We start from the raw sequence: 144,179 nt of genomic DNA, 5'->3' as shown, positions 1-144,179 counted from the left end.
CGGGGGTTTCCTTCATATAGGAACCCCCTTCACAAAAACATGCAATATCCTGGTTGCTAGTGTGGTTCCTCCTCTGGTCGTTAAGGGCGCCTGTTCAGAGGGAGGGGAACTGGTTGGAATAGCGTGAACCTCCCACGTGCTATGTCCTACCGGTGAAGCTTCCTCTGTCAGGTGAAAAGAAGCGGCTGACTGACTGCCCATGTCTCGGAGGAAGCATGGAACCAGTCTCGGCTCTCCCCAGATCGGCAGAGGATGGAGTAGCAACCAGGATTGAGAAATCAAATGAGCACTAATGGGGGATAAAATGGGATAAAAAAAAATCGGGGGTAAAAAAAAAAAAAAAAAAAAAAAAAAATGCAAAGAAATGTAACTGGCTCGTTAAAACGCGCATTCCAGGGATATCGTATCGTTATAGCAGCGATAATGGCGCGCGCATCCGAGAGCTTGGTTGTCAGGGGTCGCACTTCGGAGATTCCAGGCCGACGTGCTGCACTCTCCGCTCGGCAACAAGAAGGCAGCTGGCTGCCTGCGGGTCGCTGAGCTCCACTCAGCCACTCAGCCTCCCGTCAAAAGGCTCTTCCCGAGGGGAGCGCCACAACACACTGAATCGCACTCGATTTGGAGGCGGAACACGCCAGGATTGGCCAAAGCCCAATCCAGTCCCCAGAATTGTCAAATAAAATCATCGACATGATACTATGACCCGCCTCTCAACCTGTCATCTTAGACAAACTATGTTTTCAGTCTGAAACGGACTCATTATGCACGTGACGAACAGGTTCAGTTCGACTTTAAGTGTGGAGATCCAATACATCTTTCTCTGTGACAGGAGTTTAGGCAGGTTGCCCCCTCTGGTTGGAGGAAGAACATGCTCAAGTCCAACACATTTCAGGCTGGCTGCAGAGCCATGGTTTGCCTCCTGATAATGCTTAGAGATTACCTTATGATTTGAATTGTATGTAGATGTGCCATTTCACCATGTTTTGTCATTGCCTGATTAAGGAAATGCAAAGTATTGAATATAACATCACATGACCCCTGAACCATGTGACCTGTGTGCTACATGTATATATGGCATGACATCCATTTTCTTTTCTTTTCTTTTCGTGCCCTGATGAAGGCCGAGAGGCCGAAACGTTGGCATGTATCGATCTGACATGGCCAAATAAATGGTGAAACAGAGAATCATTTGTAAAGTAAGTAAAACTTTATTTAGGACACTGCTTTCAAGTCTGAAATGTACCTAGATTTGCTAGAAGGATGAACATTTCACCTTTTTTTTACAGAACTGTTTTTTTATTGCTTAACTGTGAGTCTGTGACTGTTTTATTTCTGAACAGAAGGATTAGCCTCACCTCCAATAAACAAAAACTGCTGATGCTGTTGCTGTGCATTTATTTGAAAAAGAATAGGGCCCACATGACATGCAAGTAAAATAATAATAGCAGCACAGACATCAGCACTCAGCAACACTTTTTCCAACAATAAAGAAAATAAATGTTATTCACATACCGAGTAACTGTTATCCTTACACCACTATGATTTGTTTCCCGACTTTTCAAGATGTGCTCTGTACTGATACTGAACCAGTGGAAAAAACTATTATGAAATGAATGGTTGTATTTTAATTTAAATATTTGCTTTGATTGAAACAAAAATCTTGTCATTAGTATTTTCTTTATAGCCTATTCATTCAAGAACACTCAAGTCATAGAATTAACCATTTATTGCATAAATGAATATAATGCATACAATTATGTTTGGCGTTGAAGGCTCCGCTCTTAGAATTAATTTAATATTTAATTTAATATTTAATTAATTTGCTTCTCCCTGAACTCGGCTCAGCAGCATGCTACGCCGAGCAGGGAGCGCAAGCAGAATCCCCCATGGGAATAAAATATTCCAGATACATTTAAACCATAGAAATTAAAAGAGGGAGCCTAAAAGCAAGACATGGAAACATGTTCATGTTCATTTTTTTTTTTTTTTTTTTTTTTTGAGCCATGCAGACTCCAGAGCTACAATACATGATAGCATTTGCATTTGATCTAAAAGGTGGAGGTTGGGGTGGAGGTGGCAAAGCGTTTGCCAGCAGCCGCACGATCCAGCAAGGATCCAGCAAAGTGGGGAACAGATCAGTGAGTGAGAGGCTGCCCTATTTAAACGGACCGTCTTGTTGTGAGAATGACTGTGATTGGAGAATTGGTTAAACGGTGAACCAAACAGAGGCTGTCAGCTGGTACAGCTGGGGCGTCGACTATGACATCATGTCTTGAATGAACTAATGCAGGCTTCATTTCATTCAAGAACACTCAAGTCATAGAATTAACCATTTATTGCATAAATGAATATAATGCATACAATTATGTTTGGCGTTGAAGGCTCCGCTCTTAGAATTAATTTAATATTTAATTTAATATTTAATTAATTTGCTTCTCCCTGAACTCGGCTCAGCAGCATGCTACGCCGAGCAGGGAGCGCAAGCAGAATCCCCCAAACAACAGAACTCGACAACGCCAAGCATGAAACGCCCATGCGAATGCATCAGCCAGACTATAGAAGCTATGTGTAGCAGCAGCATGCTGCGGACCTCGGGTCACCTTAAAAAGAGATACACGAGTAACTCAAAAGAGGCCCATACTATAATTAAGTGAATTACCTATGTGTGGCAGTATGCCACTGCCGACCTTTCAATTAAATAGATGTATGCTTACACCAAAGGCCATTCTATCATAAGTGAACCATTTTTAAGAACAAGCAGCATGGATGCTGCAGATAGGGGGAAGCAAGCCTGCGACCTTGAGCCATGAGTGCAATGAGATAGGAGGAAGCAAGCCTGCGACCTTGAGCCATGAGTGCAATGAGATAGGGGAAGCAAACCTGCGACCCTGAGCTATGAGTGCAATGCATCAGCCAGACTATAGAAGCTATGTGTAGCAGCAGCATGCTGCAGACCTCGATACATGCATCTAGAGAGGCCATACTACAGTACAATTAAATGAACTACCTATGTGTAGCAGCAGCATGCTGCGGACCTCGGATCACCTTGAAAAGAGATACAACCAAGTAACTCAAAAGAGACCCATACTACGATTATATGAACTACCTATGTAAGTGAAGCAGCACACCTGATGCGACCTCAGCTGCGTCCCGCTTGGGAGAGAAGCAAGCCTGCAACCCCTGAGGTCATACTACCTACGTCAGTACGATGAACTCAGCCAACCCCTTCCAAATGCAGCAATTAACATAATGACCGTCTCCTCAGGTGTTTAGTGCTCATGGCCTTTTGAGCTGAGATGTCGTCATTGACCGAATATGACGTTTGTATGGTGCAGAAGACCAATGTCCCATTGCTTTGAGAATAGATGCTGAGACGTCTCAGCTGCAGAGGTAGACGTGCCAGTGCAGGAGTGAAGAGAGCAGCTGACGAGGGAGTCCTCGTCATTTGCAGAGGAGACGGCAGCGGGAGGTCGCCTTCCCTTCGAACTCAAGTCAGGAACAGAGTTAATCCTGCCCCACATCAGGATCTTATGCGGTATGAATCTTAGAGGATAGACAGATCAAGTATTAGTTTGAGAGATAACAGATGAGCCTTTAGCATCCCTGTCTGTTTAAAAATAAAGTGAATAAGAAAATTAGTATTTTGTCACTGGTTGGGACAGCAATGGAATATTTTATTATGACAAATAAAATCAATCCCCCAAAACACACTTGCTTCCTGCTGGATCAGCGGCAGTACTGCACCAGCAGGTGCTACTTGCTGGAATAGCAGCAGTACTGCACCAGCAGGGTCATCCCAAGAGTAACCATACTGTATGCCTAGCCTAGCCTGTTGCATACCCTAAATGCACTTTACCTATGAGAAGCAACAAGCATTCTGCTATTCTCATTGGGTACTGAGAGCCTTCCTTGTTCAAGTGAGAGCTAAGCGAGCATGACCTACCCCTTGAATGAACATTGGAAAGACACAGCATCTTTATCCAAGAGAAATATTTTACACATTAAATGACTTTACCTATGAAGAGATAAGCCTGGCACAGATATAAGCTAAACACTTTCTCCGATGGCAGAACATAATGAGCTGCGATTTCCATATTAGATATTGAATTAAACTAAACTAAACAATGAGCTGCATTTAATATATTTGATATTAATTAAATATACTCCATGTGCAGAAATATCAAGCTTAGCTTTCATTGAGGCGGCAGTCGGCATCCCGTCTTTGGCACTTCGCAATGCACGCTCTGGCTCATGGAACATCCTGAATTGAAAAGAGATTCTTAAATATCTTATTTCTTGCAACTGACAGTGATGACCGCAGATGAGAACCATGAATATCAACTGCTAATTGAATGTTTGTGATGATAGCCCTATTACCTATAATAATACTGAGAAAACTGACTTGACTTCCTCCTGATTGACAGCTGTCTTCAATGATTAAACATACAGAAAAGAACTAAGGATAGAGGTCAGCGGCAGAGTCATGATTAACTTAAACCAAGATGGTTATCTGAGAAGTTCCACTGTTTTATCCTATCCAGCAGAATCCCTTCTAACTTTAACATATGCTGGCCAAACAATGGCCTATAGATGTCCAAGTTACTTTACCAGCTTTGACCTTCATGACAGCATGCCATGATGTAACTAGTAAACAATAGCAAGGAGAGGAGCCATCCTCAACATGAATGTGTTCCAGCAGAATGGACTAGCCGCTAGCTTTGTTGTCGAATATCTTGTTCATACTCCTCAGGGAGGAGGACTCACCAGACAAGGAACTCTATAACAGACTGGCCGTCCCAAGATGGCGCGTGGAGAAATACAGGTCACCTACAGGTGTATCCCCTCCTATATGAGGAGACTCATAAATGACAGTGGATTTAGGACTATGAAGATGAGATTTTAGTCTAGAATTGCAAAGTATCGGCTTTTAGCTTTATTTGATCTTACTGATACAGCAAAATAGGTGACGATAAAGACAATTATTTTACCGACCTCTAAAATCACTTTCAGCTAACCTACACCTGCAGACTGACTTTGTTACGATTCTTGATATTATTTGCTTAGACAGATGAGACAAAGTACTAAAATGCTGTTGCTTTATTCAGCAATATTAATTATCCCAAAAATCCTTCTCGAGCTTAGACATGAATCACCCCTTACTTGTCTTGTAATATAAAACTGATGACATAGTTATGCCTTAGAGTATTGAGCTTCTTGTGCTCAACACGCACCCTTGCGTCGGACTAACTGCCATAGCCCAAGATGTAAAGCTTACCAAGCTTCACGTGAAATTCAGCCACACATATGCTTAGGCAATCATCCTTACAAGAACTTGGCTGAAGCTGAGAGTTTAGTGAACTCGATAATCCTCAAATATTTCTCACCAAAGCTTTTTTTTTTTTTTTTCATTTTTTTTTTTTTTTATTATAATATAAAAAGTACCAACCAAATTTTACGGACTCAAGACTATATCGACACATCTTAATTGTTACTGTAAATTCAATGTGAAAATAAAGCTTATCCCTTATACCCGCAGCAATGATGCAAGTCATTACTTTATATTTTACCAGCTGCTTCATATTACTTTGATTAAATGGTTTGATCAGAATTATTTAATGCTTACTAATTTCCAGAATGCATAACAAGCACTTTATCCTTTTATAGACAGAAGTAATTTTCAAAGTTTCATTTGAAAAAAACAATTTATGAAAATCAAGCACTTCCAATAAATATATTGATAAAGCATATTCCTGAACATGATGGTTAACTCATTGAGTGCCAGCCACTTTTGGAGAACGGACGCTCCCAGTGCCAGAGTTTCAGAGCGTTTTCAGTGATTTCTCGAGGCCCACAGAATATTGTGTGATATTACTATGTAAACACTGAACACGCACAAAGAACGATGAGACTCTATTCTATCATCTGCAAAAAAAAGTTTATTGATCCCATTTTCCGTTCTTTAGTTATGAGCCGGAGAAAATAGCTTGATTCATCCAAAAACAGCAATTTTTTTCTAGAAGCTGAGATAATTGGCCTTTTGTGAAATTAAACATTTCAAGCACATCACTGACTCTGAAGCTTGCTGCTGGTGGGCATCGGATATTCTGGCTTGCGTTTGTCAATCCTGTCCTGCTGCCTGGGTCTGTCTGGGTGTTGCGTGCTGCTCTGCGTGCCCCCCCCCCCCCCCCCCCCGCCCCGCCCCGCCTCGCCTCAACTGCACACTCCTCCTCCTGTCTGTGGTGGCTCTCTGCTGAGTTTGCTGTGCGCGACATCCAGCTTTTTTACAGCGTTCCGCGTGTGTTTGTCACCGGCAACGATGCTTCCAGTTGAGAATAATAACAACTCCACGGTGTGGATGTGCGGATGTGCTGTCGCAACCGACACGGAGCGGCTCAATTGTGGGAGCAGATTGGCTGCTGCAGGCACAGCTGCAGTAACGTGCTTCAGCATATCGATGCATACGGATGCGATGCGATTTCCGTTTCCATAACGACTTCTTCTTTGTTTTTTCCTTGCCTTTCTGTTATGTGGAGAGCACTGTCGCCACCTAAGGGTTCTGTAAAATAGGTTATAGACCTCCAATAGCTATAATATTTGTACAGGAGAGGCAGAAGGCTTTGATCGACGCCCCACCGTCAAAAAACGCAATTGACGAACATGTCCGTCCTTGGCACTCTACGTTACTATTTGAAATGACGAACATGTCCGTCCTTGGCACTCTACGTTACTATTTGAAATGACGAACATGTCCGTCCTTGGCACTCTACGTTACTATTTGAAATGACGAACATGTCCGTCCTTGGCACTCTACGTTACTATTTGAAATGACGAACATGTCCGTCCATGGCACTCAATGAGTTAAGAGATCAAGCATTTCCAACTTAATGGCTGAAATTGAACTGCGCTTGATTTACAACCACTGAAAGCACTGAGTGATTTGCATTGATGCAGATACAATAGGACGCCACCAGAGTGCACCGGGACTCAGCTAGAGGCACGAGATAATATTGCAGAATAAGAGGGCTACATCATGCCAGCGTTGTGCTGATGAATACCTGCCAGTAAACATCGGTTTGATATTGCCGAAATCAATCTGTTAGCAAACAGATCTACATGCCAACATAGTAGCTTATCCACCAGGCTACATGAAATGATGATATGCTTGATTGAATACTCAACTTTAGAACGCAGCCATGAGAGCAATGCAACTCCATTTCCCAGCGTCCTTGTCGGTGAGGTGACGTCACTCAGGAGGGCACCCGCACGGCCGCACCTGACGTTGATGCTAGCTAAAGTTAGCTGCTAGCAGCAGAAGCCGACAGCCCTGGCTTGGCTTTGCTGTTTGAGAAACAGTCAGAACAAACACGACATCAACATAATAGCTTAAACCACTACAAGAATATAGGCACTCGGCCACCAGCTGGAACAGTACATGCTGAATGCTTGAACCTATGATAGCATATACACGACTGAATACTCAGCTTTTAATGAAGAAACTCAGCGATGGGACTACATTTCCCAGCGTCCTTATCGGTGAAGTGACATCACTCACGGGCACTCTCCAGCTGCCGTTTGTGATTAGCGATAGCTTGCTAGCAGTAGCATAGCCAGCAGCCATGGCCTGAAATTGTTCTTTGTGGGAGACGGAGTTTCCAAACCCTGGAGGCGGACATGCCTCTTACTGGACGATCGGCGCGGCAAGAACAGACTGGTCTTCATCCGGCGTAACGTTTATGATGGGAGTCTTGCTCTTTTAGCAGGGGAGCTAACCGCTTAAAGCAGAAGAGAAACAGCAGAGCAAGTGCAGTTCTTCCTTGAAAACTTGTGCTTGGAGATGGAAAGTTTTTGCACAACTTAACAGCTCTTCGTGGCTGCCCCCAGTCAGGATGCGGAGATATTGGCTAAACGCTTTGAGGATCTTAATGCCTGCCCGGTTTTAACAATGGAGGAGCTACTAGCCAAGCAGGAGCTGCGATGAGAGATCCTTCCTCCAGAGACAGTAAGTGCAATGAACAAGCATAAGAATCCTACTGAACTTCATACCTGGCTAGATTTGACATCCAAACTCAGCACGGCAGCAATGAAAGTAACGCGTGAGATTAGCAAAGCGTTTGCCAGCAGCCGCACGATCCAGCAAGGATCCAGCAAAGTGGGGAACAGATCAGTGAGTGAGAGGCTGCCCTATTTAAACGGACCGTCTTGTTGTGAGAATGACTGTGATTGGAGAATTGGTTAAACGGTGAACCAAACAGAGGCTGTCAGCTGGTACAGCTGGGGCGTCGACTATGACATCATGTCTTGAATGAACTAACGCAGGCTTCATTAGCAAGCTGTTAGGAGTTAAACAGGTCATAATTCCCCCTCTCAATTTTATATTGCTGTGAAAACACATGTATTGCGCACTGCAAACTATTTGGGCTTATTTTTATTGTTTTTTTTACGGAATACGCATTGAATATCCACAATGGGTAGACTAGCCTCTATACCTAATACAATCAATGCTCTCTACCCACGGTCACCTATTAGGCTACATTGCCGCCTGCCCTCCTAATATGGTCGGACAACGGTACATGTCATGACGTGTCACAGAGCAGGACACATGGCACAAGGAACTTTCATCACTGCCTGAGACCGCATATTTTGGGATTATTTTATCAAGTGGATTATGTCAATGAACGGGACTAGCGTGGCGTCCGTGGACAATGCATACCTTGGGTGGCATTTGGCTTCAGGTTTGTCTTTCACTTTGGTGAAGGGTTCAGCAAATCAGCATCATGTCGCTTCCTCCTGAGTCCTGTGTCGACTGGTCTGTCACGCAAGTTCGCAACCAAATTAATGATCAAAGCAGTGAACAGGGGGCGTGTCGCGTCACGCGTGATGCACGTGATTCAATCCTTAATCGAATTAAAAGTGTTAGACAGTCACTCACGTCTGCACGCAGTGCACGGCACCGCAGCACACAGGCTCGAGTCAGTGACAGAGACAGGGCGCTTGACAGAAAATTCAGCGGACAGATCAGAGGGGAAAGACTGGCGGGGGAGAATGAATGGACCAAACGGCCGCTACTCGATAACAGTATCGATAAGGTCGGACCTTATTGATTTTCGGGTTTCGGGTCGAGTCCCATCCCTACCTACGAGCGGCTTGAAATCCCCGTCTCTGGGGTGTCACCTATATCCAAGCCGGAAAACAACATCTAACCTGTGGGCGTCTCCCCCCCCCCCCCCCCCATTTCATGGTTTTCATTGCCCCGTTTGCATCACTTGATAGAGTTTATTGGCTGCGTAAAATGCAGATCAAAGGTTTGGATGTTTGGATTTAATTAATTCAAATTGTACTCAGTACTCAGTATGATTTAAAAAGTAACGAAGTAGATTACATGGTGCAATTCATACTTAAGTAAGAGTAAAATTACAGACTTGAAAAAATAACTTTTAAAAGTACAAGTACCCAAAAAAAGTACTTAATTACAGTAACGTGAGTAGTTGTAATTCGTTCCTTCCACCCCTGCAAAGGGTGGCTAAAAATGACTAATTAAAAGCCTGCCTAAAAGTGTCCTGCCTTTGTCCTGAAGATCTGTGTGTGCTACCTTGTGCCTTAGGTGCAAATGATCTTTATGTTTTGAACTTTGCTGGTTTAGCACCACTAAGAAAGCCACCGGGAAAGCGCATCCTTTCCAAGGACTTGACTAGCACCTGTCTGACTTCATCAAGCGTGAAAGCATATTTCTTTTTAGGCCATCCTGTATGCTGTCCTTGCAGATTCCTCACCTATAGCACCTTGTCCTTTGCACCATTCCTAGTTGTTGCTTCTGGGCCCGTATTCACAAAACATTTGATCTTACCACTCCTAAATAGCTGGATGAAACAGTGTTTGTTAGTTTGAGATGGATGGTGTCCACATCAGGACAATGGGTTATCTGGGTTAACATTAGCCGCAAAACGCGACTATTTCACTCGAGTACCTCTCCCATCATAGTCGCGCTCGCCCGACCCCTTTATCGAGGGAAAGTTGCACATTTAGCGATCTACAAGCTTCAAACATGCACCAATCACTAATATAAACTACGCACCTTGTTGCCACGGATGTTGTCGAGCAGGCCGCGCTGAGGCAGCGCTTTGTTAACTCGTATTTTAAGAAAGTTTGGGTTATTTGTGTGTCCGGAAACATTATTTTCCCTTCTCCAACGACTCTTCTTCTTTTTTGCTGCTCACCGGTTCAACTGCTCAACTGCGCCACCGCATCATGTGACTGTGACTGACAGAACGACACAGGGCAAACCCCATACTTGACACATGATGTAATACCCCATGATGCGGTGGCGCAGTTGAGCAGTTGAACCGGTGAGCAGCAAAAAAGAAGAAGAGTCGTTGGAGAAGGGAAAATAATGTTTCCGGACACACAAATAACCCAAACTTTCTTAAAATACGAGTTAACAAAGCGCGGCCTCAGCGCGGCCTGCTCGACAACATCCGTGGCAACAAGGTGCGTAGTTTATATTAGTGATTGGTGCATGTTTGAAGCTTGTAGATCGCTAAATGTGCAACTTTCCCTCGATAAAGGGGTCGGGCGAGCGCGACTATGATGGGAGAGGTACTCGAGTGAAATAGTCGCGTTTTGCGGCTAGGTTAACATGTACGATCCACAGTTTGAACATGGCTGATAGATAATTATAGGCAAATAATCTGCATTGTTGCATTAAATCATGTCAAAGGCAGGAACCCTTTTGTCTGTTCTCACATAAGCCCAAATAAAAAGTGACAACGATGCAGCGATCTTTAATTGTCATCTTGGCCTTGACAGGTCCTTGGCAGATTAAACAAAGACAACACAGAAACTTACACCCACTCGAAACCCTTTCAGCTGCCAGCTGGCTGCCATAGCAAAGAACTGAACTTTGTTACACCATAAGGCAGGGCCGTAACCAGGGTTCCGAAATAGGGGAGGTCCAGCAAGGGGAGGTGCATTCGGTTGCGCCCGCAAGAGCGCCGCCGAAAAAAAATGGAGGGTTTTTTCCCCCCTTTTTTAGCCATATTTAGAGTAATATATCATTTTAAATCAACATTAGGATTATACTGTTGTGATGTCATTATTCAGTATATTCTCTTTCATGTCACCACCTGCTCAGCTCTCCTGTCAACATAATTGTAACTAACAAACACAAACTGTTTTAGCCAAATTCATATCAAAATGACACCTACAAACACAGGTACACAACCCAAGCCGTACACAACACACAAAGTCATCATCGATAATAAAAAAACATACAGAGGGACATTTATTTATTCCTGATAGGAACGATTGAAAAATAAAATAAAATATATTATGTTGTTTTTAACTTTACACCACCTCTTTTTGTTACTTATTGGGTCATGAAACTGAAACCATGCATATAGCCACCTGCATACCTGACTTCGGGAGCTTGGCAATTGGCATCATGCATGATTAGCCAGTAGCATCCCAACGTGTCACACAGGTAACATTACTTAACACATTCAGTGCCAGCGACGCCATATGGAGTCATTAGAAATTTACCGTAGAGTGCCAGCGACGCCAAATGGCGTCAATAACTCGAATTTTTTTTTTTGACGGGGGGGTGTCGATCTATGCCTCTTACATCGCCTCTTACAGTATCAGAGGTATTGAATGTGTCTAACCTATTTTACAGAACCCTTAGGTGGCGACAGCGCTCTCCAGATGAGAGAACGTGGAGTGAAACACACAGAAGAAGTCATTGGGGGGAAGGAAATCGCATCGCATCCGTCCGTATGCAGCGGCTTCATTGAAGCAACGTTTAGCTGTGCCCCTGCAGCAGCCAATCTGCTATCACAATTGAACACCTCGGTGTCCGCTGCAACAGCCTCCGTGTCCCCTGCAACACCCATTTGCATGATCAGCCGTGGATTTGTTATTATTCTCAACTTGAAGCATGGGAGCTGGTACACGCGGCTGTAAAAAAGCAGGATCTAGCGGACTTTTTCAGTGCTGAGCACAGACAGAGAAAACAGCAGAGCAGAGAGACACTCCTCCCACAACGGGGGGGGGGGGGGGGGAGGAGGAGGGGGGGAGGTGGGCACGCAGAGCCAAGTACACAACACAGACCCAGACAGCAGGACAGGGTTGGCAAACGCAAGCCAGAATATCCGATGCCCACCAGCAGCAAAAGATCAGCAAGAAGCTGCAACCAGCAGCGCATGCAGGCGCCAGCGCTGCTGGTTTCAGCTAAAAATATTATTCTTCCAAACAAAATTCCCTTGCCTTCACTGTTTTATTGAAGGAAATTATTTTTGAGGTGTGACTACATCAGAAAATTAGCTTCAGAGTCAGTGATGTGCTTGAAATGTTTAATTTCACAAAAGGCTCATTATCTCAGCTCGTAGAAAAAAAGCTCTGTTTTTCGTTCAATCAAGCTATCTTCTCCGGCTCATAACTAAAGAACGGAAAATGGGATCAATAAACTTTTTTTTGCAGGTGATAGAAGAGAGTCTCATCGTTATTTGTGCGTGTTCAGTGTTTACATAGTAATTATTAAAGAAATGATATGACTGTTTTAAAATGCATTGTGGCCTATGTGGCACAGCAAGCAACCTTTTGCCCAAGGGCCGTGGCACTGAAAGTGTTAAGAGACAGACTAGACACTTACTTTCTTGGTTGTTGCTAAAAAATCTGTCAGTGTCACTCACTGTCTGTCGTTCACCCGCTCACTGTCTCGCAGCTCGCTCACCTTCAATTATCTCGACAGTCATCACTCACCACCATGCTGCTGCTCTCTCGGAATCAAGTTACCGCGGACGCGGCGTCAGATGACTTCCTGCCTGACCTGCCTTTCGTTTCAAAATAAAAGCGATCCCGTGTTTTTCATGCTTTTCCATGCAGATTGTTTTATAAAAAATAAAAAAATAAAAAATCCCTCTGAAATATTAGGGGAGGTCCGGACCTCCCCGTCCTCATACCTAGTTACGGCCATGCCATAAGGTGCACTGCTTCTGGAATGTGACAGAGCAAGCATCAGTGACAGCCATGAAGAACAACATAATATCAGGCATGGAGCAGAGGCTAAAACAGAAACTAAACATTTTGGCCGACATTGTGTTATGACAGTAAGTCATAGGAAAGAAGCATCACAGTAAGAGGGTAGAAAATTTAAATGTTTTAAGCCGCCCTTCCCGCCCCCCCAGAGGTTAGAAAATTAAAATGTTTTAACAAGCCGCCCCCCCCTTGCGAAATATGTTTTGGGTTAATTTGGATAATTTCCAGGGCAATTATAGCAATTGCAATAGCATTTTTATTGATTCAGGTATCTTTGTTTTTTTTGCTTAGTTACCTACAGTCTATGCTGCAGAGACCAGGAGGCAATTTGATGTTTCACATGCTTCTGTGCAGTGTACAGTATAGGCTCAGTCTCCAAAAAAAAAAATCACACCCGGGTGTTGAAGTGAATATTAAAGTTCAGACTTTTCTCTTAAAACCTACTCACAAAGCTGCTGAGACCATTTTCAGACATGCCTAGTCCGGTTCCTTGTTTCGGACCTCTGCCGATCTAGGGAGAGTTGTAGACTAGCTTCCTCTGATACATGTGCAGTCACCAGCCGCTTCTTTTCACCTGACAGCGAGGGGTTTCACTGACAGGATGTAGTGCGTGGGAGGATCACACTATTCCCCCCAGTTCCGACCGACCAGAGGAGGCGCTAGTGCAGCAACCAGGACTCATACCCCCACCGGCACCGGCTTCCCACCCGCAGACACGGCCAATTGTCTCTGTAGGAACGTCTGACCAAGCCGGAAGTACCGCTGCCGGGAATTGAACCCGGGTCTCCATGGTGATAGGCAAGTGTTTTTTTCTGTTTTTTTTTTTTTACCTTTATTTGGTAAATCTCATTGAGACATGGGATCTCATTTTCCCCTTTGAGTGCATCATTCCTACTCTTTACTCTACTCTTTACATCAGTTTATAGGACTATACTGTCTGATGGGACACCTCTGGGGGTCACAAGGCGGTTGTCGTTGTGTTGCATGATGATTTAGGAAATACAGAAAAAATATATTTTTTAATATTGTTACAGTGGCCGGCTTTGATGTGCTTCTGGTCTATTACCATATCTTAGCTCTTGTTTTGTCTAGAGTAGCCTATAATGAAAGCTAAGCTCTAATTTAATTTAACACAATCAAAAACCAGATACCATACCATGGCATATAATAGTGCACGAGTGTTTGGGCTAAACGTTAGCATCAATATATGGCCATGGCAAACAGAGAAGGCATAGCCCAGAGACTTGAGACTCGGTGACTTGGACTTGACTGGCCGGTGGAACCACTGACTTATAAATTGTCAGGACACAGCCAGTTGAGAAATGTAAAGGTCCCCATGCCAAGTCAGAACTGTTGGCCTTCATTATAGCTACTAGTGTCATTATCGTGAGATGAGATTGTTGAGACTTTGAACAAGGAAGAAGTCTTAAAATACCATAATGACAGTAGCGGTGACATTCACTTAATCACTTAATTGCACTTAATGACTAAATGACATCATTGAGGTTGGGCCAGCTCCCCTCCTGCACACACTCCTCACCCCCCTCACCTCTCCAGCTCCCCTCCTGCACACACTCCTCACCCCCCCTCACCTCTCTGCTGACAATAAAAGCACAACCTGTGTATGACTGAGTGCTCTGCTCCATCGCTCCACAACAACTTCAGCTCATTCAACAATCTGCTTCTCCATCAGCAAAGACCTGCTCCAACTGGTGAGTTGCCTACATTGATAGCACCCTTGTGTGGTCAGATGGAAAGTCAGCATGGTGAACCTCTGGAATAGATTGCTGGACCTGCCATCCAATAGGGTTGCTAGTCAGATTTTCTTCTGGAACTTGTCTGTTGAAGGAGAGTGGGTCTCAGATATGTATGACTTGTTTCAGGAGTGTGGTTTTGGAGAATATTACTCTCAAAGAATGTGTATAAATGTAGAGTTGTTTAAATCTCAGATCCGCGCTAACTGGTTACAGTCTTGGACTGAAGATATATGGCAGAAGCCAAAATTAAGAACTTATTGTTTATTTAAAAATGAATTTAAATGTGAAAAATATGTGATGTTTAATTTACCTAAAAGTAAGAGGTCCTTATGTGGTCAGTTACGATGTGGTATCCTGCCTTTACATATTGAAACAGGCAGATACAGAGGGACGGTGGAGGAGGATAGGATTTGTGAATATTGTGAGCTGATGGAAGTGGAGAATGAATTTCATTTTATTTTGTATTGCCCTTTGTATCATGACTTACGAGAGATACTATTTTAAAAAGTTCACTCCCCTGAGTTAAACTTGTTAGATTTTGAAGAAGGTGCCATACTTGAATTTATTTTTGACAACATCTTTGCTTTTTCCGAATATATCTCTCATGCGTGGGATAGGAGGAAAAAGATGACAATATGATAGATAATTCATATATTTTACTTAATACACATTGTAGTTAAATCTGTGTTTTGTTGCTCATGCCGCGTGTGCTGTGTGTGTGTTTGTACGGTTTTGTATTGTTCTTGCACCATAATCGATATGGAAATAACTGTATGTTGATGTGTCTGATAATCCCATGTGGGATGGGTCATGTAATGTCCTGACACGTAAATAGAATTTTCATTCATTCATTCGATAGCATATTATATATAACAGCACTGACACCTGAAGTCCTGCGTGAACATTTTGTCCCCTGTCCCCTCCCCCAGAATCATGAGTAAGAGCTCCATCAGCACCGACCAGGAACTCCGTAAGGGGGATTACCTCCTGAGTCCCAACGGGGACTACAAAGCCATCTTCCAGGTGAGGGGGGAGCGGGGGGGGAGGGTCCTCATCCTCATCCTGGACCAAACCAGTGATCATTATTGCCTGATCTTATTTATATCCAGTGTTGGGCAAGTTAATGAAAGTTGGTAATTAGTTAGTTACTAGTTACTTCTCTCAAAAAGCAAATACATTACTTTAAAGTTACTAGTTACTTCAAAGTAATTAGTTACTAGGGAAAGTAACTTTTGCGTTACATTTAAAAGTCTGCTTCGATTGTTATTAATGCACACATTATGTTAGTGCTAGGGGTGTCACGATACACTCAGTTCACGATACGATACGTATCACGATACTGGGTTCACGATAACGATACGATACGATACGATTTTAACAATATTTTTTTAAACTTGAATAATGACAATATATGACTGGAAAAGTAGTATTTTATTTGAAATGCACAAATACAAAACATGCTGTTGTGGGAAATTGTTATTACAATAACAACTAGAAAAAACATGAGATTGGAGATAAGGCTTATCTTGAAATAGAATGAGTTACACCGTCACTTAGATTTACTTTGAACTAAAAGGTTTCTCAGCAGTATAAATTCTCATTATGCATCTTCAGTTTTTCTTCAAACTCAAACAACAAGACTTTTCTTAGTCTATTTTTTATGCATCTTCAGTTTTTCCTGTCAAGTAAACAGTTTTGCCAGAAACTCAATTGAATGGTTTCTCTCCTGTATAACTTCTCATGTGTCTCTTCAGAGACTTGTTCAACTGAACTACTTTCCACACATTGAACTTCAACAAACAAAGACGTTTCTTTGTCTATTTTTGAAAAAAAAAAAAATTTTTTTTTTTTTTTTTTTTTTTTTCACGATATGAGATTTCATCTCAACGATACATATCGTGACGTTTTACTATCGCGAAATTTCGTGGGACGATATATTGTGACACCCCTAGTTAGTGCACACATTATGTTAATGCACACATTATGTTAGTGTCACTGTGCCACAGTGTGGCATTGAACATTCACTTATTGGGGAGGCTTATAGCCTATCAAGGTCATTAGCCTCTGGGGCTCTGGCTGCAGCTGCAGCTCTCTCCCCGGACTAGGTCTGAGGATCAGACACCGGATAATCCTCTGAAGTTGTCCGTTATTTTCATGTCCTAAAGTAACTACTAGTAACTAGCCCAGTTACTATTTTAGTAACTGTAACTGTGTTACTAAATTTGAAAAGTAATTTGTTAGATTACTAGTTACTGCAAGAAGTAGTTAGGTTAGTTAGTTATTTAGTAACTAGCTACTATCAACACTGTTTATATCTGCTGGATGACTTTAAAAGGTGCTAAAGCATAAATAGAAGGACAGTGGATGATATAGTTTATATTGCGGCCCTCATGATGTGAGAGGTGGCAGGCGAGTTAGGAAAACACAGCATCAAATGCAATCAATCATAATTCTGACATTGCAAAAACTGCACCAGTGAAGTATTGTCACAAGTGCAAAGTGTCCAGGAGCGATTAAGATTGATAAAATAGTCAACATTTGGACTTCAATTATTTTGCAGAAAAATGTCGAGATATAGTTCAAACCTGGAAAATTACTACTCAGAAGCAATGCAACAATTCTCCATTTTGTTGAGAAGCAGATCATAGTAGCTGGAGAGCATGACAGTATATATATAATATATATATATATATATATATATATATATATATATTAGACTAGTTACTTTAGTTTGAATGCGCGACAGACAAAAACCACATAACGTTTTGTCGTATCTCTTGAACGTATCTCAGACACAACGTTACGTGGTTTTTGTCTCATCTTGTCCTCTTCCAGTTTTCATGCATGTACAGTAGGCTGCACCTTTTTTGTGGACAAACCATATCACACAAATTATGACTCAAAGTATAGTCTTTATACATTGTAAAACATGTTTGAAGGGGATCTTTTAAGTTATATAGTCTTTAAATTATATTAATATAACCTGAGTTTCTAGCTTTGAACAGAAACAGCCGGTAGAAATACTTTTCACTTTTATTATACTTTATTAAAAAAAAATATATATACTTTTACTTGAGTAAACAAGTTGAATCAGTACTTATATATATATATAAATATATATTTACACAAGTAACTCACTTAAGTAAAGAATGTGCATACTTTTCCCATTTCTGCCAACCACAGACCGACGGCAACTTTGTCATCTACAAGTGGCTTCCCACCTGGTCAACAGATACCGTCTCTCCAGATCCGTTCCGAATCATTGTGCAGAAAGATAACAACCTGGTGATGTACTCCCAAAACGATGGGGTGCCTTGGGCCTCCAACACCTCCAGCAATGATGAGTCCAACAAGATGCGCCTGACCATGACCGACGACGGTGAGCTAATTCTGGACAAGAATGGGAAAATGATTTGGAGCGCTGGGATTAACCAGCGGACCAGCCTGAAGACACTAGCGATGGCCATCAATTTATTCAATTAAAATCAGTACTGTATATGGCCATGGCAAACAGAGAAGGCATAGCCCAGAGACTTGAGACTCGGTGACTTGGACTTGAGTCGACTCGAGTCCGTTTTGATGACTTGCGACTTGACAAAAAATAAATTACTTGAGACTTGACTTGGAAGTTAAAGACTCGTGACTTGACTTGAGACATGATGACTTGTTTGTGTTTAAATATTAAATATAAACTATTAACATGTTCTTCAACATTGTCAAGAGTCTGTGTAAAGTTATTTGGTATGTGAGTGCAAGCTGGAAATGGCATTGCAATAAGTGGATGACTGTCAGTTAGCTCCTCTCACTGGGTGGCTTTGTTTTTTCAAGGAGAGGGCACTTACGTTAGTAGTTAGTCATCGTTACTTGAGAAGAAATTAAGAAATAAATACGCTTTCATAAAGTTATTTCACTTTTGTTTGATTGCTGTACATTTATTTAGCTGAATATCAATAATATAAATTCATAGCCTAATACATTAAATGAATTGTCTTTTTGAACAGGTTAGATTGGTCAATAATACCACTATTCCACAGGTAGGCAAAGGTAAAGGTAAAGGTAAAGTCCCACTGATTGTCACACAATGTGTGAAATTTGAGCGGTGAGCGGCGGCGTGCGCCGCGCTCGGGAATCATATGGTGATCTAACCCCCCACTTCCAACCCTTTGATGCGGAGTGCCAAGCAGGGAGGCAAATGGGTCCCATTTTTATAGTCTTTGGTATGACTCGGCCGGGGATCGACACCGGATAATCCTCTGAAGTTGTCTGTTATTTTCATCTCCTAAAGTAACTAGTAACTAGCCCAGTTACTATTTTAGTAACTGTAACTGTGTTACTAAATTTGAAAAGTAATTTGTTAGATTACTAATTACTGCAAGAAGTAGTTAAGTTAGTTACTTAGTAACTAGTTACTATCAACACTGTTTATATCTGCTGGATGACTTTAAAAGGTGCTAAAGCATAAATAGGACAGTGGATGACATAGTTTATATTGCGGCCTGATGTGAGAGGTGGCAGGTGAGTTAAGAAAACACGGCATCAAATGCAATCAATCATAATTCTGACATTGCAAAAACTGCACCAGTGAAGTATTGTCACAAGTGCAAAGTGTCCAGTAGCGATTAAGATTGATAAAATAGTCAACATTTGGACTTCAATTATTTTGCAGAAAAATGTCGAGATATAGTTCAAACCTGGAAAATGACTACTCAGAAGCAATGGAACAATTCTCCATTTTGTTGAGAAGCAGATCAGAGTAGCTGGAGAACATGACAGTATATATATAATATATATATATATATATATATATATATATATATATATATATATATATATATATATATATATATATATATATATATAATATATATATAAATGCAGGCCATTTACCATTTACCATGATTAGACTAGTAGTTACTTTAGTTTGAATGTGCGACAGACAAAAACCACACAACGTTGTGTCTGTCTCTCATCTCATCTCAGACACAACGTTACGTGGTTTTTGTCTCATCTTGTCCTCTTCCAGTTTTCATGCATGTACAGTAGGCTGCACCTTTTTTGTGGACAAACCATATCACACAAATTATGACTCAAAGTATAGTCTTTATACATTGTAAAACATGTTTGAAGGGGATCTTTTAAGTTATATAGTCTTTAAATTATATTAATATAACCTGAGTTTCTAGCTTTGCACAGAAACAGCCGGTAGAAATACTTTTCACTTTTATTATACTTTATTAAAAAATATATATATACTTTTACTTGAGTAAACAAGTTGAATCAGTACTTATATATATATATAAATATATATTTACACAAGTAACTCACTTAAGTAAAGAATGTGCATACTTTTCCCATTTCTGCCAACCACAGACCGACGGCAACTTTGTCATCTACAAGTGGCTTCCCACCTGGTCAACAGATACCGTCTCTCCAGATCCGTTCCGAATCATTGTGCAGAAAGATAACAACCTGGTTATGTACACCCAAAACGATGGGGTGCCTTGGGCCTCCAACACCTCCAGCAATGATGAGTCCAACAAGATGCGCCTGACCATGACCGACGACGGTGAGCTGATTCTGGACAAGAATGGGAAAATGATTTGGAGCGCTGGGAAGTAACCAGCGGGTCCAGCCTGAAGTCATGACGTGTGTGCCATGAATCAGCCTGAAGTCATGATGAGTGTGCCATGAATCAGCCTGAAGTCATGATGTGTGTGCCATGAATCACAAAGAGCCAAGGATAATGTTGTGCTCTGTGAATGAAATAAAGAGCTCATATCTTAAAGTACACACTCATTTCTGTGTATGAATCAGTCAACAGTTGAGTATAATGTACTTTGTTCAGCTCTCACACATATACAGAATGCGATTCAACTACCAAATTCTGTGATAACAAACTAATGAAACTTATCGTCTATAAAATATTGCACGCTCTCTGTCCAAACTATTTTTTACCAAGTACTTCCAGTTTGTTCGGGACACCCATTGCCTGAACACGAGAGCTAGCATAGAGAACTTGAAACTACCCAATCTGAAAAGCAAAGTTGGTAGAAGTGCATTCCTTTATACCGGGGGAGAGGAGTGGAACAAGATCCATAACTAAATTAAACTAAAAATGTTTTTGTTGACTGTTCCATTTTGGTGTATTGATGTTATGTGATCTATTATCAGCTTTGATTGACAGCCCTGCCTGCCTCATGTTTACAGGCACAGGATTTCCTGTTTCCTGTTGATGCGTCAGCATTTGAGTTTGCCCGCCAGAAGCTCTGTCAAATTTTAACATTTTTTATCCGGTTTTAAGCCAGAATTTCACACTGCACCTTTTATCCATTGATACTACTGCACCCTATCTTAACGTTTACGTTTACGTTTTTGTAATCGGACATCTGGGTTGCATTATTCTGGACCTAAAACAACACACCGCCGGGAGCCGCGTCTTTGACTCAGCCCAGCTAGCTTCGGAAGCTAAGCTAACCAGTAGCAGCATCAGAGATCTCAGCCCTCCACGGACATATTCACAGTGAGCTGGAATTTGCTTTTTTTGTTTGTTTGCCGTGTCTGGGGAACCCTCTGTTACAGAGCCCCGACCGGCCGGACTACTCGGCTCGGGATATTAGCCCCCAACAGGCTAATCCTAGCTGTCCAAGTTTAGCTGTGCAGCTTCGGCTACTTTGCAGAAAGCTACTGCGCTAAGAGCCAGGAACTCTCTAAATAATTAGAGCCTGGAAACCTCTTCTTTATATACCGGTGAAAACGTTCCATGTTTCGCTCACATCGGTGCTTTACTTGCGTATTTTAATCTGTGCATTGGACACTCCTTTTTATGGATTAAATCGGGTGTTTTTGTGTGACCGCCTGACAACTGCCAAACTTGCCGAATCCTCATTCAACTCAGTGGGCCCAGTCTTTGGGCCCGTATCGGTAAGTTTCACTCCCTGGATGATCTATCTGACCCTATCCCTGCTTGAGCCAAGACACCGCTGTGGACTCCCGTTGTGGAGTCCTCGCGTGTAAGTTTACGTTGCATCGGCTTAGCTACACCATCTAGCTAAATGCTAACCCGGAAACTGGATCAATATTATTCGCATAATTACACTGTTGCTGCCGTAGCTGTTCTCTGTGTTTCAGCTATCGTTTGGCTCCAACATGTCACTCACCTCTTCACCCGGGTGTGATCACTGCCTTCAGATGTCTCAAACCATCGCTGAGCTGAAGGATCGTATCCATGATCTCCACCAGCTCCGGACTGAAGAGCTGTTACTGGACTCCATGGTGGTCTCTCTGGGTGCTGCCGTCACCGGTCATCCTCCCCCAGCTGTTGCTCAGCTGGACTCTACCATCTCGGATGCCCGAACCCCCAACGACGTCTTCTGGTTTAAGCAAGGAGCTAAGCCAAAGAGACCGGGAAAGCCCATTTTCACTCCAAACCCGAGGGTGCACCGTTCCACTCCCAGACAGGAGTCCTGGACTGTGGTCCCAAATAGAGGGGATACATCACCCCCCCTCTCGCCCCCCATTGGACTTCAGCTCTCAAATCGGTTCAGTATCCTCGACATGCAGGACTTTCCCCCACTCGTAGCGAACCTCCATCCCGCATCGTCCTCGCCGTCGCTGTCCCACAAAAGTGCACCGATCTCTAGACGGTCCACTCCCCCGGAGAATCTGTTTGCCCGCTCTATTAATTCCTCCAGCCACCGATCAAAGTTGGCTGTCTCTTCACGGGAAGCTAACCCGATTGACCAACGCGACAACAGGCTGCGCAAAGCGCCCACACAGCCGAGCGTACGGTCCGAGTCTCGGGTGGCGGGTTCCTCTCAGGACCGCAGCACCCCGTCTCCCTCCTCTTTGATTATCGGTGACTCCATCATCAGACACATCAGGACAAAATCAGCCGTGACCCACTGCTTTCCTGGTGCTAGAGTAGCAGACATCATAAAACAGATCCAGATCCTCCTACCTAAGTATCCAAATGTCACTAATGTAATCGTCCATATAGGCACAAATGATACTTCAGATCGGCAGTCCGAGCTTCTTAAGCGCAGCTTCAAAAGTCTTCTTGACTCGCTCTCGGCTAGTGGAAAACGTGTTTTCATCTCCGGGCCCATCCCCCCCCTCGGTAGACGGGTTGAGCGTTTCAGCAGGATCCTTGGCTTCCACACCTGGCTGGAATCAGAATGCCACTCCCGCGACATAACGTTTATCGATCATTTCAATCTGTTCTGGAATCGCCGGTCCTTCTTCGGTAACGATGGCAGCCATCCAAGCAGGCTGGGCAATCAGTGTTTATCTGCCAACATTTTTTACCGTGTCCACCAAACTGCTACGCGTAAATGACTATCTGCTCGCCACACACTGGATGCGGACACAACTCAGGTCACCTACCGGAAACGGCACTCTTCCTCGTGGGTAGCTGCTACCACTGTCGCTCCAACTAGCTCCCCCTGCGGGCCAGTGTCAGGATTTCCATTGTCAGACATAGCCAACATGGACACTCACCAACTACATGACATTTCAGTCCTAACCCCTTCGAAAGAGCGTCTCCCTCGCCGCGCCTCGAGACCTAGAGGTGCTATAGACTCTAACCTGCTAAATATCCCTTTACTTCATATTCATAACGTTCCCTCACAAGACGTGAACCCCTCTGTTTCACACGACTTTAATTCACCGCAGGAATTTCTGACTGCCAGTGGTCTGAAATTCATTCATTTAAACTCTAGGAGTATCTTACCAAAAATGGACTTCATCAATGTACTTGTACATAATACAGCCCCTGACATTATGGTTATTTCTGAAACATGGTTATCAGGTAAAGTACCCGATTCTGATGTTGCCATCAACGGTTTCAATATATATAGAATTGATAGGAAGGCGAAAGGCGGAGGGGTGGTGATATTTGTCAAAGATCATTTAGCCACTTTTGTCCTCTCAGCCATCTCTGTTCCTAAATGTTTTGAGTGTGTTGCTCTAGATATTTGTGTAGGAGGTGATGCTCACATTATTGTCACAGGTGTGTATCGCCCGCCTTCAGCTCCAAAATTAGCTCTTGAAGATCTTGGGAAGATTTTTTCAAATTATGCTGCATCCGAATTGTTAATTCTGGGTGATTTAAATTTAGATTGGCTCTCAGAGACCTCCTCTAACCTAAAACAACTCTGTTTGGAGTTGAATTTGTCTCAGCTTATTCGCTACCCCACTAGACCAAACATAAAACATCCCGAAAAATCTTCCCTGATTGACATTATTCTAACTAACAGACCGCTCAAATATCCCCGGAGTGGAGTTTTTGCCCAAGGCATTAGTGATCACTGCCCGATAGCCTGTGTTAGATTGACCAAGTCTCTTAATTCGAAAGGGCTTGTTATTAGAAAGCGAAACTTTAAAGATTTTGTTGAACAGGGCTTTCTTCATGATCTGTTTCATTCTGACCTAAACAGATTATCTTTAATTCCTGATCCTGAGTTAGCTTCAAATTATTTCAATCAGATTCTTAATTCTGTCACTGATAAGCATGCCCCCTATAAAAACTTCAGAATAAAACATCGCTCTAGTCCCTGGTTTTCAGACGTAGTTTCAACAGCCTTGCGTCTCAGAGACTCTGCTTGGTCTACAGCGAGATCTACGGGTAATTCTGCTGACTGGTTGCACTTCCGAAAGACGCGAAATAAATGTATTACTGTAATTAGAAAAGCAAAATCTGACCATTATTTGGCGTCTTTCACAAATGCCCAGGGAAATTCAGCTAGCTTTTGGAAAACGGTGAAGTCATTAAAAAGCATGCCTACCTCCGCTCTCCCTCCACAGATTGTCTGTGAGAACAATACAATCACCGATAAAGCACAGATGTGTGAGGTATTTAACAAACATTTTGTTTCTGCAAGTCATTTATTTGATAGACTATCCGACCCCACTGGTTGTAATCACACTCCGTCACAAAAAAATACTCCAATTTCCCCCACTCATATCGATAGTTTCTCATTTAGACCTGTAAATGATTTCGAAGTCCGTAATTCACTCCTGCTACTAAACATCAAGAAATCCAAGGGCGAGGACGACATCGCCCCGTTCCTCCTGCGCCTTAGTGCGCACCTCACTGCTGCCCCGCTTGCCCATCTTCTTAATTTAATTTTTTCTTCTGGTGAAATTCCGGCCATTTGGAAATCAGCTCAAGTCACCCCCCTGTTTAAAGGAGGTGACCCAAGCGATTTAAATAATTATCGACCTATCTCCAAGTTATGTTGTTTAGCCAAGGTCATGGAATCCCTGGCGAACAAAGAATTGCGGGCCTTCTTAGATGCACACAACATTCTCCATCCCCATCAATCAGGTTTCAGACCCGGCCATAGTACCGTCACTGCCACATCACTCATCCTCAATAACATACTAAATAAAATAGACTCTCGACAGCATTGTGCAGCTGTCTTTGTAGACTTATCAAAAGCCTTCGATACTGTAGATCATGCCATCCTGTTAAACAAATTGTCTTCCTTCGGTCTGGATGACCTCTCTGTCAGATGGTTCACCAATTACCTGTCTGGGAGAAAACAGGCTGTTATTGCCGACAACTTCAGATCCAATTTTGCAGCTATCAACAGGGGCGTTCCCCAGGGATCGATCTCCGGCCCAATCCTATTTACTCTGTATATAAATAATATCTCCTTACCCTTCGAGCACAGTAACGTCCATTATTATGCAGATGATACCATCTTGTACTGCTTCGGGACCACCCCTGCTCAGGCCGCTGCTAGATTGCAGACTACATTTGATGCATTTCAAAGGTCTCTGTTTGAACTCAAATTAGTTCTAAATTAAAAAAAAACTAAGTGGATGCTGTTCACTAAATCCCCTGTCGTCGAAGACAGTTTTGGCATTCACTCGCTTCAGGGTGAACAAATACAGTATGTTGATTCCTATAAATACTTGGGCATTTGGCTGGACACTAAACTCTCTTTCCATGTACATATTGATAATCTGACAAAAAAGCTACGGAGAAAAATTGGTTTTCTGTATAGGAATAAGTCCTGTTTTTCGTGTCATACAAGAAAATCACTTGTTCACTCATTAATAATGTCTGTTTTTGATTATGGAGATGTACTGTACATGCATGCCTCATCCACCACCTTGAAGCCGTTGGATGCAGTGTATCACAGCGCCCTGCGCTTTATAACAGGTGATGGCTTCTGTACACACCACTGTATACTGTATGAAAAAGTGGGCTGGCCCTCCCTGTCGGCTCGAAGAGAGCAACATTGCCTTTTATTTATTTACAAAGCACTAATTGGAAAGCTTCCCCTTTATCTGTCTTCACTCCTTACTCAGAACAACACAAGTCATCATACCCGCTCACAGTCTCATATCAGACTGCTCATTCCACGTGCGAGGACTGAACTCGGAAAGACGGCTTTTTCTTTCTTTGCCCCTAACAAATGGAACAGTCTCCAGGATACTTTGAAACTGGAACTCTTCATCCCCCTAGAGTCCTTCAAAGCGCACATCGAGAGCACCAAGCGCGAGGAGTGCGCATGTTTTATTTAATGTACTTAAAGGCCGGGTTTACCGTGGGGAACATGAATATATATTAATTCTTAAAAAATCTTAAATTTCGAATCCGTTGAAATTTTTGAAATTGCTTGTTCACAGCCAGAGGAAAAAAAAAATGAAAAAAAAAAAAAAAAAAAAAAAATGGGCCAGGTGACGCGTTTCGACGCGAAACGCGTCACCTGGCCCAATTTTTTTTTTTTTTTTTTTCATTTTTTTTTTCTCTGGCTGTGAACAAGCAATTTCAAAAATTTCAACGGATTCGAAATTTAAGATTTTTTAAGAATTAATATATATTCATGTTCCCCACGGTAAACCCGGCCTTTAAGTACAGTACAGTATTTAATCTTGTCTTGTCTGTCTGCAATTTTGTTTTCCTGTATGTGTATTGTTGTACCAGGGCGCCCTTGTAAATGAGAGCCCGCTCTCAAGAGCCCTCCCTGTATAAATAAAGGTAAAAAAAAAAAAAAAAAAAAAAAAAATTTGGTCTATGCTGCTGTGTATGTCCTGTTTTTATCAGATCAGGGACCATGTTGGAAATAAGTGTTTTGCACTTTTACATATCCCTTTGATTTTGTCTGCTATATCCATAAAATCAATCAATCAATCCATCAATAACAAATGCAACAATAAATGGCAATATAAATATAGAAATGAATAAACATGCACCAACAATAGTAAAAACATTGAATGAAAGGGGGAGATGCTGCAATGGTTAAAATGTAACCATATCACTGAAAAGCTCTATAACCTATTTCTTCATTTAAGGCTTGGAAAAGTCACAGCACTAAATATTAATACCCTCCAAAGTTTTGAAGAAAGTCTCACCCTCTAGTGGTGAGTCTTGATATCTGAAAAACAAAAAGGGCCTGTCAACTCTTACATTTATTTTCATTGTCATGACACCAAAAAATCAAAGACTGCAATGGCCACTTTAGACTTTTTTAGCTTTTATTTATTTTTTATACCAGAAAGTTTTTTTTTGCATTTGGCGTCATTTACCATTTTGAATGGAAACAAGTTGAGTATAAAAACAGTAATCTCAGAACTAATAGTGCCATGTGTAAATACACATTCAAACATACTGGCACACACCAAGTCCACATTCGCATACAGTGGTAACGGAAAACAGGCATCACATCTTTGCAGATCCTTAATATATTCTGCACTAATCAGAAAACGCTTACAGTATGCACCATACAAACTATAAGTAGCTATCTACCATCACATTCTTCTGCACTAAAACATTATATTGCGTAACGGAATTATTTCAAATTAGAAAACAACAATAAAAAAAGAACCGTTTTTGCCTTTGGTAAATATAGGCCAACAGGGCCCATTGCTCTTCTTTCTTTTCAGTGCAAGTCTTTTTCTGAGCTGGTAAGGTTAAGGCATGCAGCTTAGGGCTTAGCTTAGTCCGGAGAACGGATGGTTTTATTTACCATCATGAATCCAACGTGACTGTCCTCCTCAATAGTGCAAAGCGTGCCAAACTGCCTGCTCTGCACTCCAGCCAGATCGAAGGTGACCATGTATTAACAATCAAGTTGAACCTGCCCAAAAATACAGTCAAACACATCGCTCCATACAAATGTGTGTGTGTCTGTCTACTAACTGTAGTGTCATACTGTTTGTTTATTTACACTCCACACCAACGGGGGGCACATGAAGATTGAAGAGGTAACTGTAGGGCCACATGATTTCTGCAAAACGGAAATAAAACGAACGGAATCATGGAATTTGGTCATAAAAACCAATCAACTGTAAAACATGGGATATTGCAGAATTTGCCACAATTTGGCTGAAATTGGTTAAAAAAAAAGTAGGCCTAATTATTGTAGTAAGCTAAATGATTTCATAATTGTAAAATAGAGAAAGAAGGGAATATCCGCACACTGGAAACAGCTCCAAATATTTAATGAGGTCTTAGGAAAATGTTTCGACCCACGCAATGGGTCTTCGTCAGGCATAATTGTAAAATAGGCCTAGAGAAATAATTCTGTTTTTGACTGGGGTGTTTAATGGATTTGATATGGCCCTAACTCATGGCCACACTTACAGTATGGCCGTAACTGGAACCAGAATGTGGTGGACACCAGAAATAGAAGGGAAAAAAAGCTGTGGTGAAAAGAGCGACAAAGGTGGCCGAGGGAAGCATATGGAGATGGAAATAATGGCAATGAACTGGAAAATATGCTTTTTAAAAAGGCAACACAACTAATCATGTGACATTTTAGACCAATTACAGATGGTCACACAGTGGATTGTGAAGAATAAAGGGGCAGTTCACCCCAAAATCAAAAATACAGTATTCTCAGCCTTTGGTGCTCAAAGCGCCAAAACAAAAAATATATATATATAATAAAATATATTTGAAAGAGTCAACAGCAATATCTCTTTCTAGAAATCATGACCCAGTTACTCAAGATAATCCACAGACCTTGTTGTGAGCAGTTTCATGTAGCAACTATTTTCCTTTCAACTTTTGTCGAGTGCCATCCAGTTCCATTGTATTCGAGAGAAGTCCGAAAACTCTAGGGCCGATATCTCCAAAACTCGGCAACTCGCACCAGAACCATTTAGATGGAGGTAAGAGGAAAACTATGTATTTTTGATGTGGGGGTGAACTTTCCGTTTAAAGCAGACACTCCAGGGAATGGAAAGCATTACAAACTGTATTTGTGCCACGTCCGATAAGAGGCTGGGTTTCACGGCCAGCTTTCTCTCCTCAGGAGCCATGGTAGAGCTGGACGGCGCTGCCCGGGACCTGCTCGCTGGTGTCGGTGTGGCTCAGGTCCTCGGCCGTGTCTCCAAAGCCTGGGTAGTGACCGTAATGCAGGGAGTCTCCGCCGTCGCCCGCCATCAGGCCCCAGGCTGGCCGCTGCGAGACACAGCTGCTGGGGCTTCCGCTCAGGTGCAGCGAGCCGCACATGTCGGCCGAACGGCGCCGCACGGGATCTCCTGCTACCTACGAAACGATAGTACGTGATTGTTAAATTCACCGGATGTGACGTTTCTGCTCATTCACGAGCTGCAGTTCAGCCATAACTACAACCAGAGAAGAAAAGTCCATAGGCTGAGGGCTAGCGTTAGCTAAGGAAACTGAGTTCTGGCTATTAGATCATGTTAGCTTGCTTGCTACCGTGGCTATATCCAATGTTAGCTAACATAGCCAATTGATTTAGAAGCTAGAAGCCCCACTAATTCATCAAATACCGTCTTGTGTGGATAATGAAACGGTCGTAAATGATGCCTAACGTTCTACCGTTATGCTTCTGGAACATTGTTTGGCTGCAGTAACAGATCAAGTCCCTATAGAGTACTACAGGACTGACGTATTTTTGTAGTTGTTGGATCTTCAGGGGAAAAGTGAATGGGGTTTTAGAATGGGGATTTCGCTTAAATGCATAAAATAAGGTCTGTATTTAACCCATTGATACCTGATGCAGCATTTGTGTGTGTATCCCTTTAAGACCACGAACCGCGGTTCGCGGTCTTAAAGGGATACACACACAAATGAGGCATATACACGCATTACATTACATTTTTTACATTATGTCATTTGGCAGATGCTTTTATCCAAAGCGACTTACAATAACACATTTTTGTCAGCAATAGAGCAATCAACTATGTAACACAGTCTGTGACAACTACAACTTCTGAAGGAACAGTGGTACAAGTTTAGTTTAGGTTAGTTTTTTTTTAAGAGAAAGAGGTTAGTTCAAGAAGGGTCCAGATGGAGCCTGAAAAGGTGTGTCTTTAGTCTTTTCCGAAAGATCGGCAGTGATTCGGCCGTCCTGACCGAAGGTGGAAGCTCGTTCCACCATTGAGGTGCCAGGGACGAGAAGAGTCGCGAACGGGATGAGCGACTTTTGAGCCCCCGTAGTGGAGGAGGGGCGAGGCGTCCTGCACTGGTGGAGGAGCGGAGGGAACGGTGAGAGATTTGGAGCCTGACCATAGATTGTAAGTACAGGGGCGCTGTCTGGTGTACTGCCCTGTAGGCCAGAACCGGTGTTTTTAATTTAATGCGTGCCGAGATGGGAAGCCAGTGAAGGTCCCGGAAGAGGGGAGTGACATGAGAGAATTTGGGTTGGTTGAATACCAGATGGGCTGCAGCGTTCTGAATGAGCTGAAGCGGTCGGATGGCTGCAGCAGGTAGCCCAGCCAGAAGAACATTGCAGTAGTCCAGGCGAGAGATGACAAGTGCCTGGACCAGGAGTTGTGTTGCTTCCCTTGTGAGAAACAGACGGATTTTGCGGATGTTTTACAGGGATAACCTACAGGAGCGGGCAGTTGCTGCGATGTAGGCTGAGTTGGACAGCTGATTGTCACGCAAATGCTGCATCAGGTATCAATGGGTTAACAAAAGTTTATGGGAGTGGTAATTTGTGTTCAGCAGGATAATCTTCACAAACGTGAATTACGTTTGACTTTTGAAGCTTTTTCTGAAAATCACATAAAAAAAAGCGCAATTACGTTTCAAAAGTCATAAAACTGATTCACGTTTGTGAAGATTATCCTGCTGAACACAAATGACCACTCCTATAAACTTTGTAAACCACATACCTTATTTTATGCATTTACTCCCCATTCTAAAACCCCGTTCACTTTTGCCCTGAAGATCCAACATGCTACTTCCAGACTCATTCCTGCGGTGTTCTATTCGGGTGCCACTGAGCTCACACTAGTCCCAGGGGAAGCAGGCCGCTCCTGGCTCATACTAACATCATGCTATCAACTTCCCCACAGCCAACGCAAGCCAAAACACAACTAAACACACCACAATAACGTCTGCGAATTCATCCAGAATCCTTCCCAGCCATCTGATCCGGGGATGATCTGGCCGAGAAATTGGCCAGGTTACAAGTTCGCAAGTGACTTTTTTTTATCAGATAACGTTACAAAGCAACCAACACCGGTCTGTGCTGTCAGCCTTCTTGCTGTGTTGGCCAGGCAGCCGCTGGGCTTGCGCTGATGCGCATGAGCCCAGTTACTCTTAACTGCCACCGGTGTCAGTAAGAGTCAGAAGTTACACATAGGGCCTTTAAAAACACAACACAAAGATAGTCATCGCACCTTTAACGTGCATTTGGTCTTAGATTAAGCTCGATATTAAGTTTTAGGATTGACTGGTGCACAAAAGAGTGCTTCAATCTAATGTTATTAAAAGGTGGGATATATATCCTATATCTTTGGTTTGAAGGTAACAGGTTGTATTCGCTGTTCAGGGTGTGGTTGACCTACTGTGAGCAGATTTTTAATCGGTGTGGCAGTTCTGACTGTAAAGTAGCAGACAAACACTTGTACCATTGCAATACTGTAGAACACTCACTAATAACGGAGGTAAAAAAGAAAGAAAGAATTTGTCTACCTCCTGATTGGCTGGTAGCGAGGCCAGAGTGCTCTCTGTGGACTGAGCAGCCCATTGTGCGGAGAGGCTTCTCGGCCGCTCGACGTCGCCCGCGTCGGCATGAGGCAGCATTTGATGATGACCGTTGGTGGAAGTGTCAGCGGGGACAAAATGGCTGCCAGACATGGTTTTGGTGTCATCATCTGGCATAAAGAAAGAAGAAGAAGAAAAAAGACATGGTTGAAATTCAGTGGTGAGGAGTTGCAATGAACATCCTACACCAGTAGGTGTCAAACTCTTTGGTTTCAGTACCCCCTTTCCCTGATTTCTGATTCCAATTACCCCCTTTACCCGACTACAACATGTTGCTTAGAAAACTGCAAGAGAAAACTATAGCATATTGATGCAATGAATGAATGATACCCCACCTTTTGTAGAATATAACATTACAAAATAAGAAATGGAGTGAAAGTGTTGCATTTAGTGCTTCCTGAGCAGATTTATTTTAACGTTTCATTTATTTTCATGATTTAGTCTTACATTTTTCCATTTCCCCCCTTTTCTCAAGTACCCCCTGGAGGTACTACAGTGACACCCAAGTTTTGGAACTACTCGCCTAAAGGTAAATCATTTCTCTAGAGGGGATCTATTTCGACCTCACTCAGACCGTCACCACGGTCTTACAAGTGAATGATGCGCCGCTTCTCCTTAATCTCCGAGACATTAATATCAACAAAGTCAGGTGACTGACCTCAGGAGGCCGGACCAGAGGGCGGAGCCTATAAATACCTCCAGGAGTCTGCGCCGACTTCCTCTTTGCCTTTCTCGCTTATCCCAGACTGGTGGTAAGTACCATGATTCTTATGATTCCACTGTGTGCAATCCGTCACTTGATGCAGGTGTAACCAGGGCACTAAGGCCCGGACAAAGAGTAGTATGCAGACAACGCCACTCTGGGAATTTCACCCAGAGAATATCACATCAACATGTCAAGAGAATACCCAACATCAGGTTTCATAAAAGGAATGGAGCAGAGACGTGCATTTCCAGGTTCAACAAAATATGTTTTATTTATTTTGTTGTTCAGGTGACCTGCCAATTAAATGTTTCAAATCAGCTGCAGATTTGTTCAGGCAACATGCCAAGTAAATGTTTCATAAGCAGCTGCAAGAGAAGAGTACAATTAAAACAATTTCTTTATTATAAATCAGATTAAAAATGATCAAAATAGACTAAAATTACCAGTACAGCAGGGGGTGCCAGTGGAGTCCACAGGTGGAAGGGGGGGTGAGTGAGGGGGAAGAGGGTCAGGGGGGTTGCACCACCACCAATAAACCAATAAGGCACACTCACTGCAACACAAAACACAGGTTAGAACGCAAAACAAAGCACCACAAATTATAACATGCACTAAGGGGACCCAGGATAAGCCCACACCCAGTGACCAGCCACCTGCAGAACCATGGCGCCCTCCATGCTGTAACTGGCAAGATGAAATCTCTAAAATAATGATCAATTGGGTTAAACAAAATAAACAATCAAAATCAAATAAACAAACAACTGAAAAGAACAAAAACTACAGGACAAAAACAGCAGTGACCCGCTCCTCCTAACAGGACAAACAGACAGTTAGTCACTACTACAAATAATACATTAAAACCAAAGACATTACCGGCAGTCATACTGCTGTACCTTCATTCACTACAGTAACACCAGTCGGTGCCGCACCTCTCCCTGCGACTGTGTGAAGATCGGCCCGCCACACGCCTGCAAAATGTCAAAACATTACCACCAGCCCACACATCCCAAAATAAATATATTCTTAAGAGCACATACCGTATCACGATCAACATCAAGCTTGCCACTGTCAAGCCATGTCTCCCTTTTAAATGGGCTGGTTGATTGGTGTTAAGGTGGCTCACCTGTGTGGCTCACCTAACGAGGGATCATTAGGGGGCGTGGCAGCACTGCAGGGGAAGCCTAAGCCTACCCCACTACAATCTACCCCCCCAACTTCTATCGGTGTCCCACCGATATCAGGGAGTTAAATCCAGGGCCTAAAAGTAGTGAAGCTCATATTACCAGACCCAGGGACCCGAGAGGTTGCAGCCCCCATCCCAAATTGGCCGCCTGCCACGGGAAGATGGTGAGGGTTAGGATGTCTCCCGGCTGTCTCGCGCTGGCTTCTACGTAGGGGTGCAGTAGTCTGTCCAGTACTACTGGTGCCTTCTATGGGGTCAGTGGTCTCCATCCTTCCAGAAGGGGTGGCTACGGCAACTGGCTCTGCGGGTGGCTGAGGAGAGGGAACAGGTGGGTCAAGAGCAACTGGGGTCACAGTTTCCCTGGTTGGTTGAGGGAGGATCCACCACTCACCACCTTGGTCTTCACCCTCACCAAGGGTGGCTCCTGCTGGCTCCACCAGGTCTGACTCACTGGGAACGGGAGGAGTCAGGAGAGCTGGCCGCAACAAAGTTCGGTGGACATGCTTGACCTTACCCGCATTATCCAGGGGTACGATGGAGTACACAGCCCCACTGTCAGAGGGAGTTTTAACTACCCGATATTTCAGGGGGCCCCACGTGTCCTGGATCTTCACCCTGCCTCGAACACTGTTGTCTTTCAGATAAACCACGTCACCTTCCATCAGGCTGCCACCGGACACATGCTGGTCATGCCGCTCCTTCCTAAGGTGAGCCGCTGCTTGGATCCGCTCCCGGGCACCGTCAAAGGCGGTCTGGAGGCGCATTTGATGTTCCCGCAACCAGTCATTGACTGTACCCCCGGTTGGTTCCCGGATCCTGCCAAGGAGAAAGTCAACAGGGAGAAAGGGTTCTTGACCGAACATTAGGAGATGGGGTGACTCACCAGTGGTCTGATGGATGGTGGTGTTATATGAGAAGGTGACATGTGGGAGGTAGTTGGGCCAGTCCAGCTTCTTGGCAGGCGGGAGAGTCTGCAACAGTCCATGCAGGGTCCTATTGAACCGTTCGCACTGGCCATTCCCCTGGGGGTGGTATGGAGTGGTGTGCGTCTTCTGTATGCCATATAGACCGCATAGCTGCTGGATCAGCATGCTTTCAAAGTTCCGGCCTTGATCCGAATGTATTCGGGCCGGCACACCAAACCTGTAGAACCATTCCCGGACCAGCGCCCCTGCCACTGTAGACGTACGTTGATCCCAGGTAGGTACAGCTTGTGTGAATTTAGAAAATACATCCGTCATTATTAATACATGTTCTCTCCCATCACGAGCACGCTCCAAGAGGGAGAAGTCAATAGCCAGAATCTGATTTGGTCTGGAGGCCAACAGGTGCCCCATGGGCGGTCTCACCGTAGGATGCGTGGGTTTAGCAAGGGTACATCTATCACACCGTTTACACCATTCCTTCACATCCTGATACATCCCCGGCCAAAAGCACCGTTCTCTCACCAAGTCTGTAGTTCTCTCCACTCCCTGATGTCCGTGACCCTGGTGTAGTTGTTGGAGGACCTCCTCTCTCAGAGACGCGGGTAACAGCAGCTGATGAACTTCCTCCCCGCCATCCGGACGCCAGATGCGGCGATACAAAAGCCCTTCCTTCTCCACCAGTCGATTCCACTGCCGCACCAGTTCCCGTACTTGTTTTGAGATTGTCCCGCGTTCGCTCTTGTCAGGGACACGGTCCCGGCGCCAAAACTGGAGGAAGGCTCCCAGCACCGGATCTGCCCGCTGGAGGGTAATAAGAGAATCAGGGGAATGAGAGGGGAGGACAGACATTGACATTTGAGTCACCTGTAGTGGTCTTGTTTTCTCTTTTGACCTCAGGGAAGCAGGAAGTGCAGTTCCAGGACGGGCTGTCCCTAGAGCTGGGAGGATACTGGCCGTCTGGTGCTGCCTAGAAAGGGAGTCCGCATTAGCATTAGAACGGCCCGAGCGGTACCGGATGGAAAAGTCGAACACTGCCAGCTCAGACGCCCACCGCTGTTCTACTGCACCCAACTTGGCAGTGTTCAGGTGACTGAGTGGGTTGTTGTCCGTCCACACCACACACTTTTGACCCAGCAAATACTCTCGAAATTTTTCTGTCATGGCCCATTTTAGGGCCAAAAACTCGAGCTTCATGGAGCTGTAATTAGACATGTTTCTTTCCGACGGGGTCAAAGCTCTGCTGGCGTAAGCTACTGGCCTTACTTTCCCCTCCTGCTCTTGGGAGAGCACTGCCCCCAACCCGCTGAGACTGGCGTCCACTTCTAAAATGAAAGGTAAAGAAAAGTTAGCATATGCCAACACAGGGGCACTAACTAATCTAGACTTAAGGTCCTGGAAGCTCTTATCACATTGGTCAGTCCAAAGCTCTCCAATTAACCTGCGAGATGGTCTTTTTGTATGGGGGTCTGTGAGCTCAGCTTTTACCCGATTGAGGGGGGCTGCAATCTTGGCGAAGCCATCCACGAAGCGCCGATAATAGCTCGCAAACCCCAAGAATGATGACAGTTCTTTCACACTGGATGGCCTTGGCCACTCCTCCACTGCAGTAATCTTCCCTGGGTCTGTAGCCACACCCTCTTGTGAAATCACATGTCCCAGATAGTTTACCTCCATTCGAAAGAAGCAGCATTTCTCCAGCTTCACTTTCAGCTGCTCCTGTTGCAGGCGGGCCAGCACTACATCGAGGCGCTCCAGGTGTTCATCTACTGTGGACGAGAACACGATCACATCATCCAAATACAACAATAGAGTCTGAAAGTGTTGGGCACCGAAGATGCGTTCCATCAGCCTCTGAAACGTACCTGGCGCGTTACAGAGACCGAAGGGCATGCGGTTGAATTCGAACAGCCCAAAAGGAGTGCAAAATGCGGTTTTCGGCTTGTCTTTCTCAGCTACCGGTACCTGGTTATAGCCGCTCGCCAAGTCCATGGTTGAGAACCACTGTGCCCCGGACAGGCCATCCAGGGATTCCTCTATGCGCGGTAGTGGGAAGGCATCCCTGCGGGTCTTGCTATTGAGCTGACGATAGTCCACACACATCCGCAGACTACCGTCCTTCTTCTTGACAAGGACTATGGGGGACGCATATGGGCTGCAACTCTCCCGGATCACCTGGGCCTCTAACAGCTGGTTGATATGGGCCTTCACAGAGTCATAATCTGAGGGGGGAATTCTTCTAAACCGCTGTCGCACAGGCACATTATCTAATAATGGGATTTCATGCTCTAGAAGGTTTGTACACCCCAGATCCCCTTCCCAAGTTGAAAAAACGGACTGATGTTTCGTTAGCAGGGACCTTACCTTAGCCTGATCTGCCTCTGGGACATTACTTAAATCAAGAGACTTTATAGCATCTGATATTTTGCTCACCTGCCCTGCCTGAGAACACATGGTGGCCACAGTACCCAACCCTTCTGGTTCCTTGGGGACCTCACTGATGCCTGCAGGCAAACTCACTATTTGGGCCTGGATCAGCATCCCTAGTGCAGAACGGGGGTAAAGTTTAGTATCAGTGCTTCCAACATTCACCACTGGGATGTATGCAGTACCATGATGCACTGTAACCATGGTGGGCGATACTAGTAAGCCTGAGGGGAGGGTGTCATGATGAGCGAAGGGTTCAAACAAAGCATGAGGGGAGGAGAAACATTTCTGAATGCAAGTTGTTGCTACCAACTTAACTGTCCCCCCAGGTATATAAACTGCACGTCTCCCCCTTACCCTAGCAACTCCACTGGTATGTGCAGATGGTTGGAGCTGGGCTCCATGGCACTCCTGGAGAGCCTTCTTCCATACTTCGGGAGCATCTTTCACAAGTGGAATATCAAAAAGGGAGGAAGCATATTTGCCAAACAATTCTGCATAGCATTCACGTACCACATTCATGCCTAGTACACCCGGCACATCAGTTTCAGGGCAGGACCCAGGGGGGTCCTTTACCACTAAAATTCCCCTCTTGGGAATTACTGCTCCCGGTACAGAAACATCAAGTTCCACATAGCCTACATATGGAATACTGAGCCCATTGGCTGCTGTGAGTTGCAACCACTGACATGCCTGAGGGGAGCTATTAAAATGCTGGCGGAAGAAGGACTCTCTAATTGTTGAGACCATGGACCCGGTATCAAGTAGGCATTTTATCTCTACCCCCCCCATATCTACAACAACATGTGGACAGGGACTTACAATTTGTGGAAGAGATGTTTCATTTGAGCCTGCGATGCCCCCTTCTGAATTGTGGCTCTGTAAAACAGAGGGCATTAGTTTTCCGACGGCTGGTTTGGTGAGGCCAGCCGTTGAGTGGGACGGGGCTGGGGGCGCTGTACCTGAGGCGTGACCCGTTCATTATCACAACTGCTGGCAAAATGGCCTGGCTGCTGGCAGCGTCTACAAATCACAGGACCATTTTTATGAGGCTGGGACCATCTGGGAGGGTTCTGTAGCTGCCGAAGGCACTCAGAGAGTTGATTAAGTTGTTCCTGTTGCTTTCTTAACATGTCTTTTATCTCAGCCATCTCATGCTGAGATGTATTATCAAACACCCGCGATGTCTGGGTGGCACAAATAGAGGGGACCGAGAAGCTGCGCGGCCTACCTTCTGGCAGTATACCTTCCCTCTCCCATCTGATCGCCTCACCTCGCACATCCAGAAGCGTAGCTGTTGGCTTGGCACGAACACACTGTTTTAGAGCCCTGCGGAGATCTGGGTTGTTAACATGCTCAACAAATTGATCCCTCAACAACACAGCAGAGTTAGGTATGGCTTGAGGAGCATTTCTCATGATTTTTTCCATAAGCTCGAACAAGGCATGAGAGTACTCTTGTAGTGACTCACCCTCTAGCTGCTTCCTCGAAAAGAAATCCTTCTGCAGGGCAACATAAGACAGTGCACAACCATACACCTCCTGTAAAATAGACAAAACTCTCTCCGGGTCCTCACGATCTCGTTGAGGCCTATACTTTATCTCATCCTTAGCAGGCCCCTCCAAGTGGTCATAAATGAAGTATGCCTGATCTACTGGGGCTAGACGTCGGGCCCGCATACTAGCACGGACCTCCTCCTGCCACTCTACGATCCCAATACCCATCGTCCCACGAAACATGGGACACTTTCTCTCTCTGGGCACATAAAGGAGGCGTTCGGGGGCCACACCAGGGGGGTCAGAGAGTCCAGAAGTGCCGGGCTCCCCACCAACAGAGTCAGAGTGAGAGTTTCTGTTTCTGGCTACAGCAGCCTCCCGCACAAGGTTTTCATTTTCGGCCCGGAGTCGTATGACCAGGTCCCGCAGGTCCTGCTCCTCCTCCATGATGTACAGGCAGAAGTCGACAGGCACGGATTCTTCCCCAAAAGAGAGTCCTCTTTCGAGTGGAATCCAGGGCCAACTGCTGTTTTTGTCCTTTTCAACACAAACTTAACAGTATTACAACAAAAATACATATAGGTAGAAAAAAACAAAGTAAACCCAACTGACCGAAAAATACCAAAATGACACGTCTCTGCTTTACAAATCCTGCCGACTAACGCCAGATTACAACCAGGGCACTAAGGCCCGGACAAAGAGTAGTATGCAGACAACGCCACTCTGGGAATTTCACCCAGAGAATATCACATCAACACGTCAAGAGAATACCCAACATCAGGTTTCATAAAAGGAATGGAGCAGAGACGTGCATTTCCAGGTTCAACAAAATATGTTTTATTTATTTTGTTGTTCAGGTGACCTGCCAATTAAATGTTTCAAATCAGCTGCAGATTTGTTCAGGCAACATGCCAAGTAAATGTTTCATAAGCAGCTGCAAGAGAAGAGTACAATTAAAACAATTTCTTTATTATAAATCAGATTAAAAATGATCAAAATAGACTAAAATTACCAGTACAGCAGGGGGTGCCAGTGGAGTCCACAGGTGGAAGGGGGGGTGAGTGAGGGGGAAGAGGGTCAGGGGGGTTGCACCACCACCAATAAACCAATAAGGCACACTCACTGCAACACAAAACACAGGTTAGAACGCAAAACAAAGCACCACAAATTATAACATGCACTAAGGGGACCCAGGATAAGCCCACACCCAGTGACCAGCCACCTGCAGAACCATGGCGCCCTCCATGCTGTAACTGGCAAGATGAAATCTCTAAAATAATGATCAATTGGGTTAAACAAAATAAACAATCAAAATCAAATAAACAAACAACTGAAAAGAACAAAAACTACAGGACAAAAAACAGCAGTGACCCGCTCCTCCTAACAGGACAAACAGACAGTTAGTCACTACTACAAATAATACATTAAAACCAAAGACATTACCGGCAGTCATACTGCTGTACCTTCATTCACTACAGTAACACCAGTCGGTGCCGCACCTCTCCCTGCGACTGTGTGAAGATCGGCCCGCCACACGCCTGCAAAATGTCAAAACATTACCACCAGCCCACACATCCCAAAATAAATATATTCTTAAGAGCACATACCGTATCACGATCAACATCAAGCTTGCCACTGTCAAGCCATGTCTCCCTTTTAAATGGGCTGGTTGATTGGTGTTAAGGTGGCTCACCTGTGTGGCTCACCTAACGAGGGATCATTAGGGGGCGTGGCAGCACTGCAGGGGAAGCCTAAGCCTACCCCACTACACAGGCGCCTGGGGCCCCTGAGGATTGTAAGTGGTTTCTCTGCTGTGTGGTGTTAACTTGGAAATGGAAAAGCATTGGTAAGTTAACCGTAGCCACATTAAAATGTTTGCAGGAGAGTGTTTCATGTTTGGTAACACGTCTCCATTCTAGGTGGCTTAATTGTTTACACCTGGCAAAGCAAAATGTATTGTTGAGAGTGTTGCATGTTGGTAACACATCTCCATTCTAGGTTGGTTACACCTGGAAAAGCAAAATGTATTGTTGAGAGTGTTTCATGTTTGGTAACACATCTCCGTTCTAGGTGGCTTAATTGTTACACCTGGTGGGAAAGCAGGTAACGAGCAGCTATAAGATAACTACAGATTCATCTGTTTTAGAAGAAAGCAGGTAAGCTTGGAAAAGAGTTAAAGTATATTTTCGGTGAAGCTTTCTGCCCTTCCTTGTGCACACACAGGGAGTGGGGCTCTTACAGTCATATTGATTAAGCAATATTGATATAATAATTAATTAAGTGATTAATTAATTAATAAAAATAAAACAGCAGGTAGAAGCAGTGTTCTACAGCTGTTGTGTTCATTACTGTTGTTCTACATCCATCTTTTGCAGAGTGGGGGTAGGAACAGGAAAAAGTACCTGGAAAACAACAACAACAACACACACCATTGGGTGAGAGTGTTTGTGGGTCCGCAACCCCTGTGCACAGGGGGACCCTAGTGCCGCCTCCGTACCCCAGCTACAACGAGCTGGTGGGGGAATGGCCTATCAGTGCTATGGCTGTGGTGGTCGGATGGACCCCCAGGATGGCCATCGGGAATGTCCCCCCTGCCTCGGTTTGGACCATGTCCTCGACGACATTGACAACCCTTGCGGGGAGGCCTTGGATCTCTCTCTGGAGGAACGGCGGCAGAGAGCCGTACTTTTGGAGAAGGCGGCGGAACAGCCACCTACCAAAAGACCGAGAGAAGAGAAGGGACAGGCCAGACACTCCTCTGGTCGCAGTAAGAGACACAGGAAATGTGAGGCCTCGCCTGAACAACATCGTGGGCAGAGGTCGGGTAGTCCGGCTCGTCTGCGCCGGGTCTCAGTGGAGGATCAGCCACAGCACGGGGACATCCAGCTGGAGATCCTAGCAGCAATCAAGAGTCTCTCAGGGAGACTTGCTGCTGTGGAGGGCCGTCACACGGTCTCGGTGGCAACCCCAGAGTCTCAAGACCAAGGGGGGTCTGCCGACCTTGAGCTGCCCACATATCAGAGCGAGGGGCAGGATCACCCAGATGTCCTCGATTTATATGCGTCACAAGATGACAGACTCGGGTCTTCACAGCGGGCGACGGAGTCGGCTCGTGGCAGTGAGGACGGAAGTGGGGTCTCACCCATGGATGTGGTATCCAAATGCGTGAGCGCAGCCAAAATTGTGGGGCTGGACATACCGGCGGAGGCTCCGGTTCCAGTTGATAGCGTTTGGGCCGGTATGCACCGGGCCCAGCTGTCAGTGGCTATCCCGGCGGCTCCGGATTATCTGAACATGCTCAGAATGTCGTGGGACAATCCAGATAGGGCTCCACTGTTTAATTCTGGGTGTCGCAGACTAGTCAAGTCCCAGTATGGGCTAGAGACTGGGCTGGCGAACATGCCACCAGTCGAGGGGGAGTTTGCGGCCCTGACGTCACTCGGCCCGGAGCGAGTGACCGCTAACCCTCGTTGCCCAGTTAAAGAATGTCAAAAGACAGACAAGTTGGTGTGTCACGCCTACAATGCGGCCACACGTGCAGCCCGGTTGGGCAATGCCCTGGCGATTCTGCTGGCAGCCATTAGGAAGACCACTGGCCCTGAGGATCAGGACACCAGGGATTTGGTGGACACGGCCCTGGTAGTTCATAGTCAACTTACTAGGGATATTGGTCAGCCGCTATGCTGGCACGCAGGCAGGTTTGGCTGGCGCAGACCACTTTGCCAGACAATATGAGGAGAGATCTCACAATCATGCCAGTGGTGCCTGGCAATGTCTTTCACCCAGACTCTCAGGGAGTGTTGGACAAAGCGGAGAAATCACGCCGCACTAGGGAAAGTGTGCGGCGCACATTTAGTGCCAGGTATGGGGCCAGCGGATCTCAGCCCCCACGCCAGTCTTCATGGTCCCGGGGGAGTGGCAGGCGACAGGGGGTGGAGTTTGCAACCTCGGGTGGCGGTGCAAAACGCCCTCTGCAGGGCCAGCAGGGGCACCAGCCCGGTGGGTACTCCAGGGGCAAGCCCCAGAGACAGAGAGGCCACCCCCCAGAGGTCCAAGGCCTCAGGGGAACGTCACCTAGGACACAGGGGTCAGCCGTCGAACCGGTGTCTCAGCTGCACCTGGACAGCTGGGAAACCTGTGTGTCAGACCCTTGGGTACTGGCCTTGGTGGCAAATGGATACAGAATCCAGTTTCGGCGGCGACCCCCTCCTTTTTCCACGGTCGGTATGACCGTGGTCAGAGATTCAATCCAGGCAAAAATTTTAGCAGAAGAAATTTCAACCCTACTGCAGAAGCAGGCCATTGTGAGAGTAGACAGCAGCGAACAGCGCGCTGGGTTCTACTCCAGATACTTCATAGTTCCAAAAAAAGATGGAGGCCTGCGGCCCATTTTGGACCTCAGGCGGCTAAATGCCTTCATAAAGGTTCTGCCTTTCAAAATGTTATCCAACAAACAGATTGTGGAGTCCAGGGGCGGTTTTACCGGTGTCTCTGTCACCAAGGGTGTTCACCAGGGTGGTGGCAGCAGCTCTACGTCCACTGCAGGTGGCCGGCCTGAAGATCCTCCCGTACTTGGACGACTGGCTGATCTGTGCCCCAAGTCGCAGTCAGAGTGTGCGGGACACGCAGAGGGTCATCAATCACGTGCAAGCGCTCGGCTTCAAGGTGAATTTGAGAAAAAGCAGTCTCGAGCCGGCACAGCATACAATGTTTGTGGGTCTGTGCTTAAATTCCCTCACGATGTCGGCTTCTCTCACCCCGCAGAGGGTTATGAGACTCCTGGCTCAGGTCGAGCTGTTCCGTCAAGGCAGACAGCTAAAATTGGTGCAATTTCAGAAGCTGCTAGGCATGATGGCAGCAGCAGTAGTGGTGCTTCCCTTGGGTCTTCTCAAGGCTCGGCCGCTGCAGAGATGGGTGAATGCCTTCAATCTCCATCCGGAACGAGACCGGAGAGTGAGACTCAGAGTGACGCGGGCATTCGTCGGGGCACTGCGCCCCTGGAGAGACAAGGCCTTTCTGACAGCCGGGGTTCCGCTGGGGGTCATCCCATCACGCAGGACAGTAGTGTCCACGGATGCCTCCCTAACAGGCTGGGGGGCAGTCTGGGAAGGCAGGATGGTGTGGACGCCTCCTTGGAGGGGCGAGCACATCAACGTTTTGGAGTTGAGAGCGGTCCACCTGGCCATTCATCAGGAACAAACATGTCCTAGTGAGGACAGACAACTCCTCCACGGTGTACAACATAAATCACCAGGGGAGCACCAGGTCTCTCCGCTGTCTACAGGTGGCCAGGAAGCTGTGGCTGTGGGCCTTTCCCCGCCTAGCGTCTCTCAGGGCAATGTATATCCCGGGGGAGGAGAATCAAGCGGCAGATCTCCTGTCCAGGACAGGCCCTCTCCCGGACGAGTGGAGGCTACATCCCAAGGTCGTAGCTCGGCTGTGGTCCCAATTCGGCAGGGTTCGGATGGACCTGTTTGCAACAGTAGAGTCGACTCACTGCGAGAACTGGTTCTCGATGAGGCCTCAGGGGGTGCCCTGGAGCAGAACAGATGCTCTGTCTCAAGAGTGGCCAACAGGCTTGTTGTATGCTTTTCCTCCGCTGCCTCTGATCCCCCATGTACTCCACAGGGTGGCCACGGGGCACTACAGGGTCTTGTTAATAGCTCCCAGGTGGCCGGGGAGGCACTGGTTTCCAGTTCTCCTCCGGTTGGTCCACGGCCAACCATGGCCGCTGCCAGTCAGGGCAGATCTTCTGTCCCAGGCACAGGGTCGGATTTGGCACGCCAAATCTGCGGCAATGAAGCTGTGGGCTTGGCCGCTGTGCAGCCCCTCCCTCTTGGGCTAGACGAAGCTGTCATGTATACAATACGTAGCGCTAAGGCCCCTTCCACACAAGCTAGCTACAGCCAGAAATGGAAGGTATTCTCGGATTGGTGTCGTAAGTGGCAGCTGGACCCGTCCACCTGCTCTGTTCAGGGGGTACTACGCTTCCTTCAGTCGATCTTCGACGCAGGGAGGGCATCTAGCACTGTTAAGGTATATGCAGCAGCCATTTCCAGCTTCCATGAAGCAGTGGAAGGTGCGTCTGTGGGGAGACACCGCTTGGTGTCAGAATTCATCAAGGGCACATACCGGCTGCTGCCGGGCAGGGTGCTGAGGGCTCCATCATGGGATCTCACCTTGGTGTTGCGGTCGCTGACTGGGGCTCCGTATGAGCCTATTGAGCAGGCCGAGTTTAAGTTTCTCTCGCTTAAGACGCTGTTCCTCTTGGCAATGTGTTCAGCCAAGAGAATAAGTGAGTTACATGCTCTGTCAGTTAGTGAACAGTGTTTGAGGTGGAAGGCTGACGACACCGGGGTGTCACTGTGGCCCAATCCCTCATTTCTCCCCAAGGTCGTGAATTTTCAGACTGTAAATCAAGTCATTGAAATCAGCTCGTTCAAGCCAGAGCCCGCCTCAGCGGGGGACAGCATAGACCTGCAGACATTGTGTCCAGTAAGGGTGTTAAGGGCTTATGTGGCACGTACTCAGTCCTTGCGGCACTCACATGCACAGCTGTTTGTCTGTTATGGTGGGAACAAACTGGGCTTTCCCGTCTCTAAGCAGCGGTTGTCACACTCTCATGCCTACGGTGGGCAGGAACTTCCTGTCCCTAGAGATCTGGTGGCACACTCTACTAGGAGTATGGCCACTTCCTGGGCAGCTTTGAAAGGGGTCTCTGTGGCAGAGATCTGTGCAGCAGCATCATGGAGTGCTCCATGCACTTTTTCTCATTTTTACAGAGTCAATGTGGCGGCGCCAGCACCGGTGGGGTCAGCTGTACTGTCAGCTGCTGGACGCAGAAGTGACGGCTTGGAATCTTCTGTTCCTGGCGACCTTGTTGGTATGCGTCATCCACTTGTAAGACCGTGGTGACGGTCTGAGTGAGGTCGAAATAGATCGTAAGTTATGACTATAACTATGGATCTATGAGACCGAACGATGACCGTCACCATCTCTTGCCGTCACCATCTGAAGTCGGCGCAGACTCCTGGAAGTATTTATAGGCTCCGCCCTCTGGCCCGGCCTCCTGAGGTCAGTCACCTGACTTTGTTGATATTAATGTCTCGGAGATTAAGGAGAAGCGGCGCATCATTCACTTGTAAGACCGTGGTGACGGTCATCGTTCGGTCTCATAGATCCATAGTTATAGTCATAACTTACGTTCTCAAAGTTGTGATAACTGAGGGCCAATTTAGGGACCCAACTTTGGATTGAGGGCCGTCCAAAAAATAAAAAATAAACAAAAAGAACACACAATATCTCTTATAACCTGTTCTAGACTAAAACTCATGCCAGTTGTTGTGTTTTCTAGAGGAGAAAATAAATCTCATTTGTCCATTTGTAGATGTTTACACACACACACACACACACACACACACACACACACCATATCTGCCAACATTAAGGCCGTTTCACACAGAAACAGTACGAATGTGCAGGTGGAACGCGGTACGGAATTGCGTGCGGATTTTCCCCATTGCAACCTATACACACAGGTCTGGTGCAAATTATTCTTATTCCCGGGTCCAATTTCCGTCAGCGGAAGAAAACAGAAGAAAACATCGTCAGAAGCATCTCTCATCCCATTACATAAGAGTTCACCTGATCTTCCTCTCATTGAGTCATGAAGCGATCCCAAACCTGTCAAATCTTCTTATCCAGCTTCTTATGAATTCTGCTGGATTTGAACAGTTGAATGTCTCTGGCTGTAACTGAAAAGCCCTCACTACCACCAACTTTATTCCCGCGTTTCATGTTGAGGAGAATCTTTTGGTTTCAGTCTGCTGTCTGCTCGCTTCTCCTCACATCCAGGCCTGTCTGTCTCGCTCAGAGTCTGAGCAGCAAGGTTTGCCTAGCAACTCGTGATTAACGCCCGCCCCCGCGAGATTTGCGTTGGGTCCCTCGGGACCCGTGGGAGCCCCGTCCCGTTGCAAGTAACCCCTCTATAAGGAAACCTAACCTGATGCATTACTACAAATATTAATGTTGACAGATGTTTACGGCTCGATATCTCGTGCTAAGAAGGGAAAAGGCATTATATTAAAATATCGATATTGGGATTTATATCAGTATCGATTTTTTCCCCCACCCAGCCCTACTTCAAATGCTTTCTCAGTCTCTGCACGTGAAGAAGACATCAGAAGTGTGTTATAGTCCTAGATGAGTTGTGTGGTTTGGGTTGTTCATAGTACTCACAGCCACCAGAGGGCAGCAAGTGAGCAGGAGTGATCATTTATTTCTGGGGGGGGGGAAGGACAGCACTCCCAAGTGGAATACTTTGTATTGCTACACAGACATTTCGGGCAGCAGGCCTTCCTTAGCTACTTCTTTGACTGACGTAGATATAGGATAGGTAGACATAAATGCTAAGAGAAGCTAATAAATATGCATTGTTATAGTTTAATAACACGACAGCATGGAGTGATTAGATCTACCTCGACCTGTACAAACTAAAGCAGACCTGGAGAAGATCAGTCGAGAGCGAGTCAAAGATGACCGGGCGGACGTGGGCCCAGCTGAAGAAGTCTGCCCAAAACCCAGACCGTTGGCATAGGGCCCTATGCTCCATTTAGGAGCCTACAGGAATAATTCAAGGAAGTCAATACTATAGATCCCCCCCCCCCCACCCCTGTCATATCACCAATGACGTCATAAATCACCAATGATGACACAGACAGTAATGAGGTAATAAATTGCAGATGATGCCATACAGTTCTAGACTGCTTGGCCTGGTAGCAAGGTCACTATAATGATGTCATGTCACATAATGTGTGTGTGTGTGGGGGGGGGTTATATACGTTCACACTCGACATACACATGTCGCCAGTGATGTCACTCGAGCAGTTGTGATGTCATCAGTGAGACACAGTGAGATCAACACGCCCAATTCTAGTATAGATTGGGTGGGTACTGGTTCAAGTTCAAGGACAGAATGTAGGGAAACAGTGGATGGATAAATCCAGAAGGAGGCGGTAATGCAACATAAAGGATGCCAATGCCATAAAACACCACAGAAGTATAGATTGTGATAAGTGATGTCATAAATCACTGATGTCACAACATTCTTCTTCTTCTAATGGCTTTCCGGCAGAATGGATGCCTTGTGGCACATTGCTGCCTCTCACAGAATATTACACAAATTCCAGACTCGGGGGTCCGCCCCCTCCTCAATGTTCCTCCGCCTCGCTCTCCTCTTCGACCGCCGTGTTCCCGTAATTCGTGCCAGCGTGCCAGCGCGCCTACCTCCCTCGCTGCTCAACGGCTCCCGCTTCGAATCCTGCTCGACGGTCACATTGACTGAAGATGTCATATACATTGTGACATCATCGGTGATGTCACAAATACTTATAAATTAGACGAAGGCATTGCAATGGTGGCATTGGTCGGACACCTGCAATATGCAGGCTCTTATTCCCCTTATAAACAAGCTCCAAGATGTGTTCAATACAGTGGGAGCGGATATTATACAGCTGCCGCAGATAGCAGTGGTGGGGAGCCAGAGCAGCGGGAAGAGCTCACTGCTGGAGAGCCTGGTTGGCAGGGAGCTGCTGCCCTGTGGGACGGGCATCGTAACCAGACAACCACTCTGCAGCTGGTCCACCTCCACCCTGGGGATGTCAGGAAGAGCGATGACAGCGGCAAATAAGGTGAAGAGTGGGGGAGGTTCCTACACACACACAAAAATACGATCTACACAGATTTGGATGAAATCAGGCAAGAAATTGAAAATGAAACGGAGAGAATATCGGGGAATAATAAGGGGATCAGTGACGAACCCATCCACCTGAAGATCTTCTCTCCTCATGTCGCCAACCTCACACTGGTGGATCTGCCAGGAATCACCAAGGTGCCCGTGGGGGATCAGCCAAATGATATCGAAGTTCAGATCAGAGATCTAATCCTGAAGCACATCTCCAACCCCAACTGCATCATCCTGGCAGTCACTGCTGCTAACACAGACATGGCCACCTCAGAGGCCCTCAAGGTGGCCCGCGAGGTCGACCCTGATGGCCGGAGGACACTGGCCGTGGTGACCAAGTTGGACCTGATGGATGCTGGCATGGACGCCATGGACGTTCTAATGGGCAGAGTCATTCCCGTCAAACTGGGCCTCATTGGAGTCGTCAACAGGAGTCAGTTGGACATCAACAACAAAAAGTCTCTGGCTGATGCCATTCGTGACGAACACGGCTTCCTGCAGAAGAAATACTTGTCTCTTGCCAATAGAAATGGAACCAAATACTTGGTCAGGACCCTCAACAGGTTACTGATGAATCACATCAGAGACTGTCTCCCGGAGCTGAAGACACGGATCAACGTCCTGGCAGCTCAGTACCAGGCCCTGCTCGGGAGCTACGGCGAACCTGTTCAAGACCAGAGTGCCACCTTGCTCCAGCTCATCACCAAGTTCGCCGCAGAGTACTGCAACACGATAGACGGCACCACCAAATACATCGAGACTGCAGAGCTGTGTGGCGGAGCAAGAATTTGTTACATCTTTCACGAGACATTTGATAGATGGATGCATGGATGGGTGGATGGATAATAAAGACGGATGTAATGTTCTCGTGCAGAGTGTCGAAACTCTGACTAAACACTCAGTTAAACCAGAGTCAATGAAGACAGAGCCGTAAGTAAGTTTGACCGTTTACTTGTCACTCTTCTTGATTAACACGTTGTATGGTGAAAACTGTAGATAAAAACAATACAAAAAACATTCAGTGTCTGTGTTTTACATTGTACATTGTTATCTTGCATTGTAGATAGCATTCAACATGACCACTGGCATTAGCATTAGCCATACCCAATTGTAAACCGTTTCTAAATAACTTAACAAACGTCACTTTTTGACTAAATAATTGAAAATATATAATGTCCAACATGTTTAAAGTCGATAAATTAACTTACGACATTGCTTCACGATGCCTGATGTCGGATGCAAGCGGTTTGTGTCAGATTGTGTTCAGAGCATTCTTCTCTCTACAGGACCATGTGGAGCTCAACAGGAAGAGACTAAACAGGAAGTGATGTCATGCTTTACAAAAATAAAATGCGATTTCAAACTAAAATAGATCTCCCAAAATAGTTCTCAACTGTAAAGTATTCTAATTATTCACTTCTCAATTTAAACTCAAAATTATTATAATTATTTAAAGAAGTAGTTAGTAAAAATTAAACAAATGCCTTCAAGGCAACACACTGACCTATGTGAGGTCACTAGAACTTGTGCAAATCCAGAACATTAGTCTCTGGATCAGTCTTTGGGCAGAAGTAGAACAACTTCTACAATTGGTCTAAGAAAGGTTTTCACACTGCCTTGGTCGGTGGTCTTCACCTCAACCTTTCTTACAAGTCCATCCTTTCCAGGGAATGTGGCGGTGATCCTGGCCATGGGCCAGCAGTTGCGGGCGGTCTGCTTGTCCCTGAGCAGAACTAGATCCCCAACTTGAAGGTTTCTGTGAGGCACTGTCCACTTCTGTCTCTGCTGCAAGGAAGGTAAGTATTCATGGCTCCAGCGGGTCCAGAACTGGTTTGCAAGGGCCTGAACTTGTCTCCATTGCTTTGTGTACAGGTCTTTGTCCGAGAATTCCCCGGGTGGAGGTGGAACTCCTGACTTCTGCGTAAGGAGCATTGAGGGTGAGAGTATGAAGGGTTTTTCCGGGTCTGCAGACACAGGTAGGAGTGGTCGTGCATTTATAATGGCTGTGACCTCTGCCATTAGTGTACAAAGCACTTCATGGGTTAGGCGAGTGTTGTGCTGTAGAAACATTGAATCAAGGATTCTTCTGGCAATACCGATCATGCGTTCCCAAGAGCCTCCCTGGTGAGAGGCGTGTGGCGGGTTAATCTCCCAGCTGCATCCCTGCTTGCTGAGGTATCTCTGTACCGTTTTGTCCATCCCAAGCTCCTTGCACGTTCCAATAAAGTTAGTACCGCAATCGGATCGGAGCTGTGTCGCAGGGCCTCTGAGTGCGAAGAAGCGCCTGAGAGTGTTTATGCAGCTGGAGGAGTCCATAGCCTCGATGACCTCGATATGCACAGCCCTCAAACTCATACAGGTGGACATGATGGCCCACCGCTTGCTGTTCGCCTGTCCTCCTCTTGTGCGTCTAGTTGTGACAAACCAGGGCCCAAACACATCAAGCCCGACATACGTAAATGGAGGGCAGGTTTTGAGACGTTCAGGTGGCAGGTCTGCCATGCGCTGTTCTTCCAGCTTCCCACGCAGCTTGCGGCAGGTTATGCATTTATGGAGTACTGAGTTGATCAGCGTCTTGCCTCCCAAGATCCACAATCCTGCTGCCCTGATCGCTCCTTCCGTCAGGTGACGGCCTTGGTGTTTCACCTGCTCATGGTGATGTCGTGTGAGCAGTAGGGAGATGTGGCTATCCTTGGGTAGAAGTATTGGGTTCTTTTCTGCAGTTGCAAGTTCTGAATGCTTTAGTCCGCCTCCAACGCAGATGAAGTTGTCCTCCAAGATTGGACTGAGTTTCTGCAAGGGGCTGTTTTTGGATATTGCTTTGTTGGCTCGGAGGGCTGAAAGTTCTTTTGCAAAGGCTGCCTCTTGTGTTGCTTTGAGGATAACGTTCTTTGCTTGTGCCAATTCACCTGTAGTACGAGGTACGTCGCATCTGTGCCAGCCTTTGCATTTGCTGTTGTGGTTTGAATGTTTGTAGGATCTTGCCATGTGGACGAGCAATGCTGCTCCTCTTACCAGGGAAGCGAAGGTGGAGAAGCGTTGGAAGCGCTCAGAGGTAAGTATTAGTTCCAGGTGAGTAGCACAGGTGTGTACCTGTGGTCGAATTTATGAATCATTTCCAGGTTCAAGTAGCTCGAACGTCTCATGTGTACGTGTTTCCTCTGCAGGTGGCTGACGCAGGAAGGAGGGTCCAGTGAACCAAGAGGTCAGTGCCAAATGGGATGCAGGTAAGGATCTTGACGCATGGTCTGCAGGGTTTTCTTCTGTACAGTACATACATAGTGCCATTGTTCAGGCTTTGACGACTGTCGGATACGTTGAACTCTATTGTGGACGTATGTGTAGAATCGTTTTGATTCGTTACAAATATAGCCGAGCACTAGAATTTCGTTCTTTCCAACTTAAGGTCCAGCTCATCCTGTAGGAGATCTGCCATCTCTACTGCCAAGACGGCAGCGCACAGCTCAAGCCTTGGGATGGTAGGCTCGGAGAGGGGTGCTAGCTTTGTTTTGCCCATAACAAATCCTACTTCGACTTGAACCCATCTTCCTGAACTGTTTTCAGGTACGCCACAGCACCAATGGCCTTGGTTGAAGCATCTGCAAACACACACAATTCTGTGCGTGCTGCTTTAGTGAGTGAGGTTACTGTGTACGTACGTGGAACATGAAGCTGTTTTAGGTCTTGGAGCGAATCCCTCCAAGCCTCCCATCTACTCAGTTTGTCTTCCGGGAGGGGTGTGTCCCAGTCTGACTGTTCAGATGTAAGTTTCCTGAGGAGGGCTCTGCCCTGGATCGTGATGGGTGCCAGCAAACCCAGGGGATCAAAAACACTGTTGACAGTGGAGAGGACTCCACGTCGGGTGAATGGTTTGTTCATGGTAGAGTAGGTGAATGTGTCGGATGTGATTTCGCACAGCAGACCCAAGCTCCGTTGTGTGGGTGCTGTTTCTCACTCGTCACAACACACCTTCCTTTGGGAAGCTGTGCCCCCTCGATAACCTCCTAAACATAACCCAGTTGTTATGCCTAAACATCACCGTTCTCAACCAGGAAGCGCAGCGCTGCCAACCAAGCCGGTTTTAGGCCTCCACCACACTGAGCATCCCCCACAGTCACCACTGAGCCATCCTCTCATAGCACTGACAAGGAAACAGCTACGGTAACATGACTGACTCTTTGATCTGACATCAACATTTGATAGGATCAATCTTCACCTGAAACTTCCTGCTTGGCAACTCCATATCAAATAGCACCTGTCTTACTTCATCAAACATGAGCCATGTTCTCTTTTGGCTGTCTTGGAAGGAATGTTGTCCTTGCAGATTCCTCACCTTACAGCACCTTGTCTTTTGCACAATCTGTTGCTCTCGGGTGAAAACCTTACTATGTCCCAAATGTCTACTTTTCAGGAACTTAGAAGAACACAGTTTTCAGAATGACCACCGTGCATTTTAGAGTTGATCCAATGCAGTTTTAAAGGGCTTTCATAAGTCCAAGGCTCACACTTTTCTCAACCCACAGAGAAACATGGAATTAAAACATGAAAAATACCTCAATCGGAGTTAGCAGGTTTTTGCATGGCAACAGTGAGGCTTCTTAGCTAACGCTATTTTCTCAAGACCTCTATAATAGGCCGACAGACACAGACAAGAGAGAGCGCAAGTCACTATAGAGGTCTGCTACCCAACTCAAACCCGATGGGACCCGAGACCCGATGTTGGGTATTGGCCGGCTCGGGCCTGGATTTTAAATAAACAATTAGGGCTCGGGTCGGGTAGGGCTTGATTGTCTTGGGCCCGGGCCGGGTTACGGCCTAAAATGTAGGCCCATGCAGACCTCTACAAGTCACCATAACAGAATCCTGTAATCTTTCAATTTTAGTAAAATAAATAAAGACAAATAAATAAATAAATAAATAAATAAATAAATAATAAGACTTCTTTATTTTCACATGGGGGGTCAGTGTGGAGGTGTAAAACACTTATTTTGGGGATCCATGTTCGAACCCAGCATGTCTAAAGTTTACATTTCAACCGTAAGTCACATCTAACATTTTTGTTATTTAAGCCTAACCCAAACCATAACCCAAATAACCCTAACCTTAACCAAGTTGTTTTACTTGCCTAAACAGAACTTGGCTGAAAATGTACTATTCTAAGTTGCTTTGGATAAAAGCATAATGTAATATAATATAATGTAATGTAATGTAATATAATGTAATGTAATAACCGTTCTCAACCAAGCACTGTGCCGCCAATCCCACCAAACCAGTTTTAGGCCCGTGGCAGCGAGCCTCCCCCGACTCTTTGATCTGTCATCAACATTTAATAGGATCAATCTTCACCTGAAACTTCCTGCTTGGCAGCTCCATATCAAATAGCACCTGTCTTACATAAAGAGAATTGCACCTAAGGCACAAGGTAGCACACACAGATCTTCAGGACAAAGGATTCTCTGTTTCACCATTTATTTGGCCATGTCAGGTCGATACATGCCAACGTTTCGGCCTCTCGGCCTTCATCAGGGCAAGAAAATAAAATAAAATAAAATGGATGTCATGCCATATATAGCACACAGGTCACATGGTTCAGGAGTCATGTGATGTTATATTCAATACTTTACATTTCCTTAATCAGGCAATGACAAAACATGGTGAAATGGCACATCTATACAATTAAAATCAAGGTACATTTCCACTTTGGTGAAGCTATACATTTCAGGTTTTTTAGAGAAAACATTTGAGGGAGAAATCATCATTCAGTCCAGCAGGTGTCATAGTGTTAAAGTCGAGCTGAACCCAATAATGACTTTTCTTTTCTTTTAGTTCAAATACCTGGGTATGCAGTGCACCTATTTAATAATGTATGCAAAACAAATCACAACAATCTAATTTCTTTAGTTTTTCCACACTTTTTCACATCAAAAGTTCGTTTTTCAAGATTTCCTTGATAACAGTAATTTACAGTTTGCTGACGTCACCCAGTACTATCAAATTTCTACCCCATTTCAACCAATCATATCACGACATGCAGCTGTCAATCAAATCTTCATTTCTGGATAATTTTCTCTTCCAAATGAAGTCGAAAATGGCGCCTAGTGTCTGTCATCTGGCAGAATTCCTATCCCATAAACTAACTACTAACTTGGCCAATTGTTAGAAACATGGATAAAAACAAAAACTATAATCTCTAAGAATGCAAAGAAATGTAACTGGCTCGTTAAAACACGCATTCCAGGGATATCGTATCGTTATAGCAGCGATAATGGCGCACGCATCCGAGAGCTTGGTTGTCAGGGGTCGCACTTCGGAGATTCCAGGCCTCCGCTCGGCAACACGAAGGCAGCTGGCTGCCTGCGGGTCGCTGAGCTCCACTCAGCCACTCCCGTCAAAAGGCTCTTCCCGAGGGGAGCGCCACAACACACTGAATCACACTCGATTTGGAGGCGGAACACGCCAGGATTGGCCAAAGCCCAATCCAGTCCCCAGAATTGTCAAATAAAATCATCGACATGATACTATGACCCGCCCTCTCAACCTGTCATCTTAGACAAACTATGTTTTCAGTCTGAAACAGACTCATTATGCACGTGACGAACAGGTTCAGTTCGACTTTAAGTGTGGACAAAGAACTTTTAATGGATCCAATACATCTCTCTCTGTGAGAGGAGTTTAGGCAGGTTGCCCCCTCTGGTCGGAGGAAGAACATGCTCAAGTCCAACACATTTCAGGCTGGCTGCAGAGCCATGGTTTGCCTCCTGATAATGCTTAGAGATTACCTTATGATTTGAATTGTATGTAGATGTGCCATTTCACCATGTTTTGTCATTGCCTGATTAAGAAAAAGCAAAGTATTGAATATAACATCACATGACCCCTGAACCATGTGACCCGTGTGCTATATATGGCATGACATCCATTTTCTTTTCTTTTCTTTTCGTGCCCTGATGAAGTAACCTGACGCTGCCAGATGGACGGTATAGCTCCACATAGGTTTCACTAAACCAGTCGATCTGGGTTTGAAGTCACCAGACCCGCTGACGGAGGCGGGCACTTTGTCCAAGCTACTTGGCAGGTGATTGGATGACCCATCTGTCTATCACCGCTGGTGGGTGTTAACTTCAACCAATCAGATCGCGGAAGGTGCCTGTGGATGATCTCCGTGGTATTCATTGATTGAGTCCTCGCGGTCGTAAAGTCACCTTCGAAGCATTTAGTTAGATTATAACGAACTAGTTGTGTGGCTTAGCCTTCCCAAATGTTGAGGGTCGTTTTTTAGAATTTAATACATAGAATTGGGAACGTTACATTCAATTTCATTCACTGCCTGTCACTTCCGCGGCGGCAGCCATGCTGATGAGTGAAAAGAACTACAAAGACCATGTACCCACTACTTGCCCAGACGAGCCAGAGCCCGCCTACGGCCGCCGCTGACTCGTCGAGCCGGCATGGCTCGACCAATCATCTTAACTGCCTGTGCAGGTCCAGACCGTCACGGAGAACCAAATGCAATGTGAGTTCACGTGACGGGCGGTTTACCAGGCTACTGATGAAGGCCGAGAGGCCGAAACGTTGGCATGTATCGATCTGACGTGGCCAAATAAATGGTGAAACAGAGAATCCTTTGTAAAGTAAGTAAAACTTTATTATTATTTTTTTCCCGATTTTTTTTTTATCCCATTTTATCCCCCATTAGTGCTCACTTGATTTCTCAATCCTGGTTGCTACTCCATCCTCTGCCGATCTGGGGAGAGCCGAGACTGGCTCCATGCTTCCTCCGAGACATGGGCAGTCAGCCAGCCGTTTCTTTTCACCTGACAGAGGAAGCTTCACCGGTAGGACATAGCACGTGGGAGGTTCCCGCTATTCCAACCGGTTCCCCTACCTCCGAACAGGCGCCCTTAACGACCAGAGGAGGAACCACATTAGCAACCAGGATATTGCATGTTTTTGTGAAGGGGGTTCCTATATGAAGGAAACCCCCGGGAAGCACGGGGAGAACATGCAAACTCCACACAGAAAGGCCCTTTTGCCGACCCCACCCGAGCGGTGGGCACTCGAGGACATGCGGACGGGCACGCATTCCTTCAGCGTTCACCTCGTCCCAGGTGGGAATCGAACCCACGACCTTCGAGCTGTGAGGCGATAGTGCTTACCACTGCGTAAAACTTTATTTCTATAGCGCCCTTCACAGCACGAGTGCACAGAGTGCTTTACATAAATAAAAATTGCATCAAAAAGAATACAAGCACAGGAATAGTACAAGAAGGGGGAAACATAAAACAAAAACAAGGAACATAGGGAACAAAGGGTGGCTAAAAATGACTAATTAAAAGCCTGCCTAAAAGTGTCCTGCCTTTGTCCTGAAGATCTGTGTGTGCTACCTTGTGCCTTAGGTGCAAATGATCTTTATGTTTTGAACTTTGCTGGTTTAGCAGCACTAAGAAAGCCACCGGGAAAGCGCATCCTTTCCAAGGACTTGACTAGCACCTGTCTGACTTCATCAAGCGTGAAAGCATATTCTTTTTAGGCCATCCTGTATGCTGTCCTTGCAGATTCCTCACCTATAGCACCTTGTCCTTTGCACCATTCCTAGTTGTTGCTTCTGGGCCCGTATTCACAAAACATTTGATCTTACCACTCCTAAATAGCTGGATGAAACAGTGTTTGTTAGTTTGAGATGGGACAATGGGTTATCTGGGTTAACATGTACGATCCACAGTTTGAACATGGCTGATAGATAATTATAGGCAAATAATCTGCATTGTTGCATTAAATCATGTCAAAGGCAGGAACCCTTTTGTCTGTTCTCACATAAGCCCAAATAAAGAGTGACAACGATGCAGCAATCTTTAATTGGCATCATGGCCATGACAGGTCCTTGGCAGATTAAACAAAGACAACACAGAAACTTACACCCACTTGAAACCCTTTCAGCTGCCAGCTGGCTGCCATAGCAAAGAACTGAACTTTGTTACACCATAAGGTGCACTGCTTCTGGAATGTGACAGAGCAAGCATCAGTGACAGCCATGAAGAACAACATAATATCAGGCATGGAGCAGAGGCTAAAACAGAAACTAAACATTTTGGCTGACATTGTTATGACAGTAAGTCATAGGAAAGAAGCATCACAGTAAGAGGGTAGAAAATTTAAATGTTTTAAGCCGCCCTTCCCGCCCCCCCAGAGGTTAGAAAATTAAAATGTTTTAACAAGCCGCCCCCCCCCCTTGCGAAATATGTTTTGGGGCAATTTGGATAATTTCCAGGGCAATTATAGCAATTGCAATAGCATTTTTATTGATTCAGGTATCTTTGTTTTTTTTGCTTAGTTACCTACAGTCTATGCTGCAGAGACCAGGAGGCAATTTGATGTTTCACATGCTTCTGTGCAGTGTATAGGCTCAGTCTCCAAAAAAAAAAAATCACACCCGGGTGTTGAAGTGAATATTAAAGTTCAGACTTTTCTCTTAAAACCTACTCACAAAGCTGCTGAGACCATTTTCAGACATGCCTAGTCCGGTTCCTTGTTTCGGACCTCTGCCGATCTAGGGAGAGTTGTAGACTAGCTTTCTCTGATACATGTGCAGTCACCAGCCGCTTCTTTTCACCTGACAGCGAGGGGTTTCACTGACAGGATGTAGTGCGTGGGAGGATCACACTATTCCCCCCAGTTCCGACCGACCAGAGGAGGCGCTAGTGCAGCAACCAGGACTCATACCCCCACCGGCACCGGCTTCCCACCCGCAGACACGGCCAATTGTCTCTGTAGGAACGTCTGACCAAGCCGGAAGTACCGCTGCCGGGAATTGAACCCGGGTCTCCATGGTGATAGGCAAGTGTTTTTTTCTTACCTTTATTTGGTAAATCTCATTGAGACATGGGATCTCATTTTCCCCTTTGAGTGCATCATTCCTACTCTTTACTCTACTCTTTACATCAGTTTATAGGACAATACTGTCTGATGGGTCACCTATGGGGGTCACAAGGCGGTTGTCGTTGTGTTGCATGATGATTTAGGAAATACAGAAAAAATATATTTTTTAATATTGTTACAGTGGCCGGCTTTGATGTGCTTCTGGTCTATTACCATATCTTAGCTCTTGTTTTGTCTAGAGTAGCCTATAATGAAAGCTAAGCTCTAATTTAATTTAACACAATCAAAAACCAGATACAGTACCATGGCATATAATAGTGCACGAGTGTTTGGGCTAAACGTTAGCATCAATATATGGCCATGGCAAACAGAGAAGGCATAGCCCAGAGACTTGAGACTCGGTGACTTGGACTTGACTGGCCGGTGGAACCACTGACTTATAAATTGTCAGGACACAGCCAGTTGAGAAATGTAAAGGTCCCCATGCCAAGTCAGAACTGTTGGCCTTCATTATAGCTACTAGTGTCATTATCGTGAGATGAGATTGTTGAGACTTTGAACAAGGAAGAAGTCTTAAAATACCATAATGACAGTAGCGGTGACATTCACTTAATCACTTAATTGCACTTAATGACTAAATGACATCATTGAGGTTGGGCCAGCTCCCCTCCTGCACACACTCCTCACCCCCCTCACCTCTCCAGCTCCCCTCCTGCACACACTCCTCACCCCCCTCACCTCTCCAGCTCCCCTCCTGCACACACTCCTCACCCCCCCTCACCTCTCTGCTGACAATAAAAGCACAACCTGTGTATGACTGAGTGCTCTGCTCCATCGCTCCAGAACAACTTCAGCTCATTCAACAATCTGCTTCTCCATCAGCAAAGACCTGCTCCAACTGGTGAGTTGCCTACATTGATAGCACCCTTGTGTGGTCAGATGGAAAGTCAGCATGGTGAACCTCTGGAATAGATTGCTGGACCTGCCATCCAATAGGGTTGCTAGTCAGATTTTCTTCTGGGACTTGTCTGTTGAAGGGGAGTGGGTCTCAGATATGTATGACTTGTTTCAGGAGTGTGGTTTTGGAGAATATTACTCTCAAAGAATGTGTATGAATGTAGAGTTGTTTAAATCTCAGATCCGCGCTAACTGGTTACAGTCTTGGACTGAAGATATATGGCAGAAGCCAAAATTAAGAACTTATTGTTTATTTAAAAATGAATTTAAATGTGAAAAATATGTGATGTTTAATTTACCTAAAAGTAAGAGGTCCTTATGTGCTCAGTTACGATGTGGTATCCTGCCTTTACATATTGAAACAGGTAGATACAGAGGGACGGTGGAGGAGGATAGGATTTGTGAATATTGTGAGCTGATGGAAGTGGAGAATGAATTTCATTTTATTTTGTATTGCCCTTTGTATCATGACTTACGATACTATTTAAAAAAAGTTCACTCCCCTGAGTTAAACTTGTTAGATTTTGAAGAAGGTGCCATACTTGAATTTCTTTTTGACAACATCTTTGCTTTTTCCGAATATATCTCTCATGCGTGGGATAGGAGGAAAAAGATGACATATGATAGATAATTTATATATTTTACTTAATACACATTGTAGTTAAATCTGTGTTTTGTTGCTCATGCCGCATGTGCTGTGTGTGTGTTTGTACGGTTTTGTATTGTTCTTGCACTGTAATCGATATGGAAATAACTGTATGTTGATGTGTCTGATAATCCCATGTGGGATGGGTCATGTAATGTCCTGACACGTAAATAAAATTTTCATTCATTCATTCGATAGCATATTATATATAACAGCACTGACACCTGAAGTCCTGAGTGAACATTTTGTCCCCTGTCCCCTCCCCCAGAATCATGAGTAAGAGCTCCATCAGCACCGACCAGGAACTCCGTAAGGGGGATTACCTCCTGAGTCCCAACGGGAACTACAAAGCCATCTTCCAGGTGAGGGGGGAGCAAGGCGGGGGGGGGTCCTCATCCTCATCCTGGACCAAACCAGTGATCATTATTGCCTGATCTTATTTATATCCAGTGTTGGGCAAGTTAATGAAAGTTGGTAATTAGTTAGTTACTAGTTACTTCTCTCAAAAAGCAAATAAATTACTTTAAAGTTACTAGTTACTTCAAAGTAATTAGTTACTAGGGAAAGTAACTTTTGCGTTACATTTAAAAGTCTGCTTCGATTGTTATTAATGCACACATTATGTTAGTGCACACATTATGTTAATGCACACATTATGTTAGTGTCACTGTGCCACAGTGTGGCATTGAACATTCACTTATTGGGGAGGCTTATAGCCTATCAAGGTCATTAGCCTCTGGGGCTCTGGCTGCAGCTGCAGCTCTCTCCCCGGACTAGGTCTGAGGATCAGACACCGGATAATCCTCTGAAGTTGTCCGTTATTTTCATGTCCTAAAGTAACTACTAGTAACTAGCCCAGTTACTATTTTAGTAACTGTAACTGTGTTACTAAATTTGAAAAGTAATTTGTTAGATTACTAGTTACTGCAAGAAGTAGTTAACTTAGTTAGTTACTTAGTAACTAGCTACTATCAACACTGTTTATATCTGCTGGATGACTTTAAAAGGTGCTAAAGCATAAATAGAAGGACAGTGGATGATATAGTTTATATTGCAGCCCTCATGATGTGAGAGGTGGCAGGCGAGTTAGGAAAACACAGCATCAAATGCAATCAATCATAATTCTGACATTGCAAAAACTGCACCAGTGAAGTATTGTCACAAGTGCAAAGTGTCCAGGAGCGATTAAGATTGATAAAATAGTCAACATTTGGACTTCAATTATTTTGCAGAAAAATTTCGAGATATAGTTCAAACCTGGAAAATTACTACTCAGAAGCAATGCAACAATTCTCCATTTTGTTGAGAAGCAGATCATAGTAGCTGGAGAGCATGACAGTATATATATAATATATATATATATATATATATGCAGGCCATTTACCATTTACCATGATTAGACTAGTTACTTTAGTTTGAATGCGCGACAGACAAAAACCACATAACGTTTTGTCTGTCTCATCTCATCTCATCTCATCTCAGACACGTTACGTGGTTTTTGTCTCTCATCTTGTCCTCTTGCAGTTTTCATGCATGTACAGTAGGCTGCACCTTTTTTGTGTTAAAACCATATCACACAAATTATGACTCAAAGTATAGTCTTTATACATTGTAAAACATGTTTGAAGGGGATCTTTTAAGTTATATACTGTAGTCTTTAAATTATATTAATATAACCTGAGTTTCTAGCTTTGCACAGAAACAGCCGGTAGAAATACTTTTCACTTTTATTATACTTTATAAAAAAAAAAATATATGCTTTTACTTGAGTAAACAAGTTGAATCAGTACTTATATATATATATATATATATATATTTACACAAGTAACTCACTTAAGTAAAGAATGTGCATACTTTTCCCATTTCTGCCAACCACAGACCGACGGCAACTTTGTCATCTACAAGTGGCTTCCCACCTGGTCAACAGGTACCGACACCGCCTGTCCAGAACCGTTCCGAATCATTGTGCAGAAAGATAACAACCTGGTTATGTACACCCAAAACGATGCGGTGCCTTGGGCCTCCAACAGCTACAGCAATGATGAGTCCGACAAGATGCGCCTGACCATGACCGACGACGGTGAGCTGATTCTGGACAAGAATGGGAAAAAGATTTGGAGCGCTGGGAAGTAACCAGCGGTCCAGCCTAAAGTCCTGACATGTGTGCCATGAATCAGCCTGAAGTCATGATGTGTGTGCCATGAATCACAAAGAGCCAAGGATAATGTGTTGTGCTCTGTGAATGAAATAAAGAGCTCATATCTTAAAGTACACACTCATTTCTGTGTATAAATCAGTCAACAGTTGAGTATAATGTACTTTGTTCAGCTCTCACACATATACAGAATGCGATTCAACTACCAAATTCTGTGATAACAAACTAATGAAACTTATCATGGTCTATAAAATATTGCACGCTCTCTGTCCAAACTATTTTTTACCAAGTACTTCCAGTTTGTTCGGGACACCCATTGCCTGAACACGAGAGCTAGCATAGAGAACTTGAAACTACCCAATCTGAAAAGCAAAGTTGGTAGAAGTGCATTCCTTTATACCGGGGGGAGAGGAGTGGAACAAGATCCCCAACTAAAATTAAACTAAAAATGTTTTTGTTGACTGTTCCATTTTGGTTTATTGATGTTATGGGCTGCTGTGTATGTCCTGTTTTTATAAGATCAGGGACCATGTTGGAAATAAGTGTTTTGCACTTTTACATATCCCTTGGATTTTGTCTGCTATATCCATAAAATCAATCAATCAATCCATCAATAACAAATGCAACAATAAATGGCAATATAAATATAGAAATTAATAAACATGCACCAACAATAGTAAAACAATTGAATGAAAGAGGGAGATGCTGCAATGGTTAAAATATAACCATATCACTGAAAAGCTCTATAACCTATTTCTTCATTTAAGGCTTGGAAAAGTCACAGCACGAAATATAAATACCCTCCAAAGTTTTGAAGAAAGTCTCACCCTCTAGTGGTGAGTCTTGATATCTGAAAAACAAAAAGGGCCTGTCAACTCTTACATTTATTTTCATTGTCATGACACAAAAAAATCAAAGACTGCAATGGCCACTTTAGACTTTTTTAACTTTTATTTTCTTTTATACCAGAAAGTTTCTTTTTGCATTTGGCGTCATTTACCATTTTGAATGGAAACAAGTTGAGTATGAAAACAGTAATCTCAGAACTAATAGTGCCATGTGTAAATACACATTCAACATACTGGCAAACACCAAGTCCACATTCGCATACAGTGGTAACGGAAAACAGGCATCACATCTTTGCAGATCCTTTATATATTCTGCACTAATCAGAAAACGCTTACAGTATGCACCATACAAACTATAAGTAGCTATCTACCATCACATTCTTCTGCACTAAAACATTATATTGCGTAACGGAATCATTTCAAATTAGAAAACAACAATAAAAAAAGAACCGTTTTTGCCTTTGGTAAATATAGGCCAACAGGGCCCATTGCTCTTCTTTCTTTTCAGTGCAAGTCTTTTTCTGAGCTGGTAAGGTTAAGGCGTGCAGCTTAGGGCTTAGCTTAGTCCGGAGAATGGATGGTTTTATCTACCATCATGAATCCAACGTGACAGTCCTCAATAGTGCAAAGCGTGCCAAACTGCCTGCTCTGCACTCCAGCCAGATCGAAGGTGACCATGTATTAACAATCAAGTTGAACCTGCCCAAAAATACAGTCAAACACATCGCTCCATACAAATGTGTGTCTCTGTCTACTAACTGTAGTGTCATACTGTTGTATTGTTTATTTACACTCCACACCAACGGGGGGGCGCATGAAGATTGAAGAGGTAACTGTAGGGCCACATGATTTCTGCAAAACGGAAATAAAACGGACGGAATCATGGAATTGCAGAATTTGCCACAATTTGGCTGAAATTGGTTAAAAAAAAAGTAGGCCTAATTATTGTTCAATCAGGAGAGGCCAGTTGGTAGGATTAGACAAACTTTATTTAGCAATCGGCATGCATGGCAAATGCTTTGGCGCTTGACTCCATTGGCCAGTGGCGCTGCTCTTGAGGCAGAGGAGGGCGCCTGCATAGGCTAGGAGATCCCCCAAAAGGAAGATCTGATTACCGGAGGTTAATTGAGATCTGCAGGCGCCAGTAGTTGATTGCACTTTTCCGGCCTTTGACCTTTTTAGCGACTTACAGCTATTTGCGGCTGGCGCTCCCAACTCGGTCGGGCACCTCGCGATAGCGCTTCCCAGCTTGGCCTACCTGGCCGCCTTGGCGCTTCGCGATCGTACTTTCCGGCCTTCGACCTTTTTAGCGACTTACAGCTATTTGCGGCTGGCGCTCCCAACTCGGTCGGCCTTCGTTCTTGGTACATGCTTTTCCTGCCTTCGACCTTTTTAGCGACTTACAGCTATTTGCGGCTGGCGCTCCCAACTCGGTCGGGCACCTCGCGACAGCGCTTCCCAGCTTGGCCTACCTGGCCGCCTTGGCGCTTCGCGATTGTACTTTTCCGGCCTTCGACCTTTTTAGCGACTTACAGCTATTTGCGGCTGGCGCTCCCAACTCGGTCGGGCCTTGGTACGTGCTTTTCCTGCCTTCGACCTTTTTAGCGACTTACAGCTATTTGCGGCTGGCGCTCCCAACTCGGTCGGGCACCTCGCGATAGCGCTTCCCAGCCTGGCCTACCTGGCCGCCTTGGCGCTTCGCGATTGTACTTTTCCGGCCTTCGACCTTTTTAGCGACTTACAGCTATTTGCGGCTGGCGCTCCCAACTCGGTCGGGCCTTCGATCTTGGTACATTAAAGTTTAGCTTGGCGCTTCCCGGCTTGGCCTACTTGGCTGCCTTGGCGCAACTACCCTGACTTTCTCCGACTCTATCCCCCCAAAAATGAGCCGGGGAATTTACTGCGCCTTACTGGGCGCCATGCTTACGGGGAGTCGCCACCAACGAGACATTTTAAAGTCCGGGACACTGTTGCCATGCTCACCGATTAAGGGAGGAGGGTTCTTTGGGCCGCCAGTATGGCCGCCTGCTCCGGGCGGATGTAGCTGGAGAATGCCGATGAGGGCCAGCGGCCCATTTGCTGGAGGGAGGCGGAGGGCACTCCTTGCTCGGCGGCCGAGGTGGCCGCTCCGATCCTGAAGGAGTGGCTGGAGTAGTCCTTCGTCGGGAGGTTGCATTGCTGGAGCGTCTGCTTGAGGTGCAGGGTGAACCGGGATCTTGTCATGTGGTGACAGGGTGCGATGAGGAGCAGGGGAGCCGAGGGGCCGGTCCGAGGCCTGAGCTTGACGTAGTGAGCCATGAACGAGAAAGGGCAGAAGGGGGCTAGTGCCTTCCTGTATGCTATTGTGTGCTGGGGCAGCGGGGCTCTCTGACTGCGGTGTCAGAGAAGAGAACGTTGTCCAGGCTACGCTCCATCATGAACAATGACTCGCACCCACTCCACGGCGTGCTAGTCGAACACAGGAGTACGTTCAGTGAGAGACTGATTCCACCTAGATGCAGTACGGAGATAACCTGACGCTGCCAGATTGATGAGTTTGCTTCACATTCTGTTTCACAAACGACATCCATCTGGATTTGGTCAAGCTACCCTGCTGAAGAGGGCGGTCACTTTTTTCAAGCTACTTGGCAGGTGATTGGATGGACCGTCTGTCTGTCACCGTCTGGGCGTGCCAACGCCAACCAATCAGATCGACTTGCCTTCATGACGTAGCCTCGCCTGGTAAACACGAACGGCTAGGACTACAATTGCTAATTAGTTAGCATGGAGGTCGCAGATTTTTTGCTGTTTTTGTAAGGTGAATATTGGGTGCAACCATTGACTATTCAATTTGCCAAAAGAAAGAAGAATTACTGCAGATGTCTGACTGAGGATGAAGTGCAGGTAGGCCATTTTGCACGTTAAATGTAACTGATTGGATTAACTGATGTTACGCTAACGTTAGCAACATTTGGAGGTTGGGGTGCTACGTCTGATGATTATTGATTTGATGTTAACGTTAACAGCGATTCATGACTAACACATATCGTTGTTCGTTTCTTCAGGGAACTGATGACACGATATGACACCGAGTGGCACGCACCCTGGACTGGCCTGGACGGCTAACGTCATGGAGACGCAACGCTCTCTAGCCTTTATGATCATGGCAATCAGAATCAGAATCAGAAAGACTTTAATGATCCGGGGGTAAATTGGGACAAGTTACAGTAGCTCGCTCAATAACAACCAAAACAATCAATAACAACCAAATACTTTGATACAATATAATGATTTAACGCTACTATTTAGCATTAAGGACTGGTGAATTTTAGCATATCTGTCAGTGGAATGGTAGATGTTTACGCATGACTGGAGAATGTTATTTGCTACTTTTGTGATAATAAACTAAACGGAGAAAAGACGGCCGTGTGGTGTTGTTGTTACATAATCTGCTGGTCTTGAGGCACGATTGGGTAAAATGATAAGATGATGTAAATTCATAAAGATGTTTATGTCAGAGATGAATCTGCGAAAGGGAGCTGCCTGGAGCCCAGAGGACGTCAACGGAGAAGAGGAAAAGCACCCTTTAGGTTACACCATGCAGCATTTGGATATAATCTAGTATTGGCTCCCATGCAGGGTTCGAGTTATGGGGGGACCTATGGGGTCTTGGACCCCATAGCTAGAGTCTGGGACCCCATAGTCCAGAACACCTGTGGGACCCCCACAAATATAACTTTTTTATTTTTATTTATTTTTTCCTTTTTTGTGTTCCAAATAACACATTTTTCGATGGAAGAATTATTATTATTTATGTTAACTAGATAAACAGGCTAAATAAGAAACATGTTTTCAGTTTTCCCAAAACAACCGTTTGAATTGTTGTGTGAAATAGGCTGCATTTCACCTCCAAGCCACCATGTGCCGCCCATGAGCGCGTGTTCTACTGCTACAACCGAGTTGCAGGGAGAAGAAGCCACAACATGCAACCATCACGTGATGTAAACAGCCGCCTGAGCCAACAAGATCTTATTAATCTTTAGTATAGCGTTATCATAGCCTGGTAAACCGCCCGTCACGTGAACTCACATTTCATTTGGTTCTCCGTGACGGTCTGGACCCGCACAGGCAGTTTAAGATGATTGGTCGAGCCATGCCGGCCATTGCCGGGCCGACGAATCAGCGGCGGCCGTAGGCGGGCAGGCTCGTCTGGGCAAGTAGTGGGTACATGGTCTTTGTAGTTCTTTTCACTCGTCAACATCGCGGAAGTGACAGGCAGTCTGAATGAAATTGAATGTAATGTTCCCAATTCTATGTATTAAATTCTAAAAAACGACCCTCAACATTTGGGAAGGCTAAGCCACACAACTAGTTCGTTATAATCTAACTAAATGCTTCGAAGGTGACTTTACGACCGCGAGGACTCAATCAATGAATACCACGGAGATCATCCACAGGCACCTTCCGCGATCTGATTGGTTGAAGTTAACACCCACCAGCGGTGATAGACAGATGGGTCATCCAATCACCTGCCAAGTAGCTTGGACAAAGTGCCCGCCTCCGTCAGCGGGTCTGGTGACTTCAAACCCAGATCGACTGGTTTAGTGAAACCTATGTGGAGCTATACCGTCCATCTGGCAGCGTCAGGTTAGCGTTATCATGCCACTGAAGAAAAGGCTGAAGCTGCCAACGGGGTGTACAAGCCTGGATAGCTTCGGTTTCAGAAAGAAACAAAGAACGACTTCAGACAAGGGACAACGACCTGTTAGTGCAACAGCTAGGTTGCTACTAGCTAGTAGGTAAGCTAACGTTATGGTCTGATGATGTCATGGACACAGCTGAGAGGAGAGGAGTCTGAGATTTTTCATTTTGTAAGTATTACGCCTACAGTTGTTTTTGTTCTAACAAGATGCTGCTACTGTATCTGCTGAAATATGCTGCTGTTTGTTGCAATTTGTTTTTCATTCACAAGTTCTTGATTACCTGTGCACAAGGGGTTTGTTCGTAAGGTTAGCCTACTCTGGTAACTTCCGGTCTGTTGTTGCTATGCAACGGTAGCGTAGGGGATGGCTGCCCCATTCATCTGTTTTCTTCTTCTTGTTGTTTTTAGATAGCGTTTCTTGCTGAGTGCAGAGAACTGCTCGGAAAGCAAATTGTATGAGCATTATGTATTTATTTTTGTAGTTTTTGATTTATAAGTGCAGAGACAGAGTTAAATAAATGTTAATTTAAGTTAAGCAATTTTGTCTCATTTGTAAAATTAAATTGTTGTATTTTATCAGATGCAAGTGTAAGACTGAATAATAACATCATACAACAGTCTAAACCGAATGTTAATTTAAAATTAGATATTCCTCTAAATCTGGCTTCAAACGGCCACAATTTGAGGAAAAAACGGCCCAATTTTTTTTCGGCGACCCCCTCCGGGGGCCGCCGATTTAGGGGGACCCCATAGCTATCTGACTATAACTCGAACCCTGCTCCCATGCCATTAGTTTGTTTACCCCCTATCTAAAGAAAGTACAAGTGCAAAATCTTAAGCTATGTTCTATCGATAAACCAATTTCTCGAGTAACATCCTGTTATCCTGAGATCTTTAATCTCGCCTGTATAACATAATATGTCACTCGCACCAACGTGAGTTAACGTGGTTTATTAAACAGCAGCAAACATTCCAATCATAGCAGAATACACTTCAGCTAGCAGTAGGGACAATACATCACACTGATCTTTGCAGTTCTGTGTTGATTAGCTAATATTTCAGTGGCATTTTGATTAACGTTATGATTTATCTCTATTTGGAACAAAAATGATGGTTTAACAGATTGCATGTTTACTGGGCTGTGGTGAGAAGGGCTTTGTGTTTGTGTGACTTGCGTGAATGGCTAACTGCTAGCTATTCACTAGCCTACAGCTAGCTGATGGCTGCTATGTTCTCCCAGCCTAGCAACCGTCTGAAGGCTATCTCCCCAAATTCTACAACAATGTCTTGTTTACTAACGTTCATAGTTGATAACGTTACAGCAATACAGTTACGGTTTCGTACTCACTGTAAGATCAAGTGTTTAACGTTTATGTTAGCTTATTGTTTTGAATAGAATGTTTGACTAGCTCACTGGAGCTAGCCTCGGTAGCCGCCGCCATGTTGAATAGTGAAAGAACTACAAACGTCCAGCGCCTCTCGGTGGCGTCACATCCGGTTTTGCAAAGCCCGCCCTTAGCTCACGCTGATTGGTGCGCCTGGGTGGCGGCCGGTTTGAATGCCTCTCTGAGGCCAGGGCCAGACTGAGGTGGATTGTGAATTTGTGGAACAATGCCGCCCCCGTCTGGTGGAGTCAGGCTAGTACGGAGAGGCACAGGAAATCATTCCTGCCTGTGGCCATTGGTCTATTTAAGGCCTCTCTTAAAGAGCACCTCGGAGACGCTCAGTCTCCCTGAGACTGAGCCAGCCGATAGGTTAACTGTGCCTGGCTGAGCCACATGTGGCGTATAGGGCAAGCCGACTTAATATAGTCCAGGGTGCAATAATGATAATTGACACGGAATGTATACTTACCTGACGTATTTTGTATTTTGCTACTTAGACATTCCACTTATTTTTGCTTCTAGCGCATTTACTAGTTATTCTATGCTATGTTTTTTTTTTTTTTTTTTTTTTTTTTTTCCCTGCTTATTGCTTAATATTGCATTTGCGTTGCATTTACTACTGTTTATTTTATTTTAAGCTATGTGTGTACTGTGAGCGAGCTACTGTAACCTGTCCCGATTTCCCCTCGGGGATCATTAAAGTCATTCTGATTCTGCTTCTGAAGAAATGCCAGAGGCATTTTACTTTGAAATTCGTTAAGAACAGGAAGTGGTGTATTAAGACCGGGTAGCTTAACACGGAAGACGTCAGCATTCCCTGGGCCGTCTGGCTTCGGTCCGAAGTTATGCAGTAACACTCATTCTAGCTGATGCTCAGACAAGCTCCGTGGGCCAGGGGTGTTAGAATGGCCCCTTGCGTGGTTATTATTATTATTGTTGTAATTATTATTATTATAATTATTATTATTATTATTATTATTGTGACTCCCGCTGGCCATTTGCCAGAAAGCGATTTCCGCTTAGGCGTCAGAAATAGGCAGGCTGAGATGCCCGCTGGGTAGAATAGTCAGATCACAGGCCGAATAACTTGTCAGTCAGCTTCGCTTTATTTAGTCAAAGCACGAGGGACACCTACGGTACATGTGGTGTTTTCAGAGCAATGTAAGACAGTATTTCTGTTTGGTGGGGCGGGCCGTTGCGGGCAGACGGAGTATTAAAGAGATGAGAATACGTCTGATTATAGGCATTATAGGCAAAACACAAAGATCCCTAGTACAGTTTAGTAGTGCACGAGTGCTCAAGAAAGCGCACGAGGTAATCAATGACTCCACGCATGTCCTTCATGTCTGTTTTGACTTAATGCCATCAGGAAAGCGCTTTAGACAGCCTGCCTGCGAAACAAGCAGAAGGAAGTTTGGTTTGGTTCCAGAGGCCATTCGACTGGTGAACAGCCACAGTACGAGAAGTGGTCAGTTTATCTAGACTAGGTCTGTACCTTGACCTTTTGATTTGAACCCTTGAACAAGTCTAATATGCACTTGGATTGTATTGACTGAAATTAATTTGTATTGATCTGACACCTATATTCCTTTGTGGTGTTGGATACACTGTAATCAGGGATCTTGCTTTATCAGTGTCATTTATTGTATTTATTGTCTTGTTTTTTTGTTTTTTTTGTATTGTTTTTGGATGTGTACAGAGTACAGCTTGTTTGCAGTATTCATGCCTTAAATTGCCCTTTGCGGGACTAATAAAGCTTTTTTCTTTTTTTTTTTTGGAATTGAATTGATTTTACTGGACTGGTAGATTGCCCGTTTAAATGCTGAAGTACTGATACTTTCCTCATGGGTCCTTTCGCGTCCACGGGTGACTGGTCCTCCGGGGTATGCTCGGTGTGCTGTGGTCGTCAACCCCGTCCTTGGTAGAGCAGGTAGCTCTTGAGAGAGGCGGGCAGGGGCAGTCCGTGGATTCCGCTCAGGCGGTCCCTTCCTAGAGCCGCCCGCACGGAGCGCCTGCACAGGTCCATCAGAGGGAGGGGATCCGGATCGAGTCCGTTTATGTACCGGATTCGTATTTCGCAGTGTCCCCACACGGCGCTCACTGCGGGGTACACCTTCCTGCCCTTAAGTCCTCCGAACGCCACCCCTAGGTCATGTCCGTCCACTATGAAACCTAACGTCCCCTCGTCCATGTCCAAGACGACTAACAGCGAGTCTGGTATTATGAAGGTGTCGTCGGGCTCCAGGAAGGGGGGTGATAGTGGAGTTTTTTTTTTTTTTTTTTTTAAGATTGTTGTTCAAATAAACCCCCTCAGATCGGCTAAAGTTAAGAAATTATCATTGTCATCATCACAGAAGCTTCCTAATTTAATTTATCAGTCACCATCAGTCACATGGGGTCACTGGGGACCCAGAGGTAGAAAATAAACAAACTCAGCTGCGTGTAACAGCAAAGATAATTGAGAATGAGAAGGCAAGAGTATATAGTGCCTTTTTGAAAACAGCGCTGCGGCCATTTTGGCCTGAAATACGGCTCCTTGCTGGGGCAGAAGCTTAGTCTCCAGAATGGCGGATTGGCTGAGTGCTGTCGCATCTTTACGATAAAAGGTCTCTGGTTACCGTGAACCTCCGTTTCACAAACACCACAACGAGGAGAGAGACAACTACTTTTCACACTCTGTTTTGGATTAAGAGGATGTCCTGAAGTGTGACGGTGGATTAAAGACTTGATGACAAAACGTCATGTGATCTGGTGGATTATAGTCTTCGTGACAGAAGGAACAGGACACCCGATGGATTAACGTTACATGGATGCGAGTTTTACTGCCGAGTGCGACTTTCTGCTTAACTGCATGTAACGTTAAACTTTTATCGTCCATGAATTCCTGGGAGTGCTTATTCTTTTCGTGAATGGATTATTTTACGTCGCTGGATTTGGAAGGGAAAGCAAATTGCACTACATTTCAGCTGTTGGCGCCAGAATGAACCGTTCGCCCCATGGACCTTTCGGTCTGCCCAGAGTGCCCGAGATGCTACGGCGCTCCGGCTTCAGCGCTTCTCCAAGCCGGTTCCCGTCAATCACCGTGAATCTGCCCGGCGGCCTGGAGGTCAGTGCGACCAGGAAGTACGTGGCGTCTCGCGGCGGCCCCGCGGCCTGCATTTCCCCAGCGGCTCCCGGCTCTCGGGGCGGCTGCCTCTACTGGTCTTCGCCCGCAGCCTCTCGCACGTCCGCGCCGATCGGCCTCTCCCTCCGGCACGCTCGCACGCGTTCTTGGGCGTCCACGGCGCGGCGCTTCTCTTCTGCTCTCCTACCGGGGCCGTCGCAGTGGCGCGCGGGGGGCTATGCTGGCAGCCTGTGGTCCGGTCGCTTCGCCAACGTCTTCGTCAGACACCTCGGAAGGCAAGTACGCTCCGTGGCCGGTCCGGGACAGGGGACCGATGACTAAGCTGCCGTCACAGTCCATGGGCTGCTCTGGCTCGGAACTCGACATGCCAGGAATGGGAATATCCACGGGTAGAGAAGGCTTGTGGGTGCTGATTCGGTCTGCGGATCTGGTGCAAAACAACGCTTCGGAGGCCGGCTTCAAGGGAGATGGGCTGCCGTGAGCTGCTGCTGCTATGATCGGCCAGAGAGAGAGAGGTGACATAGAACCCTTGCTATATATATGAGGATTAACTGACGTCATACTAGGACTTTTGACTGACCACGTTATGCTAGAACTTGACTGTCGTCAGGGGATGATCGGATTATGCGTGAGTGGCCTTCTGCTTGAACTATGGTCTGGAGACCTCACTAGTAAAGCTAAATGATTTCATAATTGTAAAATAGAGAAAGAAGGGAATATCCGCACACTGGAAACAGCTCCAAATATTTAATGAGGACTTAGGAAAATGTTTCGACCCACGCAATGGGTCTTCGTCAGGCATAATTGTAAAATAGGCCTAGAGAAATAATTCTGTTTTTGACTGGGGTGTTTAATGGATTTGATATGGCCCTAACTCATGGCCTCACTTACAGTATGGCCGTAACTGGAACCAGAATGTGGTGGACACCAGAAATAGAAGGGAAAAAAAGCTGTGGTGAAAAGAGCGACAAAGGTGGCCCGAGGGAAGCATACGGAGATGGAAATAATGGCAATGAACTGGAAAATATGCTTTTTAAAAAGGCAACACAACTAATCATGTGACATTTTAGACCAATTACAGATCACACAGTGGATTGTGAAGAATAAAGGGGCAGTTCACCCCAAAATCAAAAATACAGTATTCTCAGCCTTTGGTGCTCAAAGCGCCAAAAAAATAAAAAAGATCTATATAATAAAATATATTTTAAAGAGTCAACAGCAATATCTCTTTCTAGAAATCATGACCCAGTTACTCAAGATAATCCACAGACCTTGTTGTGAGCAGTTTCACGTAGCAACTATTTTTCTTTCGACTTTTGTCGAGTGCCATCCAGTTCCATTGTATTCGAGAGAAGTCCGAAAACTCTAGGGCCGACATCTCCAAAACTCGACAACTCGCACCAGAACCATTTAGATGGAGGTAAGAGGAAAACTATGTATTTTTGATGTGGGGGTGAACTTTCCGTTTTAAAGCAGACACTCCAGGGAATGGAAAGCATTACAAACTGTATTTGTGCCACGTCCGATAAGAGGCTGGGTTTCACGGCCAGCTTTCTCTCCTCAGGAGCCATGGTAGAGCTGGACGGCGCTGCCCGGGACCTGCTCGCTGGTGTCGGTGTGGCTCAGGTCCTCGGCCGTGTCTCCAAAGCCGTGGTAGTGACCGTAATGCAGGGAGTCTCCGCCGTCGCCCGCCATCAGGCCCCAGGCTGGCCGCTGGGAGACACAGCTGCTGGGGCTTCCACTCAGGTGCAGCGAGCCACACATGTCGGCCGAACGGCGGCGCCCGGGATCTTCTGCTACCTACGATACGATAGTACGTGGATTGTTAAATTCACCGGATGTGACGTTTCTGCTCATTCACGAGCCTCTCTGCACTTCAGCCATAACTACAACCAGAGAAGAAAAGTCCATAGGCTGAGGGCTAGCGTTAGCTAAGGAAGCTGAGTCCTGGGCTATTACCGTAGATAATGTTAGCTTGCTTGCTACCGTGGCTATATCCAACGTTAGCTAACATAGCTAATTGATTTAGAAGCTAGAAGCCCCACTAATTCATCGAATACCGTCTTGTGTGGATAATGAAACGGTCGTAAATATGCCTGACGTTCTATCGTTATGCTTCTGAAACTTTGTTTGGCTGCAGTAACAGATCAAGTCCCTATAGAGTACTGCAGGACTGACGTAGTTTTGTAGTTGTTGGATCTTCAGGGGAAAATTGAATGAGGTTTTAGAATCGAGATTTCACTTATTATGCATAAAATAAGGTCTGTGGTTAACAAAAGTTTATGGGAGTGGTAATTTGTGTTCAGCAGGATAATCTTCACAAACGTGAATTTCGTTTGACTTGAAGTGTTTTCTGAAAATCACGTAAAAAAAAGCGCAATTACGTTTCAAAAGTCATAAAACTGATTCACGTTTGTGAAGATTATCCTGCTGAACACAAATGACCACTCCTATAAACTTTGTAAACCACAGACCTTATTTTATGCATTTACTCCCCATTCTAAAACCCCGTTCACTTTTCCCCTGAAGATCCAACATGCTACTTCCAGACTCATTCCTGCGGTGTTCTATTCGGGTGCCACTGAGCGCGCTTGGTCGCGTTCCAGCTCACACTAGTCCCAGGGGAAGCAGGCCGCTCCTGGCTCATACTAACATCATGCTATCCACTTCCCCACAGCCAACGCAATCCAAAACACGACTAAACACACCACAATAACGTCTGCGAATTCATCCAGAATTCTTCCCAGCCGTCTGATCCGGGGCTGATCTGGCTGAGAAATTGGCCAGGTTACAAGTTCGCAAGTGACTTTTTTTATCAGCTAACGTTACAAATTAACCTGTCAGCCTTCTTGCTGTGTTGGCCAGGCAGCCGCTGGGCTTGCGCTGATGCGCATGAGCCCAGTTACTCTAACGGCTACCGGTGTCAGTAAGAGTCAGAAGTTACACATACTGTAGGGCCTTTAAAAACACAACACAAAGATATATACATTCAATATGACATTACAATCACAGAAGACAAGTCATCACACCTTTAACATGCATTTGGTCTTAGATTAAGCTCCATGTTAAGTTTTAGGATTAACTGGTGCACAAAAGAGTGCTTCAATCTAACCTTATTAAAAGATGGGACCCTATATCTTTGGTTTGAAGGTAACAGGTTGTATTCGCTGTTCAGGGTGTGGTTGACCTACTGTGAGCACATTTTTAATCGGTGTGGCAGTTCTGACTTTAAAGTAGCAGACAAACACTTGTACCATTGCAATACTGTAGAACACTCACTAATTACGGAGGTAAAAAAAGAAAGAAAGAATTTGTCTACCTCCTGATTGGCTGGTAGCGAGGCCAGAGTGCTCTCTGTGGACTGAGCAGCCCATTGTGCGGAGAGGCTTCTCGGCCGCTCGACGTCGCCCGCGTCGGCATGAGGCAGCATTTGATGATGACCGTTGGTGGAAGTGTCAGCGGGGACAAAATGGCTGCCGGACATGGTTTTGGTGTCATCATCTGGCATAAAGAAAGAAGAAGAAGAAAAAGACACATGGCTGAAATTCAGTGGTGAGGAGTTGCAATGAACAGCCTACACCAGTCGGGTGTCAAACTTTTTGGTTTCAGTACCCCCTTTCTCTGATTTCTGAATTCAAGTACCCTCTTTACCCGACTACAACATTTTGCTCAGAAAACTGCAAGAGAAAACTATAGCACATTGATGCAATGAATGAATGATACCCCACCTTTTGTAGAATATAACAATAGAAAATAAGAAATGGAGTGAAAGTGTTGCATTTAGTGCTTCCTGAGCAGATTTATTTTAACGTTTCATTTATTTTCATGATTTAGTCTTACATTTTTCCATTTTCCCCCTTTTCTCAAGTACCCCCCTGGAGGTACTACAGTGACACCCAAGTTTTGGAACTACTCGCCTAAAGGTAAATCATTTCTCTAGAGGGGTTCTCAGAGTTGTGATAACTGAGGGCCAATTTAGGGACCCAACTTTGGATTGAGGGCCGTCCAAAAAATAAAAAATAAACAAAAAGAACACACAATATCTCTTATAACCTGTTCTAGACTAAAACTCATGCCAGTTGTTGTGTTTTCTAGAGGAGAAAATAAATCCCATTTGTCCATTTGTATATGTTTACACACACATACACACACACACACACACACACACACATACACACACACACACACACACACACACACACACACACACACACACACACACACACACACACACACACCATATCTGCCAACATTAAGGCCGTTTCACACAGAAACAGTACGAATGTGCAGGTGGAACGCGGTACGGAATTGCGTGCGGATTTTCCGCATTGCAACCATATACACACAGCACAGGTCTGGTGCAAATTATTCTTATTTCCAGGTCCAATTTCCGTCAGCGGAAAAAAACAGAAGAAAACATTGTCAGAAGCATCTCTCATCCCATTACATAAGAGTTCACCTGATCTTCCTCTCATTGAGTCATGAAGCGATCCCAAACCTGTCAAATCATCCAGCTTCTTATGAATTCTGTTGGATTTGAACAGTTGAATGTCTCTGGGTGTAACTGAAAAGCCCTCACTACCACCAACTTTATTCCCGTGTTTCATGCTGAGGAGAATATTTTGGTTTCAGTCTGCTTTCTGCTCGCTTCTCCTCACATCCAGGCCTGTCTGTCTCGCTCAGAGTCTGAGCAGCAAGGTTTGCAACTCGTGATTAACACCCGCCCCCGCGAGATTTGCGTTGGGTCCCTCGGGACCCGTGGGAGCCCCGTCCCGTTGCAAGTAACCCCTCTATAAGGAAACCTAACCTGATGCATTACTAAAAATATTAATGTTGACAGATGTTTACGGCTCGATATCTCGTGCTAAGAAGGGAAAAGCCACACAGACATTTCGGGCAGCAGGCCTTCCTTAGCTACTTCTTTGACTGACGTAGATATAGGATAGGTAGACATAAATGCTGAGAGAAGCTAATAAATATGCAGTTATAGTTTAATAACACGACAGCATGGAGTGATTAGATCTACCTCGACCTGTACAAACTAAAGCAGACCTGGAGAAGATCAGTCGAGAGCGAGTCAAAGATGACCGGGCGGACGTGGGCCCAGCTGAAGAAGTCTGCCCAAAACCCAGACCGTTGGCATAGGGCCCTATGCTCCATTTAGGAGCCTACAGGAATAATTCAAGGAAGTCAATACTATAGATCCCCCTCCCCCCCACCCCTGTCATATCACCAATGATGTCATAAATCACCAATGATGACACAGACAGTAATGAGGTAATAAATTGCAGATGATGCCATACAGTTCTAGACTGCTTGGCCTGGTAGCAAGGTCACTGTAATGATGTCATGTCACATAATGTGTGTGTGTGTGTGTGTGGGGGGGGGGGGGGGGAGGGGTTATATACGTTCACACTCGACATACACATGTTGCCAGTGATGTCACTCGAGCAATTGTGATGTCATCAGTGAGACACAAGCCCTTTTCCCACATGCGCTTTGTACCGCAAAATGACCGGAACGTGGTCTAATGCCTGCATGTGAGAAAGTAGTCGTGCCGGTATAAGCGCGACCCCGTCATCGCAGATTTCACCAGTTTTGAGCCAGTCAGAAGAGTGGTATGCGCTATAGCGGATACAAGTGAGAAACGGATCCAGTCATTTTCCGCGACACCGGTCCTTCTCTCATGTGGGCGAAGTGTACACATGTTGCTTAACGTTCACTTCCAGCGTGCATCATCTAATCATTAGCGCACATCAAAGCAAACTACTTCCTTATTTCGCTTCATGCATTTGCTTTCTCTACATACATACAAGCGTTGGGCTGGGCAGCTTGCAAGCCACTGCCATTCTCGCTGTCTGTCCTGTGTGGCTGCTCCCCTCTCTCGAGCAGAGGGGAGGGAGGAAATCGGCTGTGTTTATTTTACGCTGGCTTGACGCTGCTCTTGAGTCAAACGAGTGTGATTTTATTGTGTGGCAAGTTTTGCCGACCCCCCAAATAAGCTCCCCCCTCCCCCCGCCCCCCAACATACCGGCTATTTGACGACAAGATTCCCACATGCGCGCGCTAAGGTGTGAAGGGAAATTCAGGGAAATGTCCGATATTGACTTACAGGTAATTTTCCGGTATGCATGTGGGAAAACGGCTACAGTGAGATCAACACGCCCAATTCTAGTATAGATTGGGTGGGTACTGGTTCGAGTTCAAGGACAGAATGTAGGGAAACAGTGGATGGATAAATCCAGAAGGAGGCGGTAATGCAACATAAAGGATGCCAATGCCATAAAACACCACAGAAGTATAGATTGTGATAAGTGATATCATAAATCACTGATGTCACAACATTCTTCTTCTTCTAATGGCTTTCCGGCAGAATGGATGCCTTGTGGCACATTGCTGCCTCTCACAGAATATTACACAAATTCCAGACTCGGGGGTCCGCCCCCTCCTCAATGTTCCTCCGCCTCGCTCTCCTCTTCGACCGCCGTGTTCCCGTAATTTGTGGCCCTCGTGCCAGCGCGCCGACCTACCCTCGCTGCTCGACGGCTCCCGCTTCGAATCCTGCTCGACGGTCACATTGACTGAAGATGTCATATACATTGTGACATCATCGGTGATGTCACAAATACTTGTGTTCAAGATGTGTTCAATACAGTGGGAGCGGATATTATACAGCTGCCGCAGATAGCAGTGGTGGGGAGCCAGAGCAGCGGGAAGAGCTCCCTGCTGGAGAGCCTGGTTGGCAGGGAGCTGCTGCCCTGTGGGACGGGCATCGTAACCAGACAACCACTCATACTGCAGCTGGTCCACCTCGACCCTGGGGATGTCAGGAAGAGCGATGACAGCGGCAAAGAAGGTGAAGAGTGGGGGAGGTTCCTACACACCAAAAATACGATCTACACAGATTTGGATGAAATCAGGCAAGAAATTGAAAATGAAATGGAGAGAATATCGGGGAATAATAAGGGGATCAGTGACGAACCCATCCACCTGAAGATCTTCTCTCCTCATGTCGCCAACCTCACACTGGTGGATCTGCCAGGAATCACCAAGGTGCCCGTGGGGGATCAGCCAAATGATATCGAAGTTCAGATCAGAGATCTAATCCTGAAGCACATCTCCAACCCCAACTGCATCATCCTGGCAGTCACTGCTGCTAACACAGACATGGCCACCTCAGAGGCCCTCAAGGTGGCCTGCGAGGTCGACCCTGATGGCCGGAGGACACTGGCCGTGGTGACCAAGTTGGACCTGATGGATGCTGGCACGGACGCCATGGACGTTCTAATGGGCAGCGTCATTCCCGTCAAACTGGGCCTCATTGGAGTCGTCAACAGGAGTCAGTTGGACATCAACAACAGAAAGTCTCTGGCTGATGCCATTCATGACTAACACGGCTTCCTGCAGAAGAAATACTCGTCTCTTGCCAATAGAAATGGAACCAAATACTTGGTCAGGACCCTCAACAGGTTACTGATGAATCACATCAGAGACTGTCTCCCGGAGCTGAAGACACGGATCAACGTCCTGGCAGCTCAGTACCAGGCCCTGCTCGGGAGCTACGGCGAACCTGTTCAAGACCAGAGTGCCACCTTGCTCCAGCTCATCACCAAGTTCGCCGCAGAGTACTGCAACACGATAGACGGCACCACCAAATACATCGAGACTGCAGAGCTGTGCGGCGGAGCAAGAATTTGTTACATCTTTCACGAGACATTTGATGGATGGATGGATAGATGCAGGGGTGGACTGGGATCATAATTCAGGTCGGGCATTAGATACCATGCAGGCCAAAATTTGGGCCGTTTGAAGCTCAATTTGGGCCGTTTGAAGCCAGATTTGGGCCGTTTGAAGCCCAATTTGGGTCGTTTAAAGCCAGATTTGGGCCGTTTGAAGCCCGATTTGGGCCGTTTGAAGCCCAATTTGAGCCGTTTCAAGCCCAATTTGGGCCAAGTCCAATTTTACAATGAGATGCACCCACTTTAACCCTGAATAAAGTAATAAAACCACTAGTAAACCAGTAGGCGGCGCCTGGCCTGCTGTTCAGTGAGTGGCCTGGCCTGGCCTGCAAAAAAAAAAAAATTTTTTTTGCAGGCATTTGCCCGACGTGCCCGATTATGCAGTCCGCCCCTGGATAGATGGATGGATGGGTGGGTGGGTGGATAGATGGATGGATGGCTGGATGGATGGATAATAAAGACGGATGTAATGTTCTCGTGCAGAGTGTCGAAACTCTGACTAAACACTCAGTTAAACCAGAGTCAATGAAGACAAGAGCCGTAAGTAAGTTTGACCGTTTACTTGTCACTCTTCTTGATTAACACGTTGTATGGTGAAAACTGTAGATAAAAACAATACAAAAAACATTCAGTGTCCGTGTTTTACATTGTACATTGTTATCTTGCATTGTAGATAGCATTCAACATGACCACTGGCATTAGCATTAGCCATACACAATTGTAAACCGTTTCTAAATAACTTAACAAACGTCACTTTTTGACTAAATAATTGAAAATATATAATGTCCAACATGTTTAAAGTCGATAAATTAACTTACGACATTGCTTCACGATGCCTGATGTCGGATGCAAGCGGTTTGTGTCAGATTGTGTTCAGAGCATTCTTCTCTCTACAGGACCATGTGGAGCTCAACAGGAAGAGACTAAACAGGAAGTGATGTTATGCATTACAAAAATAAAATGCGATTTCAAACTAAAATAGATCTCCCAAAATAGTTCTCAACTGTAAAGTATTCTAATTATTCACTTCTCAATTTCAACTAAAAATTATTATAATTATTTAAAGAAGTAGTTAGTAAAAATTAAACAAATGCCTTCAAGGCAACACACTGACCTATGTGAGGTCACTAGAACTTGTGCAAATCCAGAACATTAGTCTCTAGATCAGTCTTTGGGCAGAAGTAGAACAACTTCTACAATTGGTCTAAGAAAGGTTTTCACACTGCCTTGGTCGGTGGTCTTCACCTCAACCTTTCTTACAAGTCCATCCTTTCCAGGGAATGTGGCGGTGATCCTGGCCATGGGCCAGCAGTTGCGGGCGGTCTGCTTGTCCCTGAGCAGAACTAGATCCCCAACTTGAAGGTTTCTGTGAGGCACTGTCCACTTCTGTCTCTGCTGCAAGGAAGGTAAGTATTCATGGCTCCAGCGGGTCCAGAACTGGTTTGCAAGGGCCTGAACTTGTCTCCATTGCTTTGTGTACAGGTCTTTGTCCGAGAATTCCCCGGGTGGAGGTGGAACTCCTGACTTCTGCGTAAGGAGCATTGAGGGTGAGAGTATGAAGGGTTTTTCCGGGTCTGCAGACACAGGTAGGAGTGGTAGTGCATTTATAATGGCTGTGACCTCTGCCATTAGTGTACAAAGCACTTCATGGGTTAGGCGAGTGTTGTGCTGTAGAAACATTGAATCAAGGATTCTTCTGGCAATACCGATCATGCGTTCTCAAGAGCCTCCCTGGTGAGAGGCGTGTGGCGGGTTAAACTCCCAGCTGCATCCCTGTTGCTGAGGTATCTCTGTACCGTTTTGTCCATCCCAAGCTCCTTGCACGCTCCAATAAAGTTAGTACCGCAATCGGATCGGAGCTGTGTCGCAGGGCCTCTGAGTGCGAAGAAGCGCCTGAGAGCGTTTATGCAGCTGGAGGAGTCCATAGCCTCGATGACCTCGATATGCACAGCCCTCAAACTCATACAGGTGGACATGATGGCCCACCGCTTGCTTTTCGCCTCTCCTCCTCTTGTGCGTCTAGTTGTGACAAACCAGGGCCCAAACACATCAAGCCCGACATACGTAAATGGAGGGCAGGTTTTGAGACGTTCAGGTGGCAGGTCTGCCATGCGCTGTTCTTCCAGCTTCCCACGCAGCTTGCGGCAGGTTATGCATTTATGGAGTACTGAGTTGATCAGCGTCTTGCCTCCCAAGATCCACAATCCTGCTGCCCTGATCGCTCCTTCCGTCAGGTGACGGCCTTGGTGTTTCACCTGCTCATGGTGATGTCATGTGAGCAGTAGGGAGATGTGGCTATCCTTGGGTAGAAGTATTGGGTTCTTTTCTGCAGTTGCAAGTTCTGAATGCTTTAGCCGGCCTCCAACGCAGATGAAGTTGTCCTCCAAGATTGGACTGAGTTTCTGCAAGGGGCTGTTTTTGGATATTGCTTTGTTGGCTCGGAGGGCTGAAAGTTCTTTTGCAAAGGCTGCCTCTTGTGTTGCTTTGAGGATAACGTTCTTTGCTTGTGCCAATTCACCTGGAGTACGAGGTACGTCGCATCTGTGCCAGCCTTTGCATTTGCTGTTGTGGTTTGAATGTTTGTAGGATCTTGCCATGTGGACGAGCAATGCTGCTCCTCTTACCAGGGAAGCGAAGGTGGAGAAGCGTTGGAAGCGCTCAGAGGTAAGTATTGGTTCCAGGTGAGTAGCACAGGTGTGTACCTGTGGTCGAATTTATGAATCATTTCCAGGTTCAAGTAGCTTGAACGTCTCATGTGTACGTGTTTCCTCTGCAGGTGGCTGACGCAGGAAGGAGGGTCCAGTGAACCAAGAGGTCAGTGCCAAGTGGGATGCAGGTAAGGATCTTGACGCATGGTCTGCAGGGTTTTCTTCTGTACATACATAGTGCCATTGTTCAGGCTTTGACGACTGTCGGATACGTTGAACTCTATTGTGGACGTATGTGTAGAATCGTTTTGATTCGTTACAAATATAGCCGAGCACTACTTTGCTGTCTGTGTAGAATTTCATTCTTTCCAACTTAAGGTCCAGCTCATCCTGTAGGAGATCTGCCATCTCTACTGCCAAGACGGCAGCGCACAGCTCAAGCCTTGGGATGGTAGGCTCGGAGAGGGGTGCTAGCTTTGTTTTGCCCATAACAAATCCTACTTCGACTTGAACCCATCTTCCTGAACTGTTTTCAGGTACGCCACAGCACCAATGGCCTTGGTTGAAGCATCTGCAAACACACACAATTCTGTGCGTGCTGCTTTAGTGAGTGAGGTTACTGTGTACGTACGTGGAACATGAAGCTGTTTTAGGTCTTGGAGCGAATCCCTCCAAGCCTCCCATCTACTCAGTTTGTCTTCCGGGAGGGGTGTGTCCCAGTCTGACTGTTCAGATGTAAGTTCCCTGAGGAGGGCTCTGCCCTGGATCGTGATGGGTGCCAGCAAACCCAGGGGATCAAAAACACTGTTGACAGTGGAGAGGACTCCACGTCGGGTGAATGGTTTGTTCATGGTAGATGCGGAGTAGGTGAATGTGTCGGATGTGATTTCGCACAGCAGACCCAAGCTCCGTTGTGTGGGTGCTGTTTCTCACTCGTCACAACACACCTTCCTTTGGGAAGCTGTGCCCCCTCGATAACCTCCTAAACATAACCCAGTTGTTATGCCTAAACATCACCGTTCTCAACAAGGAAGCGCAGCGCTGCCAACCAAGCCGGTCTTAGGCCTCCACCCGCAGCACTGAGCATCCCCCACAGTCACCACTGAGCCATCCTCTCATAGCACTGACAAGGAAACAGCTGCGGTAACATGACTGACTCTTTGATCTGACATCAACATTTGATAGGATCAATCTTCACCTGAAACTTCCTGCTTGGCAACTCCATATCAAATAGCACCTGTCTTACTTCATCAAACATGAGCCATGTTCTCTTTTGGCTGTCTTGGAAGGAATGTTGTCCTTGCAGATTCCTCACCTTACAGCACCTTGTCTTTTGCACAATCTGTTGCTCTCGGGTGAAAACCTTACTATGTCCCAAATGTCTACTTTTCAGGAACTTAGAAGAACACAGTTTTCAGAATGACCACCGTGCATTTTAGAGTTGATCCAATGCAGTTTTAAAGGGCTTTCATAAGTCCAAGGCTCACACTTTTCTCAACCCACAGAGAAACATGGAATTAAAACATGAAAAATACCTCAATCGGAGTTAGCAGGTTTTTGCATGGCAACAGTGAGGCTTCTTAGCTAACGCTATTTTCTCAAGACTTCGAGACCCGATGTTGGGTATTGGCTGGCTCGGGCCTGGATTTTAAATAAACAATTAGGGCACGGGTCGGGTAGGGCTTGATTGTCTTGGGCCCGGGCCGGGTTACGGCCTAAAATGTAGGCCCATGCAGACCTCTACAAGTCACCATAACAGAATCCTGTAATCTTTCAATCTTAGTAAAATAAATAAATAGACAAATAAATAAATAAATAAGACTTATTTTGGGGATCCATGTTCGAACCCAGCATGTCTAAAGTTTACATTTCAACCGTAAGTGACATCTAACATTTTTGTTATTTAAGCCTAACCCAAACCATAACTCTAATCATAACCCTAATAACCCTAACCTTAACCAAGTTGTTTTACTTGCCTAAACAGAACTTGGCTGAAAATGTACTATTCTCAGTCGCTTTGGATAAAAGCATAATATAATATAATATAATATAATATAATATAATATAATATAATGTAATGTAATGTAATGTAATGTAATGTAATGTAATATAATGTAATGTAATAACCGTTCTCAACCAAGCACTGTGCCGCCAATCCCACCAAACCAGTTTTAGGCCCGTGGCAGCGAGCCTCCCCCGGCTCTTTGATCTGTCATCAACATTTAATAGGATCAATCTTCACCTGAAACTTCCTGCTTGGCAGCTCCATATCAAATAGCACCTGTCTTACATAAAGAGAATTGCACCTAAAGGCCTACTCATGGTCGTCCGTCAGAGCCTCGCCCCGCCCTCCCCGTAGAACGGCGGGTGGAGCGCCGTCCTACGGGGAGGGGGCGCCGTCGGCTGCCTGGGGCTGCTCGAAAATGTGACTTCACGGCGACGATACGTGCGTGACGTCAGCTGCAGGAGAGTTGTGATTGGCCATTGCCCTGGCTTATCGTCGTAAAGTCGCATTTCAAAGCATGATGTTAGATTATAACGAACTAGTTGTGTGGCTTAGCCTTCCCAAATGTTCAGGGTCGTTTTTTAGAATTTAATACATAGAATTGGGAACGTTACATTCAATTTCATTCAGACTGCCTGGCACACAATCTCCGCCATTTTCACACGGAGCTTCCACAGGAGGGAGGGAGGGAGGGCGTAGTGAAGCATGTAGGGCTAGCTGGCGCCGGCAGACGGCTCCAATTCGAGGCGGACGGACGACCATGTTTAGGCCTTAAGGCACAAGGTAGCACACACAGATCTTCAGGACAAAGGATTCTCTGTCTCACCATTTATTTGGCCATGTCAGGTCGATCGATACATGCCAACGTTTCGGCCTCTCGGCCTTCATCAGGGCAAGAAAAGAAAATAATAGAAAATGGATGTCATGCCATATATAGCAAACAGGTCACATGGTTCAGGAGTTATGTGATGTTATATTCAATACTTTGCATTTCCTTAATCAGGCAATGACAAAACATGGTGAAATGGCACATCTACATACAATTAAAATCAAGGTACATTTCAACTTTGGTGAAGCTATACATTTCAGGTTTTTTAGAGAAAACATTTGAGGGAGAAATCATCATTCAGTCCAGCAGGTGTCATAGTGTTAAAGTCGAGCTGAACCCAATAATGACTTTTCTTTTCTTTTAGTTCAAATACCTGGGTATGCAGTGCACCTATTTAATAATGTATGCAAAACAAATCACAACAATCTAATTTCTTTAGTTTTTCTACACTTTTTCACATCAAAAGTTAGTTTTTCAAGATTTCATTGATATCAGTAATTTACAGTTTGCTGACGTCACCCAGTACTATCAAATTTCTACCCCATTTCAACCAATCATATCACGACATGCAGCTGTCAATTAAATCTTCATTTCTGGATAATTTTCTCTTCCAAATGAAGTCGAAAATGGCGCCTAGTGCCTGTCATCTGGCAGAATTCCTATCCCATAAACTAACTACTAACTTGGCCAATTGTTAGAAACATGGATAAAAATCAAAAACTATAATCTCTAAGAATGCAAAGAAATGTAACTGGCTCCTTAAAACGCGCATTCCAGGGATATCGTATCGTTATAGCAGCGATAATGGCGCGCGCATCCGAGAGCTTGGTTGTCAGGGGTCGCACTTCGGAGATTCCAGGCCGACGTGCTGCACTCTCCGCTCGGCAACACGGAGGCAGCTGGCTGCCTGCGGGTCGCTGAGCTCCACTCAGCCACTCAGCCTCCCGTCAAAAGGCTCTTCCCGAGGGGAGCGCCCCAACACACTGAATCGCACTCGATTTGGAGGCGGAACACGCCAGGATTGGCCAAAGCCCAATCCAGTCCCCAGAATTGTCAAATAAAATCATCGACATGATACTATGACCCGCCTCTCAACCTGTCATCTTAGACAAACTATGTTTTCAGTCTGAAACGGACTCATTATGCACGTGACGAACAGGTTCAGTTCGACTTTAAGTGTGGAGATCCAATACATCTTTCTCTGTGACAGGAGTTTAGGCAGGTTGCCCCCTCTGGTTGGAGGAAGAACATGCTCAAGTCCAACACATTTCAGGCTGGCTGCAGAGCCATGGTTTGCCTCCTGATAATGCTTAGAGATTACGTTATGATTTGAATTGTATGTAGATGTGCCATTTCACCATGTTTTGTCATTGCCTGATTAAGAAAATGCAAAGTATTGAATATAACATCACATGACCCCTGAACCATGTGACCTGTGTGCTATATATGGCATGACATCCATTTTCTTTTCATAAAACAAAAACAAGGAACATAGGGAACAAAGGGTGGCTAAAAATGACTAATTAAAAGCCTGCCTAAAAGTGTCCTGCCTTTGTCCTGAAGATCTGTGTGTGCTACCTTGTGCCTTAGGTGCAAATGATCTTTATGTTTTGAACTTTGCTGGTTTAGCACCACTAAGAAAGCCACCGGGAAAGCGCATCCTTTCCAAGGACTTGACTAGCACCTGTCTGACTTCATCAAGCGTGAAAGCATATTCTTTTTAGGCCATCCTGTATGCTGTCCTTGCAGATTCCTCACCCATAGCACCTTGTGCTTTGCACCATTCCTAGTTGTTGCTTCTGGGCCCGTATTCACAAAACATTTGATCTTACCACTGCTAAATAGCACTATTAAAGTTCAGAGTTTTCTCTTCAAACCTACTCACAAAGCTGCTGAGACCATTCTCAGACATGCCTAGTCCGGTTCCTTGTTTCGGACCTCTGCCGATCTAGGGAGAGTTGTAGACTAGCTTCCTCTGATACATGTGCAGTCACCAGCCGCTTCTTTTCACCTGACAGCGAGGGGTTTCACTGACAGGACGTAGTGCGTGGGAGGATCACACTATTCCCCCCAGTTCCAACCGACCAGAGGAGGCGCTAGTGCAGCAACCAGGACTCATACCCCCACCGGCACCGGCTTCCCACCCGCAGACACGGCCAATTGTCTCTGTAGGAACGTCTGACCAAGCCGGAAGTACCGCTGCCGGGAATTGAACCCGGGTCTCCATGGTGATAGGCAAGTGTTTTTTTCTGTTTTTTTTTTTTTACCTTTATTTGGTAAATCTCATTGAGACATGGGATCTCATTTTCCCCTTTGAGTGCATCATTCCTACTCTTTACTCTACTCTTTACATCAGTTTATAGGACTATACTGTCTGATGGGACACCTCTGGGGGTCACAAGGCGGTTGTCATTGTGTTGCATGATGATTTAGGAAATACAGAAAAAATATATTTTTTAATATTGTTACAGTGGCCAGCTTTGATGTGCTTCTGGTCTATTACCTTATCTTAGCTCTTGTTTTTTTTGTCTAAAGTAGCCTATAATGAAAGCTAAGCTCTAACTTCATATAACACAATCAAAAACCAGATACCATACCATGGCATATAATAGTGCACGAGTGTTTGGGCTAAACGTTAGCATCAATATATGGCCATGGCAAACAGAGAAGGCATAGCCCAGAGACTTGAGACTCGGTGACTTGGACTTGAGTCGACTCGAGTCCGTTTTGATGACTTGCGACTTGACAAAAAATAAATTACTTGAGACTTGACTTGGAAGTTAAAGACTCGTGACTTGACTTGAGACATGATGACTTGTTTGTGTTTAAATATTAAATATAAATAAACATGTTCTTCAACGTTGTCAAGAGTCTGTGTAAAGTTATTTGGTATGTGAGTGCAAGCTGGAAATGGCATTGCAATAAGTGGATGACTGTCAGTTAGCTCCTCTCACTGGGTGGCTTTGTTTTTTCAAGGAGAGGGCACTTAGTAGTTAGTCATCGTTACTTGAGAAGAAATTAAGAAATAAATACGCTTTTATAAAGTTATTTCACTTTTGTTTGATTGCTGTACATTTATTTAGCTGAATATCAATAATATAAATTCATAGCCCAATACATTAAATGAATTGTCTTTTTGAACAGGTTAGATTGGTCAATAATACCACTATTCCACAGGTAGGCAAAGGTAAAGGTAAAGGTAAAGTCCCACTGATTGTCACACAATGTGTGAAATTTGAGCAGTGAGCGGCGGCGTGCGCCACGCTCGGGAATCATATGGTGATCTAACCCCCCACTTCCAACCCTTTGATGCTGAGTGCCAAGCAGGGAGGCAAATGGGTCCCATTTTTATAGTCTTTGGTATGACTCGGCCGGGGATCGAACTCACGACCTCCCAGTCTCAGGGCAGACACTCTACTATACCTTGTCTTTTTTCTTTATAAAGGAAGGCAAGACTGAGGTATCCTGGGCAGGTTGGGGGCGGGGTAGTGACTTGACCTGCCTGGGCGGGGAGTGACTTGACCTGCCTTAAGGACTCGACTCAACTTGACTTCACATAACCTGTGACTTGACTTGACCTGCTCAAAAGAAAATGACTTGGGACTTGCTTGAGCCTTGGACCAAATGACTTGAGACTTGCTTGAGCCTTGGACCAAATGACTTGGGACTTGCTTGAGACTTGGACCAAATGACTTGGGACTTGCTTGAGACTTGGACCAAATGACTTGGGACTTGCTTGAGCCTTGGACCAAATGACTTGGGACTTGCTTGAGACTTGGACCAAATGACTTGGGACTTGCTTGAGACTTGGACCAAATGACTTGGGACTTACTTGAGACTTGGACCAAAGTGACTTGGTCCCATGTCTGGCATAGCCCTACCTTGACTCAGTTCTGGCTTGTAGTAGGCTACCGGTCTCTGGGTTGGTCCAAGCCATCTCTCGGTGTCCCCCCTCGTAGTTGAGTCACTGACCTCTCCTCTGTGCAGGTCCCTGCGCGTCTCGGTGCTCATGGATATGACCGTGACAATTATGCCAACTGAGTGACAGCAAACAGATTTATAAAAGTTCCCAATAGTCATTTCATGCCAGTTATATATCATATAATTTTCATCTGTCTTATAGCAGTCAGTGGTTGTCATACTGGCCGGTGGAACCACTGACTTATAAATTGTCAGGACACAGCCAGTTGAGAAATGTAAAGGTCCCCATGCCAAGTCAGAACTGTTGGCCTTCATTATAGCTACTAGAAACACAGCGTGTTTATAGTGTCATTATAGTGAGATGAGAATGTTGAGACTTTGAACAAGGAAGAAGTCTTAAAATACCATAATGACATTAGCGGTGACATTCACTTAATCACTTAATGGCACTTAATGACTTAATGGCATCATTGAGGTTGGGCCAGCTACCCTCCTGCACACACTCCTCACCCCCCCTCACCTCTCTGCTGACAATAAAAGCACAACCTGTGTATGACTGAGTGCTCTGCTCCATCGCTCCAGAACAACTTCAGCTCATTCAACAATCTGCTTCTCCATCAGCAAAGACCTGCTCCAGACCTGCTTGGTGAGTTGCCTACATTGATAGCATATTATATATAACAGCACTGACACCTGAAGTCCTGAGTGAACATTTTGTCCCCTGTCCCCTTCCCCAGAATCATGAGTAAGAGCTCCATCAGCACCGACCAGGAACTCCGTAAGGGGGATTACCTCCTGAGTCCCAACGGGAACTACAAAGCTATCTTCCAGGTGAGGGGGGAGCGGGGGGGGGAGGGTCCTCATCCTCATCCTGGACCAAACCAGTGATCATTATTGCCTGATCTTATTTATATCCAGTGTTGGGCAAGTTAATGAAAGTTGGTAATTACGGTAGTTAGTTACTTCTCTCAAAAAGCAATTTAATTACTTTAAAGTTACTAGTTACTAGGGAAAGTAACTTTTGCGTTACTTTTAAAAGTCTGCTTCAATTGTTATTAATGCATACATTGTGTTAGTGCACACATTATGTTAATGCACACATTATGTTAGTGTCGCTGTGCCACAGTGTGGCATTGAACATTCACTTATTGGGGAGGCTTATAGCCTATCAAGGTCATTAGCCTCTGGGGCTCTGGCTGCAGCTCTCTCCCCGGACGAGGTCTGAGGATCAGACACCGGATAATCCTCTGAAGTTGTCCGTTATTTTCATGTCCTAAAGTAAGTAGTAACTAGCCCAGTTACTATTTTAGTAACTGTAATTGTGTTACTAAATTTGAAAAGTAATTTGTTAGATTACTAGTTACTGCAAGAAGTAGTTAAGTTAGTTACTTAGTAACTAGTTACTATCAACACTGTTTATATCTGCTGGATGACTTTAAAAAGTGCTAAAGCATAAATAGAAGGACAGTGGATGACATAGTTTAAATTGTGGCCCTCATGAGGTGAGAGGTGGCAGGCGAGTTAGGAAAACACGGCATCAAATGCAATCAATCATAATTCTGACATTGCAAAAACTGCACCAGTGAAGTATTGTCACAAGTGCAAAGTGTCCAGTAGCGATTAAGATTGATAAAATAGTCAACATTTGGACTTCAATTATTTTGCAGAAAAATGTCGAGATATAGTTCAAACCTGGAAAATGACTACCGGTACTCAGAAGCAATGGAACAATTCTCCATTTTGTTGAGAAGCAGATCAGAGTAGCTGGAGAACATGACAGTATATATATAATATATATATATATATATATATATATATATATATATATATATATATATATATAAATGCAGGCCATTTACCCTTTACCATGATTAGACTAGTTACTTTAGTTTGAATGTGCGACAGACAAAAACCACACAACGTTGTGTCTGTCTCTCATCTCATCTCAGACACAACGTTACGTGGTTTTTGTCTCATCTTGTCCTCTTCCAGTTTTCATGCATGTACTAGGCTGCACCTTTTTTGTGGACAAACCATATCACACAAATTATGACTCAAAGTATAGTCTTTATACATCGTAAAACATGTTTGGAGGGGATCTTTTAAGTTATATAGTCTTCAAATTATATTAATATAATGTGAGTTTCTAGCTTTGCACAGAAACAGCCGGTAGAAATACTTTTCACTTTTATTATACTTTATTTAAAAAATAAAATTAACTTTTACTTGAGTAAACAAGTTGAATCAGTACTTATATATATATATATATATATATTTACACAAGTAACTCACTTGAGTAAAGAATGTGCATACTTTTCCCATTTCTGCCAACCACAGACCGATGGCAACTTTGTCATCTACAAGTGGCTTCCCACCTGGGCAACAGATACCGTCTCTCCAGATCCGTTCCGAATCATTGTGCAGAAAGATAACAACCTGGTGATGTACTCCCAAAACGATGGGGTGAATTGGGCCTCCAACACCTATAGCAATGATGAGTCCGACAAGATGCGCCTGACCATGACCGACGACGGTGAGCTGATTCTGGACAAGAACGGGAAAATGGTTTGGAGCGCTAAGAAGTAACCAGCGGTCCAGCCTGAAGTCATGACATGTGTGCCATGAATCAGCCTGAAGTCATGACGTGTGTGCCATGAATCACAAAGAGCCAAGGATAATGTGTTGTGCTCTGTGAATGAAATAAAGATCTCATATCTTAAAGTACACACTCATTTCTGTGTATGAATCAGTCAACAGTTGAGTATAATGTACTTTGTTCAGCTCTCACACATATACAGAATGCGATTCAACTACCAAATTATGTGATAACAAACTAATGAAACTTATCATGGTCTATAAAATATTGCACGCTCTCTGTCCAAACTATTTTTTACCAAGTACTTCCAGTTTGTTCGGGACACCCATTGCCTGAACACGAGAGCTAGCATAGAGAACTTGAAACTACCCAATCTGAAAAGCAAAGTTGGTAGAAGTGCATTCCTTTATACCGGGGGAGAGGAGTGGAACAAGATCCCCAACTAAAATTAAACTAAAAATGTTTTTGTTGACCGTTCCATTTTGGTTTATTGATGTTATGTGTTCTATTTGGTCTATGCTGCGGTGTATGTCCTGTTTTTATAAGATCAGGGACCATGTTGGAAATAAGTGTTTTGCACTTTTACATGTCTTATCCCTTGGATTTTGTCTGCTATATCCATGAAATCAATCAATCCATCAATAACAAATGCAACAATAAATGGAAATATAAATATAGAAATTAATAAACATGCACCAACAATAGTAAAACAATTGAATGAAAGGGGGAGATGCTGCAATGGTTAAAATGTAACCATATCACTGAAAAGCTCTATAACCTATTTCTTCATTTAAGGCTTGGAAAAGTCACAGCACGAAATATAAATACCCTCCAAAGTTTTGAAGAAAGTCTCACCCTCTAGTGGTGAGTCTTGATATCTGAAAAACAAAAAGGGCCTGTCAACTCTTACATTTATTTTCATTGTCATGACACAAAAAAATCAAAGACTGCAATGGCCACTTTAGACTTTTTAAACTTTTATTTTATTTTTTATACCAGAAAGTTTTTTTTTGCATTTGGCGTCATTTACCATTTTGAATGGAAACAAGTTGAGTATAAAAACAGAACTAATAGTGCCATGTGTAAATACACATTCAACATACTGGCACACACCAAGTCCACATTCGCATACAGTGGTAACGGAAAACAGGCATCACATCTTTGCAGATCCTTAATATATTCTGCACTAATCAGAAAACGCTTACAGTATGCACCATACAAACTATAAGTAGCTATCTACCATCACATTCTTCTGCACTAAAACATTATATTGCGTAACGGAATTATTTCAAATTAGAAAACAACAATAAAAAAAGAACCGTTTTTGCCTTTGGTAAATATAGGCCAACAGGGCCCATTGCTCTTCTTTCTTTTCAGTGCAAGTCTTTTTCTGAGCTGGTAAGGTTAAGGCATGCAGCTTAGGGCTTAGCTTAGTCCGGAGAACGGATGGTTTCATCTGCCATCATGAATCCAACGTGACTGTCCTCCTCAATAGTGCAAAGCGTGCCAAACTGCCTGCTCTGCACTCCAGCCAGATCGAAGGTGACCATGTATTAACAATCAAGTTGAACCTGCCCAAAAATACAGTCAAACACATCGCTCCATACAAATGTGTGTGTGTCTGTCTACTAACTGTAGTGTCATACTGTTTGTTTATTTACACGCCACACCAACGGGGGGGCGCATGAAGATTGAAGAGGTCACTGTAGGGCCACATGATTTCTGCAAAACGGAAATAAAACGGACGGAATCATGGAATTTGGTCATAAAAACCAATCAACTGTAAAGCATGGGATATTGCAGAATTTTCCACAATTTGGCTGAAATTGGTTAAAAAAAAAGTAGGCCTAATTATTGTAGTAAAGCTAAATGATTTCATAATTGTAAAATAGAGAAAGAAGGGAATATCCGCACACTGGAAACAGCTCCAAATATTTAATGAGGACTTAGGAAAATGTTTCGACCCACGCAGTGGGACTTCGTCAGGCATACTTGTAAAATAGGCCTAGAGAAATAATTCAGTTTTTGACTGGGGTGTTTAATGGATTTGATATGGCCCTAACTCATGGCCACACTTACAGTATGGCCGTAACTGGAACCAGAATGTGGTGGACACCAGAAATAGAAGGGAAAAAAAGCTGTGGTGAAAAGAGCGACAAAGGTGGCCGAGGGAAGCATATGGAGATGGAAATAATGGCAATGAACTGGAAAATATGCTTTTTAAAAAGGCAACACAACTAATCATGTGACATTTTAGACCAATTACAGATGGTCACACAGTGGATTGTGAAGAATAAAGGGGCAGTTCACCCCAAAATCAAAAATACAGTATTCTCAGCCTTTGGTGCTCAAAGCGCCAAAAAAAAAAAAAAAAAAAAAAAATATATATATATACCGATATATATATATATATATATATATATATATATATATATATATATATATATATATATATATATATATATATATATATATATATATAATATATGTGAAAGAGTCAACAGCAATATCTCTTTCTAGAAATCATGACCCAGTTACTCAAGATAATCCACAGACCTTGGTGTGAGCAGTTTCATGTAGCAACTATCTTTCTTTTCGACTTTTGTCGAGTGCCATCCAAGTTCCATTGTATTCGAGAGAAGTCCGAAAACTCTAGGGCCGATATCTCCAAAACTCGGCAACTTGCACCAGAACCATTTAGATGGAAGTAAGAGGAAAACTATGTATTTTTGATGTGGGGGTGAACTTTCCATTTAAAGCAGACACTCCAGGGAATGGAAAGCATTACAAACTGTATTTGTGCCACGTCCGATAAGAGGCTGGGTTTCACGGCCAGCTTTCTCTCCTCAGGAGCCATGGCAGAGCTGGACGGCGCTGCCCGGGACCTGCTCGCTGGTGTCGGTGTGGCTCAGGTCCTCGGCCGTGTCTCCAAAGCCGTGGTAGTGACCGTAATGCAGGGAGTCTCCGCCGTCACCCGCCATCAGGCCCCAGGCTGGCCGCTGCGAGATACAGCTGCTGGGGCTTCCGCTCAGGTGCAGCGAGCCACACATGTCGGCCGAACAGCGGCGCCCGGGATCTCCTGCTACCTACGATACGATAGTACGTAATTGTTAAATTCACCGGATGTGACGTTTCTGCTCATTCACGAGCTTGCCTCTCTGCACTTCAGCCATAACTACAAACAGAGAAGAAAAGTCCATAGGCTGAGGGCTAGCGTTAGCTAAGGAAGCTGAGTCCTGGGCTATTAGATAATGTTAGCTTGCTTGCTACCGTGGCTATATCCAACGTTAGCTAACATAGCTAATTGATTTAGAAGCTAGAAGCCCCACTAATTCATGGAATACCGTCTTGTGTGGATAATGAAACGGTCGTAAATATGCCTGACGTTCTATCGTTATGCTTCTGGAACATTGTTTGGCTGCAGTAACAGATCAAGTCCTATAGAGTACTGCAGGACTGACGTATTTTTGTAGTTGTTGGATCTTCAGGGGAAAAGTGAATGGGGTTTTAGAATCGAGATTTCGCTTATTATGCATAAAATAAGGTCTGTGGTTAACAAAAGTTTATGGGAGTGGTAATTTGTGTTCAGCAGGATAATCTTCACAAACGTGAATTACGAAGCTTTTGAAGCGTTTTCTGAAAGTCATGTTTAAAAAAAACGCAATTACGTTTCAAAAGTCATAAAACTGATTCACGTTTGTGAAGATTATCCTGCTGAACACAAATGACCACTCCTATAAACCCCATTCACTTTTGCCCTGAAGATCCAACATGCTACTTCCAGACTCATTCCTGCAGTGTTCTATTCGGGTGCCACTGAGCGCGCTTGGTCGCGTCCCAGCTCACACTAGTCCCAGGGGAAGCAGGCCGCTCCTGGCTCATACTAACATCATGCTATCCACTTCCCCACAGCCAACGCAAGCCAAAACACAACTAAACACGCCACAATAACATCTGCAAATTCATCCAGAATCCTTCCCTGATCCGGGGATGATCTGGCTGAGAAATTGGCCAGGTTACAAGTTTGCAAGTGACATTTTTTATCAGCTAACGTTACAAAGCAACCAACACCGGTCTGTGCTGTCAGCCTTCTTGCTGTGTTGGCCAGGCAGCCGCTGGGCTTGCGCTGATGCGCATGAGCCCAGTTACTCTTAACTGCCACCGGTGTCAGTAAGAGTCAGAAGTTACACATAGGGCCTTTAAAAACACAACACAAAGATAGTCATCGCACCTTTAACGTGCATTTGGTCTTAGATTAAAGGGATAGTTTGGTTTGTTTGAAGTGGGGTCCTATCAGCTAGTAAGATACACTAACTTAATTAGGTACAGTGTTCTGGAGGCTGGGCGCATTGTGGAACAAGACCCGGCACTCAGAGCAGCAGCCAAACCAGCCTTTTCTCTGTAAGTACGTGGGGTCAAAACTAAAACATCATTTAGCCACCTAAAACAACGCCCACCTAAACAAATCGATATCTGTGTACATGCACACTCTATTTTGACAATTTTCAGCGCTTTACTTTTCCGCAAAACAGCAGTTTCATTCGGCACTGCTTTTTCTCCCAACCGTACAACTACCGTATTCCTCTGCTAAAAGCCTGCACAAAGCCGCAGCACTGGATTACTCTGCAGATCAGCTGTTATTTGGGGGTATTTTATTTCTCCCTGCAGACCTTTTTCACCATTCCCAGGATAAATTGTGGAAAACGTCCCAGACCAGAGAGGCCAGGTGACTTGTTGTCTCTAAAGTAAGTCAGTGTTTTATCTCTCTCCTGTTTTGTAAAGCGCGGCTCTGTGCTCTGTGCTGGCTTTTAGCGGAGGAATACGGTAGTTGTACGGTTGGGAGAAAAAGCAGTGCCGAATGAAACTGCTGTTTTGCGGAAAAGTAAAGCGCTGAAAATTGTCAAAATAGAGCGTGCATGTACACAGATATCGATTTGTTTAGGTGGCCGTTGTTTTAGGTGTTTTAGGTGGCTAAATTACGTTTTAGTTGTTGACCCCCCGTACTTACAGAGAAAAGGCTGGTTTGGCTGCTGCTCTGAGTGCCGGGTCTCGTTCCACAATGCGCCCAGCCTCCTGAACACTGTACCTAATTAAGTTAGTGTATTGAACTAGCTGATAGGACCCCACTTCAAACAAACTGAACTATCCCTTTAAGCTCCATATTAAGTTTTAGGATTGACTGGTGCACAAAAGAGTGCTTCAATCTAACGTTATTAAAAGGTGGGATATATATCCTATATCTTTGGTTTGAAGGTAACAGGTTGTATTCGCTGTTCAGGGTGTGGTTGACCTACTGTGAGCAGATTTTTAATTGGTGTGGAAGTTCTGACTTTAAAGTAGCAGACAAACACTTGTACCATTGCAATACTGTAGAACACTCACTAATAACGGAGGTAAAAAATAAAGAAAGAATTTGTCTACCTCCTGATTGGCTGGTAGCGAGGCCAGAGTGCTCTCTGTGGACTGAGCAGCCCATTGTGCGGAGAGGCTTCTCGGCCGCTCGACGTCGCCCGCGTCGGCATGAGGCAGCATTTGATGATGACCGTTGGTGGAAGTGTCAGCGGGGACAAAATGGCTGCCAGACATGGTTTTGGTGTCATCATCTGGCATAAAGAAAGAAGAAGAAGAAAAAGACACATGGTTGAAATTCAGTGGTGAGGAGTTGCAATGAACATCCTACACCAGTAGGTGTCAAACCTTTTGGTTTCAGTACCCCCTTTCCCTGATTTCTGAATTCAAGTACCCTGTTTACCGGGGGGGGGGGGGGGGGGGGGTGCAGTGGTAAGCACTGTCACCTCACAGCTAGAAGGTCCTGGGTTCGATGTCCACCTGGGACGCTGTGAGCGCTGAAGGAGTGCGTGCTCGTCCGCATGTCCTCGAGTGCCAGCCGCCCGGGTGGGGTCATCAAAAAGGGCCTTTCTGTGTGGAGTTTGCATGTTCTCCCCATGCCCCCTGGGGGTTTCCTTCATATAGGAACCCCACACCAAAACATGCAATATCCTGGTCGCTGATGTGGTGCCTCCTCTGGTAGTTAGGGGCGCCTGTTGGGAGGGAGGGGAACTCGTTGGGATAGCGTGATCCTCCCACGTGCTATGTCCTACCGGTGAAGCTTCCCCTGTCAGGTGAAAAGAAGCAGCTGGCTAACTGCCGATGTCTCGGAGGAAGCATGGAGCCAGTTTCGACTCTCCCCAGATTGGCAGAGGGTGGAGCAGCAACCAGGATAAATAAATTAAAAAAGTAGCACTAACGGGGGATAAAAATGGGATAAAAATTCGGGGGATAAATTCGGGGGGATTCGGTATAAAAATACCCGACTACAACATTTTGCTTAGAAAACTGCAAGGGAAAACGATAGCATATTGATGCAATAAATTAATGATACCCCACCTTTTGTAGAATATAACAATACAAAATAAGAAATGGAGTGAAAGAGTTGCAATTAGTGCCTCCTCCTGACTGAGCAGATTTAATTTAACGTTTCACTTATTTTCATGATTTAGTCTTACATTTTTTCATTTTCCCCCTTTTCTCAAGTACCCGCTGGAGGTACTACAGTGACACCCAAGTTTGGGAACCACTCGCCTAAAGGTAAATCATTTCTCTAGAGGGGTTCTCAGAGTTGTGATAACTGAGGGCCAATTTAGGGACCCAACTTTGGATTGAGGGCCGTCCAAAAAATAAAAAATAAACAAAAAGAACACACAATATCTCTTATAACCTGTTCTAGACTAAAACTCATGCCAGTTGTTGTGTTTTCTAGAGGAGAAAATAAATCCCATTTGTCCATTTGTAGATGTTTTCACACACACACACACACACACACACACACACACACACACACACACACACACACATACACACACACACACACACACACTCTCTCTCACTCACACACACACACACACACACACACACACACACCCCATATCTGCCAACATTAAGGCCGTTTCACACAGAAACAGTACGAATGTGCAGGTGGAATGCGGTACGGAATTGCGTGCGAATTTTCCGCATTGCAACCTATACACACAGGTCTGGTGCAAATTATTCTTATTCCCAGGTCCAATTTCCGTCAGCGGAAAGAAAACAGAAGAAAACATCGTCAGAAGCATCTCCCATCCCATTACATAAGAGTTCACCTGATCTTCCTCTCATTGAGTCATGAAGCGATCCCAAACCTGTCAAATCTTCTTATCCAGCGTGGCCATTCTGCTGGGTTTGAACAGTTGAATGTCTCTGGGTGTAACTGAAAAGCCCTCGCTACCATCTCTAACTTTATTCCCTCATTTCATGTTGAGGAGAATCTTTTGGTTTCAGTCTGCTGTCTGCTCACTTCTCCTCACATGCAGGCCTGTCTGTCTCGCTCAGAGTCTGAGCAGCAAGGTTTGCCTAGCAACTCGTGATTAACGCCCGCTCCCGCGAGATTTGTGTTGGGTCCCTCGGGACCCGTGGGAGCCCCGTCTCGTTGCAAGTAACCCCTCTATAAGGAAACCTAACCTGATGCATTACTAAAAATATTAATGTTGACAGATGTTTACGGCTCGATATCTCGTTGTGCTAAGAAGGGAAAGGCATTATATTAAAATATCGATATTGGGATTTATACCAGTATCGATATATTGATTTTTTTTCCACCCAGCCCTACTTCAAATGCTTTCTCAGTCTCTGCACGTGAAGAAGACATCAGAAGTGTGTTATAGTCCTAGATGAGTTGTGTGGTTTGGGTTGTTCTTAGTACTCACAGCCACCAGAGGGCAGCAAGTGAGCAGGAGTGATCATTTATTTCTGGGGGGGGGGGGGGGGGGGGGGGAAGGACAGCACTCCAAGTGGAATACTTTCTATTGCCACACGGACATTTCGGGCAGCAGGCCTTCCTCAGCGTGTGAAATGGCAGTAACACACAGGCAGGGCCCGAAATTAGAGCCCGCCACCCGCCAATGGCGGGCATATTTTTGCTTTGGCGTGTTAGATTTGGCATCTGTCCGCCACGTGGCGGGTCGCAAAATAGTCGTCATGTAATATTAAAACTGTGTGTAGCCGGCCTGTGTCCACCTAGCGTATTTTTCCCACTGTTAAACGCTGGGAGTGTGCTTCGGAGCGCTGATCCCAGCCACAATATACAAGGAAGCAGTCTGAAACGTAAGGTTAGTTTAACGTTAGTGCGTTCAGCGCAGTAGTATAACACGAGTGCTTCCTGAGGCTGTTTCATTCTCTCCCGTATAGGCTACCAAACATGACTCTGGAATGAAATGCAGTCGTCAATTTCGTGACAGCCTAACGTCGGGCGAATCAATAAATGAATTAATCAATCGCTCGCACTTGTTGCCGACACTCGTATGATACAGTATATATGAGGAGATAATAGTTATGTGTGTTTTGCTGCGCAGCTGGCACAAGTGCTTTGTGAGACTGTTTCATTCTGGCTCTGCCGTCCGTATAGGCTACCAAACATGACTGGAGGGGAATGGAATGCAGTCGTCAATTTAGCGGAGGTAAGAAGCTCTTTTAACCTCTGCTAAATTGACAGCCTACATCGGGCGAATCAATCAATGAATCAATCGCTCGCGCTTGTTGCCGACCTCGTATGATGAGGAGATAAATCAAAATGCTTACCACCAATAAAGCCGAAGCGGAGCCAAGAACGAGTGCAGGAGAGCTAACGCAGGTGCCAGGTGTGAGTGGGAGAGAAAGGTGTGTAGCCCAAGTTGTGCGCTGTCTGCACTGAGACTGTCGCAGTTATTACTTTTAGCTGGGGTTTTTTTTTTTGCAACAATTTAAGCTCAAGATTGACTTGACATGTATTGATAAGATTGACTTGACATGTAGGCTATTGATTAATCAATCATCAATCAATATATTAAAATAATTTGCTTCAAATTTTACTCTGCCCTTATATTTAAGTGTGTATTCTTCAACGTAATACCTTATCTACTTGAAATGTACTGAAAAAAATTGATATATATGGATAGCCTATATGTGACACAAAAATGCGTTTTTTTTTTTTGGCCGGTAAGAAATATGCTTGGCGGGTAGATTTTTCCATCTACCCGCCACTGGCCGGTGGGTCAAAAAGTTAATTTCGGGCCCTGCACACAGGTGATTCACAGGTGGGTCTAATTATAGAGCTGCACAGACGGCACAGCAAGTCAAATTAGAAGACCTCTTATAGAAATATCTGGGCGGAGTTTGAAAAGCATTGGTCATTTGAAAGTCACTTTCCAATATGTGCCAATATGGACTCACTACTTCTTTGACTGACGTAGATATAGGATAGGTAGACATAAATGCTGAGAGAAGCTAATAAATATGCATTGTTATAGTTTAATAACACGACAGCATGGAGTGATTAGATCTACCTCGACCTGTACAAACTAAAGCAGACCTGGAGAAGATCAGTCGAGAGCGAGTCAAAGATGACCGGGCGGACGTGGGCCCAGCTGAAGAAGTCTGCCCAAAACTGCCCAGACCGTTGGCATAGGGCCCTATGCTCCATTTAGGAGCCTACAGGAATAATTCAAGGAAGTCAATACTATAGATCCCCCCCCCCCCACCCCTGTCATATCACCAATGATGTCATAAATCACCAATGATGACACAGACAGTAATGAGGTAATAAATTGCAGATGATGCCATACAGTTCTAGACTGCTTGGCCTGGTTGTTAGGATGACGTCATCATTCCTACTTTGATGTCGTCATTCCTACTATGATGTCATCGATCTCTGATGATGTCACAAACGGTAGTGATGTCATAGCACAGGTGATGTCATGTTCGGATCTATAAAGGCCCGTTCCGGCAGGCTCTCGCGGGTGATTCATAAGCTAAACTTAGATCACGTCAATCTCTGCAACCGTTCCCCAACCTCGAACAAGTGCAAACCTAGCCATCAAGTTCCACAACCCCCTACTTCTCAAGACTTACCAAGTTCGCCTCGGCCATCAACTACCCGCAAATAGATCCACATGTCTTCCGACACCAACCCCGACAGTATGAATCACTCTCAAATGGATTTAGCGGGCACCCCAATCAAGGAGGAAGGTCCCGAGAGGCCAGCTACCCGGCCGGCCGCTTCAGCTGACCCACCAGGCGGTCAGCTGGATATCTCCACTCTTCCTGATATCTCCCCCCATCCTATCACGTTCGGAGACTTGCAGGCAACTCAGCGAGAGCAGGCCTCTATTCTGCGAGACCTTTTTCGTGTGCTGTCCAAGGCCGATGATCGGCACGCCCTCCTGGTTAGCACAACCCAGGCACTGACTTCCCTTGCCGTGGAACTGGTTGGCTGGCTAGATCGTCTCGACGGACTAAACCCCCCTGAGGGTGTCATTCCGCAGCCCCAGCTTCTGAGCTGGGACTGCGAGTCTGGGGACTGGGTGTCATTCCCAGCCCCAGCTTCTGAGCGATCAGTCACCCCAACCCAAACACCGGAGGTTTCCAGTGCAGCCACGCCTCTTGCTCCCACCGTGCCGGCGCCGCAGCAGCTGGTTGTGCCACAGCACGTGCCCCTGCTGGGTGCTGCTGAGTATGGAGACGATTTCAAGGAGAGGCTCGCAGGTTTCCTGCGGGCCGAGGGCATGACGGTAGAGGACCTCCAAAGGTCATTCCCTACTGCTCCCGTGCCTCTTATTCCTCCTGCCGCTGCCTCTGCTTCCGGACGGCCGCCTCCAGCTCCTAAGGGCATACTCTGGGGGGGAGTTAGTGTCATCCCAAAGCAAAGGCAGCCACGTCTGAACACCAGCAACCATCTGTACCGTGATCAGACTGGCAGGGTTCGCATCACACCAGAGGAGAGGCAGCGCCGTTTGGACACCCGGAGCTGCCGGTACTGTGGTCGAGCCGGGCATTACCTCTCCTCCTGCTCCCGGCGTCCAGTAAGTGGGTCCACCACTCGCCGGCCCGTGAGACTCTCAGCGGGTCAAGGCTCTAAGAGTCCAGCCCCAAAACCCGTACGGTTGGGCAGCGTTCACGTGACCCAGGAGTGGCAGTGTGTCTCCAAGAAGGTTAAGGAGTTGGAGAAGACTGTAGATCGTCTCATTGAGAAGTTCAATCACTGCCTGCAGATCAGCTCCGTCCCCCCGCAGGGGGCCTCCGAGTCTGCTGGCCCTGAGGCACAACCTGTGGACCTTCCCCTCGCCGAGTCTGAACCCACACGTAGGTTCCAGCTTGATGCTGGGAGGTCCCCGTAGTGTCGTCAGCCCTCGGTCAAGAGCAAGAGCAAAGAAGAGGCGTTTAAAGGAGGAGACGGTGGGTGTCCTCCCCAAACTACAGGTCGGGAGGGCAGGCCTCGCTGAGTCAGATCCCCCTGTGGCTCTGCCTTCGGAGACGGCGGCATTTGACCCTTTTGATGGTCTCCAGCCTCCCATGTTTGGATCGTGCCCCGGGGGATGGCCGGCTCCAGAGGATCCACCAGAGCCGGTAGAAGTTCTGTCTACGTATCGGTCTATCTATGGCTTCGATATCCAGTATTAGGGAGGAGCACCTCCACTGTCCTACACCCCCTTTGGGGTCTGACCACCTGCATCTAACCACCTGCTGAAGAGCACCTCACTCTCCTACACCCCCTTTGGGGTCTAACCACCTGCATCTAACGACCTGCTGAAGAGCACCTCCACTGTCTGGTCCCCCCTTTGGGGGTCTGGCCACCTGCGTCTGACCTCCTGCTGAGGAGCCCCTCCACCAGAACCTTAGGATTTTCTGTTCTCCATATGCCATCCTTGATGGCCTCATTGGACGCCAGGTGGCGTCCGTTGAGGGGAGGGTACTGTTAGGATGACGTCATCATTCCTACTTTGATGTCGTCATTCCTACTATGATGTCATCGATCTCTGATGATGTCACAAACGGTAGTGATGTCATAGCACAGGTGATGTCATGTTCGGATCTATAAAGGCCCGTTCCGGCAGGCTCTCGCGGGTGATTCATAAGCTAAACTTAGATCACGTCAATCTCTGCAACCGTTCCCCAACCTCGAACAAGTGCAGACCTAGCCATCAAGTTCCACAACCCCCTACTTCTCAAGACTTACCAAGTTCGCCTCGGCCATCAACTACCCGCGAATAGATCCACATGTCTTCCGACACCAACCCCGACACTGGTAGCAAGGTCACTATAATGATGTCATGTCACATAATGTGTGTGTGTGTGTGTGTGGGGGGGGGTTTATATACGTTCACACTCGAGCAATTGTGATGTCATCAGTGAGACACAGTGAGATCAACACGCCCAATTCTAGTATAGATTGGGGGGTACTGGTTCGAGTTCAAGGACAGTGGATGGATAAATCCAGAAGGAGGGGTTAATGCAACATAAAGGATGCCAATGCCATAAAACACCACAGAAGTATAGATTGTGATAAGTGATGTCATAAATCACTGATGTCACAACATTCTTCTTCTTCTAATGGCTTTCCGGCAGAATGGATGCCTTGCGGCACATTGCTGCCTCACAGAATATTACACAAATTCCAGACTCGGGGTCCGCCCCCTCCTCAATGTTCCTCCGCCTCGCTCTCCTCTTCGACCGCCGTGTTCCCGTAATTCGTGGCCCTCGTGCCAGCACGCCCACCTCCCTCGCTGCTTGACGGCTCCCGCTTCGAATCCTGCTCGACGGTCACATTGACCGAAGATGTCATATACATTGTGACATCATCGGTGATGTCACAAATACTTATAAATTAGACGAAGGCATTGCAATGGCGGCATTGCTCGGACACCTGCAATATGCAGGCTCTTATTCCCCTTATAAACAAGCTCCAAGATGTGTTCAATACAGTGGGAGCGGATATTATACAGCTGCCGCAGATAGCAGTGGTGGGGAGCCAGAGCAGCGGGAAGAGCTCACTGCTGGAGAGCCTGGTTGGCAGGGAGCTGCTGCCCTGTGGGACGGGCATCGTAACCAGACAACCACTCATACTGCAGCTGGTCCACCTCCACCCTGGGGATGTCAGGAAGAGCGATGACAGCGGCAAAGAAGGTGAAGAGTGGGGGAGGTTTCTACACACCAAAAATACGATCTACACCGATTTTGATGAAATCAGTCAAGAAATTGAAAATGAAACGGAGAGAATATCGGGGAATAATAAGGGGATCAGTGACGAACCCATCCACCTGAAGATCTTCTCTCCTCATGTCGCCAACCTCACACTGGTGGATCTGCCAGGAATCACCAAGGTGCCCGTGGGGGATCAGCCAAATGATATCGAAGTTCAGATCAGAGATCTAATCCTGAAGCACATCTCCAACCCCAACTGCATCATCCTGGCAGTCACTGCTGCTAACACAGACATGGCCACCTCAGAGGCCCTCAAGGTGGCCCGCGAGGTCGACCCTGATGGCCGGAGGACACTGGCCGTGGTGACGAAGTTGGACCTGATGGATGCTGGCACTGACGCCATGGACGTTCTAATGGGCAGAGTCATTCCCGTCAAACTGGGCCTCATTGGAGTCGTCAACAGGAGTCAGTTGGACATCAACAACAAAAAGTCTCTGGCTGATGCCATTCGTGACGAACACGGCTTCCTGCAGAAGAAATACTCGTCTCTTGCCAATAGAAATGGAACCAAATACTTGGTCAGGACCCTCAACAGGTTACTGATGAATCACATCAGAGACTGTCTCCCGGAGCTGAAGACACGGATCAACGTCCTGGCAGCTCAGTACCAGGCCCTGCTCGGGAGCTACGGCGAACCTGTTCAAGACCAGAGTGCCACCTTGCTCCAGCTCATCACCAAGTTCGCCGCAGAGTACTGCAACACGATAGACGGCACCACCAAATACATCGAGACGGCAGAGCTGTGCGGCGGGGCAAGAATTTGTTACATCTTCCACGAGACATTTGGCAGAACGCTGGAGTCTGTGGATCCTCTGGGAGGACTTGACACCATAGATATCCTAACAGCCATCAGGAACACCAGCGGCACGCGCCCGTCCCTGTTTGTGCCCGAGGTTTCCTTCGAGCTGCTGGTGAAGAAGCAGGTGAAGCGCCTGGAGGAGCCCGGCCTGCGCTGTGTGGAGCTGGTCCATGAGGAGATGCAGAGGTTTATCCAGCACTGCAGCAGCTACAGCACCCAGGAGCTGCAGAGGTTCCCTAAGCTCCACCAGGCCATCGTGGAAGTGGTCACCTCCCTCCTCAGGAAGAGGCTGCCCGTCACCAACGAGATGGTGCATAACCTGCTAGCCATCGAGCTGGCCTACATCAACACCAAGCATCCAGACTTTGCCGACGCCTGCGGGGTCATGAACAACAATACAGAGGAGTCGAGGAGGAACAGGACAAGAGAGCTGCCCACCGCCGCGGTGCCCCGAGACCAGGCTCCGGCAGCACGGCCCCAGGAGGAGCAGGACGGCACGAGGGGGAGGGGGATGCTGAAGAGGGGAGAGGAGGAGGCCCCGGGCTCGGGAGCTGGAAGCCCCCTTAAAGGAGCCAGCGTCAACCTGCTGGATGTGCCCGTGCCCATCACCAGGAAGCTGTCGTCACGCGAGCAGCGCGACTGTGAGGTCATCGAGTGTCTCATCAAGTCCTACTTCCTCATTGTTCGCAAGAACATCCAGGACAGGGTGCCAAAGGCCGTGATGCACTTCCTGGTCAACCACGTGAAGGACAGCCTCCAGAGCGAGCTGATTGGCCGGCTGTATAAGTCCGGCCTCCTCAACGAGCTGCTGAGCGAATCGGAGGACGTGGCCCAGCGACGCCAGGAGTCCGCAGACATGCTGCAGGCATTGGAGAAAGCCAGCCAGGTGATCGCTGAGATCAGAGAGACACATCTGTGGAAGGAGAACTCTGATGATTTGTTATCTTGCTGCTACGCAAGATAACAAGCAAAGGAACCGTAACGGAACCTTGCCTGTCAGATAAGAACTTCGAAACTGCTCATGTGTTGTCGTATACAAGAGATTCTGCTCTGACATCTAAAAAGATAAGCCCAATGTTTAGACCAGTGTTCAAGCTGTTCATACGGTCTAAAAAGACGCAAGTTGAAGACTCTTTAGTTAAGACAGAAGTCATGTTACAAAACTGACGAATAAGACGACAGACCTTGTTTCTTTTTAGATGTGCTCGTCAGTCAAAAAGGTTGTGCAAGGTAAATTGTTCTTCTTTACTGTTTTAGTTGTAGTCAGATAAGACAAAACCAAGATCTGTTTACAACAAAAATACTAAATTCCTTGCACTTTTGTCCTTGTGAAAAGCCCCGATGAGATTGTTTGTTTAGGACAGGTTTAGTTAGGTCCACGGCAACGGACAGTCAGAACTGCACAGAAAACCATCTGTGCCAAACTGCCCTCCATGCAGGAACTGTACTCCTCCAGAGTAAAAAAAAAAAAAAAAAACGGACAGAAAAGATCACAGACCCATCTCACCCCGGACATGATCTGTTCCAACTCCTCCCCTCTAGTAGGCGCTACAGAGCACACTGTACGCCAAAACTACCAGACATAAAAACCGTTTCTACCCACAGGCCATCACTCTGATCAACACTTAATATCTTTCACTTGAACACTTTTGCAAACACTGGAATCACTTTGAACACCTTGCGAACTTGAACAATCAATGTGCAGTAAACTGTAACACCTACCCCTGTGTATATAACCCACCCTCTCCCACATACACACACACAAACAACTGCTATAGGTTTACTGTGAAATAACGGCACACCACACACACACACGCTCACACACACACACGCACACGCTTACACACACACACACACACACACACACACACACACACACACCATTTGAAATACGTTTTACTGAGTAATACCTGTGCAATATGTGACTCAAAGATAACTAAATAAATTAAATAACTGCAATACTTGATACCTGATTGTTTATGTATACAGCTTATTTATACATAGCTAGCTTATTTATACATACTTTACATACATTCCTTTCATACACATTCAAAATATACGCTTTTTTCATACACTTATAGTTATTATTATTGAATTGTATATAGTAGTTAATGTAAATGTTTAATTATCCTTTGTTTGTTGTTATTGTTTGTTTTAGCCTGAGCATACATTTTTCTTTGTGTGTGTGAGTACATTGAGAGTTAAGCAAACCGGAGCAAATTTCCTTGTATGTGCACATACTTATTGGCCAATAAAACTGATTCTGATTCCATAAACCAGAGGTTCTCAAATGTTTTTCAGCCAAGGACCCCTTATAAGATAGAAACTATACCGGGGATCTGATTTGTGATTTTGGGCTCAGCTTGTTTCCACGGTAACGTGCTTGACATTTAAATTGATAGGTTTGTCAGGTTAGAATGTAATCCATGAAGCATTTTAGATTTAAAGCATAACATATTTTCGTTGAACTATGAAGCTTTTGCACACACCCCCCCCCCCCCCCCCCCCCCCACACCACTGAAAACTGTTTGCGGACCCCCTGGCAAAGTGCCATGGACCCCTGGGGGTCCCCGGACCCCCATTTGAGAACCACTGCCATAAACAACAACAGCGGATCCATTTGCTGTTCTCAAGAGTTGTAGCACACAATTCTGGGCCTATAAGCAGTCTCTCACCCATTTTCTTCCTTGTTTGAATATGCCTAGTGGTCATTTTACTTGCTCAGGGGAAATCATTTCACTCATCCAAAGTATGGTGCTGACATTAAGGTTAGAGGCAGGATCACATGTAACACCAGATATGTTGTTTACTTGTTGAAATGTCCGTGTACTTTATACCATGTTGGTGAATCAAAACGCCAGTTAAAAACCAGAATCTGTGAACACAAATTTTCTATACGCAACCATGATGAGAAATCATCAGTTGCGAGACATTTTAATAGCTTGAAACACAGTTGGAGTGACCTGCATTATATGGGCATTGAAACAGTGAATATATGCAACATAGAGGCGGTAACAAACAAAATGTTCCTTCAGAGGGAGGAGACCTATTGGATTCAGTCCATTAATACCCTCATTCCCAATGGATTGAATGAGGAGATTTCATTTACTTTTTGTGTGTGAAGTGAACAGGACTGTTCTTGATGTATTATGTTTATCAATTATGTGTATACCTGCATTGACATTACTGACTCCCCCTGCTGGCTTTTACTTGCTGTGCAGCTCTATACTTAGACCCACCTGTGAATCACCTGTGTATAGAGAGCCGCAGTAACGAGTCCGGAAATCATCGATGCTAACAGTCCTGGTTCTTCACTGTTTTCGCCTATGGGGGTTTTGAATGGGTTTTTGGCGCGATGCTTCTAATAATCTCTCTGGGCAACGCTGGCTTAATCAAACGCAAACCAGTGTTTAGTAATATCATCTTCACACACGAGGACCACTTTTATGAGTTTTGAAGCTTTTACGTGCCGTTAAAAGGGCGGCTAGCTAGCAAACGGCTAAATGAGACTACACTGTTCAACATCACTAACATCACCACTTCAAAGGACGAACGCGGAAATTCTCTTCCCTCACCTCGTTCAGCCCGGGGTAATCAGTGCACGGCAGCGCACACATCAACAACAGTCCAGGTTGAGTGCTGACGTGACGTGGAAGCCTATGCGACAGTGTGTAGTTCTGGATTAGTTTAGCTCGAGCTTTTTACTTCTAGGGCTCGCATTTACACTACAAAACTCATGAAAGTGGTCCTCATGTGTGAAGATTATCCGACTGAACTCTGGTTCGCGTTTGATTAATCTTGCGTTGCCCAGAGACCGTATTTGAAGCATCGCGGCAAAAACCCATTCAAAAATCCCATAGAACCAGGAAGTCCGGGACTTCCGCGTTCTGACTACAAAAATACGTCATCCCTGCGGCTCTCTATTACTGCCATTTCACACGCTGAAGAAGGGCTGCTACCCGAAACGTCAATGTGGCAATGAAATGTTTTCAACTTGGAGTGCTGTCCTTCTCCTTTTTTGACAATTGACCTCTTCAGGATGCAGCACCCAGTTGTTATAATATGAGTTGAGCGCGTTTTGTTTGACTTTCCATTTATTTCTGAAACCTCCGTCTGAGGACCAGGGACCACGGGAGTAGCGTACCTGTCTACCAACACGGGGCTTGCAGGTTCACGGCCCGTGTTACCTCCGGCTAGGTCCGGTGTCCATACAGGCACGATTGGCTGTGTCTGCACTGTGGGAAGCCGGATTGAGGGTATGTGTCCAGGTCGCTGCGCTAGCGCCTCCTCTGGTCGGTCGTGGCATCTGTTCGGGTCGGGAAGAGAACTGGTGGAAATAGCGTGATCCTCCCACGTGCTAGGTCCTGCGGGTGAAGCTCCACGCTGTCAGGTCAAAAGAAGCGCCTGGCAACTGTGCACATGTGTCGGAGGAAGCATGAGTCTAATCTACGGCTTTCCCTAGATCAGCAGAAGGTGGAGCAGCGACCGGGGCGGCAGGGGGGAAATTCGCCAAGTACAATTGGGGAGAAAATGGGTGAAACAAAAAGAAAAGGATACTAGTCCATAACTGAATTTGAGGACAGGAATAAATAAACTTGGAAAACACAAGTTTTCCAAGGGCAAAAACAAGCAAACCCATCAAAAAACGAACCAACCAACCAATGAACTGCAACAGATGTTGATCCCTTTTCCTAAGATAATTCATGTTATACTTGTAATTACCACTAGGAGGCTGACAACATATTTTCCCAGTTGGTAGGTTGTATTTTTGTTAAGTCTGATATGTGGTGAACGCAGCATTACATACAAGACCTGCACCGCATTCAAGTGGGTTGAGATAAAGGCCACTAAAGATAAGCATATTATGGTCTGTACATGGAGTCGTGCTGGGACTGCTTTAGCAGCAGGCTCACCTGAGTTCAGGTCCTGTGCACACTCCACGTTCATGCTCTCCAGCTGCTCGCCACCTCCATTCTGCATCTGCATCCATACATCTACACATACAACAGGCAACATTTACTTACTTTGAGTTATAAGGAAAACAAGTCAAATAAACAAGCAAGGCAAACTGCTATATAGATATTATACCATATAACTGTCCATGTTCCAGATCTGGAAATGAATGATAAAATTCAAAAATGTTTATAGTTTTAAGTTATTCCCTCATTTTTTTCCATGATTCACATCTGTCAATAACTTTCTGTCTCAGTAACATCTGCTTCTACTGATACTATGGCTACTATTGTTGGAATAGAAGTGTGTGTGTGTGTGTGTGTGTGTGTGTGTGTGTGTGTGTGTGTTTTGAACCAGTAGCCTAACCCTAACCCCTGGTCTAAACGATTAATGCAGTATTAAAAAAAATAGTTTAAATACGATTAATTTCCTATCGATCGACTAATCAATTAATCGACTCATCGCTGCAGTTCCACAGTACTTACTATCAGTTCTGGCTTTCTTTATGTGAACGGGCTCGATGTCATCCAGCAGCCTCTTTCTGTTGGCCACCCGGATGAGGAGGGCCTGGCCACAGGGGGCGCTATTTCCATTCAGCGCACCGTTTGCATGGAATCCATTGAGTTGAAGGAGGTGGTTTTGGGCATTGGAGAGGAGTTGAAAACACTCCTGGAAGCCCTGAGCGTGGGCCAGGTCAGCTGCTGTCAGCCCGCTAGCGTTCCTGAAGCTAAATAACAAGAGAGAAGGTGTCAGAAAACCACACAAACTAGTGGCTACCATTCTGCCTACTGTCTGTCACAGAAACTACAGCAGTCGCTACCATTCTGCCTACTGTCTGTCACAGAAACTAGTCTCTACCATTCTGTCTACTGTCTGTCTGTTTGTTAAACTCCCCTACTGACCCACTTTCCTCAGGATGTGTTAAGAGTACTCTGAACAAATAAGTAATATTGCAATGGGAGGTTATCAGTACATCAAACAGATGTCAATGATGACTAGAGATCAAGTCAACTGAATTTTGTCAATAATACGTTGGAAAAAATTGGATACCGAGGCATCCTGGTGGCTATGGCGGCATTCACACCAAACGCTATGGAAGTCATGTTGAGAGCGTTTCCATTGCGCACAAAACAGCGCACAGAGCGTTTTTGTGTGTGCTTTGTTTTGTTTCCCCCTGCAGTCATGTGCAGTACAGTTCAGGACACAACGAACACACGGACGGTAGCCAGCTGGTTTCATCTGTTTGATGTTGTTGACTGTGAACATGAAAGCCAGATTATTGCCAATTCTGGGAGCAGCGGAGGTTGAAGATTCCTCTGGGAGGAGAAGAGGTAGGAGAAGTGGAAAAGACTAACAGCTTTTCCTACAAATGTTCAACTTTTTTCAGCTTAAAACGCCCAGAGCGTTCCTTGAAAGAGGAGCACGCTTAGCGAGTCCTTACATAGAGAATGAATTGCAGAAAGACGCTGGCAGCTCAAATGAGCGCATTGTGTGTGAACACCACCTAAGACTCATAGCATGTAATCATGACGTCCTGGATTCAAATTCAGCCAAGGACCTTTGTTGCATGTCACCCCCCCCTCTCCCTTGCGTTCGTCCTGCGTCTCTCCAATGCTGTAATACAACATGGTGAACAAGCAAGTAACGTCACATGACAACGATGACTGCTTTGCTAAGTTACTTCACTTGAATAGCATCGTAGTAACTTTCCCACAGCACAGGGACACTAGTTTGTCAACCAGTGCAGGGAGAGTGGGATCCCGTTCCAAGACGTGGACTATGGATCGGTCTCCGTCCATCCGTTAGTCACACTGAAGTCACGTTGACTTGCCTCTAGGGGGCGACATTGACAATGAATGGGACTGACCCAAAGGTGGAACGACATCACAGGTGGGGGGACAACTTGTGTTTACTATTTTGCTTGTTTGACTACTGGAGTCCACCGTCAAGAGACAGATTGCAGCTCTGTCTATTGCAATCCTTCTTTTACTCCAATCTGAATGTATCTCTGGAGAGGACGTTGAAACGGTGTTGAACGTCACATAGCGCATCTGGTTAAAGTATGGACCCTTTATGAAATTCAACATGGCATGCAATCCTTTTGTATTCAAGTAATATTGAAAGTTCGGTTATTGAGTCAACTGGTCGATTCTTCGTTGATTCAAACTATTTTCTCCCATTGTCCTGGGATCAACTGGCTCCGTTTCCTTCCCACCTGTCTCTGAATAAAGAAAACGAGTACTGAAGATGAGTGAAGTGCTCCCCTTCTTTTTTGGACTTCTTCTGACACTTGAAGTTTGTGTCTACAAGAAAAAATCTTCGTAAAAAGAATCATAACAAGATCATCAAATCAAAGACCTCTTTGATTTTCACTTTTATTACGATCACGTGTAAATCCAAAAAGGTTTTGAAAAGATCACCATGCTTTCTAGATGGCTTTGAAGCCCAAAAGCATCTGCCCGACTTGTTGAAGAACTTCAGTCAGCCGGGTCAAGGTTCTGCTGAATCACCCGCTAAATGTTTATGAACTTATTATTTATGTATGAGCTTCTTAGTTTTGGTCTCTGAATAGGAGACCAAAATCATTCAGCGATGCCACCAGAATATGAGAAAGTGTTCTTGCTTGTTTGCTGGAAGTCAAGTTCTAGATGTTCTCACACCATGTCCTTACAGTATCCTCATCTTCATGGTGACAGCAGACATGGGACCAAGTCACTTTGGTCCAAGTCTCAAGTCCCCATCTCGGGTTAACAGCATACAATGAAGATCCTCAAGAAGAGTAAGGAGTGAAATCCTGGAAGACTTGAAGAAGCAAGTTTCAAGAGGGACCTTACACTGGAGGGAAAACGTATTTTGGACCGCTATAAAACATAAAAGCAACACGTCAAAATGTTGGGAGATTCGCCTATTTGCTATATTCTCGATAGTGAGATGAGAAGATATAGATGCCCTTCTCTTCTCTGTGCGTGCAGTAGAAAGTAGCGACGCACCGCTCCTGCTAGTTAGCTTAGCACAATGAGTAGTCTGCAGAACAGGCGAGCCTACCCCGTTCAAGACACCAACTACACATTCCAACAACGCCAAAACTCTCTTACCGGGCATTCACCACACTATGAAATAATAATGTAAAATTACGAGACATAGTTGTTATTTTCAAATACAATACATAGGCGGAACTACTTTCCTGACAAAAGCGGAAGTTCCGGCTATGCATTTGCTTCAAGAATGACTATGTCTCATAATTTTACATTAGTATTTCATAGTCTGGTGAATGCACGAGTCACAACATGTACATAACACTACATGAGAGCATTGTGGCGTTGTTGGAATATGTATTTGGTGACTTAACGAGGGTAGGCTACCAGTCATTGTGCTAAGCTAACTAGCAGGAGAGGTGCGTCGCTATTTTCCACTGCACGCACAGAAGAGAGAAGGGTATCTATTATTCTCGTCTTACTATCGGGAATATGGCAAAATAGGCAAAACTCCCAAAAATGATGGCGTGTTCCTTTAAGAACTATCACCCCAATTTACATCTTTGGACATTAAATAAAAACTATATTGATGTTTGACAATCTCCCACTGCAATGTTTTAAAACATGTCTAAAAATCCATGAATGAACAAAATCTTGATTGTTAAAGGGATAGTTTGGATTTATTTTTATTTTGATGTGGGGTTGAGTTGAGGTACTTGCTGACAGTCAGTGTACTACATGCAGTACAATGCAGCCATCAAAGTCCCAGTTTGGAGAAATGGAGACCGGCCGCGTCAGACAAGTAGAGCTGTCTGCTGAGTGTGAACAGGTTCACAAGCAAAAACGTGAGAAACAAACAAAATGCTTCTATAGTGCTCACCTGGCATAATCCAAGTCTCCACAAGCCCTGAGATGCCAAGTTGACTTGAAAAAACTTAATTTGCACCCTGTTTTTAGCTGAAATCTGCACTGTAGCCTGGTTGATCCAACAATAAGAGTGGAGCACCACTTTCTGGAGCACCTCCTGGCTACAGTACAGATTTCAGCTAAAAACCCGCTGTAAATTACGTCTTTTCAAGTCAACTTGGCATCTCAGGGCTTGTGGAGACTTGGATTGCACCAGAATGGAAGCATTTTTTTTCTTTCGATTTTCTTCTTCTTTCTTTCTGTTGTTGTGGTTTTTGCTTGTGACCATACTCAGCAGACAGCTCTACTTGATGCGGCCGGGCTCCATTTCTCCAAACTAAGACCACGCTGACTGCATTCTACTGCATGTAATACACTGACTGTATGCAAGTACCTCATAATCTCAATATATCTCCAATATCCAATTAATTGAATAAGGCCATACTTTGGTTACATAAAAAAAATAGAGTAAGTGGCATTCAGTTAATGGCCATAGAAATAGTATGATGATATAAAAAAAAATAAGCTTTTTAAAATTCATATTCCAAAATAGGTGGTTTGTTCATTTGGCTGGTAGATCATCTGGGCTAATATATTACCTAGCATCCGAGTGGAGGAGGAATCGATACATGAATTTCAGTACTATTCTATCTACATAAAAGTTTGTTTTTAACACTCCACTGTTTAAAAGTGTGATCATTTCAAAGTTGGGAAATTATTTGAAAATTATCTGGTACAGTATATTACAATAATGTTTCACTTTAACATGCAATGTGAAGAGGACATTAGCTAATAGCCTCTGGCTATATTTTGCTGCTTATTAAACACTAGTCAACTAGCTTCTACTACAGTATTACAATGTTTGTAATTTAGTACGATTATTTATTTAAAAAAAAATCCAGAATGGACTGACTTTTGTATGGCCAAAATATACAATATGTAGAGATCTGTCATTCATGGATTTAGATTTAAAAAGATCTAACCATCTGTTAGGACTGTTTCACCACCTGTAGTAGCTTTTGCACAGAAACCAAAAACAACAATAAAATGCAATTAAAGAACACAATCACTTTATGATTACCGTAATTTAATCAAGACATCAGTTATGCCAACCTAATCCCTCTGTCTGTACCCATATATAAAATTAAACGTCTCCTATCACAGGCTCTGAATTGTATTGATATATATAAATATTGGCTAGTCATTTGAAGGGCTTTCTCAATACCAGACAAAATATTTTAGGGGGGGACGGGGACAAGGGGACAACTTGAGTCTTAATATGTTCCTTTAAAATAATGGAAAATGAGTGACCCACTGTTTTTAGATAATAAACTGTCAATATGGTAGTTGATACAGTATCAGTTATCAAAACATGATAAAACATTAAAATGGGCCATAAAATATCTCACTACTATAGTAATAAGGCGAGGGGTTCCGGGGCATGCAGCTGGCATGCACGAGCGAGGCAGTGGGGTATGCTAGAAAGGAGCGTGTGCGTTATTTCTAGTTCATATAAAATGGCTTCGGTATTACCGTATGTACATTAGTAAGGGACTTCATTACAATAATCAAAATCATATATATATATATATATATATATATATATATATATACTGTATATATATACATATTTATAAAACGGCTCTCAAATCAAGCAATCTGATTGGTTCACAGCCATTGTATAAATCCCGTAACCCACTCTCATAACCCATGGCCATGGGTTATGAGTTGCCATGGCAACTCTCTTACTAAAAGGCTTTGGTTACCTCAAATGACAATGTAGAAAAAACAAATGGCGGAGACAGCTGTCAGATCCTTGTGAATCGATCTTCGCTTATAACTTTACTAATACTTCGCAGAAAATTATGTTTTGTACAAGAATAGACGCGGGCTAATGTCTTCTTTGCAAAAAAAAGGCTGTTAACCCCGCATTTAACCCCGTAACGTTAGTTGGTGTCGGGCTTTGCAGAAAGCTCTCAGCTTCTCAGCAAGCGCTGAGAATGCAGCGCTGCGCTCGAGCTGCGTGTCGGGCTTTGCAGAAAGCTCTCAGCTTCTCAGCAAGCGCCAGGATTGGCCAATGTCAACTTCAGTCTCCAGAACGATCCAATCAAATCACCCGCACGTTCTTGCGGTCCCGCCTTACAGTAGTGTTTCAACTGACTCTATCAGAATGCAATGCCAGTCGGACTTATAGTATTATTATTATTATTATATTATCATACTTGGAAACCTGCGGCCTCGTGGGATAACAGCTGATCAGCGGGATATATTTGCCACAACACACGCAGCTCGAGTGCTATATTGCTTAAATATACTGTATATATATGTGTGTGTGTGTGTGTGTGTATACACACACACACACACACACACACACACACACACATGCAGTATTTGTTTTTTTAACAGGCAAGTGTTCATTTATCATACTGTATGTCAGCTATCTAATACAGGTAGCCTAAGTCATGATTGAGCATTCTTTAATTTGACTACGATGATTCAATTTAGAATAATTATAAAATCGTGTCTTGTCTGGTGTTGAGAGTTTGGCCACCAAAATGAATGGCACGCTTCAATGATCAGGGTTTCTACAGGGTTTAAATTTAAAGCTTCCAGAATTCGTTTACATTTGATTCATTTTGGTTGGAGTTCAGTGTAATTTATTCCGATAGTTGTCTTGACCCTACTAACTGTGGCATGTCACTCTGTAGATGATTTCTTCACGGCTACAAATATCAGAATTTGAGATTACAGGGGGCTAAAACAGAAAATGATTTGATTTGATCTGTATAGCACATTTGATACAAAAAATGTTGAGTAATGTGCTTTACTTATTACTTTTTTGTATATATGTATGTATGTATGTATGTATGTATGTATGTATGTATGTATGTATGTATGTATGTATGTGTGTATACGGTAATTCATTTACATTTCCAGACCTTTGTAGAAATCCTGAATTAAAAGCCATGAAGGCTGTCAGCCGAATCCTAACTTTGGGACAGAACCTGTTTAAGGAACCATTTCATTTTATACATACCCTGATACGCTTTGCTTTGATAAGACATTTCCCCCATCTAATCTCCTCTATTCCCAGAATAATCCAGCAGAACATTCCTTCAACTGAACTCCTTCTGATTTCTAAATCCTCAGGCGTGTCCAGTAATCTAATACTTCATTAGCTAGCACAGTGTCTGAATTAGAAGAGATTCAAAAATAACTTGTAACTAAAGCATGCAGGTCTAGACATGACTATCATGACTGCTCTCCTAGCATTAAAACCAATCGCTGTAGGAAATACCTCGCCAGTTTGCCAGTGTGTAGAAACTGTAGGAGGCGATAGTGAGAACACTCATTGTAAGATGTTCGCTGAAGCACTTGTGGCAGATTCTGCAGTGCCTATTTGGATTGCTCCCGCTTTCTGGGATTACTTGAGAAAATCAAGTCAAATGTTCAAATTCAATAGCTGCAAAACATGAAAATGTGTGCCATCTGTTTTTCTGTGCCAGCACAATTTTGCAATTCAATTCTTATGATATCATTGCCTTATCTTTACATAAAAGTATATTATCTAAAAAAAAATACAAATCTAAATGAAGAGTTGAAACATTCAAGATATGGTGGGTCCAATGAAAACAACAAAAAGTTGAAAACTGTAAAAAAAAAAAAATCACTCTAGCCTTCTGACTGTCCCTGGGATTTTGTGTCAGTGGTGACATTTCCTAAGGCTGAAAAGCTCATGACATGGAAAACCTTTACCTGGGGTTTTCATTTGGATTGAAACATTGATTTTCAAATTAAGCACTGCTCATTTGGTTTCTCTTGAAGTTAGAACCAAATCATCATGCGATGATTTATGACGTAAGATAAGAGACACGATAAAGCGACTGACCAAAATCTCAAACCCACGGAATACTACGCAAGCCAACATCTGATATCTATGCTAGCTAAGTTTAGTGTTTACTCACAGTTTGCTTGCCTATAGAGCACCGCGGGAATGAGTCCGGAAGTATACTTCCATGTTCGTCAGGGGAAAAGTGAATGGGGTTTTAGAATGGAGATTTCACTTAAATGCATCAAATAAGGTCTCTGGTTAACACAAGTTTATGGGAGCGCAAATTTTGGTTCAGCAGGATAATCTTCACAAACGTGAATAACTTTTATGACTTTTGGAACGTGAATGCGTTTGTTTTTTAACTCATTGAGTGCCAATGACAACAATCGTCGTCAATTCGAATACTAACGTAGAGTGCCAATGACGACGATTGCGTTTTTTGACGGTGGGACGTGGATCAAAGCCTATAACATCTCCTGTAAAATTTTGGGGCATGTTGAATGTGTATAACCTATTTTACCGACCCATTAGGTGGCAACAGTGCTCTCCAGATTAGAGAAAGTTGAGTAAAAAACAGAGAAGAAGTCGTTATGGAAACGGCATCGGTATGCATCGATATGCATGAAGCATAACGTTAGCTGTGCCTGTGAACAGCAGTCAATCTGCTGCCACAATTGAGCCCCTCCGTCTCCGCTGCGATAGCCCCTCCATATGATTTAGTTGCCGACACCAGCGTCTTTCTGAAAAGTTACATTATTCTCAGCTGGGAGCCGGCGACACGCTGTGAAAAAGCGGGGTGCAGCGCACTTTTCAGTGCAGAGCAAACGCAGAGCAAACACAGCAGAGCCACCAGAGACACTCCCACGGAGGAGGAGGGGGGGGGGGGGGGCACGCAGGGCAGCATACAACCATTGACAGTAAACACAGACCCAGACAGCAGGCTCGATGGACAGAGACAGGCAAACAAGCTAGAATATCTGATGCCCACCAGCAGTAAATCAAGACCAGCAAGACGGTGTAGGGTCTGCGCACGCAGGGGCCAGCGCTGCTGGTTGCAGCTAAAAAATATTATTTGGCCAAACAAAATTCCTTTGTTTTCACTGTTTTATTGAAGGAAATTATTTTTGAGGTGTCATTACATCAGAAAATATTAGCTTCAGAGTCAGTGATGTGCTTGAAATGCTTCATTTCACAAAAGGCTCATTATCTCAGCTTCTAAATTGAAACGTGTGTTTTTGCTGAAATCCACCTATCTTCTCCGGCTGATAACTAAAGAACGGAAAATGATATCAATAAACTTTTTTTTGCTGATGATAGAAGAGAATCTCATCGTTCTTTGGGCGTGTTCGGTGTTTACATAGTAATATCACACAATATTCTGTGGGCCTCGAGAAATCACTGAAAACGCTCTGAAACTCTAGCACTGGGAGCGTCCGTTCTCCAAAAGTGGCTGGCACTCAATGAGTTAAATGCAATTTTTTGAAAACGCTTCAAAAGAAGAGAGGCTGTATAACAGCCAATGAATGAGACAATGGTTGGCCCTATTCCTTATTACTAGGGCTGGGTATTGGCAAGGATCTCACGATACGATACGTATCACGATACGATTGTATCACGATATATTGCGATGCGATACATATTGCGATATATTGCGATATTCTACAGAATTTACTCAAAATTAAATAATAGAGCTAAAGATACAACACACTGTGTACCACCCAGGTAGTGTAATAATATGTACATCACTTTATACTGATAAGTTAGTGGACAAATTTTGTCAAAACTACTGAGTGTTGAGTGTTACTGAACGCATCGATATGGGAAATATCGATACAGTATCGATTAGGGGTGGGAATCACCAGATGCAGAGGCCTGGCATGGCATGGCCTGCAAAAATAAATAAATAATAATAATAATAATAATATCGCACTACTTGGTGTCCAAGTATCGATACAGTATCGGGAAATAAAATATCGCGATATATTGCCGTATCGATTATATTGCCCAGCCCTACTTATTACATACTTGATATTTACATACTGTTCTGTTATTTTGTCTACCTTTTCCATCCCCCTTTTCTCCCTTTCTCTCTCCATCATATGATTGTTCAATCTTGTTGTTATTATTACTACTGTAATTGTTACTGTTGTGTTAGCTAGATTTAGCTAGACTTTCTCCTCTGAGACATGCTTGCGAATTAGGGCTATACAAATAAACTTGACTTGACTTACCCTCTCTTCTCAGTAAATGAAGCAAACTGCTTCCAGCTTGCTCCATGCTTTTAAAGTGATTATAAAACGGCTCAGTTTAATAACAGATTCTGATTGGATGGTGAAGTAATTCATTTGAGATTCAAGAGAAAGCAAAATCATATCATCTCTTAGCAGTAACAATATATTTCCAATGTTTTTCGAAAGCAACCACAGCGGAGGTAAATTCATTTCAAAGGAGTGTATTCATTTTCTAATTTTGAATTACATTATTTCATTTAGAAACTGTTTGAAATCAGCTACAGCTGGGGTTTTCAAAGTTTGAGACTGTGGGCCTCCCCTCAGACCCCCCCCCCCCCCACACACACGTTCCTATGGGATGCCTATGGGATCATCATTGGGCCAAAATAACCTGATGCTGTATCGCTGTACATAAAAAGGTCTGTCTGAAGGCATTTATTTGTTTTCAGAATCCTTTGAAACTGACTTTACCTCAGCTAGAGAACAGGACTGCAACTCCTACTATGCCAAAGACAGGGACAGATTAGCAACGGTATCAAACTAACTGTGAATGTTAATTTGTTTATGCTTAAAAGGTATACTATGCAACTATTTCATTTAAAAAAAATGTTTTCTTATAGAAAAGTTCCCCCTCAAAAACTCAAACTCAAAATTTGTAATCCACTAAATACTGTGGCAGTGTGTTTGTTCTGCCTTCAGAGTAAAAGCATAAATTGTGTCACTTATGAGAAAAATATATTTTTTGAGCTGTACAGGGCAACGAATGGTTAGAGAAGTATAATAGTATTAAAAAATCGAAACGAAATCGAAAATCTAATTTTGAGAGAAAAAAATCTGAGATTGTATTTTTATTTTTTTGCTGATCCGAAAAATCTGTGATCCGTGGCTCAAAATCCCTCACGCGATCCGAACCGTGGGTTTTCTGATCCGTGCCAGCCCTAGTGGGCAGACGCTGCCCCCTGCCTGATTTTTAGGGGTGGGAATCGTGGAGTAACTCACGATACGATACGGTCACGATTAGGGGTGTCACAATATATCGTCCGACGAAATTTCGCTATAGTAAAACGTCACGATATGTATCGTTGAGATGAAATCTCATATCGCAATTTTTTTTTTCTTTTTCAAAAATAGACAAAGAAACGTCTTTGTTTGTTGAAGTTCAATGTGTGGAAAGTAGTTCAGTTGAACAAGTCTCTGAAGAGACACATGAGAAGTTATACAGGAGAGAAACCATTCAATTGAGTTTCTGGCAAAACTGTTTACTTGACAGGAAAAACTGAAGATGCATAAAAAATAGACTAAGAAAAGTCTTGTTGTTTGAGTTTGAAGAAAAACTGAAGATGCATAATGAGAATTTATACTGCTGAGAAACCTTTTAGTTCAAAGTAAATCTAAGTGACGGTGTAACTCATTCTATTTCAAGATAAGCCTTATCTCCAATCTCATGTTTTTTCTAGTTGTTATTGTAATAACAATTTCCCACAACAGCATGTTTTGTATTTGTACATTTCAAATAAAATACTACTTTTCCAGTCATATATTGTCATTATTCAAGTTTAAAAAAATATTGTTAAAATCGTATCGTATCGTTATCGTGAACCCAGTATCGTGATACGTATCGTATCGTGAACTGAGTGTATCGTGACACCCCTAGTCACGATACTTGGCCCTCGATAACGATATTATCACGATACAGCGATTCTGCGATAATCGATATATTGGAAGAAATTTAACCTACGATACATCACGATATCTGTGTAACTGAAGAGAAAAAAATACCCCTAAAAGGCAAGAAGCAGGTATTATGTATTTATTAGCAGAATTGACATGAACTCTCTCAGAGTTCACTCACTCACTCATACCATTTTCGATACCACGGAGGAAAAGTTAGACATAAAGCGTATTTTTTTTAATTATTATTCAAACAAGAGAACAATGGCATATATTCACAATATATTTTTAAGTTGTCTTAAGTAGTTAATGGGGGGGTGGGGATGTTCCAGCTTTCATGTAGGCTACAATTCCCTCCAAAGCCTCCCTCAAGCTGAGCTGCTGCCCCTAGTATGCTCAGAGTAGCCCAAGACAGCCCAAACACCAACTCTGCATGTCCAGGATTCAGTTATAAATCGCAACTTCGACAATTCTGCACCAAAGAACTTAAATCGACTGACGACTGGATTGTTCCCCTCAGTGGTTCCACTGCAACATCAAGGCGGGAGCGTTGTTGTAAAAAAATAACAACATAAGCTTCGTCTCTTGCCTTCAATACTCTTTGTCTGCTACATCCGGGTACGTCCACCGGCAATGCGTTTATCGTTAAATTTAGCTGCAATCTACAAGTCGGGTCCATGTATCAACAGATTTCAAAGCCAATATGTTACTGGAAAGAGCGCCACTCTGACTGGTTAACAAGTGAAACATTTGGTCACTCACACTGGCGTTTTGAGTCCGGTGTTGGTGAAGTGGTTACAGGCTTTTACAGCAGCAGTAGTGGGATTAGCTAATGTAGCTAACAGCTGCGGTGCTGTGTGTGTCTGTGTGGAGGAGGCAGAGGGAGCGTTGCTGGTATCGATAAACTTGATACTGTAGAAAATGAGTATTGTATCCGTTTAAAAATGTTTAGTAGCCTATCGAGTAAGTACCTAAGTATCCATATTTTTGACAACCCTAGGACCCTAGGACGTTTATCAAAATGGCTGTGGGGAATCAGTTTAAAAATCCTGCATATTTTAATAACATATCGATACTTGGTGCCAGTGTATCGATAACGTATCGCAAGTGGAAATATCGCGATACCGTGAGTCTCGATATTTTGTCCCACCCCTACTGATTTTCGGGGCTGGATACATTGTGTAGAGGTCCACGTGGGGCTGTATAACACCCAGCCAATAACATCGCTCACAGCGCAACAGCCTGCCAATAGCATCGCTAAGATGTTCTGAGAGGAATCCCTCAGCAGTAGTCTGGGTACGCTTTACTCCGCTTTTGGCCAAAACCAAGGAAACAGGAAATAATACCGGAAATAAGTGCGCCTAAAAACTTCTTTGTTGCCGTTAGCTTGACGCGGCGAGGTTACGTTAGCTAGAGCCTGATACAAAGAAGAACAACACAAGTTGTAGTAGCTTTATTTCTCTAGTAGTCACTGCCGAGGAAGGTTTCTGGAGAACCAAAGACAATGAGTACTCGCCATGTGAAATCTTATGATCAATGTCCATGTCTTTCCCAGCACAGGCAGCAGAGATGCTTTAACTGTTGTACGTGATCCTCCATTTTCGATAACAGCGGACAGACAACTATAACTATTCCATCAACCGGCCATTTGTTTGAAAAGTAAAGCTCCTGTATTGGCTTAAAATATGTGATATTGTGAATTTGCGATGTTTCTACAAGAACTTCTTAAAAAACTTTGTTCGGTCCGTCCATCTTTTGTTTTGTTGTTTGCCGTTTTATTCTTTCTCGCCGAGAAGAGCCTGGTGACGCGAGGTTACTCGGCAGAGCAGAGTCAGCACACACTAAAACCAGGAAATAGAGCTCCTTCCCAGATCAATGTTTGAGCGGTTTGCCGCTCATCCCTCAATGGTTTGAAGGTATGTGTTTATTTGTGTTTTTATAGCATAACTGCTGTGGAACTATCAGAGAATAACGTTTGAACGGTTTACTGGCGCTCTCTCTCTCAACATAAACACAACCTCGCTCGACCACATAAACAGAACACACCAAAACAATCTCTGATCGCGGAAATGCACACAGGGCGCAGCGCCTCTCAACATAAACACACTGGCACACTATTATATGGGCCAGAAGTGATCGTTTTGAAGGCAAACTTTTGTATAATTATGCTTCAATCATGAGAGGCCAGTCGGTAAGATTTAACAAACTTTATTTAGCAATCGGCATGCATGGGGGGATCTCCTAGCCTAAGCAGATGCCCTCCTCTTGCCTCAAGAGCAGCGCCACTGGCTAATGGAGTCATGCGCCAAAGTATTTGCCATGCATGCCGATTGCTAAATAAAGTTTGTTAAATCTTACCGACTGGCCTCTCATGATTGAAGTGAGGTCTCTAGACCATAGTTCAAGCAGAAGGCCATTCGTGCATAATCTAATCCGATCACCCCTGACGTCAATCAAGTTCTAGTATGACGTGGTCAGTCAAAGTCTTAGTATGACGTCCGCAATGACGTCAGATATGACGTCAGTTAATTCTCATATATATAGCAAGGGTTCTACGTCACCTCTCTCTCTCTGGCCGATCATAACAGCAGCAGCTTCACAGCAGTCCATCTCCCTTGAGCCCTCCTCCGGAGCGTTGTTTTGCCCCACCCACCTCCCCAGTCCGCCACCAACGAGTCGTGACTCCTGATCCCCCACGGGGGGGGGGATCTCCTAGCCTAAGCAGATGCCCTCCTCTTGCCTCAAGAGCAGCGCCACTGGCTAATGCCATTAGCCAGTGGCGGGTGGTCAACTCGCGCCGCACGACTTGGCCTTCTGACTGACCCTGACTCTCTCTCTCGACTCTCTCTCTCCCCGGATGACTTAGGGGTTGGTGACTTGGTGGCTTAGGGGTTGGTGACTTAGTGGCTTAGGGGTTCCCAACTTGGCCTCGGTGACTTAGTGACTTCCCGACTTGGCGCTGGACTTGGATGACTTAGGGTTGGTGACTTAGTGGCTTAGGGGATGACTTAGGGGTTGGTGACTTAGTGGCTTAGGGGATGACTTAGGGGTTGGTGACTTAGGGTTTTTTTTTTTTTTTTTTTTTTTGTGTTATTACTATTGTTATTAGTGGGCGTTTAAAGATGGGATGATCGGATCGCAGACCAGGTAGATTGTCAATCAACTCGCTTTATTTAATCAAACACGAGGGACACCTACAGTACATGTGGTGTTTTCAAAGCAATGTAAATCAATATTTCTTGTTTGGTGGGGGGCGGGTCCTTTGCGGGCAGTGCTACATGCGTGCAGGAAATTACATTTGGGATATGTGCACACGTTTTCATTGAAATATCTGCAAAGGTAGTCGGGGGAATGGGCATGCACCTGGGAGGACCCACTGGTGTCGGGCGCCCAGGAGGGGGCGGGGCTGGGGGCGGCGCCGACCCACCTGGGCCCTTCTTGATCTAACTTCTTTCTCTCTCTTCTTTCTCTCTCTTTATATAAAAAAAAAAAAAAAAATCCTAAACTAAAACTCGTACCACTGTTCCTTCAGGATTTGTAGTTGTCATAGACTGTGCTCCATAGTTGATTGCTCTATTGCTGACAAAAAGTGTGTTATTGTAAGTCGCTTTGGATAAAAGCGTCTGCCAAATGACGAAATGTAAATGTAATGTAATGACTGAAAGGCCGCCTTTGGGCAGAATTGTGCAGAGTGCCCCGGTTCGCCGCACGAGTAGCAGGTGTTCACCGGCCGCCCGCTAACCAGCAACATGAAGATCTGCATGTCCATAATGGTCCTTTTGCACTCGGGGGATGGCAGGAGTATGCTAACTAAATTGATGTCTCTGCCCTTCAAAATCTGGGATCTCAACCTGGGAGACACATCGGCACAGGGAGAAACAAAAGGCATACCAAATGAGATGGCGGGCGTGGCGGACGCCAGGGTGTTCATCTGGGCGGGTTGGGCGGTGGTGAGGAGCACGTCGGCTTGCTGCGTGGGCGGGGGCGGGATCGGCTGCTGCGCTGGCTGGGCTGTGGCGAACGTGGGGGGAAAGGGGGGGGGGGGGTTTCCAGGGCCCTCAGACGAGCATCCACTGATCTGCTAGCATCTAGCAGGGACAGCAGAATGGCTCTTGACGACCCCTGTCGGCTCGGCGGAGCTGCGAATGGTGCCGTTTCCGCTTCCGGGGCGGCGGCCTGGAGGTCAGTGCGACCAGGAAGGACATGGCGTCTCGCGGTGGCCCCGCGGCCTGTATTTCCCCGGCGTCTCCCCGCTCTCGGAGCGGCTGCCTCTGCTGATCTTCGTCCGCGGCCTCTCGCACGTCCGCGCCGAGCGGCCTCCCCTTCTGGCACGCTCGCGCGCGTTCTTGGGCGACCGGGCGCACGCGGCACTTCGTCATCTGCTCTCCTTCCAAGGGCCGTCGCAGTGGCGCGCCCCGTGCCACGGGAACGCGCGCCGGGCCCTTTCATCGTGGCTGCGTTGGCGGCCTGTGGTCCGGCCGCTTCGCCAACGTCTTCATCAGACGTCTCGGAAAGCAAGAACGCACCGTGGCCGATCTGGAACGGGGTCTCGTTGGCTGAGCTGCTGTCGCTGTCCATGGACTGCTCTGGCTCGGAGCTCGACATGCCGGGAATGGAGTGGGAAGCGTTGAGGAATATGCGGGGAATATCTGCGTTGGATTTCCACGGGTAGAGAAGGCTTGAGGGTGCTGATTCGGTCTCCGGATATGGTGCAAAACAACGCTCCGGAGGAGGGCTCAAGGGAGATGGACTGCTGTGAAGCTGCTGCTGTTATGATCGGCCAGAGAGAGAGAGGTGACGTAGAACCCTTGCTATATATATGAGAATTAACTGACGTCATATCTGACGTCATTACGGACGTCATACTAAGACTTTGACTGACCACGTCATACTAGAACTTGATTGACGTCAGGGGTGATCGGATTAGATTATGCACGAATGGCCTTCTGCTTGAACTATGGTCTAGAGACCTCACTTTTTTTATGAAATGGTTGCATAGTATACCTTTAATCTGTCAAAGTAGCTTAGTGTTTTGAGGAAAATACAAAGAAATAAAGAATATATTTAATAACAGAAACAATAAATTTGCTTGTCTTTAGAGTTGAGAGTTTTCTCAATTGTCTGACATGATGAATAAAGAAAAGCTAGAGCAGGTTCGTTTGAATTTGGCATAGTGAGAGTTACTTCTGTCTCCAAACGAAATTTACAAGAATACATTTTCTTTTTCTTCTTTTGTCAATTTGACTGCCAAAAGATAAACACATGAGCTTTTCTGCCATAGCTTTATTACTAGCTCCTCATATCTACATCAGGTGTTGTTGTACCTGTGAAGCTGTTAAAGAAAATACAACAATTACACAAATCATTTAAGAAAGTCTAACGAGATACAAAGTCCCTACATAAAATCTATTATATGACTCAATTGTAAAAATCCATTTCAAATTAACAGGTATGAGAGGGAGCATGGTCCAAATTCATATTTTTTCATTCCACTCAATACACAATAATCTGAAATTATTACCGGTAGTTGTAATATGAGATTAGTCTTTAACATCGATGACTCATAATGCCAATAAAATCTTTTTTTCCATTTAATGTGACAGAAATCATTGTCCTAGTAAAATTACAGCATTATTATTATTATTATTATTATTATTTAAATATGCAGTTGGGCCATTCCCTGCCAAACAGCTGATATCATGACATAAGCAGTACACTGAAGTGTAACAAAGACAGAAAAAACACTGAAGCAGTTTAGAAATGAGAACCACCACAGCAGTAATGCTACCAATAAGGAATCATCATAACACAACATTATAGAAAGCAATATGCACTATGACCTATTAGGGTCTTAAATTCTAACATGCCAAACACCAGTTGCCAGTAAACTCTGTCTTTGTCATAATATAAGCCACATTTGTCCACTGCTGCTGACCATTGTAAACTCTCTGACTACGAGCGAGACAAGGAATTATGGCAGCCGATTATGCCAATAGAAAAGCAGTGGCATGAATTCACCCAAGTGCCTCTGGATGGTGCTGCCTGATCGGGCGTTCACACCAAACGCGCCATCGCGCCATTGCGCAGAGCGAGGCCATTGTTTTGAAATAAAGACGTGGCAGCGCTCTCTGAAACGGCTACGCAGACAAAAGCGCACATGAACCAGCGTCGGAAAAAACATGAGTGGTGGTGAACGCCGAGAGACCCTTTTTTTTTTATCCCATTTGAATTGTGCCATGAGGTACACATACGATGTTTGTCAATTTAAAAAGATCGCTTTGCAAGTCAAGAAAGTCGCAGTTTGTCGTGAAACTGAAACATTCAGTTGCTGGTTTATATAGGGCCCTACCGGAACGGAAGGTGCGTGACTTTGGCTCTATATTCACCTTATTCTTTGCCCATACAAGGACGCTTCCGCATGACGTCATTTTGTAGTCGTCTTTCCGGTTTTAGACACGGAAGTAGATGACGCCTACCGCAGTCATTTTTAGACTTGCCATAAAGCGGTTTTCAAGCAAAAAAAAAAAATGTTTTAAAGTTTTAATATTTTTCGGGTGAGAACGTAACATATGTGACCAGTTTATCAGAATAACGCCCATTTGGAAATATTTAACGACCAGCGAGGACTGACAGCGCTGGCTGTGCTGGCCGGTCGGACTAGCTATCTGTCAAACCCTGCTGTAGGCTTACTGGCAGTGAGAAAACACTGTCGACGTGCTTTTGTAACTAACGTTACAAATGCCGACCGGGTACAGCCATCGGCTCCTCGCAGCAGTAACGCTATGAACATGTAACTGAAGTTGGCCTCAGTGTAGCTTAATTCTGAACGTTGCCAAACTTCATTCATTATTATAGTGACGTTTTGTTTTGAAATTGGCCGCCAACTAGCGCTGAACCGGAAGAACAAATACAATTGCGTGTAACGTGGAAGAGAGAAAAAGTGGGCGTGGTGAATAAGGTGAATACAGGAAGAGGAAGTATGCAGAGGCTCAAAGTGGCTTACGATGACGCCATGAGGTTGCTGCTTCAGGTACCCAGATGGCAGAGTGCCAGTCAACTGTTTGTGATCTCTGGTGTCCCTACAGTCCCTACATGTGAGGCACTTTTAAAACATTTATAATTTAAACATTTTAATAATTTAAAACAATGTATAATTGTATGTGTCTAGATGAGTCAGAGAATAGCTTCAGAGAGGCTTTAACCATCCCTAGGGAGAGCTGCTCTTCATTCACATCCAGGCTCAGAAAACACTGGCGAGATAGCCTACTGTTAAACTGATGAACGCTGACCTAAAAAATACATCTGAAAATGTACAGTATGTTCTAATTTCAGCGATGGTTGTTATATTAGCCGGGGTTACCGTTAGCCACTAACGCTAGCTACTAGCCCATAGTTCATAGTTGTAACGTAACGTTACATCCAGGGAGCTGGATTAAAACGGACACATATTTCCAGAGCCTACGACACAGTCTAACATCCTCACTGACTCCTCCCCTCCAAGCCACATGTACCGAGCATAACTAACGTAACGTTATCCACTGAGGCAGCACCGGAAGCACCCGCAACTGTAACGGCGGGCGAATGTTGCCGCTACTTCCGCTCTGGACCAGCCAACGAGTTCAACAGAGGGAACACGCACACAGAGAACAGCGCTGCTGTCTATGTGCTGCCTCCTGCAGGCGAGGCGGCGCAGCAGAAATGAGCGAGGAGGAGGGGAAGGAGGAAGACGCACGGTAGTCTAGAAAGGAGCGCGCTCAATTTCTAGTTCCTATAATCATTCAGTCATTTACTATAGGATAACTGCTGTGTGTGCGTTTCTCCCCCAGCAGGCGGCATGGTCTGTGGGAGAAACACAAAAGCGAAAGTAAACCGAAAGACACGTGTTGCAGCGCGATGCCCTCCGTCTCTGTGCAATTGTTATTATATTTGCTGCTGTATTTGTATTTTATTATTCTGTAAATGACTTGACTTGCACAGGCAGCAGAAGACGTGGATGACGTTTGTAAATGAATGACAGAAACTAAGCAAATTTAACTGACGTGACGTGTTGCAGTCGCTGAGCGTCTATCGATGCTTCAGTGCGTCGCATTGAATTGATTTGAACGGCCTGTACAGGATCTGTGCTTGTTATTGTTGATCCGTTTGTATTGTGCATCTTTTATTGATCACTGTTTTTGTCTGTTTTGTAAAGTGTTGTACAAGTAAAGGTTATCATTGTTCAATTGTATGCTGCATGCATAGTCTAAAAATGGAAAGTCAGCTATGATTATTATCTATCGACTGCCAAAACTGGTAAACGGATGCGACTTAAAGTGGCTGAAAGAGTTGAGCTGAGAACTGGTGGTTGGAGTTCTATTTCCCAGTAGCATTGCTGCTGTGGTATTAAACCCCACACTGCAGAGCTGCTACTGTCTGTCGTTTTGCACAGATCAGACTGCAGACTACTTACTGTGGCTTAGCTCCCCCTATCAATAGGACCTGGATGCACTCCAGGCTACCTGAGCGGGCCGCCTTGTGGACTGGAGTCTCACCTACATAGTCCTGGGAATAAAAAAAAAACAATGCAAACAGTGTGGACATGCATTAGAAGGTGTTATTACATACATTACTTCTACGAGTCTATTTGCACATGCATTCAAAATGTGCAAACGGATGTTAAAATGTAAGGAGCAATTAATTAAATTAACTTGTTGATCAAATGTTGTTCAAACAAGGTTGGAGTGAATTCTCTTTATATTTTAGGGTGCAACCTAGCCTGGGTGAACCTAGCCTTCAACGCGACGTCACAGAGTAGTGACTGATACTGTAGTACATAGAGGTCACGTGGAGGCTGGGTTTACCCAGGCTAGGTGCAACCACACTTTTTTTAATGTAAATGTTTTAGCCCGAATCATAGTGGAAAAGTTAACCTTGCTGCATTTTTGTATTATGGTTAGTTAGGTCTATTAAACGTGAACCAGTGCTTGTAAACAAAAGACACAAGTAGCATGTTATGTTATTTATTTATTTTCAATCTGTTGAATTATGACGTCTGCGCGTGTGTGTATATATATATATATATATATATATATATATATATATATATATACATATATATATATATATATATATATATATATGTATGTGTATATACTATATATATATATATATACAGTATATAAAACATACAATTTGTCCAGTTTCCAAAATTTCCATCTGATATGATTCGGTTTATCTATCGGGGGCAACATTGCAGGAATGGCAATGTGTTTCTGCCCCAGTCACAGACAGCACTAAACTGAAAATTGTACCAATAACCTCTGAACCAGAAAATATTGATTTGAATGGATAGGCTACTTCGATCTGTCATCCAGTTTTGACTGAGTAACATGGATAGCCTACTTAGATATGTCATACAGTTCTGACTGAGTAACATGAATAGCCTACTTAGATCTATCATACAGTTCTGACTGAGTAACATGAATAGCCTACTTAGATCTGTCATCTGGTTCTGACTGAGTAACATGAATAGCCTACTTAGATCTGTCATCCAGTTCTGACTGAGTAACATGAATAGCCTACTTAGATCTGTCATCCAGTTCTGACTGAGTAACATGAATAGCCTACTTAGATCTGTCATACAGTTCTGACTGAGTAACATGAATAGCCTACTTAGATCTGTCATCTGACTGAGTAACATGGATAGTCTACTTAGATCTGTCATCCAGTTCTGACTGAGTAACATGAATAGCCTACTTAGATCTGTCATACAGTTCTGACTGAGTAACATGAATAGCCTACTTAGATCTGTCATCTGACTGAGTAACATGAATAGCCTACTTAGATCTGTCATCCGGTTCTGACTGAGTAACATGAATAGCCTACTTAGATCTGTCATCCAGTTCTGACTGAGTAACATGAATAGCCTACTTAGATCTATCATACAGTTCTGACTGAGTAACATGAATAGCCTACTTAGATCTGTCATCCAGTTCTGACTGAGTAACATGAATAGTCTACTTAGATCTGTCATCCAGTTCTGACTGAGTAACATGAATAGCCTACTTAGATCTATCATACAGTTCTGACTGAGTAACATGGATAGCCTACTTAGATCTATCATACAGTTCTGACTGAGTAACATGAATAGCCTACTTAGATCTGTCATCCAGTTCTGACTGAGTAACATGGATAGCCTACTTAGATCTGTCATCCAGTTCTGACTGAGTAACATGAATAGCCTACTTAGATCTGTCATCCAGTTCTGACTGAGTAACATGGATAGCCTACTTAGATCTGTCATCCAGTTCTGACTGAGTAACATGGATAGCCTACTTAGATCTATCATACAGTTCTGACTGAGTAACATGAATAGCCTACTTAGATCTGTCATCCAGTTCTGACTGAGTAACATGAATAGCCTACTTAGATCTGTCATCCGGTTCTGACTGAGTAACATGAATAGTCTACTTAGATCTGTCATCCAGTTCTGACTGAGTAACATGGATAGCCTACTTAGATCTGTCATCCAGTTCTGACTGAGTAACATGAATAGTCTACTTAGATCTGTCATACAGTTCTGACTGAGTAACATGGATAGCCTACTTAGATCTGTCATCCAGTTCTGACTGAGTAACATGAATAGCCTACTTAGATCTATCATACAGTTCTGACTGAGTAACATGGATAGCCTACTTAGATCTATCATACAGTTCTGAGTAACATGAATAGCCTACTTAGATCTGTCATCCAGTTCTGACTGAGTAACATGGATAGCCTACTTAGATCTGTCATCCAGTTCTGACTGAGTAACATGAATAGCCTACTTAGATCTGTCATCCAGTTCTGACTGAGTAACATGAATAGCCTACTTAGATCTATCATACAGTTCTGACTGAGTAACATGAATAGCCTACTTAGATCTATCATACAGTTCTGACTGAGTAAGATGAATAGCCTACTTAGATCTGTCATCTGACTGAGTAACATGAATAGCCTACTTAGATCTGTCATCCGGTTCTGACTGAGTAACATGAATAGCCTACTTAGATCTGTCATCCAGTTCTGACTGAGTAACATGAATAGCCTACTTAGATCTGTCATACAGTTCTGACTGAGTAACATGAATAGCCTACTTAGATCTGTCATACAGTTCTGACTGAGTAACATGAATAGCCTACTTAGATCTATCATACAGTTCTGACTGAGTAAGATGAATAGCCTACTTAGATCTGTCATCTGACTGAGTAACATGAATAGCCTACTTAGATCTGTCATCCAGTTCTGACTGAGTAACATGAATAGCCTACTTAGATCTGTCATCCAGTTCTGACTGAGTAACATGAATAGCCTACTTAGATCTGTCATACAGTTCTGACTGAGTAACATGAATAGCCTACTTAGATCTGTCATACAGTTCTGACTGAGTAACATGAATAGCCTACTTAGATCTGTCATCCAGTTCTGACTGAGTAACATGAATAGCCTACTTAGATCTGTCATACAGTTCTGACTGAGTAACATGAATAGCCTACTTAGATCTATCATACAGTTCTGACTGAGTAACATGAATAGTCTACTTAGATCTGTCATCCAGTTCTGACTGAGTAACATGAATAGCCTACTTAGATCTGTCATCCAGTTCTGACTGAGTAACATGAATAGCCTACTTAGATCTGTCATACAGTTCTGACTGAGTAACATGAATAGCCTACTTAGATCTATCATACAGTTCTGACTGAGTAAGATGAATAGCCTACTTAGATCTGTCATCTGACTGAGTAACATGAATAGCCTACTTAGATCTGTCATCCGGTTCTGACTGAGTAACATGAATAGCCTACTTAGATCTGTCATCCGGTTCTGACTGAGTAACATGAATAGCCTACTTAGATCTGTCATACAGTTCTGACTGAGTAACATGAATAGCCTACTTAGATCTGTCATCTGACTGAGTAACATGAATAGCCTACTTACTACACGACGGACATCAATAACAAGTCATAACAGATAATGAAATTGATCGATACACAAAACAACCACGGCAAAATAAGATGAAGACAGATCATAAACAAATAAACAATGTGTGATTTCCACTGTTTTTCTACTACCTCTTTGACCCCCATGATCAGCTAAATGAACATGAGCGTCCATCCTTTTCAGTCAAGTCTGTGCCCAGCCCCTCCAAACTAACGTTGGCGTTAACAGGTCAGTAATGGAGTGAGCTTAATATACTTCAAAGCAGAGCCTTTACACTCCCCCTCTTCTCAGCATCAAATATGACACCAAAAGCCAAGCGCCGGGCTTGAACAGAGCGTTGCATAATAGTGACCTCCTAACCTGATTTCCCTTCACAAAGCTCCCTCTACATGCACTTTCAATCAGAGAGAGGACACAGATAGAGACAGACGGGCATCGACTAAATTGAAACGGAGTGTAAGACAGGCCATCTGAGTGTAAGACAGGCCATCAGTTACCGCTTTCAGACAGACACGGTTCTGGCTCTGGCTCCGTTCTGGAGTCTCAGAACCTTGGTGCTTTCTGGCAAACCAGCCCGTGTTCACACCAGTTTAAGCGGAACCAAAGTGGGAGGACATTATTCGGTAGTCCTCCTTCAGTTTTTTAAGTTTATTAATTATTTGGTCTGGCGTTCGATTGAACCCAGCCTTGGCCATCTCTTCCGCAAGTTCGGCATACGACTTGCTCTTTCTTGTACTGCTTTCTACTCTAGCTTTTCTTGAGATTCGGTAGATGCCTAAATCGCCACTAAACATTTGGTTTCCTCAGGAGACCACTGCAAATTATTTTTCTCCATGTTGTCACTGCCTGCTTCTCCTTCCTGCTCATTTTCCCAGCCTAGAATGAGACACGCCCACTGATGATGTCACGGTTCCAAAGGAAAAAACAACTATTTTTTAGTTCCGCTGAGAACCAACTTTTCAGGTTCCGAACCAATTGTTTTTTTCGGTCTGAACGCGCCGGCCGGTTCAAATTTGGGTTCGGGAACCGGAACTGGCACGGAGCCCTGCCGGTGTGAAAGCCCTATGAGTGTAAGACAGGCCAATGCCATCTGAGTGTAAGACAAGCCATCAGCATTACACAACTCTGGCCGGTGATCCAGGCCTGTCTTTGACAGCTATTGCTAACTCGAGCCACTAGGGCTGTACGTTCATAATGCTGACATTTGAATTCAAAAATTAACATTCGATTATATTAATTAAAAAAACAATATATTTTTTAATGCTAGAATGAATGACCCTAAACCCAACGAGTCAGTACTCCTCATGTCCCTCCAGCCGATTAATTCATGGATGTATAAGGAATGACTGAATCCATTGACTATGAAGGATTACTACGTAGCTTTAAAGGGATAGTTCAGTTTGTTTGAAGTGGGGTCCTATGAGGTACTCTCATACAGTCAGTGCACTGGGTAAAGCACTCTGGACGCATCGCCCACCGAGATAGGAGAACTGCACTCCAGCTGCGGCAGGCACAGAGAGCTGTCTGCTGAGTGTGATGGGGGCCAAGAGCAAAAACATACAAAACAACAAAAATAATACATAAAGTGCTTCCATACTGCTCACCTGGCATAATGCAAGTCTCCACAAGCTCTGTGATGCCAAGTTGACTTGAAAATATGTCATTTACACCCTGTTTTTAGCTGAAATCGTCACTGGAGCTAGCAGCTGAAAGTTCAACAACTAGGGTACAACCTTGCTACAGTGACGATTTCAGCTAAAAACAGGGTGTAAATGACATCTTTTCAAGTCAACTTGGCATCTCAGGGCTTGTGGGAGACTTGCATTATGCCAGGTGAGCAGTATGGAAGCATTTCATGTATTTTTTCTGTTGTTTTGTATGTTTTTGCTCTTGGCCCCCATCACACTCAGCAGACAGCTCTCTGTGCCTGTTGCAGCTGGAGTGCAGTTCTCCTATCTCGGTGCACGATGCGTCCAGAGTGCTTTACCCAGTGCACGGACTGTATGAGAGTACCTCATAGGACCCCACTTCAAACAAACTGAACTATCCCTTTAATAGAAGAATCCACTTAAGTCCCTGTTTAGTGCAATTAGTACTGTACTGTCTGTGCAATGTTCACTGCAGTTATATTCATGAAAGAAAGTTGATTTAAATAAAAAGGCTCATATTTATTTTCCGATGAGTCACTTTATTTTATTTTTATTGTCATGATGACATGGTAAATGGTAAATGGCCTGCATTTATATAGCGCTTTTATCCAAAGTGCTTTACAGTCAGTAGGTACATTCACCCATTCACACACCGATGGCGGCAGGTTGCCACGCAGGGTGCTGGCACACCAACGGGAGCAATTTGGGGTTCAGTGTCTTGCCCAAGGACACTTTGACATGCAGACTGGAGGAGCTGGGAATGGAACCATCGACCTCTTTTATCCAAAGTGATTAGTGGATGACCCACTCTACCTCCTGAGCGACATCACAGCAGAAAACCTCAACAGAATATTTGAATTATATATATATATATATATATATATATATATATATATATATATATTCGTTACAGCCCTACAAACCACTGTAGTAGTGTGATGAGGGTTTGGGTTTTTCAGTGACTTTCCAGTGGCACAGTCACACCAAGCTAAACAGATCCTATAATAGGATCAGTGTTTCCCACAGAATCTATTTGTGGTGGTGCTGTAGGTGGGTTGGCCGGGGGGGATTCTTAGTACTCTTATATTGTCAATATACAGGCTATTATCAATAAAGTACCCCATTACATTCTCTAATTTATTCCACTTCAAAGATAATATAACATAAAAATATGAATATTGTTACATTGCTACACTGCTCCGTTTGTTGCTGGCTTTTGCAGTAGTCTCCAAAAGGGGTCCGGGACCCCCAGGGGGTCCGCAGAGCCACTGCAGGGGGTTCGCGAATTTTTTTCCAAAGTAGTTTGTGAACTTTTTCTTTTTTTTGACAAAAAATACAGGTCTACAGGGTATAGAAGAAGAGAAATGAGGCTCCTTTTACAGAGAAATCTGCTTTTCTGCCCCTCTGCCCTGCTACGTGTGTGGAATTCTAACGGTTTCCTCTCAAATGTGGAGATTTTCAACAGAATCCTTCCCCAACACTACTCAAAAGCCATATTTGGAAAAAAAAACATTTTAGGGTTTAGTTGACTGCTGGTGAAAAAGGCCCATGATGCTGGACGGCGACCTGAGAGACCTACCTGTCTGTTGACGTCAGCTCCAGCCTGCAGCAGCCAGACCACGCAGTGCGGGTGTCCTCCAAACGCAGCGATGTGCGCTGGCGTCTGGTCGAACCGGCTGGTCACGGCGTTCACCGCGCAGCCCATCTGCACCAAGCGCACCACACACTCCAGCTGCGTGTACGCAAGCACAAAACATAGGCAAACAATGAGCGTTTTTATTTTAAAAAAAACATTTCAATACTGCTTTGATAGCGTTGCCAAAGAGTTGATTTCAATTGATATAAAATTTTTGACACTTTCAACAAATGTGTTTTAACACATTAAGTGCCATAGACGACCTAACTCGTCTTACATAATCCAGCGCTTAAGTGCCAAGGACGGACTAACTCGTCTTACATAAAGATTTTTTTTTTTTGACAGTGGGACATCAATCAACCCCTTTTACATCTTCGAGATAACTATTTGGAGCAAGAGCATGTGTGTAATCTATTTTACCGACCACTAAGTGGCGACAGAGACCGAGAGAAGTCACAGCCACGGGACCCAAAAGCCACAAAAGCAGCCGCCTCCAGCGGAAATGGCTTGGCGATTTTACAGTCATTAGCCCGGACACACACACACAGAACGGACAGAGATCCCTTCCCCCCAGAGCCGCGCAGCAACGCGCGAACACACACACACACACACACACACACACACACACCGCGGAAGCAAGCCATTCAAGGAAATGGCGACGCGATTTTACAGTAATCCATTTCAGACTCGTCTTGCCCGACAGGCAGACAGGCAGGCAGGCAGCACAACGCGCTTCTGACACGCTCCTCCTTCCTCCTGGCTCTAGAGCCAGGAGGAAGGAGGAGAAGACACACGGAGGGAGGAGTTTGAATGAGAGGGGTGTTTCCTGTTGTTATGGAGGAAATTACTGTTCAAAACTATTGTTTAGAATGTCTGACGGTCTTACTGATGCCAAAAATGAATGGTTAAAGTGACTGTTTCACAAAAAGCCATTTATCTCTGAATAAATTTCCAGACGCTGAAACCATGCTGTACTCAACGGCTAATATCTACATAACTACTAACTCTGCAAACTAACTCTTTTAGACAGAGAAAGCACACATTCTATTAGTTATTTTTAGATGATTGATGTTCATGAATTCTTAACAGAAAAGAATCCTCGGCTGTTCTAAAATGAGCCAGAATCGTCAAAAACACCCCTGGCACAACTTACCTACAGGAATGAAAACATGGCTGGCATTCAATGTGTTAAGCTGAAAATACATTTAATTTCTATTGAGAGCTTGGGGAGAATACAAGCTGTATGGGATTTTATGTGTCAGAGGAGCACCCACATTAACTTTCATAAATTGTCTATGGCTATAAGCATTATAAAATTGGCCTCTGTGGCAGTTTACTATTACTACTTACTACCATTTTGGACTGACATACATCTTTATCTATGATAAGAGGCCACAGCTATGCCATTTTATGTGCGATCGTGCTGAATCTTTCTGGAAGTGTAAAGACCAAAATTTGGTAAAAGTGACCAACTAGTGGCCAAAATGACTCAAGACGGGTTCAGCACCATGGAGAGCTCCAGAGTGGAGGAGCACACAGGTGAGCGGAGTTGTAATCAACCCTGTGGGGAGAGAGAGATCGGCTGCATGCTAAAATATTGCTCGTCACACAGGGACGGGTATTCTGCTCTGCTATGTATGACATAGGCCTACATGTAAATGGGGGAGATTTGTGACACAGCTGTGAGGGCAGGTGAAGGGTTAATTTTGAGTGGAGTTGTTTTGGCGCCTCAACAACCATTGGTTCTTCTACTTGAGCCAATAAAAAGCTCTGCAACCTCATACATTTCCTGTTACAAACATCTTCTTATAACTACTCCGAATAGCTGCAGGTTGCCCCCCACCAACGTAATTCAGTTTCCCACAGCTGATACATGATGTAGGTTGTAGGCTACAGTTAAATCACAGCCAGTGAGCTCGTCACGTTCGTTTAATATCCCCCATAAATTCACGCAAGAACTCTGTTCAAAAATCTGCCCGCTAAAATGTTGACTCGCTTATCGGCGCAAACGTACACACCTTGTCGATATGATTCAAGACGTATCTAGTTGTTGGCTTCTTCTGGTAAATTCGGCATGTCGTTAACGTTGCTAAAAAGTTTGTTTTGGCCTATTTATTTTACTTTGACTTGATCCAGGCTTGGTAGTAGTCGTGTTTGCGTACCTGCCCATAGTGTGCAGCCCAGTGTATGGGGGTCCATCCGTAGCAGGAGTCCTCGGCAGTGAGGTGAGCCTGGTTAGAGAGCTGCTCTAACAGCGACACCAAAGCGGCTACGTCCCCGTCCCGACAGGCCCGGTGGACGGGGAAACGAGTGGTCAGCAGCACCTCGTCACTGGAACAGCCTGTCTCCACTCCCACGGACATGACTGAACTCAGCGGAGGAAAGCCCGGAGAAACCCCTCTCCCTCCCTCCTGGCGTCGGGTTTAGCTGTTTAGCTCGGTTGGTTCGGTGGTTCAAACACAAAGGAAGAGGAGGAGAGAGCCTCTCTCACCAGAGAATCTCAAAACCCGGACTGGAGTTTGTCTCCACCGTGGACTCTACAAGCTCCTATTACACTGTTTACACTTGTCTTTTGGCCAAACATATTCACAGGGCAATTTCTTCAGTTTCTTCATAACGACACTTTTTTTATGTTGAACTTCGGATATTTTATAATTCTGTCTGTAAAATAATCTATCTAAACAAAAATCTTTAAAGGAACACTCCGCCATTTTTCAACCAGTTTTGTATCATTACAAAATCAGTAGCCTAGAGGGATCAGCCGAGCAGCATTTTGGTAAACAAACCGAGTCACTGGGTGGCAACGGCAATGGAACCCTAATGGAGGCCAAGTGGCGCGAGGCTTGTGTGTCTGACTCTAGCCGGCTAACTCTGTTTACATAAAAAAAACTGCGACAGTTCACACAACTTTAACACGACATGCATATATTATACATCAAACTCTTGAGCTACTTCTGCTCTCACTCATTATGTCAAAATATAAGCGATGTGATATATCGTTTTTGAGATATTAACGTTTGTTTGGCACAACTCACACTATTAACCGCCGCGGGGTTCCGCATTTCTGGGTGTCAAGTGACGTCACGCTGATTCGTCCTATAGAGGCCCTAGTATATCCGAAAAGTGTAAACAGTTTTGCAGGTGGTATTCATTTCGTTTGACAGTTATTGAGAGATTTGAGTTAAGTTATGGACCTGTGATGTCGCATCACTGGTCTACAACTTAACAAATCAACTCTCAATAAATGTCAAACTAATTGTGCATTCATAAATAGTCACTCGGGGCGCCAGGGCACGTGCGCAAACACACACACACACACACACACACACAAGCCATTTACACCTGGTTTTTAATGCAACCTCCTGTATCCGGATAAGTTACTGTATCTGGATACAGGTCGCATTTAAAAACCAGGTGTAAATGGGGTGTAAGCGATCTGAAGTGTGAGCCAGAGTAGGTCTACCTCCATGCAGAATGTTATAACATTGTAACTTTAAAACCTTATGTATTCATAAGACTGAACAGATAACATGGATTCAATTTAGATTAAACAGCCAACTTACTAAGAATTTCAGGTTTGGGCCAGGCTCAGGCCCATAAATGCAGTCAATGGGATGGGCCAGGCCAGGCTCAGACAGAACGGGGTTGGGTCGGGCTTGTTTTTTTGGCCCCGATCTAAGCTGTACTCCAGATCAGGTCTGGTCAGGCAGATCTGATCTGATCACATCCTGATCAGTGAATAATATTAATAGTAATATTGAATTTAAGGCAAGAAGTCAGTGTTACCATTGCCCCCTTGGGCAATCTGAAAATATTCTTTGTTAGATATGATTTTATCCAGAATTCCCATTAAAAAAGGTATCGTAAGGGAGGTACGGTGGTGCAGTGGTAAGCACTATCGCCTCACAGCTCGAAGGTCGTGGGTTCGATTCCCACCTGGGGACGAGGTGAACGCTGAAGGAATGCGTGCCCGTCCGCATGTCCTCGAGTGCCCACCGCCCGGGTGGGGTCGGCAAAAGGGCCTTTCTGTGTGGAGTTTGCATGTTCTCCCCGTGCCTCCCGGGGGTTTCCTTCATATAGGAACCCCCTTCACAAAAACATGCAATATCCTGGTTGCTAATGTGGTTCCTCCTCTGGTCGTTAAGGGCGCCTGTTCAGAGGGAGGGGAACTGGTTGGAATAGCGTGAACCTCCCACGTGCTATGTCCTACCGGTGAAGCTTCCTCTGTCAGGTGAAAAGAAGCGGCTGACTGACTGCCCATGTCTCGGAGGAAGCATGGAGCCAGTCTCGGCTCTCCCCAGATCGGCAGAGGATGGAGTAGCAACCAGGATTGAGAAATCAAATGAGCACTAATGGGGGAGAAAATGGGAGAAAAAAAAAAAAAAAAGTATCGTAGGTATAGAGGTAACTATAATCAAAATAGCCATTATTCTACATTCTCTAATTGTTAGCTTATTGTGTTGCTCGAGTGACATCGCTGATGACGTCACAGCTGCCTGAGTGACATCACAGTTCTTCTTCTGTGGTGTTTTAACAGAGTTCAAAAACAAACAAACCCTCCAGGCTAACTCTGGGTGTAATCCATTTGTGTGAACAGAAAGCTGTTGCGTACTTTATGAAAATCTGACACCTTCCGAGTGGTGACTGAGGGGAAGTGGTGCGCAGTGCGCACATCCTCCTCTTGCTGTCTGCATTATTCTGCTGGTCGACCCTCCATGATGTGTTTGTCACCTGATGTCTTATAGATCTGCGATCGTTACATGTATTTTCTGTGCCTATCATTAATATAAAATATGTCAATAGGTCAAACTAAATATTTTGTGAGCTCGTCCAATAAATATGGAGAAATTGGCGATGTCTAAGGTGGACAAACTCATACTGCCATGAAGTCATTTGTTTCTCACCACAGCTCTCTGACTCTCTTCCTGCACAGAGGGGTTAAGCTCACTCTGGAGGAAGTGGACCAGTTAGTCAGAAGCAGAGAGACAGAGAGGCTGAGCTGATGTGAGGATGGGGTGCACCTGGTTCTGTGTGCTGGTGTTATTCTGTGAGTACAACACTGACTTTCTGTGTTCCAATCCTACACAATAATGACAAGAACAGAGCATCAGTGGTTTGTCTAATGTCTTCGTCAGTGAGAGTTTGAATAGAGCAGTCTTGTGGGTGTAATCAATATGTTTAAATATAATGTATTATAAATATATGTGTGGTGGCCTGCAGAAACCCTACACATGTCACTGCTGCACATTGTTGGTAATGAGCCAAAGACGGTTGAAAATGAGTTTTGCAGGTATTTTGAGATTTAGAGCGATTTGGTTACTTTCATCTCCGTAGTACATCATGGTGAATAATTATTTTCACAAGACAAAGGGGGAAGTATTTCTTTTTATGGTTTTGGTGGAATGCCACATGTAGAAATGACAACATTGGAATGTTTAACTTTTACTTTTAGACACATCAGAATCAGAATCAGAAACAGAAAGACTTTAATGATCCCCGGGGGGAAATTGGGACAGTTACAGTTGCTCGCAATCAGGCATGAAATATCCACATAACACAACATAGCATAACACAGTATCACACAGTATCTCCCTAAATGTAAAACAGTCAATACAATAAAATAAAATGCAATAAAATGCAATAGAGTAAAATAAAATAAAATAGAATAAAGTAGAATAAAGTAGAATGTACAGTACGTGTCAAATACATACATACATACATTATATAGGGGAGCGTTTCTAATTTATGGAAATATCAAAAAATGAAAATGTCAAATCCCCACCATGTGAAGGGTTTTTGCAGACCACCATATTGTCATTTTGACAGTTTGCGAGTGTCTGATAAGGTATCCGTCTTTGTTTTAGTGCGGAGTACACTCTTTTACCATGGACACGCTCAAGGTGATGACAGAATGTTTCTCTATTCTCTTAACCTATTAATTCACTCAAGATGAATTAGATGAAATCCACCTATTATTCTGTATTCCTCTTCCTGTCTCTACATTTACATACCTTCACATGCATGTCTCTGTAGTTTGTGAAAACAAAGTGTTTCCAGTATTGAGTTTTCTAATTGTGTAGTGCTGTATGTGTTGTGTAGGGAGACCAGATGCTGTGCTGACCCTTGAGCCCATGCATGTATTTACTGGAGAGTCTGTTACATTCATATGTGACATGATGGAAGGACATGCCAGAGACTGGTCGTACAGTTTCAACTGGAGTGGACACAAATTTCAGTCTCTGTCTGACCGCTACCAAACCCAACCTCAAAACCACAGTGGTCAATACCCAATTCAGTGTAGTGGTACGAAACATTCCAGTCACCGTAAAAAACAGAGCAATAAAGTCACTCTGACTGTATCAGGTAAGTCATCAAACTCATTATGAATATATTGTTTACCGCCACATAGAGTACTTATTTATGGGCCATAACGGTAACCCTGTTTGGTAGGACTACTGTGCTTGAATGATGTATACTGTATATGATTTTAATATTTCCAGTGTACACTTCTTGTTTGATTCAGACCCCTTAGATGTTGACCAGTTTTGCATATTTTTTGAAAATGTGTTTAGTCGGTATAAAGCTAAGCAGATAGTGTAATCCAAAGAACTAAGCTTCACACACAGAACCACGAGGGATAAGATAACAAAAAAGAGAAGGGCAGAGTTCATTTCTCACAAGCAACAGATTCACATAATGGAGGGTAATCTGGATATTAATTATATCTAAATATTAAATCTGAATGCCACGTAGAATTATGATAGCACACTTTCAAATGTCCCATGCTGTGATATGCTTTTCAAAAGTAATATTATTACTCTACATACAGTATTACTCCCTGCCAACGGTAATTCCTTGATACAAACCA

The 144,179-nt window shown here is 44.7% G+C and overlaps 3 protein-coding genes and 3 pseudogenes across 10 annotated transcripts; 5 read left to right on the top strand and 1 right to left on the bottom strand.

Moving 5' to 3' along the window:
• Positions 1–14,646: 14,646 nt before the first annotated feature.
• LOC310773789 (B-type lectin plumieribetin-like) lies at positions 14,647–18,691 on the top strand. The gene is made up of 3 exons (XM_083633741.1): positions 14,647–14,741; positions 15,716–15,809; positions 17,970–18,691. The coding sequence occupies exons 2-3, from the start codon at positions 15,720–15,722 to the stop codon at positions 18,267–18,269; spliced, it is 390 nt and encodes a 129-aa protein (XP_083489867.1). The 5' UTR covers positions 14,647–14,741; positions 15,716–15,719; the 3' UTR covers positions 18,270–18,691.
• Positions 18,692–32,497: 13,806 nt separating this feature from the next.
• LOC310772620 (B-type lectin plumieribetin-like) lies at positions 32,498–91,770 on the top strand. 5 transcript variants are annotated; one of them, XM_083632465.1, is made up of 4 exons: positions 32,498–32,516; positions 89,638–89,701; positions 89,793–89,886; positions 91,393–91,770. In XM_083632465.1, the coding sequence occupies exons 3-4, from the start codon at positions 89,797–89,799 to the stop codon at positions 91,639–91,641; spliced, it is 339 nt and encodes a 112-aa protein (XP_083488591.1). In that variant the 5' UTR covers positions 32,498–32,516; positions 89,638–89,701; positions 89,793–89,796; the 3' UTR covers positions 91,642–91,770. The 5 variants fall into 5 exon arrangements, with proteins under 5 accessions (XP_083488591.1, XP_083488592.1, XP_083488593.1 ...); XM_083632466.1 differs by lacking the exon at positions 32,498–32,516 and adding an exon at positions 40,322–40,345; XM_083632467.1 differs by lacking the exon at positions 32,498–32,516 and adding an exon at positions 45,359–45,382.
• On the top strand, positions 47,940–49,087 carry LOC310772962 (dynamin-1-like protein pseudogene; annotated as a pseudogene). The gene has a single exon. The product of its transcript is annotated as a dynamin-1-like protein pseudogene (transcript).
• Positions 76,997–79,674, top strand: LOC310774189 (dynamin-1-like protein pseudogene; annotated as a pseudogene). The gene is made up of 2 exons: positions 76,997–77,048; positions 78,554–79,674. The product of its transcript is annotated as a dynamin-1-like protein pseudogene (transcript).
• A 2,446-nt stretch (positions 91,771–94,216) lies between the features above and the next one.
• Positions 94,217–139,674, bottom strand: ankrd10a (ankyrin repeat domain 10a; the record flags this gene model as incomplete). The annotated part of the gene is made up of 7 exons (XM_083634344.1): positions 94,217–94,737; positions 97,073–97,254; positions 110,414–110,494; positions 110,939–111,180; positions 130,518–130,609; positions 137,255–137,407; positions 139,474–139,674. 7 exons carry the CDS (start codon positions 139,672–139,674, stop codon positions 94,498–94,500), a joined length of 1,191 nt encoding a protein of 396 aa, XP_083490470.1. The 3' UTR covers positions 94,217–94,497.
• On the top strand, positions 104,371–106,464 carry LOC310774187 (dynamin-1-like protein pseudogene; annotated as a pseudogene). Its single transcript has one exon. The product of its transcript is annotated as a dynamin-1-like protein pseudogene (transcript).
• Positions 139,675–144,179: the final 4,505 nt, after the last annotated feature.

Source organism: Poromitra crassiceps (genome assembly GCF_964638095.1).
Source record: "Poromitra crassiceps genome assembly, chromosome: 3".
NCBI lineage: Eukaryota > Metazoa > Chordata > Actinopteri > Beryciformes > Melamphaidae > Poromitra > Poromitra crassiceps.
This window is presented reverse-complemented; position numbering and strand designations above follow the sequence as displayed.

What these genes read in the sequence shown, in the direction of transcription:
- LOC310773789 (XM_083633741.1), top strand. Translation starts at nt 15,720, where the DNA reads ATGAGTAAGAGCTCCATCAGCACCGACCAGGAACTCCGTAAGGGGGAT. An exon ending in ACTACAAAGCCATCTTCCAG is followed by an intron (nt 15,810 to 17,969) that starts GTGAGGGGGGAG and finishes TGCCAACCACAG; the next exon opens with ACCGACGGCAACTTTGTCAT.
- LOC310772620 (XM_083632464.1), top strand. Translation starts at nt 59,993, where the DNA reads ATGAGTAAGAGCTCCATCAGCACCGACCAGGAACTCCGTAAGGGGGAT. An exon ending in ACTACAAAGCCATCTTCCAG is followed by an intron (nt 60,083 to 61,598) that starts GTGAGGGGGGAG and finishes TGCCAACCACAG; the next exon opens with ACCGACGGCAACTTTGTCAT.